Source organism: Myodes glareolus, chromosome 3 (assembly GCF_982192425.1).
Source record: "Myodes glareolus chromosome 3, mMyoGla1.1, whole genome shotgun sequence".
In the NCBI taxonomy this organism is placed as follows: Eukaryota; Metazoa; Chordata; class Mammalia; order Rodentia; family Cricetidae; genus Myodes; species Myodes glareolus.
Window position 1 is genome coordinate 91,083,313 of NC_142028.1, and position 140,776 is coordinate 91,224,088.

A 140,776-nucleotide genomic window follows, 5' to 3' on the forward strand; every position below is an offset into this window, starting at 1 on the left:
ACCAAAAACTTATGCCAATGAGGAAATAGTCAACATCTGAACGACATAAATTGGGAAAGACCTTTAAACAAGTCATGAAAGACGCTCCCACAGCCTGGCTAGTGAGGCTGGGGGAGGTGGGGTGGATGGGATCGGTGCACAGGTCGCGAGGCAGAGAAACTGAGCAGTGTAACCCCCATCGCTCCTCAAGACAAAGGTCACATAAACTGAGGAAAAGTGAAGGAAATCAATCCCCCATGGATTGGCTCACATAAGCCCTTGGGAACACTTTGTTTTCACTACGTGAGTATCAAAAACTTGAGAAAGGACAGGCATTACTGAGGGAAGTGGGCATATGAGAGGCAGTGTTTGATGCCCAGTATATTGGTTTAGAAAGAACTGCATTATTATAGAAGAGTTAAGGAAGAAATTAAATCTGCAGGGACCTCGGGACTGCCATGGGTCTTAAGCGGCTTTGTTGAGCCACGTGGTGGGCTGTGAACTTTACAGGACAGGAGAGGCTCCGGCAGATCTGAATGATTTAGAAAGACATTTGAATCGAGCTTATAAAGTGCTAAAAACAAAAGGTGATCGGAGGATCAGAGGAGGATAACACAGACAAAGGGGAGATATGGAAATCCCGGCAGCCAGTATGTGCGGGACAGATTCAGTCTGTCTCGGTCATTTAAAGGCAAATGTGGCAAGATTTGTGTAAAGCCAGAGTTAAAAGGGAAAGAAATCAATAGGAAGCCAAGTAAACGGCTTCCTAATGAGCTGCCATGAGGCTTTAAAGCCAGAGCAACGGCTCGTGGCAAACATAAAATGATAGAACAGATGAAAAAGATGAAATCTGACCTAGTGTCTTACTCAGTGTTCTAATGCTGAGAAGAGACAGCATGACCACGGCACCTCTTACAAAAGAAAGCCTTTAACTGGGGCTGGCTTATAGTTTCAGAGGTTTAGTCCATCACCCTCATGGCAGGGAGCATGGCAGCACTCAGGCAGACATGGTAGCTGGGAGTTCAACGTATAGATTGGTAGGCAGCAAGAAGAGCATCACTAGGCAGGGCTTGGTCTCTTAAACCCTAAAGCCCACTCACTCCTGGTGACACATTTCCTCCAGCAAAGCTTAACCTCCTATTCCCTCTCAATTAGTGCCACTCCCTAATGAGCATGTATTTAAATATATGAACCCGTGGGAGACATTCCTATTCAAACCACCACACAGGTGGGCAGCTATTTCTGCAGAGTATATTACATATATATATATATATATATATATGTATGTATGTATGTATGTATATATATATTTCTCCCCTCAAAGAAAGCATACCGGGGAACAGACTGTTCATTCAGATTGGGGCTGATTCAGGAATCAAATGTGACTGATGAAAAAGCGAGGACCAGGGTTCTGAGATGGAGCCAGTCAGAACTGGAGATCTGGCTCCAGAAGCAAGCATCGTTGCCTAGATCACAGCCTTGCTCCCACTTGTGCCTGAATCAGACTGAGAAAGCAACACCATTAAGGCCATCAGCGGTAGGCAGATGATACACAGTGACCTTACACTGTGCACCCCAAAATAAGGACGCAAGACATCCCATAGGAAGTATGGGTTACCAAGCTCTAGACGGGGAATTATCTCCCATCCATGCTGAGCTCAGCATTGCTCTTTGGAAGATACAACTTGTCTTAGGGTTTCTCTTGTGGTGAAGAGACAGCATGACTGTGGCAACTCTTACAGAGGAAAACATTTAACCGGGGTGGTTGACTACAGTCCAAAGGTTTAACCCATTATCATCATGGCAGGGAGCATGGCAAAATGCAGGCAGACATGGTACTGGCTACACCTTGATCAGAAGGCAACCGGAAGTGGACTGACACACTGGGCATGGTCTGAGCAGATATGAGACCAAAGCCCGCCTCCACAGTGGCGCACTTCCTCCAGCTCGACCACACCTACTTCAATAAGGCTGTACCTCCTAATAGTGTCACTCTCTATGAGCTTGTGGGGCCAATTGCATTCAAACTACCACACAACTGAAACGAGAGGTGGAACATTTCTGTTCTGGTGTCCATTTAGCCACCCAAGATGAACTGGTATTTGCGCGGTGTAACTAGCAATAGGTCTTCAGAGATCATGCTCACCTGCCATAAAAAAAGATGTTTTTATAATCTAATGCTGTTTGGTAGCCTATAGACAGTAAAGACACCTGAAGGAGCATTAAAGGCAGCAGTTAAGGAATTTAACCATTGCATTCAGCATCACTTAAACCGGGATGCACACCTAGAAGCAAAAGACAGAGATGAGGACCATTGCCCATTGGGGAGACACAGTCAGTGCAAGCAGAGGTGCTTGGAACTCAGTGCCAGGACTAGGGTGAGGGCAACATGACACCAGACTTTCTGATTGGAGGAACTGTATTTGCCAGGGATCATGGGAAAGGCCTTCAGTGTTCATGCTTCCCTAGAGTCTAGGCTTGCTCAGTCACCCAGGAGCAGAGAGATTTCTTTCATTTTGAACTCTTTTCATATGCTTTAGTTTCTACCATAATATAGCTTACTAAAAATGTATTAGTTTCTCATCCATCCCATGTAGTCTGCTTCATTAGACAAGAGGCATACCTAACATCCTCGCTCCACTGGCCTCTGTTTTCTTGACAGGCATCCAGAAATGCTGTCATTGGTCTCTATGGACCGACACCTTAGGGATCTCAACCATTCTTCTAACTGCGTGAGTTTTATAGGAGCCAGTTTGCTATGTCAGGGTTTTAAATACGCAAATCTTATCACCTTACCTATGCTTTGTTCTGGCTGCCCCATGACTATATCTTGCCTTGAGACTGACGGCCCTCTGGAGATACTGGAAGTAGGAAATAATTTTACTTTTCAATGCAATGAGTCCTAGTTCCTCTAAGTTTTCTTTAAACTCTGCTTGGAGATAGAATAGCATCCTCTTAGCTTGTCTCCATGGCAATGAAAGACACCAGCATTGGACCTCTTCAGGTGAGCCTGAGGTTAGAAGAATTTCCTAAATCCACGCTCTCGGAACAGAACAAATTTAACTCTAATTGGGAGACTTACTGACACACATGACCACAAGACAGGGGTGCCAGCTTCCAGAGGAGCAAGGCAGTATCTTCTAGGCTAGCTCCGAGGCTTGGTGCATGGGCAGATTTTGGAGGGCCTTTGTTTCTGATGAGGAACGTACATACAAGACATGGAGTTGTTTCACCCGCTGGAAGGGAGATGCTGCTGGCTTCCTGAACTGTTGGTGTGGAAGCAGGCGCTACGTCTTTCTTCTCTGAACAAATGATGTTCTTTCCTTCCCCTGATCGTGTTGCCCCCATTACTTGGTCACCTTTATGGGCCTCTCTATGATACAAGGCGCGGCGACCCTCCAGAATACCAGGCAGTGAGCTATCAGAAAGCCTGCAGCCCAGCTTCTGTTACCTACACAGCCCTGCCCTGCCTCGCTTCACTCCTTACCCCCACTCCCATCACAAGCAGAGTCTGTGCTTCCAAATAGGGTTCTAGTCACTTTCCAGTAATGAAATCCAGAAAAGCCTGAAGAAAATGGAAGGCACTCAAAACTCTTTCAACAGAAATAGGCACTGTTTACTTTTGAGGATGCACCTGGGGACCCTTTCTCAACATTGTCACTCCATGACCTTGTCTCTGGGGGAATGGAACCTGCTTCTCCACTTCATCGCGTCTGTAGAACATGTTTTTATGTCAATAAACGCAGAAGGACTTCAGGGACCCTCTCTCCTGCAACCTTGCCCGGCTAACCTTACTACATCCTGGCATCACGAATGAAGGTAAAGACACTCGGGTCAGCTTAGGGCCTGAGCCAAGGTGGCTAACGCTGACCAGAGGCGGCCTTGCTCTTCTGCACTGCAACCTTCCCTCTGAGGCAGAGAACCTCTGAGGTGGGATGGGGAAAACACTGGGAAGAAGCCCCAGAGGGAGTTTCTTTTGGTTGCTTGGCTGGCCTATCTGGGCTCTTCTTTGTTGGATTCCTGGGCTGTCTTATTATCTAGCACCTAGAACCTGACTGAAGCTACAGGGCAAGCAATTGGTAAGGGAGTTCAGAGTATTCATGACAAGATACCATTAAACTAACTAACTAACTAACTAACTAACTAACTAACTAACTAACTAACAAGGTGAATGTGGCTTTGACCCAAGGGCTCTGGCTAAAGGAGATACTTGACCTTTCAGGCAGAAGGGACAGTACTTACTGGGTAGCCTGTGTCACTGCAATGTCCCTCCTGCAGGGGCCTGGACCCTTACCAATGTTTAGTACTCAAACAACAGTTTGCATTTACAAATCTGGCCTTTTTCTCACTGGAGGATAGAAATAATGAGCACAGCTTCTCCACTTGGCAATATTGATTGACACGTGAACTGGGTCATTTCCTGTTATTCAAGGAGTTAACAGGAACATTGATTGTATAGTATGGACTTTGGAGGCATCCCAGGGCTCTACCAGCTAGATGCTGATGGTATCCCCTCACCTCAGCAATGATTCAAAGTCTTTCCAGATGTTGACAAACGTCCCTGTGAGGAGTATGGCCTTGACAGAAGAGAGTTAAGAGGTCAGAAAGCGGTGCTGCAAAGCCAAACAAACCAGGTTCAAGTCCTGACTGTGGCCTGAGAAGTTATGTGAACATTCATCCCTCAATTTTGTCATCTTTACAATGGGGAAAATAACATAGCTACCACAGGGGACAGCGAGAGGAATTTCATAAGGCAGATGAAGTAGCCGGCAAAATCCTCAGAAGATTATGTAATTTTGCTTCCACGATGATCTTCAAGAGAATTGACATCAACAGCTCCATTCTCCAAAAGAGAGAATAATTAAAAATTATTGAAATGTATAGACTTATTTATTAATTTTATTTTACACATCTGAGTGTTTTGCCTGTGTGTCTGTGCACCACTTTGCCTGTGTGTCTGTGCACCACGTGGTGCCTGTAGAAGTGAGAGGAGGGCTATGGGTCCCCTGGAGTTGTAGCTAGAGATGGATGTGCGTCACCACGTGGGTGCCGGGAGCTGCAAGAGCAACAGGTGATTTAACAGCTGAGCCGTCTCTCCAGCCTCCTCACTTTCGATGTGCGCTTCTTTCTTCCCTTAAACTGATGAGTGTGCTCCTATGTGTTGTTGTAGAAGAGAAAGGAGATGCTGAAGAGATGGGCTTAACGTGGGTGCAGGGAACTGAACTCTTGAAGTTTTGGCTGCGAGCCTTAGCCTTTAAGGGCAGAGCTATTTTTCCAACCCCCTGTTACTCTTTTATTTTTTTCCGGCCTGTATATTCAGTTGTTGGGTGTTATTTCAGAGCCTTGCCCTCCCATCCGGGGACTATGGCCTTGCTTATTTGTCCCTTTGTTTCTTCAGTCTCTAAACCATACTAGCAGATGGAGTAGCTCCTGGACATGTAGACTCGGCATATCATCACAAAGGGTTGACTTTATCATTACGTAGTGTTCTTTTTTATGGTAAGGTGTATTTACTAAAAATCTTTGTATGTAGTGCTGGGAGAGCAAACCCAGAGCCCTGTGTGTATGAGGCAAGTGTTCCAGCACTGAGCTGAGTTATGTTCAGGTGATCTTGTTTGCTGAGGTAGAAAAGCAATGCATTTGAACAATGCAGTCATCTCTAAGGCTCTGTGCCTAAGGGAAGACGCCGTCTTTTGTTCTCCTTTCAGGTCTGGTGGATAAAGCAAGCCTTGTGGTAGAAAAGCTGTATTCCAATGTCTATACCAAGACCAGAGGGAGGTGGCCCTGGATCCTGACTGTGCCCCCAACCTACGCAAATTCTGTAACCCTTTGGGGCCTCGGTCTCCCAGAGTGTAGTAGTGAACTCAGAGCCCACAGCCCTGAGTCAATTACGGGAGTCTGCTGGGCTAGTGGGGGCTCTGTGGCTGCTCGCTTTTTCTTTTAAGAGATTTTCTGTTTGGAAATGTGAAGCCAGCTGGAACCTCCCTGCCATAGAAACATCCCGGGCCCTGCACACATTATTTATCTCTTATGACGATCTATGCCACTAAGACTCATTTCTTTGTAAATAATTTGTGTGAGTCTGCCTAGGCAGCACATCTTTTTGCAGACACTGACGTTCGAGGAGGCCATGAGTAGAGTTGGGGGGTAGAGGCATTTGGATTGAAGAATATCTTTGTATACATGGCTTCTGAAGCCTGTAACTGATGTCTTAAAGGACAGTATATAATTTAGCGTGACAGACCTCTTTTGTGTTAATAAGAAGTTACTCAATAATTCATTTCCTAGTCTTCTCCCTGTGAGTCACGATAGAGTAATGCGGTTTTAATGAGGCTGTAATATGCTTTTCCAAGGGAATTGCACAATGCTGTAACAATTAATGTACCGTGCGTCTAAGGCACGATCGCCTCAAGAATAAGTGTGGCGTGCAACTCAAAGCGATGACACGTTCGGAGCGGAGGATGCTCCCCCAACGCTGGCTTCCCGGCTGCTGAAGAATATGGAGACGAGTCAGATGCCCACTTAGAACAAACACAGGTCTAGCACGCTGGCATCTGAGCGGGAACAACGGTCCCTTTTCTCTGAGAACTACTGTTCACTGAGGAAGAAATAAAACAAAGAAAAATATAGATGCTTTCAGCACTAATTGCCTTAAATGCAGGAACTAACCCATTCCAGGTGCTTAATGCTACCCCGCTGCTCTGTGGGCTCTTTGTTCATTTTAATGGGACTAATTTTGTTTTGATGTTAATTGTCCCTTAACATCTTGTTTAATCATGCAAGATGCCCACATATGTCTTGAAAGGAGAGAAAATTCTTAAGAGAAAGCCAAAGAAACCAACTGACGTACGAGACTTTCCCTGGGAATATGAGTACCTTCCTACACCAGTACTAAAGACAGCATTTTCTACAAGAGGTGATTTTCCTCATATGCGTATTGTAAGGGTTAGCAACAAGGAGGACTGATGGACATTAACATTGGTTCAAATCAATAAATATGAATTCAAGCACCTGTGTCATCAATGCAAAACAAGATGCCCCAGGTTGTAAGGGTATAGTGTTGTTTGACCGCTTCCAGAATCTCACAGAAAACACAAATGTATATGTAAATATATCCACCGACGGGGTCCCATAAAAGTTGCTATTATAGTGATGATGTATTCAAGAAACATAACCTTCATGGGAGTGATGCTTCATGATCTATAAAATACATTTATGTACATTTGTTTATTTGGATCCTACAAAAAATTCAAGAAGTGCGCAGATACTATTGTCTTGATTTTAGGAATGAGTAAATTGTGATTCAGTGTTGTAGACCAACACAAGTTTGTCCCACGAATAACAGGAGCCAGGCTCTAAATCAAAGGACGTGACAGTGATTCTCCTTCTCCTATATAATGTGAAAGAGCAGAGGATTAGTGGGCTTTCCTTACGTAACATAGGAGTGGCCTCAATACTTGTGTTGAAATGAATGAAATTTATGTCCTGGCAATGCTGAAGCATGCATGGGCAGCACATATTGGGTTTCATGGTCTAAGCTGATGAGGACGACTGACCAGGTCTCTTCCTTAAGAGGGCACCAGATCTCATTACAGATGGTTGTGAGACAGCATGTGGTTGCTGGGAATTGAACTCCGGATCTTTGGAAGAGCAGACTGTGCTCTTAACCACTGAGCCATCTCTCCAGCCCACCAAATTAATAGAAGTCATAATTCCCAAGGAAGAAAGTCTCATCAGGAACTAACCCTTTTGCTGCTAGCTCCTTGACCTTGTATTGCCCAGCCTCCAGAGTATAATATGGATGGATTCTGTTTAAGCTGCCTAGCCTCTGAGATTTTGTTACAGTAGCCAGATTAAGACAGTCATTAAGATCAGCAACAGGTGGATTTGTCCTGACCGTCAAGGAAGGCTGACCTGCCTCTGCCACAGCTAGATCATTGGCTGCCTTTCCAAGTTATGGATGATGTAAAATTCCTGGTCATGGTATATGAGGATCGCTATCACTGTTAGCTCTTGCGGAAGTCTTTGGCCTTGTGTTTGCTGGTTCTCATCTTGAACTTGGACAACCTGGTGCACTTGAAGTTTCTTCTGTGCAATGTCATGCTTTCTCGCCTTTACCCAAGAAGTGTCTGATGTCTGGCAAAAGGTGAATTGTGCTTTTACTCAAAGAGGGTGGTGCGATTCACGAGGAACAGATACTTTATCTGGAGGTAGTATCAAAGTGTGGTTGTCCTGTGTACACAGCTGCACCTGTTACTGTGTGAAAATGCACAGAGCAAGAGTGCAGGTCAGTCTCGAACCTCTGTCCTCCCCAGATCCTTCCCCTGTCACAGACAACTAGCATCTTTCTCTGTTGTTTTTCTCTGCCATGTGGAGGAGAGGGATGCTGTGTTAACAGTAACATTTACAGGTAGGCCCCACATGGGCCCTGCATGGCTCGGTGAGAACTGCTGGGGCTTCTGGAGAGACAGACTTGTGACTTTTCACAAACTAACCACACTTGAACCTTAGTTATTCTTCCCGTCTTAAGCCTATTCATTGCACAATATAGTGCTCTTGGACAGTAAATGTCTCCATTTTCTTCTTTCTTCGGGTCAGACTCGTTAAGTTAGTCCAGTCCAGGCTACCATATCTTTCTCATATCTAACATCTAAGCCGACAGCAAATTCTATAAACTTTACATTAAAGTCATCTGCCTACCAGCTCTCTCTGTCCTAACTTCTGTGGCCCCTTTTTCTTCACTGGACTCCTAACTCACCTCATGGCTCTTTTTAGTCTATTCTCCACGTAACAGAGACGTGTTAGGTGACAGCCTACCTTTGCTCAAAACTTTCCAAGGTTTTCACATCACTTGGAGTTTGATTAAAAGCATTGTTATTATTATATTGTTGTTGCTGCTGTTGTTGTGGTGATGATGATGATGGTAATGATGTTGATGGTGGTAATGGTGATGGGTGTGTGTGCACATATGTGTACACACACCACTGTGCACATATGGAGGTTGGTGACCCACTCTGTAGAGTTGGTTGTCTCCTTCTACTTTTATGCAGATTCCAGGGATTGAACTCAGAGCTCCAGGCTTGCATTATTGGGTGGCAAGCACTTTTACCTACTGAGTCATCTTTCTAATTCTAAAACAAGTTTCTACGTGGCTTTTCTAGGTCTTTGCCCAAACCTATCACCACTCACCCTATTTTGTTCATTCTTCCCCCACCATAGACCTAGAAGGTAGACTCCTTCCCCAAGGTTTAGAAAGCACCTGCTTTTCTCTGACCCAGAGAGGCACTTCCCTTAGACATTTGTGTGTCCTGTCCCCTTCATTTAGGTTTTTCTTTGTGGTTGATAAGAGATTTCCTTACAGGGTTGGAGAAATGGCTCAGTGCTTTAGAGAATGCACATGCATTCATGCAGGCAGGACAGTCATGCCCATAAAATAAAAAGAAATAAATATTTTTTTTAAAAAGAAGTTTCTCTATGCATACACACACTACTCAGTTCCACCTCTGTTTCTCTCCACATCTCTCACCACCCCATTTTGTATATTTACAAAGAAGAGATAAAGTATAGCTGCACAATTTACGTGGTGTATTGTCCCAAAGAAGTCTCCTTACTTTGTCTCCCAATGCTTTGAGACAGGGAGGATCCTTAGGGCAAATCTCAGAGAGAACATACCTCATAGATGCCATACACCAAACCCACGGTAAGTGAGATACTCTTGTTGAGGTCCTGTTACTAAAGTCTGGCTGAGAGTTAGGGTCAAAGCAAAGAAAAGTCTGAGAGAAGCTGAGAGAGAAAGCACTACCCTGGAGAGGGGACAGACACCAGATCTGCAAAGGCATGACATTTTCTGGACCATGGGCAGGGGCGTTGTTGGTGGACACAGCTTCAAAAGTCTAAATATAATAGGTGTGACCCTGGGAATCACCATGGAGGCTGGGACCCTGTACACATATCCTGAAAACTCATTGCTGCTCAGTACGGTGGGGCTCAGGTCGCGGGGTGCTCTCCGCACCACCCCACTTCCACTTTGGCCAAACCAACCGCACCTCTGAATTTCTCAGAAAATTTCCTGCTGGCAAGGTTCCAGCATTTGAGGGTGATGATGGATTCTGTGTGTTTGAGAGCAATGCCATCCCCTATTGTGTAAGCAATGAGGACCTGCGGGGAAGTATTCCAGAGGCAGCAGCTCAGGTGGTGCAGTGGGTGAGCTTTGCTGACAGTGATATCGTTCCTCCAGCCAGCACCTGGGTGTTCCCCACCTTGGGCATCATGCACCATAACAAACAGGCCACTGAAAATGCAAAAGAAGAGGTGAGGTGAATCCTAGGGCTGTTGGACACTCACTTGAAGACAAGGACTTTTTTGGTGGGTGAGTGAGTGACTCTGGCTGATATCACAGTTGTCTGTACCCTTCTGTGGCTCTACAAGCAGGTTTTAGAGCTTTCTTTTTGCCAGGCCTTCCCCAATACCAACTGATGGTTCCTCATCTGCATTAACCAGCCCCAGTTCAGGGCAGTCTTGGGGGAGGTGAAGCTGTGTGAGAAGATGGCCCAATTTGATGCCAAGAAGTTTGCAGAGAGCCAGCCTAAGAAAGATACTTCAAGGAAAGAAAAGGGTTCACGAGAAGAGAAACAGAAGCCCCAGGCTGAACGGAAAGAGGAGAAAAAGTCAGCTGCCCCAGCTCCTGAGGAAGAGATGGATGAGAGTGAGCAGGCACTGGCTGCTGAGCCTAAGGCCAAGGACCCCATTGCTCACTTGCCCAAGAGTACCTTTGTGTTGGATGAGTTTAAGCGTAAGTACTCCAATAAGGACACCCTCTCCGTGGCGCTGCCATATTTTTGGGAGCACTTTGATAAGGATGGCTGGTCCCTGTGGTATGCTGAATATCGCTTCCCTGAGGAGCTCACCCAGACCTTTATGAGTTGCAACCTCATCACTGGCATGTTCCAGCAATTGGACAAACTGAGGAAGAATGCCTTTGCTAGTGTCATCCTTGTTGGAACCAACAACAGCAGCTCCATTTCCGGTGTTTGGGTCTTCCGAGGCCAAGAACTTGCCTTTCCGCTAAGCCCAGATTGGCAGATGGACTACGAGTCATATACATGGCGGAAACTGTATCCTGGTAGCAAGGAGACCCAGACCCTGGTTCAAGAGTACTTTTCCTGGGAGGGGGCTTTCCAGCATGTGGGCAAAGCCATCAAGCAAGGCAAGATCTTCAAGTGAACATGTCTTGCCATCGCCTAGCTGCCTGCACCTGCCCTTCAGGGGAGATGGGGGTCATTAAAGAAAACTGAACATTGGAAAAAAAATAGGTGTGACCCTGTTGCAGGCTGAGCTGATCCTCAACCTGTCAAGGCCTGAATGCTTGGTGTGTGTCAAGCTTGTAGCCTTTTCTTGTAGCTGTTTGGAGTCCAGTGGCTGAGATCGGCACCTTGCCTGTGAGCTCTGAAAGGCGTGATGCGGCATTCTCATGGAAAGGCATAGGACACATCAAATTCTGATTGCCACAGGAAAACGTCATTCATCTGCAGGGCAGACTCTGCTAGCAGCTAGACTCATTTCAAAGCCACATAACAGGACTGGCCATAGCTCAGTGATTAGTGCATGCTCAGCATGCTTGAAGCTCTGGGTTTTACCCCACCACAGAGGAAAGAGAAAGCTACATGACACATTACTGCCTAGTTGTACTTTTTTCTTCATACTATTACTGTTTTTTACACATGTAGTAGAATTATTATGATGATGATGATGTTGGTTTTTTGAGACAGGGTTTCTCTGTGTAATAGCCCTGACTGTCTTGGAACTAGCTTTTGTAGACCAGGATGATCTTGAACTCACAGAGATCTGCCTGTCTCTGCCTCCCAAGTGCTGGGATTAAAGGTGTGTGCCACCACGGCCCAGCCTTTATTATTATAATTAGTACACCTCTCACCATTAAATCAAAGTTATTTCTTATGTGGATAGAGACTTGCATTTTTAAATTGAAGAGTCTGTGGGAGCTGGAAAGGTATCTGTGTGTGAGAGGCACATAGTAACTATGTATGGAATTGCTGTGGGATAATGCTTTTGTGAACTGTAAAGATTTGTCACTCGTATTGGTTTAATAAAACACTGACTGGCCAGGAGTTTGGCAGGAAGTATAGGCTGGGTAAACAGACTAGGAGAATTCTGGGAAGGAGGAAAGGCTCAGTCTGCAGGTGCCAGCCAAACGAAGAGGAAGCAAGATGAGAATGGCTCACTAATAAAAAGTGCCAAGCTATGTGGCTAAACATAGACAAAAATCATGGGTTAATTTAAGTTGTAAAAGCTTGATAAAGGAGGGTCATCTGTCTATGTGTTACTTTCATTGGTTAATAAAGAGACTGCCTTGGCCTTTTTGATAGGCCAACCCTTAGGTGGGTGGAGTAGACAGAACAGAATGCTGGGAAGAAGGCAATGAGGCAGACACCATGGCTCTCCTCTCCAAGATGGACGTGGGTTAGAATCTTCCCGGTAAACCATGACCTTGTGGTGCTACACAGATTATTAGAAAAGGGGTTAATTAATACGTGAGAGTTAGCCAATAAGGGGCTGGAGAACTAATGGGCCAGGCGGTGTTTAAATGAATACAGTTTGTGTGTTGTTATTTCGGGTAAAGCTAGCCGGGTAGCCACGAGCCGGGCTGCAGGAAGCGGTCCATCATTCCTTTTACAAAAGCTAGTTAATGATAAGCCTGAACTAATAGGCCAAATAGTTTACAATTAATATAATCCTCTATGTGTTTCCTTGGGACTGAATGGATGTGGGACCGGGTGGGACAGAAACTTCCTTTGACATTGAATGGATTAATTCAGTAGAAAATTTTAAAAATTAGCAATACTTAGTGATGGTAAGGATTTGAGAAATACATCAAAATCTGTTGGAGGAGGCCTTGAGATGACACTTTAAAGAGCTATCTGGGGCTTTTAAATGTCCATTAAAGTAAAAGATAAATGTCTCTTTGGTCTCAGCATCTCAGTTTCTCGTTTCCCATAGCAACACTACAAGGACATATAACCATGACTACTTATGAAGGAATTTTTATTTTGAGACAAGATTTCATGTAGCTCAGCCTGGCTTCAAGCTTGCTGTGTGCCAAGGATAGTTTTGAAGTCCTGATCACTCTACTTCCACCTTCCAAGTTCTAGGATCACAGGTGTGTGCCCCCCTACATGGTTTATGCAGAGCTGGGACAAAATCCAGGGATCTGTGCATGCTGGGCAAGCACTCTACCACCCGAAGTACATCTTTGGCCTGAAAGTATTTTTTTAAGAGTAAAATAAATCAAAACAACATTAATACCCATCATTAGGAAAATGGCTAAGTTGACTTCCATGCCTTGAAAAAGAACCTTGAGAGTCAGTAGAGCAGATCTTGTTTGGCCCAGTCTGTTGTTGGGGAAGGAAAAGATTGTTAAGGAAATGTGACTGGGATGGTCCTTCAGACTTATAAAAGAACATCATGTAGCATTGACAAGACCCATGTTTGCACTTATGAGATGCTACTTGATTTGTTGAAGATCTTTGATGGGGTATGAATGTGACTTTGCTTTCTGACCCAGCTACTCTGTGCTGCTTGAACATTTCTGTCAAAAATTATCTGAAGATTATCCTAACAGGCTGCTCTTCTCAGCAAACCTAAAAGCAATGAAGAGAGATACAAAGACTTGGTTTGAATATCAGCTTTGTGAGTTACTAGCTATACACTTTTAACAATTTTTCTTTGTAGAAATCAAATCCATCACCGATCTAACTGACAGTTGACTGTACAATGGTGGTGTAGAAGGGTCTTCTTTCTGTGTGTTTCTTTCATTGGTTAAATATAGAGACTGCCTTGGCTTTTTAATATGGCAGCAGCTTAGATAGGCAGAATAGACAGAACAGAATGCTGGGAGAAAGAAGGCAGGCAGAGGGCCACCCGCCATGAAGCTGCCAGGTCAGACATGCTGAATCTTTCCTGGTAAGCCACGAGCTCGTGGTGACATGGAGATTATTAGAAATGGGTTGAATCAAGATGTGAGAGTTAGCCAATAAGAGGCTAGAACTAATGGGCCAGGCAGTGTTTAAATGAATACAATTTCCATGTTGTTATTTTGGGGTATAAGATAGCCAGGAGCGGCCCGCTGCTCCTCTTTACTACACAATGGGAACCTATCTTCACACTGATGCTCACAAAAGAGTGATGTGGGATTTCCTTTTGCATGCTGTAATTACCATTGATAAATAAAGGAACTGCTTTGGGCCTATAGCAGAGCTATAGGGGAACAGAGCTAAGTGGGGAAAACTAAGCTGAATGCTGGGAGAGAGAAGGCAGAGTCAGAGAGAAGCCATGTATCCCTGCTGGAGACAGATGCTGGAACTTTAGCTGGTAAGCCACAGCCATGTGGCGACACACAGATTAATAGAAATGGGTTAAATTAAGACGTAAGAGTTAGCCAATAAGAAGCTAGAGCTAATAGGCCAAGCAGTGATTTAATTAATACAGTTTCTGTGTGCTTATTTTGGGGCTAAGCAGCTGGCTAACAAACTAGCAGCCTTCTTCCTACAAAAGAGAAGCAGATAAAGGAATAGATGGACTTCTGGGGAGGAGACTCCCAGAATGCAGTTTTGTGTCATTCAATATTGACATTAATAGATTCCATAAAAAATTTTTATCTTTATACCCAGGATGTAAACCAGACGAATCTGAGATCGCCACAATTAATTTTATCCACCCAGCTTTCCCAATCAATGCTTTTATTGGAGACATATTAATGCTTCAAAGGCTGGAAAGCTTTTCCCTCAGTCAAGTCCCTGAGGTCTCTCATGTCACTTTTCAGAGTTAAGTGCTAAGACCTTGGACCTTGATCTGCCAAACAGAAAAGAACAATGACCACAGCACTTGTGGAACAGAAAGTTCCACGCAAAGTTACGGAAAGAGTAACAGGCAATGGAGAATCAAGAAAGTAGCAGAAAGCAATTCTACTGCCTTTGCTCCCAGCAGCTAGTGTGGAAACAGCAGCTGTGGATTACTTCATTCCAAGGATTTTCTAAACAACTCTCCTTGACTGTGAGGACTCACCCCTATTCTTTTCCATCCGTGGTTTCCTCTGGTTCCTTTGCACTCAACAACCTCACTGTGCTACAGCTCTGTTTTACCATCTTTGTTAGGGTATCTATTAGTGTGACAAAAGGCCATGGCCAAAAGCAGCTTGAGGAGAAAGGGCAGACTCAATTGCTGAGGGAAGACAGGGCTGGAACTCAAGGCAGGAGCCTGGAGGCAGGAACTGAAGCAGAGGCCATGGAGGAATGCTGCTTACTGGCTTGCTCCTCATGACTTACTCAGCTTGTTTTTCTGATACAACTCAGGACTGACTGCTCAGGGGTGTCACCACCTCCCATGTGCTGGGACCACCCACATCAATCTTTAATCAAGAAAATACACCTCAGACTTGCCTGTAGGCATTTTCTCAACTGGAAGTTCCTCTTCCCAAATGACTCTAGTTGGTGTCAAGTTGGCAGAAAGCTAATGAAGACACTCCCCCAAATGCTGTTATCTACTGATTTACTCTTGCTCAAGATCCAGGGTGTCTATTTTCCATTTAATTCAGGAGATTTATCCTTTGGCAACATTTATTCCAGCATGTCATTGCCATAGTCCCTGTAAAGGTACACAGGATTCAGGATGACTTGTGAATGTCATGTTCAAGGTTTCTATCATCTGATTCTTTTGTTTTGTGCTAAGAGAAAGGACAGACAATGTTAGGTATTAAGAGACCTGGGTTCAAGTTTAAAGTGTGATTACTTTGTTTGGATTTCTTAACCTTGTTCAGTTTCAGTTTTCTCCTTTGTAAAATGGGATTAGTCATAATGGCTGTCTTTCAAGGTCACTGAGAGACTCAGAACACAATAGTGACCCAACCTAACCAAAAGGTAGCCACTCAGGCTTCCACACCAGCTTCCTGCTCTCAGTGTTTTAGACTGTGCCATGCATATTACTTCCTGCTCTGATAGCCTGTATTTCTAGTCTTTCTGCAGAGCTGAGTCCTTGCAGCCTTGTTTAGCTCCCACCCCTCATCACATATAACCCTCAACCACAGTCCTTGATCTAACTTAATCTCCCACCCTACTCCTGACTGTATCTACCAGGTGTGAGAAAACTCCTCTGCCCTGACCCAATTGGCCAGGTGGATCTTCTGAGTTATCTTTCCTTGGTGTTTATCTTGATGGAAAGAGTCTAACATTTCTTTTTAAAACATTATTTAATTATTCATTTTATTTTATGTGTATATATGTGTGTACATATATGTGTATCACATGTGTTCAGCTACCAGGGGAGGGTAGAAGAAGGGGCATCAGGTTCCCTAGAACTGAAGTGACAGGCAGCTGTGATCCACCAGATGACCGTGTAGAGAATCGAACCCTGGTCCTCTGCAAGAGCAGCAAGTGTTCCTAACTGCTGAGCCTTCTCAACAGCCCCCCAATAATATTTTTGAATAAATGGATATTGTCTAATTTAGTATTCTTTAAGCTTACTTATTTAAGTATTATTCGGAGCAGTCCCTTACAAATTAAATTGCATTTCTTACAAATTAAAATTCCACCTAGATACCACCTCGCCACACCAGAACGACAGGAGGGAAAGTAATCTTGGCAAGGAAGAGGAGAAAGTGAAACCTCTGCATAGTGTTGGCTGGAGCATAAGTTAGTGGGACCATGATGGATGGCGGATAGAGTTTCCTCAAAGCCCCAACAGAACCGCCATGTGACCTAGCAACCAACGTATGGGGAAGCTGTGTGTCAAGGCATGTCTATATCCCATGATCCCTGGGACGCTTCTCACAACAGCCAGCCACATAAGAGTCCATCAGCAAACAAAGTATAGTTGACCGACACAATGGGATGCCATTGTAGTGAGAAAGAGTCCTGTCATTTGTGACAGCAAGGGGGAACTTGGAGGCCATGGTGCTGAGTGAAGTAAGCTATCATACAGGCAGAAACATACGCTGTCACACATGAAGACTCTAAAAGTCCAGTTCATGGATACAGAGCAGACATTGGCCCAGTCTAGAGGTCAGGAAACTTTGGAGGAGTTGGGCAAAGGACATAAAATTTCCATCAAGTAGAAATAAATTTGAGAGATTGGATATCCCGAGTTAAGACTGTGGTTAAGAACTGCACATGCTCAAACGCCTGGGAGTACAGTTTGAGCACCTTCGCCACAAGGTGACAAGTGTGTGTGTTGGGGGGGGGAGCATGCTAAGGAGCTTGATCCACATAGTTCAGGAGATGGAAATGTGGCAGGGTATCATGTTGTACAACGCAAGCATACCCTTTCTGTCCATTAAAAAGAATGAATAAAAACATGCATTCTGGTGACTTCTAATCGCTGAATCAGCAGCTCTGGAGGTGGGCGGGGCTGGGATCCTATGGGTTCAGAAGCTTGTGATTGACAATGTTGAGAAGTGTTGATCAATATCCAGGACCGACGTGTACTCCTGAATCTTGGGGGCGCTTTCGAGCCAGGCAAGGCCGCTTTCCCCTCCACCTCTTGGATTCTCGCTCAGATTACAGAGTCAGCTTCTCCGCACCCAAGCATCAGGAGTGTTGCTTTCTTTCCTTGGCCTCAGCTGAAGACCCATTTCTCAGAGCTCAGTGAATGTTCCTGAGGACCCTGACTATCCTCTCTTGCTCCCCCCAAAAGTGAAAATATGGATGGCAAGAGGCCCATCTATTACATATTTTTAAATATTTTATTTATTTATTTTATATATATGAGTGCTCTATCTATTTGTACACCTTTTTTTTTCTTTTAAAGATCTATTTATTTATTTATTGTGTACACAGTGCTCAGCCACCTTGTATGCCTGCAGGCCAGAAGAGGGCACAAGATCTTATTACAGATGGTTGTGAGCCACCATGTGGTTTCTGGGAATTGAACTCAGGACCTCCGGAAGATCAGCCAGTGCTCTTAACCTCTGAGACATCTCTAAAAGACTATTTGTACACCTTTATGGTGGAAAGGGGCATTGGATTCCACTATACATGGTTGTGAGCCACCTACCATGTAGCTACTGGGAATTGAACCCGGGTCCTCTGGAAGAGGAGCCAGTGCTCTTAACCACTGAGCTATGTCTCCAGCACCCCACCCCCTATCTTGTAAATTTAAATGCAAAGCAATGCCGAGACTGATGACGTGCAGGAGGTCATTGCTCAGCTGAGTTAAAGGTTCTGTTCTTTTATCCATTTCCATTCAGCTAAGCTTTGGCCCTGCAGCACAGCCGAGCACACACTTTTGATTTGACCCAGTGTCTTGCCTTCTCAGCAATCTCTCCCAGCCGGAATCCACAGTCTGTGACTTTATAACACCCTCAATGGGATCTCAGAGCATTTCAGTCCCTTGGTTCTTTGCTGAGGTTTGCTGTAGGTACCATAAACTTGTGTTTATCCTTGGTGGTGATGTATAGACAAGACCAGTTCTAAAGCAAGTGAATCCTGGAACTCATGTGACTGAGCACAAGAGGACCATTCTTGCAGGGAACTCCTCCCCAGCATGCTTGCATAGGCACCCAGAGCTCCTAGTTTGAGTGGGTTATGTTTTCTTTCTTCCAGAACAATGCAAGTATAATACAGGGACATTCCAGTCTGTAAACACACACTAGCTTATCCGGTTAGCTCAGCTAGCCCTGAGAGTAGAACATATGTCAATCAAGTTTCGCCAGCTAGGAAGGCATCCTGGGAACCAAATGGATGGCCTGCAGGGACTCTCTGAAGACTCTGTGAGATTAATGTGTTCACAGCATGAGGGCGGTGGCAGGGTAGAAATGTAGAAATGTTTGATCAAATTGGGAAATGGAGAACCCAGCGTTTCTAAGAATGTATGACCTAACTAGATATTGTCTGATCATTAAACTCATTTAATTTCAAATTTCATACCATTCCTTAACCCAAATATTTTAATATGCTTATTCTTTTTTAAGCCACTTATTTATTTGTGTACTTACATGTTTACTTGTGTGTGTGTGTGTGTGTGTGTGAGCATATTATGCAGTAGATGTCAGAGGACAACTTGTGGTTGGTATTCAGCTTTTTCCTTCTACCATGTGGATGCCAGGGATTGAACTCATGTCCTCAGGCTCCCCAGCCAGTACCTATACCCACTGAGCCATCTGCCGGCCCAGTGCTCTGGTTCTCATTGCTTCTCTTGATTTTGCATCTTCTCATTTACTCAAACACAGTCACTTCTCTCTTCCTGTCTCCTCGATCTTTCAACCTACATGTTCCCTCAGGGTCTTATTGGTTTCTCACTACTTCAGCTCTGAATGTAAGATGTGATGGCGGGGGGGGGGGGGGCAATGAAAAAAAAAGATTGCATGAGGAGTGCATTGCTTGCAAGTTTCCCCATTGTATTCACTGAACCGTAGTGTGTGTGTGTGTGTGTGTGTGTGTGTGTGTGTGTGTGTGTGTTCACACTAGTGCTTGTGAGAAAGACATGGCATTTCAAGAGACAGACAAAGAGAGACAGGATGAGAGCTACAGAGAGGTGAATTGATTTTCCTTAAAGAGAATTATCACTGCATTATGTAATTAGATAACATGGGACTGGGGTCATTATTTCTCCCCTTTCACTTTCCCCCCTTTCTTCTCTTCCCTCCTCCTTAGGTCGCTTTGAATTGCAATAAAGTCTAAACAATCTACCATTGTAGGCAATCTGCACACAAGCTGCCAAGTTGGCTGCCACGGTTAGCCCTAATGTGATCAAAAGCGCTTGCGTTACAAAGCGCTGAAAAAACCTGTTTCTACAGGAAATAGAAATTGATTAAAATCAGGCCTCCCCAAATGCCCTGGCTGATAGGCTGGCAGTCTGCCAGGTCACCAGGCTGGCAGAGGAGGAGGTGAACAGATGCACTGGTCTCACAGTCCTAGCCAGGACTGGGACTTGGGGGTGGGGCACCACAGGATCCTGTGGAGGCAGCTCTCAGGTTTGCCAATCTCCATGCAGCTTCGCGAACTGTGCAGTGCTGTGGGCTCCAGCCTCAACAGAGCATCTTAATGTCTCCTGTTAACTATCCAGTCTCTGCAGCAGAGACCTCTTCCTCGTCAGTTGTGAACCAGAATGAAGACTCGGAACTCTTCATGGCTGTTTGTTTGAAGTATAGGGTCTTACTCTGTAACCCAGCCTGGCCTGGAGCTCACTATGTAGGCCAGGATGCTCCATAGCCCATAGTGATCCTCCTGGCTCAGTCCACTAGATGCTAGAGTTACAGGCAAGAGTCACCAAGCCTAGCTGACAAACAGCAAGTGTGGATATTGCTGCATCCTCCCACCCAGCGTGGGGCACCCAGGATATGCCCAGATACGCTGCCCGGCTGCAGCTTCAAGGAGGACACGGGTGCGGAAGAGGCCTGAATGCCCACAGCTTCCTCCAGTTGCACGGTGACACAGACCCCTACTAGGGTCTACTTGAACTATACTCTGCACTGGCCCTGGTAAAAAAAATTGTTGATGAAGTTAGTTAATTCTCACAGAGCCCGCTGAAGCTGTCACTGGTCCTATTTTCAGCTATCAGGGGAGGCGAGAGGTCCAGGATAAGACCCAGGCCAATGGTGGGTGGGCTCAGATGTGATTCTAGGCACTTAGTTCTGGTTGGGGGCTGTTGTGCAGCACCACAGAGTTGGACTTTTCCTTGTGGCTTGTCCGTGTGCTCCTCAGAACCCTAGTATTAATGTCATGCTGGGAACTCGGGAAACACAAAGGGCAGACATTGCAGAAGGGGGAGGGGCAGCTCACACTGCCGTTCAGAGGAGCTGCAATATCGGTTTCTGATTGGGGCAAAGAGTGCAGACAGGAGCGGTTAAAAGGGGCTCTTCCAACCCCACTTCCCCCACACTCCCTGCCTTTCTCCTCTTGAGTTTTCTGGGTGACTTTGGGTTTCATTTTCTTGCTTTTGTTTCCAACCATGTGCTGACATAATCCTTCCTACTGTCCCCCAACACAGCATACACTCCCACTCTTCTTTCTCTCTCTCTCTCTCTCTCTCTCTCTCTCTCTCTCTCTCTCTCTCTCTCTCTCTCTCTTTCACTCCTCTCCTCTCCCCACCCTTCTCCTTTCCACTATGTGGGTTCTGGGGATTGAACTCAGATTTTTTTTTTTAAAGATTCATTTATTTATTATGTATACGACATTCTGCCTCCATGTATGCCCGCATGCCAGAAGAGGGCACCAGATCTCATTACAGATGGTTGCGAGCCACCATGTGGTTGCTGGGAATTGAACTCAGGACCTCTGGAAGAACAGCCAGTGATCTTAACCACTGAGCCATCTCTCCAGCCCCTGAACTCAGATTATTCATCTTGGTAGCAGGACCCTCTCTCCACCCACTGAACAATCCCTCTGGCCTCTCATCCTGGATCTCTCATTCCAGAGATTCTTTAAACAAAGAGCCCCGTTGGTGGTGCACACTGAGCAGAGGATGTAACCTTGCTGTCCTGGGCCTAGTTCCTCCTCAAATCTTGCCAACTCAGACTTCTACACAGCCCTCAGCCGGGATATCCACTCTGGGTTTTCTTCCTCCTGGACCAGCGATTTCCCCCATTCACCTGGACTGAATGCTTCTTTCATTCATCACCAGGGTGCCTGGCTCTTTCTCTGCCTTCATTTTCTTTACCACTTACCCATAAACTCTACAGCATAGAGTCATAGTGAACAATTATAAGATCAGGCCAATGTCCTCACGTTCTCTGCCACTCCAGAGTCACTCCCATTGGTCAGCAGGAAGAAGTTAGGCTTTCCGCTCAGGAAGAATAAAACACAGCACAGCGGCTGCTTTGGTCTGTTCCCTGCTGTGACCGCAGGCTTCTCTATTTACAGACTCATTTCTTCAAACACCAAGACATCTGAGGCCATCCCCATCCCTACTCAGCCTCACCTGCTGGCAACGTGGCTGGGCACTGTGATCAGGGCCTCCATCCACTCTCACATGCATCCTCTCCTTAAGTAATAGCAGAAAAGAAAACATAAACAAGAATGGAGGGGGAGACCAGAGCTGCTCTGCGTGCATGAGAGCGCCCAGAGCCTCACTCTCATCTGCCTTCTGCCCGTGAGGCTCATGAGCCAGGGATGGATTGCGTACCCAGTACGTGCCAGCCAGGGTTCAGGCACAAGAGACACAGCGGCGAGGAGAATCTGCAAAATCCTTGGTCCTCGTGGAGCATAACATCTAGGGGCGGGAGGAATGGGGGTTGGTCTCCAAATTAGATTATTCCGGTTGATTTTTAAATGTATCCACATTGTAAGATGGAAGCAGCTTTGTTTTTATTAAACAACAACAAAAAGTCGGCTCTAGGTCCGAAAACTTGAAATAAATTGCTCTCACGGGTCTAGGAGAGGCCTATGTTTAAATATTTTATTAACTTAAAGTGTGTGCTGGTGTGTATGTCTGTGTGTGGGTATGTGCATGGGAGTACAAGTGCCCAGGGAGGCCGGAGGTATCGAATCCCCAGAGCTGGAGTTACAAGCAATTATGAGCTGACAAACATGGGCGCTGGGACTCAGATTTTAGTCCTTTGTAAGAGTAGTCTGTGCTCTCAACCATTGAGCCCTCTCTCCAGCCCAGGCCTGGTTTTTCACATGTCACACAAAACCACTGAACTATCCTGTCCCCTAGTACTGTACCTGGCACAGTGAACAGAAGAGGCCTGTCCCAGAACAGGAGAAAGACGTCGCTATTGATTTATCTGTTGTCGGTGGTAGATTGCAAAAGTCTCCTCCCTGCATTCATCTCTTTGTAATAGGCCCTTGCAACTCCTTCCATGAGAGATAGTCAGTGTGCCTTCTTCAAGTCCGGTCCGGGCTTGTGAGCTGTTTTGCATAATAGAATTTAGCAGAAGTGCCAGGTCAGAACCAGAGCCTCAAGGGCCCTCCATTTTCCTTCTCTGGGAACCTAGTCTGTTGTCCCAGGACCACGTCTGTGCAGGCCCGTTCAAGGATAAAAGACCAAAGAGAACCGGAGTTGTTGCCTGCCAGACCAGACAGCAACTAAGCTGGGTGCTGGCTGTAGACGTATAGGCAAGCCTACCATTCCCAGAGGAGCTGGAAAGCTGAGCCTGACAGAGCTTCACAGCAAGAACTGGGAGACAAATAAGGAGCCGTTGTTTGGACCACAAAGTTGAAGTGGTCAATTTGTTACACAGCGAAGTTAGCCGATACACTTTTCTGACCAACAGAGTGGCTTACCATCATTCCACTGTAGATGTTCAGATGGATATAATGGAGGTCTGTGCCCCCAAATAGAGAACCCTGCTATATTATTGAGGAATTTATAAGGGAGAAAAACAAGAGAGTGCACATAGAATTATCAGGGAATTTGTTATGTAATAGGAGGTGGCCAGTCTCACAGCAGCCATCTGCAGGCTGGAGAGCTGGGGTAACCAGCAGCAGCTCCGTCCAAGACACTAAAAGTGTGGGTGGGCGTAACCCAATGATGCAGCCCCAGCCCCTGGAGGGCAGCTGGTGTGACTTTGGATTTGCAGGCTGAAGAAGCTGGTCTCTGAGGTCCCATGAGCCAACGGCAGCAGTCTGAGCACCTAAGCCGAGAAGGACTGAGTCTATGGTGTGTGGGAGCTTCCCCCTTCTGCTTCTTGTTCCATCCAGGCTCCCATCCTACTGGATGGTGTGCACCACAGAGAGGGCAGGCCTTTCCCCACTCAGCTTATTGACCCACGTGCCAATCCCCCTGGGAATGCCCTCACAGACAGGCTCAAAAGCATGTTCCCCAAGTTTCTAGGTGTTTCTAAACCCAGTCCAGTTGACAGCCAGGGTTAGTCACCACAGCTGGTCCGCGGGGAGACCACCCTGTGACTGGACCTCAAGACAAATTCACAAAAAGCTTTGGGGAAATTGTAAGCGATCTTAATGGGCAGATATTAATATTTTCTTGGATTTTATAAACCTTTGTTCATTTAAAATACATTTTCAGTCACACAGTAATTGTGGGTATTCATGGGCACAGTGTGGCATTTCAATACAGGCACATTGTGGAGTGTCAGCTAGGGTAATTGTGTGTCTACCACCTCAGATATATCAATTCTTTGTAGTGAGAACATCTAAGTTTTTTTCCTTGCTGATTCAAAGTATCCGGTGCACGATTGCCGGACAGCTGCTTCTCTGTGCTATAGCAGGCTGGAGCCTGTGTGTCCCCATCCGGCTGCACCGGGCGTCCATTAGCCATCGCCTTCTCCACGCTTCCTCTCCCGTACCTTCACTGGTACCTGGTAACCACTGTTCTATTGTCTACTCGGGGATTAACTCTTTATCAGCCATGCATCGATAAGAACATGCAACATTCGTCCATTTCAGGTTTATTTCACACACCCCATCCTTCAGTCCACGTAGCTGCAAATGAAAGAATTTCGGTCTTCGTTATGGCCATGTACTATTCGACGGGAGGCCACAGGGTGGACCTGCCACGCTTTCTTTACTCATCCCTGGGCAGTTACGTTGATTCCATATCTTGGGTTGGATTTTTTTTTTATTTTTATTTTATGTGCATTAGTGTTTCGCCTGCATGTATGCCTGTGTGAGAGGAACTGGAACTGGAGTCACAGACAGCAGCGAGCTGCCGTGTGGACGCTGGAAACTGAACTCTATAGACAGTGCCATGTTGGTGTTGGGAATTGAACCCAGGTCTTCTGGAAGAGCAGTCAGTGCTCTTAATCACTGAGCCATTTCTCTAGCCCCTTGGATTGGATATTATAAGTGGTTCTTCAATAAACACATGGATGCAGACCTCTCTTCAACACACTGGTTTTATTTTATATAAACACACACACACACACACACACACACACACACATACTCAGTCACCCAGTCTCTTTTCATAACAAAAGGCAAATTGAATTTGGAAGGCTGTATCTCTTTAGATCTAAGTTTCTAAGGGTTCTTGAATTAATTCACTCTCTCTTTGTTCTCAAAACTTTTACTTTAATAGGAATCATGCCCCCCTGCCCCTCAGTGAGACAGGATCCCATGCAAATGTTCTCGCCAAACCCCTGCAGCTTGCTTCTTACCCACACACCCTCCGCCTCTTGATCTAAGTAGTTCCCTTCGCTTCCCCAGTGGCTATAGGGAGTCTGAGAACACCCTCCAAGTTTCTTCTGATTTGACTCTGTAGTTTTTGCTTTAGGATGACTCCTATCAGTTTCTCGGGAGATGTTAAAGTCCCCCGATGTAGGCCATCCAGGATATCCAATCCAATCACCCAGTGAGGTGTAAATGTTCAGAACTCATTGTCCCTGTTCTTCAAAGTGTCTGAAAGGTTTTCTAAGTTTTTAAAAAAAAAAAAAGTGAAAACATCATACACATAGGGTATTTTATTTATTTTAAGTGGTGCTGGGGATTGCCTTATATGAATGAGGTAAGCACTCTACCACTGAACTATAGCCCCAGCTTTTTTCTCCTCCTCTTCACTATTTTGAGCTAGGGTTTCACTAATTTGCTCAGGCTAGCCTTGAACTTACTTTGTCGCAAAGGGTATAAACGACCCACTGAATCACAATAAGTGAATAACCGAATGAATGAACAATCTATATTAGCAAGAGAGAAGTCCTCACATTTCCTGGAAATTTTGGTTTCTGGCGTTGACTACATGAAGCCATCTTAAGGCAGCCCTTTGCTTTGAAAGAGACGTAGGAACCAGCATTGTCAATCATCCTTCCCCTCCCCCAGACTCTCAGGCTTGAAGAGAGGTAAAGTCTGGAGGTCTTGCAGCCGCATTAACATTGTGATCCTGTAAGGGCACCGGAACAAAAGCCAGCACTCCATATCCGGAAGTGTGGAAAGGAAGGAGGCGTGGTCTTTGGTAGTGCCATCACACCTAACTGGCACGGTGCCAGCCACTCCTAACTCAGAGCTTCTTATTTGGAGAGGAAGCTTAAAGAGTCCCTGTCTCTTTAAGCCTCTATTACACTGTCTGCTACTTGCAACTGTGTGTGCATGTGTGTGTGTATTCCCATTGTTCACACTTACGGGGATTTAGAGATACTAAAAAACTTTGTGAATATTAATGTTATCTTATTATTAACCTTCCCTGGTGACACTGGATTGATTTCTGACTTGCTGTAACGCAACCATCACATGTAGAGTTAACCAGGGCAGTCTTAGGTGGTGTACAGTTTCCCTTAGAGGTGGCTAGCAACTTGTGAACACACCTGGCGTGCACGGGTTTCTGCTCTGCAGAAAACATTTTCTCTCTATCTGTAGAGCATTGTTACCCAGGGCTCCTTGCAGAGACACGCAAAGAGCCCCAGGAGATGAGATTGGATGTTGTAATTGTATTTGTTGAAACAAAATTCAACTAGTAAATTTAATTATCCTTGGTTGTTAGGCTGATCGCTTTTCGTTTGGATTCCAGTGTGGTCTCCAGAACTCAAGAATGGGATGAAGAACAGGGGAGAGGGGTCTGGACTTCAAGGCCACAAGTAGAGCAAGAAGGGGCCTGCAGATCTCCTGCAGGGACGTGTGCAGCCAGCCTTCCTCTGCGTGCCTGATAAAAACCCCAAGCCACATGCACTTAGCTTTTGCATCTGGCAATCAGATTAGCCAAGAAGAACACGTGCTTGGGAGGGTGGTTAAGCAATGGAATTGTTTAGTACAAGTTTCGAGAGCTCTCTCTCTCTCTCTCTCTCTCTCTCTCTCTCTCTCTCTCTCTCTCTTTCAGAAGGAGAGAAAGAGAAAGTAAGGGGAGGGGATGGGAAAATGAAGGAAACAAAGAGGATAGGGAGGGAGAAAAGAAGGATGGGGGCGGAATGAGAAAAGTTCTGGGCTTTCTATGTCTCAATCAGCTGTCAGTGTTCACAGGGTCCCCCACGGGCCTCCTGCCCCTACACACCGCTGATCTTTGTTTGCTCTTTAGCGACAAGGGAACCTGTAATGAGAAGGATGAGAAGGAGGCAAAGTTGCTCTAAGTGGAGTTCAGGTCCTGGAGCTTTCTGGTTGGTTGCTACCTAGGGCACCCGCCCTCCCCGACCCCCCGGGGCAGGCACTAAACGCTGGAAGTCACAGAGCAGAGAGGCTCTGCCGTCTGACAGGTGGGATTGACTTCTCCAGGTTGGCTTTTACTTTACTACGGAGCGCCATCGTAAAGCTGGGGTTATTTCCTCTTAGAAAGTCCTCTCGCTGTGAGGAAACGTCTTCCCCAGGGAAGCACAGTGGTCGCTCTCATAAACGCTGCTGAACCGTGCAAGCCTTTCAAGGGGACCACGGTGCCTCACGCTGGCCACAGCGGCTAACGGGCGCCACCTGCAGGGAAAGAGGAATAGCAGGCGCATTTTATAAAACTGTCTTAGACTGGCTGTAATGATACCAAGAGCAACATTTCGAAGAATGTTTTGAAATTAAATTTTCCAACTTTTGTCCTCCTCTCTTCTCGGAAGTCTGTGCGTCACAGAATCTGGCTCACGTTCACGTAGATTCTGTTTCGGATTCACCTTGTGTAGTAGAGGCCGAATTGTCCCTTCCAGCAACAAATGTCCCAACTGCACCACTTGTCACACATCAGGGACAGATTTAAGAAAAATTTCCCATCAAACTGCATCTCAAAGTCCTATGCATGGTTGCTCTTCAAAGCCAGTCGTGGAAAGTTTGGTTTGGATTCAGGTCTCTGGAAACTGAGTTTCTTCGATATTCTATTAGATGAATTAACAGAAGTGTAATTGACCCATGCTAAGAGCTCACTACAGGTCTGCACGGCTTTTAGTATTATATAATGCATTTGTGCATTTGTGTGGTCTTCTCAGTGGCCTTAGCAACTGAGGTATCGTTATTGCCTGTCCTGGCTCTAGAAACCATATGAAAGTAAGTGAACACCATGTCCCCTGCGCACACAGTTTGCAAGCATGTGACTGACTTTTGGTGTCTGGCTCCAAATTTGGAATTCCCAACCAACACCCCCTGCTGCTTGTGAGATAAAGAATAAGAAGAGCTCTCAAACTGGAACTTCGTGTTTTGTTTCTAAATGTTTCTATTTCAGCTTGTATGTATTTTTGGCATTTTTTTTCCGTTTACACTTAAAAATAGCAAATATAACCCTAGCTTGGTAATGAAAAAAGTCTATGATATTTTAGGAAATGTTCTCTTTCCACATGGAATTTTTTTTTTAAGATATCAAAAGCAGAAAGATCTCTGGGAAATCTCCAAATATTTACTAAAAACAACTTCTAAATAATACATGAATCGAAGAATAAAAACAGAATTAGGACTTTTTAGGCATGGGTGAAACCACAAAAACATAACCCTTCCTTGGTCTGCCGGGGAAGCAAGCAGTGTTGAGGAACGCTATCCAGAGTTGGTCTTCTTTCCCAAAAATGTGGGAACCAGCGGTGTTTCAGAATGCTTGCTTAGACATTGCCACTTCAACAGGCCTACCTAGGACTCCCCAAATCCAAAATATATTCTGAAATCCAAAATACTCTGAAACCTGTAACTTTTTGCACGCTAGTTCTCAAATACTTTTGGGAGAAATTTTTTGGATTAACGATATTAAATTCTTGGGTTATAAAAAAAGGGTCTCTAATTTATGATATCGGCTTCGAATGTAAGGAATCAGGGATGGGAGAGTAAGCTAAACTGAACAGAGTGGCACACAGCTGTCACCCCAGCCTCAAGAAGTTGATGTAAAGTCTATGCAATCTGATCAAACATGGAGAACTTACCTCCAAAGACCCCTCCCAAACAACATCCCCACAAAACAAAATTAAAACAAGAGTAGGCGGAATGCTAAGTAAGCAGAAAGGTAAATAAAGACTATTATAGTATTTAAATTACACTTATTTATTTGTATGTGTGTGTGTTCACGCATGTGCACGCACATGCTCACACACTCATGTGCGTGCACATACCCACACGTCGCAGAGAACATGTGGGTGTCAGAGGCACCCTTAGGAACCTTTTCTCCCTGCATCATGTTGGTCTTTCGGGATGGAACTGAGGTCCTCAGGCTTGGCAGCAAGCACCTAGACTTCTCCAAACACCTCACCAACCCCTTGGAAATAATTTAAATAAGAAAGAAAAAAAGAATTGAGCAAATAAAAAAGCCCAAGCCAGTTAAAAAAAAGTTAGCAAACCTCAGAAAATACACAGATACTCGAAAATCAAAGAATAGACTTTATTATATGCGTCCATCATGTGTGGTGTATCGTCATGTGTACTTCCATGTTTGTGAATACATGTATATGTGTAGAGGGGGCATGTACACAAGGATGCTTGTGTGTGCGGAGGCCTGAAGTTGTTGAAGGGTGTTTTCTGGATTTCTCTTCATTTACAGAAGCAGAGGTCCTGCTGAATCTGGAGCTCACCGATGCTGGTTAGTCTAGCTGGCCAGTTTACTTCAGGCATCCCTGGTCTTTGTCTCCCATGTGTTGGGGTTACTGGTGGCCACCACGTCTGCCCAGCTTCTGTGTGGGTTCTGGAGATCTGAACTCTACACCTCACACTTGCATGACAAACACTTTACCCAAAAACCATGTTCCCAGTCCAGCAATACATTTTTTAAAAAATAAATTTTATTTATTATTGTTGTGTGTTTTAATGTGTATATGTGGGTACACGTACCATGGCATGCATGTGGAGGCCAGAAGACAGTTCTCTCCTTCCAGCCATTCTTGGGTTCTGGGGATTGAACTCAGGCTGTCAGGGATGCATCATCTCAGGCAGCAAGCATGTTTACCCACTGAGCCTTTTGTTGACCCAAATAATAATATACTTTTGAATGAACAGTGTTGGGGTTGTTTGAATATAATTGGCCCCCATAATCTCATAAGAAGTGGTACTATTAGGAGGTATGGCCTTGTTGGAGGTTTCCTATGCTAGGACACTGTTGGGCATGGTAGTCAATTTTTTGTTGCCTGTAAGAGCACTCTTGATTCCAGGACCTTGTCTGCCTGCATGATAATGGACTGAATCTCTGAAACAGTAAGTGAGTCACCCCAATTAAATGTTTTACTTTATAAGAGTTGCCATGGTCATGGTGTCTCTTCACAGCAATAAAAAACCCTAACTAAGACTTTTTTAAAATTTGGACTGCCTGAAACTAAAGTGAAGTGTTTTGAATTAATTCTGTTAGAAGAGGAAATCTCAAACAGCCTAGTATAGATTCTGTCGTATGGATATTGGTGGTAACGCTAATGAAGATTTATAATGAAAAGGAGCAAGCTGTGCAGAATAAATTGCAAAATGTATTTTGAGGAGAAAAAGAGCACCAGGAAGTGGACTGGAGCTAAGTCCTGTGTTCAAGGAGATAAACGGATTAAGAAATGGAACAAAAAAAAAAAAAAAAAAAAAAAAAAAAAAGAGGTGACCTCAGGGTAAGATTCCATCCAGCTAAGTTTTCAATTTGTGAAGAGAAAGTAAAGAAAAACTTAGAGCCTGGTATGGGGGACACACCTTTAATCTCAGTACCGGGAAGGCAGAGGCTGGCAGATCTCTGAGGTAAAGGCCAGTCTGGTCAACAGAGCAAGTTTCAGTACAGCCAATGTAGGCAGTGAAAAACAGAAAGCTGGTGAAGATTGTAATTCAACAAGGGGACCATGTTCCAGTCCCAGCAAGCAGCAAAACTTGGCAGCTCTGGCTACATGGTTCTGGTTTTAGAGTTAAGGATGGAAGAAATGGGTTATAGAATTTGCCTAGGCAACTAAGGCCACACATGTGTTGGGGGTGTCCCTGAATGGAGGCCTAGTAGAGAGGTCATTGCATGAAACTGTGAAGTTGAAGCCTGGATTGCTTTGGAAACCCCAAGATGTTAGAGATGCCAGAGTCCTGGGATACCTGCTGAGGAGAGTTTGCTAACGGGGTGGAACCAGCCCAAGAGAAAGAAGTATGTTGCAATCAACAAAGCTGAACATAGTTGGAGATCTGAAGAGTGTTTTGACATCAGACGTGGAAATGCAGAGTTTGGAGTTTGCCCACTTTGTTCTTGGTCTTGGTTTGGTCCTGTATTTCTTCACCACACTCCTTTTCCTGCTTGTTATATTATGTTATATTATGGAAGCATGTGATCTGATTTTTGATTTTGCTTTTCACAGGTGATTATAGTTAAGAGATTGCATGAATCTCAGAAGAGACTTTGAACTTGGAAACATTGTTGAGACTGTGGCAATTGATGGGAACGTTTGAAGATGAACTAAGTGAATTTTACATTATGATAGTGTTACAAGCTTATGGGGGTCAGGGAGTGGAATGTGGTAGTTTGAATGTAATTGGCTTCCATAATCTCATAGCGAGTTACACTGTGAGGAGCTGTGGCTTTGCTGGAGTGGACATGGCCTTGTTGGAGGAAGTGTGTCTCTGTTGGGGCAGGTTTCCAGGTTTCCTAGGCTGAAGTGTATCAATATACAGAATTTCCATACAGTATACAAAAATCCAATTCAATGTAAAACATTTAAAACCAGTGGTTGCTATTTAAAAGTAGATTCAATAACTTACCTTTTTATCTTATCATATCAATATCCTCCCTTATTTCTTTTCAGAGTGGATTCAATAATCTACATTTTATCCTATCATACCTATATCCCCCTTTTTTCTTTTCAAAACAAAAACCTTGAATCTAATTTGTGTTGTTCAACTTTCCTCCTGGCCAAAATAGAAACAACTTGTAACCAACCCCCATAAACAATGACAAATATCCATAACTAATTTAAAAACCCCAAATCACCCACCCCACCTCTTGGAAATATGGGCATTGTATTCTTAAATTTACTTCCTGGTGTCTGGGGGTGACACTGTCTTTAGGGGATCCTGAAAAGAAAAATTTGAGTTAATTGTCAAGTCCTGGGAGAGGTAGCTGTATCGTTTCTTGTTCAGTCTCGGCATAATGGGAAAGCACAGTGCTTATCAAGTCCTGGCTAGAGTAGTCTGTTAGGCTGGATCATCTCAGTCACCCACCTCGAAATTATTCTGAGCAGTCTGTAATCCAAAAGCTGATCTTTAGGTGGTGTTTTTCAGCTTAGTAGTGCTATCATAGTTTGGAGGAATCATCCTTGTGGGGCCCCATTCCCCTGATGGAGTCTTCAAAAGCCACTATTAGGTGTGCTCGTGGTTCACTGCAGAAAACTATCTGATAGAGACTCAAATGTGAAATGATGTACAGGAAGGTAGATGAATTTTTTTTAAATTAGTAAGTACTCTATATGACCATTAATATCATGGCATAAAGTTTAGAATAGATATGTATATGTATATATACATGTGCGCACACACACACACACACACACACACACACACACACACACACACACATCATTTATTTATGTTTTAACCTTGCCTGAAGACCAGAAGATAAAACTAAGCCACTAGAGGTCAGGCAGTGGTGTCACACACCTTTAATCCCAGAATTATGAGACAGAGGCAGATGGATCTCTGTGAGTTCAAGGTCACACTGGGCTTCACAAGATCAATGCAGAAATAGATCCAGGTGGTGGTGGCTCACACATTTCATCCGAGCACTAGAGAGGAATTATAAGACAGGAGGAGGCAGGAACTTGATCTTTTTCAGTCTGGGGGTTTCTTAGAGGTAAGAACTCTCTGCTGGCTTAAACTCTTTGCTTTTAATTATAAATTTTAAATTTAATTAAATTTAATTTTAAATTATAAAATTTATACCGTAAGAAAAGCTGTTAAAGAGTCAATATAAACCAAGACCTATCCCAATAGTGGGCTGTATATGGAAAATACCTCCTAGCAATCTTTGGAAGCCATTCTGCCCTTTTTGTGTAGCCCTATTTTATAACCCCAAAATCTCTTTTTTGTATTTTTTCAAGAGCATTTTGTAATCCCCAACAAGGAATAATTTTCTTTACTTCCTCAAATATTTTTTGAACCAGATACCAAAATGTCTTCTATGTAATGGTAAACTATACATTCTGGAAATTGCTTAAGTATCATTTCCAATGGCTTATTTACAAACCATTGGTACAGGGTGGGACTATTTAACATTTCCTGTGGGAGAATCTTCTATTGCTATCTTTTAGCAGGCTGATAATTATAAGTAGGTACTGTGAAGGCAATTTTTTTTCTATATTTTTCTTGTAAAGGGATAGTGAAGAAACAATCTTTTAAATCAATAAGTATAAGAGGCCATTAAGAGGCCATCCTTTATACAATAAGGAAGGCAAAGGAATTTCAGACTGTAGAGAACCTATTGACTGAATCAAGTTATCAACAATTCTTAGATCTGTTACCATTCTCCATTTTCCAGGTTTCTTTTTTATAACAACTACAGGAGAATTTCAAAAGTTGGCTGATTCTTTGATATGCTGAGCATCTAGTTGATCCTGTATAAGCTGTGCTAAGTCCTACAGTTTCTCTTGTTAGAGGCCATTGTACAACCCATATGGGTTTCTTAGTTAACCATTTTAAAAGTAGGGCCATTGGTACCTCTGAGAGTTTGCTAGTAGTTGCTCTGTGTTTTCATACAATCCAAATGATCGGTGACTGTTTTTTATAGTACCTTATAATATCCTTCCAAGAAACATGAGTTGGTTTATAGTTCATTTCTGAGACTGCAGGAATATTAATCTGGGTGTTCCATTGCTGCAACAGACCGCAACCCCATAGATTCACTGCTATTTTAGCCACATATGGCCTCAGCCTTCCTCTCTGTCCTTCTGACCCTATGCATTCAATACGTATCTTGCTTTGTGTTTACCTGAAATAGGGTTCCAGTTTCTAGGAATTGAACATCTGCCTCCAGAAGAGGCCAATTCGGATGCAAAAATTCTGGAGTAGTAATAATCACATCTGCACCTGTATCTATTTTTTCTTCAATTATAATGTTATTTATTCATATTCATACTCTTAGCTTTGGTCTTTGATCATTTATAGAAGTCTGCCAAAATGTATGTTTTCTATTTTCTTCTGGAATTTTTGATTCATCCTTCATCATTATTCTATCATCGAGAGCAATATGGTTTTGTTTTTTTGTTGTTTTTTTTTTTACAACAGGCACTGGACTTTCTAATTTTCCTGGTGAGATGTGCCCTCCACTGATGTGGGATTCCCCTCTGTATGCTGTGATTACCATTAATGAATAAAGAAACTGCTTTGTACCTATAGCAGGGCAGAACTTAGCTAGGTGAAGAAAACTAAACCGAATGCTGGGAGGAAGAAGGTTGACTCAGGGAGAAGCCATGGAGCTGCCGCCAGAGACAGACATACCAGAACCTTGCTGGTAGGCCATGAGTCTCATGGTAAAATATAGAATAATGGAAATGGGTTAAATTAAGCTGTTAAAGCTAGCCAATAGGAAGTTAGAATTAATATGCCAAGCAGTGATTATTTAATACAGTTTCTGTGTGGTTATTTCAGGGCTGAAAAGCCAGGAACTAACAAGGAGCTTCTTAATATAGATTGGTGCTCCAATGTATGCCAGTTAAATCCACTTAAAACCTGAGAGAGTTTGGGAAGAAATTCTAGGCAAAAAATGTCAGAGTTTAGCATGGCTTAACACTGTGGTTCCTTTCAGAGAAGTTTTCCTGATTCAGTAGTAGCAGAAAAAAACCACCGTTTTGAAACAGTGACTTTCTGGGCTGTACTGCCAGTACAAATTGTGACTCTGTCAGGAGGCTGAGCATTCAAATGGGGTTTGTGGACAGCATGCTGCAAGTTACTTGGTGGCACTATGAGCCAATTGGTTAGCAGAGTTGAGGTAGTGAGCATGGCTCCCACCTAGCAGTCTCAGAGGCAGTGAATAGACCTCCTCCACCATGTTGGACTGGGCAGAGCAAGCAGGCAGGGTCATATTTCCCCTAGCAATGACGCCTCTTAGATTCTTAAGAAGCACTTAGCATTTTAAGAAACTATCGGTCAGAAAAGGATAACAGATACATCACAGGACAGATTCAGACATAAAAGAACTCTAAACAAGTGACATAGGCTTGGAAGAGAAAAGAAAAAGAGTACAGAGATTTAGAAAAAGAAATAAATCATTTTTTTAAAGAGCAAAGTTCTTAAATAGACAGTATAGATAGACATAGATTAAAGGAGTAAAGATAATAAAATAAATATTAAAAAGTAATAGAGTAAAAAAATAAGCCACATAAAGTTAAAATATACACAGAGAGTCTGGATTATGTATATTATTGTGTTTTCTTTGAATTTTTTGACTGTGAAGGAGCTAAGTAACCAACATATATACTTTAAAGGTATATTAACTTTAAAGAATTTGAATCTAAGGATATGTTGCTTTGGAAAAGAGGTTCTTTTTTTTTCCATAGAGGATGAGAACCTGTGAAATCATTCCAGACTAATGTGATTTAATGGACCAAGACCCCCCCCAGAAAGGTCTCCATGAACACCCCCAAAAATTACTTCGTCCTACAAAAAACAGGAAGTAGTTTGGAGAGAACTACACCCAAATTCCCAAATACTGTTTACAAATGGTTGTTTACATTTAAAGGGGAATGTGCTACAGATATTTGCATTGGTATGGATCTTGTTTTATGGATACAAATTTAAAGTCAATTTTGTTATGTGTATATTTCTTCTCTTGATTAAGATATTGTGTTTATGCAGCTCATTTGAAAATTTAATGTATAATTAAGAAATATAGGTTAATAGAGAATTATTGAATAGTCAAGCTTGTAGTCATGTTAATTAGGTTTTCTAGCTGTATAAAGATATATTTCATTTAGATAGGTATTTTTCAAATCTTTCAGAGACCTTCAGAATATGGCATTTAAATGTTTTAAGAAGTTACGACCTTTCATGACAGTGAGACACATCTGCTCCTGGAAGCACCAATTACTTCAAGAGGGTGATGAACTTTGAAGAGGCTCCTTATGAAGTTTGCTAGCCATTTGGGAAAGAAACTGCTCTTGCCTGGACTGTTTGATGTTATGCTGTATAAACTGGACATGCAGGACCCACAGAGAAATGACTATGGAACTTGCCTAAAGGTGAGATGGTCCTTTGGAGTTCCTGCTACATGTGTCTGCCAGACATTCTGCGTGATACAGAAAAAGAGATGGACAAACTACCAATGTAGGCTGAACTATCTTTAAAATTTCTTGCTTCATGGAAAAGTCTGCAGGATACTATGGGTCTATCGGCTGAAGATGGATGCCCCAGCTATACAGAAGAACTTTGGGTGACTGTTCAGGCAGTGAGATGTCTCTGTCAATTCTAGAGTTTTAGAAGTTGCCTACAATGCACTTCCTGTTTACTTAGGTAATGTTATATCCTTCTGGAGTCTTTGATGGAGTTGAAGAATAGTTATAGTTTTCCTTAGTTATGATAAAAGATAAAGTAGATATAAATATTATAACTGTAATTCTTGTTTGATACCTGTTTTGTTATCTATAATTTTATGTGTTAAAGTTAAACTTTCCTTTTTATTTAAACAGAGAAGGGGAGGTGATGTGGGATTCCCCTCTGTATGCTGTGAATACCATTGGTTAATAAAGAAACTGTCTTGGGCCTGCACAGAGCAGAAGAGAGGTAGGCAGAGAAAACTAAATGGAATGCTGGGAGAAAGAAGGCAGAGTCAGAGAGGAGCCATGTAGCCTCATCAGAGACAGATGCCAGAACTTTACCCAGTAAACCACAGCCTTGTGACAATACACAGATTAACAGAAATGTGTTAAATTAATATGTAAGAGTTAGCCAATAAGAAGCTAGAGCTAATGGGCCAAACAGTATTTTAAAAAATATAGTTTCTGTATGGTTATTTCGGGACTAAAAAGCCAGGAACTAACAAGGGGCCTCTTACTACACTCTACAGTGACTGGGAATGACTATACCACAGTTGACTTGGGGGCCTGCAAGAGATCCCCCAAGAAGTTTCCTGATGATAACAAGTTGCCTTTTTTATCTACATGCATGGGCTCAATGTTAGCCTTTGTCTCATCTTCTGCATAATCTAAAATGTTGGGACCTTCTATTTGGGTCATTCCCAGAAGAAACATTGTTTCTAGTATTGCCCTGTCTACAATCCATTTTCAGATAGCCTATTCTACCACAGTAAAAGCATTTGCATTTTGATTTCTCTTCATACTTTTGGAAATTGCTTTTCCTACATAAGCCTCAGTGTTATAGTCAAAGGACTCAATGTTAGCTATGTTTAAGATTCATTCATCCATTGGTGCTGATCTGACCTTTAGGGCCTATCTTTCTACATTCAAAATCAGCATTTTCAAAAACCAGAGATTCAATGAGTACTCATCTTCTGGATTTGCTACCTCTATTTGTACAGCTTTAATTAATCTTTGCAAATTTGTACATCTTTAATTAATCTTTGCAAAAAGTCACTAAATGGTTCTCTTCTGCCTTGTATAACCTTTGTATATGATTCAATTTTTTCCTAGTTCTTGAAACTTGTCCCAAGCATTCAAGGCTGCTGTACAACATACAAACAAGATGTGTTCATTGTATATAGCTTGACTATCTGGATCAGCATAATGGCCCTCACCAAGAATTTGATCTTGGGAGGTCTCAAAACTTCTGACTCTACCTTGACTGAAGGTAGATTGACTGACACGTCTTAGCTTCCTCTCCTCAATAATTCTTCCACTGTAGCTATGGACCATGGTCTAATATGGCTGAGACTAATTGAAGCCAATCATGTAGAGTAATCTTATATCTTTAAGCCCATGTCATTTCCAACATGTTGTGAATTCATGCTGTAAAATACTACTGCTTCCTTAATATCTTTTAGGTCTTTCATACATATGGCTCCCATTTACACTCTGTATACCTTTTGGGCTTTTACTAATTGCTGTCTTTTCAGAAATATTAACAGGGTAAGTAGCTAAAACTCTTGGTAAATCATCTCTGACTTTGAGAAGTACTGGCAATGTTATGCCTTTACTATTGTCTTTTGTCTGTACCTCTTTCTTTGCTTCCCAGTTTTAACAAGTTCTTCAGTGGTTTCAAATCTATGTATCACTATCTTTTGTAGAGTCTGAATTTCTTGACCTATCAATATTTCTAACGATTTCATAAAATCAATTAATTTTATGTACATATGATTCTAAGCCTTTAAGTTTTTCCATCAATGATATCTTCTCATCCTTAGAGATTATTTGGATGACACGTAGATTGCCTTCCAGGAGGGATGTTCTATCTGCTAGCTTTTCATAACTTTTAACAGATTTTAACTGTTAATTTCAAAATTTCAACAGTATGAATCCTTTCAGATAATCTCTTAGTGCCATTCTGTAAGGTTTCATATCCACTGATGTGGAGTAAATTTTGCTTGTCAAATTACGGTTATCATTTTCATTGGTATGAATTCTTTCAGCCAACTTCTCATTACTAGTTTGTAAAGTCTCATTTCTAAAAGTTCCTCATTTTGACTCTGTTATCAAACAATTTCTTTAAGAATATAATAATATGAAGTATCCAACTTAGCAATGGCTAAGAATGTATACATCCCAGGTATGTCATATACCTCTTTTAGAATTTCTTCCATAGTAGAAATGAAGAGGTTTTAAAATTCCTGGATGGTGATATTATCTGTAATTATCAGATGACGTACCTCTGTTAAAATCCTAGTTCAGATGAGAATTTTAAGGTATAATAATGACATGGGCCAGCAGGCGTCACAGAACTCAACCAAATTGAATGGATTTTTGTTAAAAGAGATGCTGGTCTACGGGAGCCACAGGACGCTGTGGGGGAGCATGGGAAGCTGTGTGGATGCCATGCTGGGTGGCAGCAAGATACAGGTGCCATGGGAAATCATTGGTGGATGGGCAGGCAGGAGAGGAAGATGGGGCAGATGGAAGTTGGGAGCATTAGTTTTTCTCCTGAACCCAGGTGGCTAGGTTTGGGTCCTACTGTAGCCTGTGCCATTGACTAAAAAGCCTCAAGTAAATGTTTTTTTTCATGAATTCATACCCCAAACATTGGGCACCAAATATAACATGATTGTAGCATGAGGGCCGGCTTGTTGGGGTTTCTGTCCCTTCCAGTACCCCAACAGCCAGCAAGCAACAAAGAAAATAACACAGAGTCTACATTAGGTTATAAACTGATTGGCCCATTGGGTCAGGCTTCTTATTAGTCCTTGTAACTTATATTAATCCATTATCATTATCTATGTTAGCCATAATGGCTCAGTACCTTTTCCAGCGGGGGCAGCTTACATGTTGCTTCTTCAGTGATCTGCGCAGGAGTGGCATAGGGAGTTTCCTCCTCCCTAGCCTTCTCCTATTCTCATTGCCCCGCCTCTACTTCCTGTCTGGTTGACCCACCTATACTTCCTGCCTGGCCAATCAGCGTTTTATTAAAATACATGATTGACAGAATACAGACAATTCTCCCGCACCACATGATTAATAAAAACCCCGAGACACATATTGGGGTTCAACCTGAAGGTCAGAAAAGTAAAGCAGCCAGCCTCAGTCTCAGTCTGAAATGATGAGCCTGCTTCCAGGAATCTCAGAATAAGACTGTGTGTGAGAGCTGTCTCCTCCCATCTTATAGTCCTCTCTAGGGCTGGGATTGGCACGCACCGCTACTGCCCGGTTTCTATGGCAAACTAGTGTGGCTACTGGGATTAAATGTGTGTGTCTGTAAATCTGATCAGGGCAGCTGTTTTACTGCTAAAGCAATTCAGAGATGCTGGAGCTCTGTTCTTACTTGTTCCAATGTTGCTAACCTGTGGGTGTCCAGTTCCAGGCTGCTGTTGAGTGCTGTGTCTGGGTCTGTGGTCCTGCCACAGTCAAAGTCCGAGTTGACCTCTGTGGTTCCTGTTGCAACCAAAGGCTTGCGGTTCTCTGGGGTCTTGTCAACCAACTGGGACCATGTTGGTGTCCAAGGGCCATGTGGGCAGGGCCACATGGATATGAGTGTCACCTACTATTATCTTGTACCATGGTAACATCCAGGCCAACGCTGCCGCTGGGGGCCATATCTGAGTTCGTGGTCCTACTGTAGCTGGGCTCTGTGTTGAAGTCTGTGGCTCAGGTTGCCACTAAGACCCACTCAGAAGCCTGGGGTCTGAGCCACAATACAAGGCCTTGCTGGAGTCTGGGGGCCATACAGATCTGTGTCCTGTGTTGGCATTTATATGCCTTGGCAGCAGCCTTGTCCTGGATGATACTATGGTCCCAGATGGCAGCACAGGTCCTGAATTTTAGCTGTCTTTCCCCATATTCCCTCCCTCATCCTCCTCTTCCCATTTGAGGGAGTATAAGAAAATCTAATACAATATAAATTTCCTAATATATATATATAATATATATATAATACAATATAAATTTATTAATACAATATAAATTTCCTAATATATATATATATTAGGAAATTTATATTGTATTAATATACATTGTATATTGTATAAATATGTATATATATATACATATTTGTGAAGGTGATCTAAATAAACTTTCCAAATAACAGAGCCCCAAATGGACATCTCTTGTCACCAAAAGAAATTTTAAGTTCTGGGAATGGGTTACATCTACTTGAATTGTTGGCCAAAGGGGTCCAACGGGAAGCTCCAAACAATCAAGGCTGTTTCCAAGGCTATAGGTTGTTTTCCACAAACTGTTAGCAAGGACTGATTGCTGAAGACAACACCTACACAACCCACTGAACACAGAGAAGTTGAGCTGGTACCTACTTGGAGTTTTTACTGCTATGGGCTAGTGTTCTTGGTACTGGAAGGTACTCTTTATGCTGCCAAAGTAAAGACACAAACACCAACTATGCTACAAGCCTTTTGATATATGATAGTATCCTGCCTTCAAGAAATGTTAGTAAAATGGGGGCACAGATGTTGTGAAAGGAACCAACTACTATCTGATTTGACTTAAGCCCATTCCATGGGTTAGAACCCATATTCAATGATGCTTGGGTGACCAAGAACCTGAAACTAGATAACCAAAGGAACTCTCATGCTTACTCATGCTATTTCCATCAATTTTCTCCTCTCAGGATTCAGGGAACCTTGTGGAAGAGGAGACAAAAAGAATTTAAGAGCCAGAGGGGATGGAAGACACCAAGGAATCAAGGTCTTCTAGACACATTAGGATATATGAACACACAGAGACGGAGGCAGCATGCACAGGGCCTGCACAGGTCTGCACCAGACGGGGTCCTAGAGCTGAAAGAAGAAATGCACACATGTCTATATCACTAATCCAGAAGCTATTTTCAATTGATAACCACGTGCAAATGAAAATTTAGTATTCTTCAAGGGAGTCTCATTGGGGAAACAAACTACTCTTCAGGGTGGGCTTCCTGCCCAGCAGCAGATGGTCAACATAAAAATAAACTCAGCCACATCTTTGGAAGGTCCTTGTCTCATAATGCCATGTCAGGGCCTTTTCTTTTCTTTATTTATTTTTACTTTTACCCTATGAGTCCTTTGATGTATATCATGTTTCGGATTTTGTGTTTCTATGGAATTGGAACAAATGGGTCTCAACATCTATACCTTTATGTTATGCCCTCTCTTGTGCCCTTTTCCTAGTTTGTTTTATGCAATTTTGATTTGTTTCTTTTTGCTTTATCTTATTACGTTTGATTATTACCCCTTAGATATGTGTTTGTTTTCAAAGCAGCAACAGAAAGGGTGTGTATCTGAAAGTACATGCAGGTGGAAAGGAACTGAGAGGAGTAGAGGGAGGGGAAACCATAATCAGAATATGTTGTATGGAAAAAGAAATATTTTCAATAGAAGGGGAAAAACCATGTAAGAGGTAGAAGCTACAGAGGAGCTCTGTGAAATTATATCTTCTGGGCACCATAGTCAGTCACAAACTCAGACTTAGAGTTAACTATGGTACCTGTGTTCAGTTTGCACAAGAATGACCCTGTCAACAACCAGGCATGGGTAGAGCAGGCCATATTTTTTTTTCAAGACAAACCTGTGTAGCCCTGTTTGTCATGAAACTTTCTCTGTAGACCAGGTTGACCTCAAACTCACAGATCTACCTTCCTCTGCTTCCAGAGGGCTAGGATTAAAAATATACACCTTGGGCTGGAGAGATGGCTCAGTGGTTAAGAGCCCTGGTTGCTCTTCCAGAGATCCTGAGTTCAAATCCCAGCAACCACATGGTGGCTCACAGAGATCTCTAATGGGATCTGAGGCCCTCTTCCACCATAAAGGTGTACATGCAGCTAGAGCACTCATACATATAAAATAAATAAATCGAAGAAAGAAAAAGTATACACCAAACAACAACAACAAAACAAAATGCACCTCCAAGCCTAGCATGTAAGTTTTTTTTTTTTTTAGGTCCATTTTCAAGACAAAAATGCCTGAATCAGTCTAGATCCAGCCTCAGATGAGTGGGAAAAACACGGGACCTCTGCTGGCATCTTCTAGTCTAGGTACGACACCTCCATATATACACACTGAAAGTGTTGAATAGAAAATTATTAGCAGCTAAGCTTGGTCGCCTAATGACCTGCGGCCACGAAAAAGTTTATGTAAAAAGCTTTAAAGCAAAAAGCAGGCAAAATGTAGAGATAAATTCACAGGTGGTCTTTTTTGAGAAACAGACAAGTTTATGTGGCGGATGACATAGGGTTGTGATCCCCTGAGTACTCGGACCATGAGGAAAGATCTGGACTCATGGCCATAAAAACTATTTTCTGCCTTCTATCAGTGAGCTGCTATTGGTCTGGGCCTGGATCTGACCTGGCAAGATTATGAAATAAACTGCTTGCGTTTGCTGTTCTGAGTCTCCAGTGTTCAGTATTATAAAGTTGATATCTTTGTTTCTCATATTTTTGGAGGGTTGCCTTAGTTGGGGGTCTCTGTTGCTGTGCTAAAGCACTATGATCAAAACCAGCTTGGGTTGAAAAGGGTTTATTTCATCTTACACCATAGCCTATCACTGAGGAAAGTCAGGCCAGGAACTCACACAGGGCAAGAACTCAGGGCCAGGGCCTAAAGTAGAGTCCATAGAACAATGCTGTTTACTGGTTTGCTCAGCCTGCTTTCTTATGCCATCCAGAACCGTCTGCCCAGGAGTGGCACTGTCCCTGTGGGACACATCAGTCATTAATCAAAAATGCACCACAGGCTTGCCCACAGGCATTTTCTTAATTGAGGTTCTCTCTTCCAAAGTGACTCTATCCTGTGTCAAATTGACATAAAAATTAGCCAACACAGGGGTCACTCAGGGTTTCTGTTTGTGGGCAGAGATCTCAAGAATATGGGGGATACATCCCATCTCCCTTTTGGGTGGCCCACTGTGTCGGAAGCTTGAATCTCCCCAACACTTCAGAAAAGACCCAAGACAATTTTTGAGAGCTGCAAAACTGATGTGGGGGAACTTGGGGAGTACTCCAGAAGAAGGGGACCTCTTAACTGGGGCAACCAAACAATGTCCTGAATAGACCAAGGTAAATAAATTGGACTACATTACTGCTTTGGGGGTTAGATATTTTCAGAGGTTTAGAAAATATGGCTGAACTGTGTAGCCTAGAAATGAAGCAAGTGTAGAGTTTCCCCCTGTGGTTTCATGTTCTTGCAAACATGTGGGGCTGGCTGACCCAACCACAATGGCCCAGGTAACCTCCAATGCGTGTGGAGGCTGAGTGCAGAGGGAAACTCAGACACAGAAACTAGCCAAAGTTGACCCGTGAAAATTCTAGGCCTAGAGAGCCAAAGAGAGGGAGAAATGAGGATTTTCCCGCTGACTCTCCCCCTGGGTGGTCCATTCGGGAAAATGTTACAGCTTTGAGGAAGTAATTCCCAACCCAAAGGAAAGGAAAACCAGAAAATGATCAAATATTATTTCTGCAGGCTTGTCCTATAATAAACTTAGGTTTTCCCAAGACTTGCAACAACAACAACAACAATAGTTTGATAATTACATATATATGTATAATTATATGTGGATATAAATAAAAGTTGCTACAATGTGCTATAGTGGTGTGGGACAATGGTCTGTGTTCTGTCAATTATATTTTTAATAAACGCTGACCAGTAGCCAGGCAGGAAGTATAGGCGGAACAACCAGACAGGAAGTAGAGGCAGGTCAATGAGAACAGGAGAATTTTGGGGAGAAGGAAGCCCATTCCTCTGCAGTCCTGACCCAGCCACAGAAGAAGCAAGATGTGACTGTCTTGCTGAATAAGGTACTGAGCCATATGGCTAACATAGACAAGAATTATGAGCTAGTCTAAACTGTAGGAGTTAATAAGAATTCTGAGCTACTAGGCCAATCAGTTTATAACTAATGTAGACTTCTGTGTGATTCTTTGGTACTTTACGACCATGGGAACCAGGCAGGACAGAAAACTTAGACAACACCATGTATCTAATTTGTTTCAACTCTTGTTTAGGGAAATGAAATAGGAAAGATGTAGTAAGTAGGTAATAGATATTTATAAAACTGTAAATATGAGGTTATACTTTTGATAAGAAGGATAAAAAGAAAAGAATATTTTAGAGTATATAGATTTTGTATAAAATATAAGAATTTTTTTCAAAACTATGAGGACAAAATAAAAATAGCTGAAGCCAAAACGCAGAATATGAATATGTTATCAAGAATTGTGGAGGATGGGATATATGAATGGTGTGTGTATTTGCTGCTCAAAAGTTACTACAGTTCCTAAATTTATGGTGATCCACTCTTGATAACATTCACAAGATGGCTCCACAAAGGAAAGAATGCAAGCCTAACATAATAATGACTTGTATTTTGCTTTGTTGGTGTTTAACCACTGAGGGAAATTAAGTCATAATGAAATCAGAATTTATTTAAAGCTTTTTGTTCTTGCTGTTTCTTTGCTGGTTTGTTTGTCTGCTTTGTTTTTTAAGACAAGGTTTCTCTGTAGCTTTGGAGCCTGTCCTGGAACTAGCACTTGTAGACCAGGCTGGCCTCGAGCTCACAGAGATTCACCAGCTTCTGCCTCCCGAGTGCTGGGATTAAAGGCGTGTGCCACCACCACTCAGCTGTTTCTTTCTTTCTTTCTTTCTTTCTTTCTTTCTTTCTTTCTTTCTTTCTTTCTTTCTTTCTTTCTTCCTTTCTCTCTCTCTCTCTCTCTCTCTCTCTCTTTCTTTCTTCCTTTCTCTCTACAGAAGTTTTATCTAAATGTTACACAAAAGTTAAAATTACAAGACTAGTAAAGCTCTCCTTCCTACCCAACACTCAAACAGGTAGCCTCAGTTAAACGAATGGGTTAAAAAGCAAAACCAAAAGTCATTTATTTCAGAATGGGATTGATAGAGATGGGAGGGAGGTAAGAACAATCTGGATACATTATATAAATGCATGATATTGCTCAAGAACAAAATCAATCAATTGAAAATCAGGAAACAAAGAAAAGTAATGAATTGAAAGAATATTATGTAATACTGTCATAGTACAACCTGGTTTTGGATCAGGGCTAATCAAGCCACACCTACTTGCAGTTGCTGTAAGGAAATAGGAAGCCTACTTGTGACTCTGTAACCCATTAACAGACTTGCAGGCTTGGTCCAGAGACCAAGAGATAGGCACCATTCTCAATTCCCAGTGAAGTTCACAGCCTCATATTGTCAGACCAAGGGACATTAGAGGCAATAGAGATGGGAATAATTTGAAAAGATCTGTTCTTTTGCCCCACTACACACTCCTTCCCTGGACAGTGGGCTCATGCTGGTGGCATAAAACCGCCTCCTTCCACTGAGCTCTGTAAGAGTGGAGAGTCTCCTGGGCCCAAAGTCTCTCCAGATCCCCGTCAATGCTGTCTCTTTATCTATGGCATTGGGACCTGAACTTTCCTCAGAGTCACTTGTAGAGGGCACTAGGTTCTCATGATCACAGGTAGTACTAGATAAACCAGGAATATTATACACGCAGGCTTTTCTCTTCAACAGAAGAAATTTACACCTGTTGTGAGTGGAGGTTGTTAATAGCCTCGTGATCTTTGCTATTCTGTAGAATCCCCAAGACTTTTGAGCATTGTTCCTCATCAATAGAATCCATGCTTATGAAAGAAGTCCCACATACTTTGCAAAGGAGTTTACTATTATTATGCTGACTACCTAGACCCGACCCTCCTCCTGAGCACTGCTTCTTAGTCAATAGAGTCCATCCTTATGAAAGAGCTCACAGGGGCTTTGCAAAAGAGATGTGCTTTGTGAAGGGGTTTCCATCATGTGATCATACCCTGAGCTTTGTTGTGATAATTGTCACGAGGAACTAGCCCCCCCCCCCTCGAAGTTGTACTGGGCTTAAATATGTCAAAAAACAAACCACTTAGGGTCAGACTCTGGAAGTTTGAACCAGCCCAGGGAACTAAGTTGTGCTGAACCGCATTTCCTTCTGGCCTCTGGCGGATCATTCCTTGGCCAGCAGTACAGCTTGCAGTGACTCCCACGGCTTCTGCCATGCTGTTGTCTGTCTGTCCCCAGCATTGATAACTCTTCTAATAAATGTTTCACCCCAAAGCACATTCTAGTTCCGTGTCCCCCTTGAACTCCAAGCCCAAAAACTTTCAATATAAGCAAGAAGTGACAAAAACAAATGATGATAGTTTGGAAGAGGTTGGTTGGATTCTTAATATGGATCACATAGTAATATAAAATAAGATAGAGAGCAAAGATGAATAATTCCAAAACAAGGCCTTTACATATAAATTATCATGGAAATTAGGGAAAACAGTTATATTGTCATTTAAAATATTGCTTTAAAACATATACTTTTTACAAAGTTGTATCTAAATACTAGTAGAGGAAAACTGCAAACTAAAAACAAAACACCCACCATTTAATACAAAATCAAAAAAATTAAGAAAAATATCTGACAAAAATATTCAAGCAAACAATAGAAAATTCCAAAGTATTGTTAAGAGATATTTGGTCACAGTGGGGGAAAATGGAAGGTTCAAGGTGGGACAATTCGATACATAAGTTCAGATGTCAACCATTCACCAACTGTCCTCTGGAGTCAATGTATTACAAACCAAAACTCTCATGATTTGTAGTTAGACAATAATGGGCTGATATCAACCTATTTGAAAATGTAAATGACCTAGAATAGCTATAATAAGTTTGAAAAAGAAGAAAATTGAGAGCTAACCTTATCGTAAGTTTCATAGTAGAGTGTTAATCAAGGCAACATGGTATTGGTACCAAGAAAGACAGATGGTGGAACAGCTCAGGGAGTCTGGGAATAGACCACACACACTGTCAACACAGGTCTAAAGAAATTCACTGGAGGTAGAAGAAGTGTTGCTGGCACAGCTAGATACCAATACCCTTCAAAAGGAAGAAAGGAAGGAATGGAGGAAGAGAGGGAAGTAGGTAGGTATGGAAGGAGGAAAGAAGGAAGGAAGGAAGGAGGAAGGAAGGAAGGGGAATGCACAAAATTTGATCCTTTCCTTTGTGATCATATACTAAAGTTAGCTTTTAATACGCGGCAGGTGTAATTTAAAACCCACAATTATAAAATTTCGGTGTAATTTAAAACCACAATTATAAAATTTCTATAAGAAACAAAGGGAAGTCTTGTTGACAGGATTAAATAAGCAACTGTCATAAACAACACCAAGAACACAACTTAAAAGAGAAAAAAATATCATTTTTTTTTAAAAATTGCTCGTGAAAAACAATTACTAAGATGATGAAAAGAGAAAGCCCAGCCACTAGTTTGAGAATTGCATATCTGCAGGCCATGGTCTGATAAGGAGCTGCTAGCCAGGATCTAGAACTCTCAAAACATTGTAGGAAAATCAGTATCAGAGGGTGTTGGAAGACAAAAGCACCGGAAGGAAGCAAAGGAAGAGATGGCAGGATGCTGGTCTTCAGAGAGAAGGAGATGGAAGACACATATGCGTTCTATAGTGGCTGACACGGAGAAAACCAACGACATCAAGAACTGGTCAGGGTGGAGAGACACTAGAACCGTTCTACTATAATATGACTTAGACATAGTTCGGCAGTTTCCTAAAAGCGCCAACACACTCCCATCTCCCATCTGACCACTTCCAATCTCCATATTTATTGACAACACAGTGAAACATAGCTCCATGCAAAAATTCAAATATTTGTAAAGGCTAAATTCATTTTCCATATGACAAACTCCCATAAATGTGGCAGCACAGACCAGAGGCTGCTCTTATCTTCTCGTTTCCTGGATCAGAACTCTGAACATGGCCCGGTGTGGGGCTCAGACTCGCACAGAGCTGAGGCGGGGTGTTGGTCGGGTTGCATTCCTCTCTAGAGCACGAGCCTTTTCCAGCTGACACACTGTCCTCAGCTCTCCCGGGGGTGGCAGGACTGAGGTCTTTCAACCCCTTGTTGATGATCAGCTGTGCCCTACCATCGACTCCCAGAAGCAGTTGGCAGTTCCTTGCCTTGCCACCTTTCACAGTTCTCGTTTTCCAAGCCTTCAAGGGATCCTCTCAAGGCGGCTGAGATGGAATCTTTCACGACCTAATATAGTGACGGGCGTGACAATCCCATCATCTGCAATACATGTTGCATTAGCTATCAATCAGCAAGGCACAGGCTGTCTATACTCACAGAAGGGAATAGACAAGAATGAATTCTTGCTCGTAGGATGGATTTCCCACCGTAGCTTTTCTAGGCATACAGTCAAGCTGGAAATGACTACCAAGGCTGTGGCTGAATGGCTACATTCCGGTAAGCGCTGGAATGCTGTGTAGCAACTCAACAGTTCCCACTCTCTAAAGCTGATATGAAAAAAATTCTGTTGTTTCGAAGCTACCAAGTTTGCGGCATTTAGTATAGCAGTCGCAAAAAGACCAGGACACAAAGGCGGGGAGCTGTGCTGGAGTGGGGTTCCTTCTAATTCACGAAGGCATTGTGGTTTAGGAAGGTGAGAGGTGGCATAAAGGAAGTTTCTGGTTCTTTACTTTTCTTTTTTGTTCTTTGTAGTTTTGGAGCCTGCCCTGAAACTCACTCTGTAGACCAGGCTGGCCTCAAACAAACAGAGATCTGATTGTCTCTGCCTCCCATGCTGGGATTAAAGACCTGCGCCGCCACTACCCTATGAACACCTAGTTTTTATGACAAAGAAGCTAAAAATATAAAATTGAAAAAAAGAAAGCATATTTAGCAAGTGGTGCTGGAATATCTGGATATCAACATGTAGAAGAATGCAAATAGACCTATATCTATCGCCATGAACAAAACTCAAGTCCAAATGGATCAAAGACCTCAACATAAAACCAACCACACTGAACCTCATAGAAGATAAAGTGGAAAGTACACTTGAATGCATTGGCACAGGAGACCACTTCTTAAGTATAACCCTAGTAGCACAGACACTGAGAGAAACAATTAATAAAGGGGACCTCATGAAACTGAAAAGCTTCTGTAAAGCAAAGGATACAGTCAACAAGACAAAATGACAGCCTACAGAATGGGAAAGGATCTTCACCAACCCCACATCAGACAGAGGCCTGATCTCCAAAATATACAAAGAACTCAAGAAATTTAACATCAAAAGAACAAATAATCCAATAAAAAAATGGGGTACAGACCTAAACAGAGAACTCCCAACAGACAAATCTTAAATGGTTGAAAGACACTTAAGAAAATGCTCAACATTCTTAGCCATCAGAGAAATGCAAATCAAAACAACTCTGATATTTCATCTTACAAAATAAGATGTAAAATAAGATATAAAATTGAAAGGAGGAAGCATATTTAGCAAGTGGTGCTGGAATATCTGGATATCAACATGTAGAAGAATGCAAATAGAGCTATATCTATCACCATAGATATAGCCAAAATCAAAAACACTGATGACAAACTATGCTGGAGAAGATGTGTGGTAAGGGGAACACTCATCCATTGCTGGTGGGAGTGCAAACTTGTACAACCACCATGAAAATCAGTATGGCGATTTCTCAGAAAATTAGGAAACAATCTACTTCAAGACCTAGTAATACCACTTTTGGGTATATACCCAAAGGATGCTGAATTTTACCACAAGGACATGTGCTCAACTATGTTCATAGCAGCTTTGTTCATAACAGCCAGAACCTGGAAACAACCTAGATGCCCCTTGACTGAAGAATGGATAAGGAAAATATGGTACATTTACCCAATGAAGTACTACTCAGTGGGAAAAAAAAATAATAACATCTTGAAATTTGCAGGCAAATGAGTGAACCTAGAAAAAATACCTTGAGTGAGGTAACCCAGACCCAGAAAGACAAAATATAATATGTACTCACTCATAAGTGACTTTTAGAAAAAAGCAAAGAAAAACAAGCTTTGCAGTCTACAACAACAAAGAGGACCTTAAAAGAGACACACACAGAACTACAGAGGAAGGAGAAAAGATAAAATCTCCTGAGTAAATTTGGAACATGGGGGTCACAGGAGAAGGTTGAAGAAAGAGGGAAGAAAGAAAGGGGAAAGAAGAAAAATGTATAGCACAATAAAAACAATTAAAAATGTTCTGTGAAAAAAAGGAAGTTTAACCAGCTAGATATAACTTCCAAAGCCTCTCCCCTGAGGAATATCTTTCATAGGTGCTATGTAAGCAGCCACGGGAGGGAAAGAGCCCGGTCCTACCCAGATGTGATGCTTCTGAGCCACATCAATGGCCAGCACAGTAAGATGTCCTTAAAGTGTAATAGTGACTCTCCTTTCTTGGCAGTAACCAATAGCTGTGTCACTGGACACTGGCCCACTTAACAGGAAGGCCATCGTGCCTGGTCTGGAAATGCAGCCAGCTCCCTCTGACTAGTGAGATCATGGGGCCTGGAGAAGAAGGAACTACTGCCATTTTCACAAACACTGTAATTTCTGACTGCGCACTAAACGCCTTTCTTTATGGTCAGAGAGGAGTGCAGATTTCCTTGCTCATCAAAGAAACTTCTCTTTGAAGTCGACAGAGACAAGTCCAGAAAGCCATAAGTGGTCAAAATGAAGTGAACAACAGATCAAAGTAGTAGAGTGTCCAGCCCAAACAGCTACATCTACAGTACAACCCCCCCCCCCCATCTAAGACTCAGGGAACATCACAGAAGAGGGGGTGGAAAGGTTCTGAGAATCTGAGGACTAGGAAGTTTTCTGTGAGATTGTGTCTCTTTGAAATGACAGGGAAATAAATACAATTGCTTAAGCAAGACCTAAACCATGAGAACACCGATAGAAACATGAACATGAAAAGGAGAACTCTTCCAGGGCCCTGGTCCTTGACTGAGACATGCAGGCAGTTAAACACCATTGATTGAAGAACTGGTCATTACCAGAAATGGCCCCCCAATAGGTTACCCAATGCCAAGTGGTCAGCCCTAAAACATACACATGTGAGCAACACTAAATGGCCTTATCAGGCTGAGGTTTACATACTCACACACAATAATAAGAAAAAAGCCACAAATTTGAGTTAGATGCAGGCCATGGGAAGAGTTAGAAGGAGTGGGAGGTGGGACATAATATATTAAATTTTTAAATTGAAATAAAAAAATTAAAAATGCTACAACTAACATCTTGTCTACTGTTTTTGAGAGCTTATGATAGAAAGTGGTAGAAGGATGGGAATAAGAGTGTGGGTTTATCATCTATCTCTGGAAAACAGTTCCAGGCCTGATGATTAACCGACCCAAAGTGATGGGAACCTCCAGCCTTTGTCTTAAGATTGTTCCTCTGACTGCAAGAAGGAATCTAAGGCAGGAGGCGTCTCAGATACACATGGTCCTCTCAAGCGAAGATGCCGTTTAAGGCCATGGAAACATCAGAGAAGCAGAACCTGGGTGGGAGGTAAGACTCTGGTAGACTACATGAGAAGGGGTAGAGACTGTCACTGGGCTGAGTGTCAGTAGATAAGATGCCTCTACCGGAGACAGCTTAAGTGCTGGGACACTGCTGCGGGAGCTCCTTCCGCTCCTTCAGCCAATAGCTGCTGAGATACCAGCCCCATCTCAGTGGCTATTGGCTGAAGGAGCGGAAGGAGCTCTCGCACCACACCACTCTGTCCTGTTGACTAGTATTTCTATCCCCACCTTACCCCATCCCTTACTCCACCATCAAATATCGGGGCTACAGGAAATGAAAGCAAGTGTGACCCCTTGTCCTGAAGGGAAGGGATTACGTGGGAAAGAAACACCATACAAGGCAACTGAAGACAAAGAAATGCTTCTGATTGGCTCTCGTGGTCCATTTGGGGTTTGTTTCCACGTATTTGTCATCCTAACACGGCACTGGAGACGTGGTTCAGAAACCTCCCTCTGTGGCTGTGCCCACCACCTAAGGCATTGCCCTCTCAGTTCACAGTAAGCCATTTGTAAGAGTTCTCATCAGGTGTGAGACTCTTAGTTATACCAAATCAGATGTGGATCGTGACTTGGCTCTTGGCTGTATGTGGCATTTCTTGAAGGAGAAAAAACCTGGCATAGCTGTCAGAAGTTATGCTTGGGGGTTAGGCAGGGAGAACAGCTAGGCAGCACAGGTGTCAGGGATTGCGATCGGTTGAGGCCTTCCTGTCTGAACCATTCCAGGTAGACTTGAGGCATTAGCTCACCTGGGAAATACCCACAGGATCAGATGCCATGCTGTAGAATGGTTTTATATTTCGTAGAAATAAAGACTGCCTGAAAATTGGACCCAGAGTTGGACTTACATGCCTGTGTGGATATGCATGGCAATAAGGACTCTTTTAAAAGGCATAGCCCAAGGTTAAGAGCACATACTGCCCTTCCAACAGGCATGAAAATCGTTCCAATTACCCGCACCGGGCAGGTTCTAACTCCAGCTCCAGGAGAGCTCTCTCCTTTGGCCTCCTTAGGGATTGCACATACATGCACATACTCACACACACCATATATGCACATGATTAAAGGTGAAAAAAAACCCCAATCCTATAAGAAAGGGAGTAACTGAGAGGCCCAGTAAGCATGGTTGGGCTTATGTAGTGTTACATTCTTTGATCATCTTAACAAGGTTAGCTGACAATCAGAGGTTAGGCTCTACTGCGTAGCATGTTCACATGTGATATCAGCTAGAGAAATAGAGAGTGCAGTGACACCTGCCGTTGATAAATCTGACTTAGACGGTGTATGGGGGGAAGGAGGGCTGCAGGCCGTGGCAGGGGTGCATTTTGTCATATAAGAGTCCCGGGACATGTACAAGTCGAATCAGTAAAAAGATAGGGAACACAGGAGATGGCTAGATATGAGGGGATGGCTGGTGGAGGTCTAAGAAAACTGAAGATTGGCTGGTGACGTCTCCTCCCTTGATTACAGAAGATACGAGAACCTAGGCAGGGGCAGGTGAAGCCACAGTTACCTCTACTTGGGTTATGCCTTTCCCCCCTTTCCACCTGCAGCATTTTTTCTAATCTACCTGTTACTGGTATGAATTTAGCTCCAGTACCCTGTGGATTGTAGGGGAAACAGACAAACGGCATTGACCGAATGCTGCAGTGAGCACTTGATGTTGACTGGGTTCCAAGCAAGAACAAAGTTTGAAACATCCAGAGCAAGCAGTTCACTGATTTATACTGGAATTTTATACTTGCAGAAAGATGGCACCGACAGGGGTAGAGAGCAGGACCCGGGTTCTCAGCATCTTCCATGGTTGCTGCAGTGAGGCTGCATGATGATGGGGTGGTGTAGAAAATCCTTGGATGTTAATTATCATAGTTCAAAGACTGTAGGTCAAGAGCATTGGTCCAGGCCACCAGGTTGTTCACTTCCTCTTCCCATGGTTCGTTTGACTCAATATCTGACCAATTTTCATGTTTCCATTTCTGTCCTAGTCCATAAAAACTTGGTTCACTTTTTTCAGAATCATAAGACAGCTCGGCTGTGGTGGGAAACACGAAAAACAGAAATTTATTGGACTTAGTGGGATAAACAAAGAAACCCTAATGCCACAATCATCTGACTGATAACATACAACATTTTAAAACATCCTTTTTATATAAAGTGTGTGTGTGTGTGTGTGTGAGAGAGAGAGAGAGAGAGAGAGAGAGAGAGAAAGAGAGAGAGAGAGAGAGAGAGAGAGAGAGAGAGAGAGAGAGAGAGAGTTCAGTGCTTGTAGAAGCTGGAGAGGAGCGAGGTTGCATCCCCTGGAGCAGGAGAACTGGCCTATGCAGGTGCTGGGGACCAAACTGCTGTCCTCAGCAAGAGCAGCAAGAACTCTTCATTGCTGAGGCATCTCTCCAGTCCTCCTACCTCTTCAACCTTCATCCTTTTCTTTTTCCCGTCAACATTTTCCTCACTCATTGATTGGTCCAGCTGACCAATACTTTTAATATCTGCACTGGCTTACGGTTGCGTGTTAGGAAAAGGCATTCTGCCAGCAACCTTGCTGAGATGGAAGATAGTCTTCCCCGGTTCCAGCTTCAAGGTTGTCACAAGCCTTGGGAGAGTCTGAGCAGAGGGTCAGCTCAGATACGCCAGAATTCCTGGCACACAAAAACTGTGAGCTCATAAGTGTGTGCTGTAGGAATTTCATACAGAGGATGACATGGCCAAGAGAGACGTGCTGTTAGAGCTCTTGGGAAACTTCTAGAGAGGCCGACATGAGCTGAGCAAGTCTTATGAGAAATAGAGAAAACCAGAGGTATTCTGGATTTCTGGAATCTGCCTGCACATAATGAAATATCTTGGGAGGTCCAAGCCTCATTACAAAACTTATCTGTAGTTGGGGGAGGGTGAATAGTGAACACACTGGATGAAATTCACAAAGAACAAATAAAAATTTTAAAAAGCTATACACCTTATGACGTGATGATAGTTTCCTATGATGTGTTAAATAATTTTACACATGGAACAACATGACAATATGTTGACACTCAAAAGTTTTGGAGCATTTCTGGTATCAGATTTTTGCATTAGAGATGCTCACTGTATATTTGAATTGAATGAAAAAGGATATCTAGGTACTAGAATATTAAGAAGAGAGAACAGCTGGGTTGTGATGGCAAATGCCTTTTTATCCCAGCACTTGGGAGGCAGAGGCAGGCAGATCTCTGTGAGTTCGAGGCTAGCCTGGTAGCCGGGTCTACAGACTGAGTTCCAGGAGGGCCAAAAGCTACATAGAGAAACTTTACCTCAAAAAACAAACAAACAAAAAAAGCATTTGGAGTGGGATACAAAGATACAGTGTACGTTTCTAAACCATTAAAATAATGCAGAGAATAAAGAGTAAAGGGATGTCACCCACTAGCTGGGGGCTAAGAGTAAGAGGTGTTACTCAAAATGACAGATAGGTATAGGAAAACCAAACAACCTCAATTTCACCCTGATGGAAACGGAATGAGATGAAAGGATTTGCGATCCGGTGACATCAGCAGACATGAGTGGTGGGGGCCAATCAGACAGAGCATGGGCAGACACCACTATTCCCATCAACGTCCACAACAACCACGCCTACAAAGCAGTTTCTCAGCATTTGGCTTTTGCTACTTTTCCATAGTTTTAAACTTAGCCTTAACTTTTCAGATATTAACATGTTAATAAGCATAGCAAGTTTGGAAGTATAAAAAAATAGTTCTATTTAACAATCTTTAATTCCTATGTAATTGGTTTATTGGACTGATGTTGGTACAGTTGAAGCATACTTTTTAAGCCTCATGCATTCAAACTGATTTGAGCTGAGCAGTAATTTATTATTATAAACAATAGCTTAGATATAAAAGAAAAAAACCAAGCTGAATCCAACTTACTTGGAGATGAGTCGACTGTTGTTTGGACGAAGGGATCTCTATTGTGCCCTGGCAATTTATTTTCTCTAGGAAACCGATACTTAGCGAGCCCAAACCTATAAAACAAAACAAAAAAAGGCGTCTATAAATTATGGAAAGTGTATATTAATTTGAGGAAGATTTGATTTCATTCAAACAGGTTTAATGAAACAGAAAGGTAGGACACAGGCCGGGAACCATGGGCTTGGACATGGTGCCATTCTTGGACAAGGCGACCAACAATGTGGTCTGTGCTCTCCAAAGGAGCAGCAGTGAGAGAAACAAACGTGCTGGGGATTGATATGGTAAATGCTGTCACATTGCACAGGTAAAAATAGCCTGCTGCATAGCAAGGGCCACCATGACAAATGACCACAAACTTGGTGCCTTAAAATGTCCCCTTTGCCCCTGCCCTACATGTGTCCGGGATTCCCAGTGGATGCCTAGAACCAAGGTCAGTGCCGCCAGCCCCCCCCCCCCCACAGCTTCTCTACATACATGCATACATTTAATGCCTCTTATGTCTTAACTTGTCACCCTGCAGGGAGGGGCAATGATCCTAAGACTCATTTCTTTTTCTCTTCTCACAAACGGAAGATGCAACCCCAGTAACCTCAGCATGCAGGGTCTTTCTTTGCTGATGACATCAGGAATTGTTCTTTCCGAAGCAGTTTGCAGCTTCTTTGGTTCAAATTACATAGTTACCCATGTGCTTTGCAGGCTGCTACTAAGGAAAAAGGGGGCGTCCTGAGATGTTGTCTCGGTGACTGGTAACCTACTACTTGAGTGACGTGGGTGGATAGTGTGTGGGGTGCTGGCCTGGGGGTCGAGTCCCACTCTGGGTGAGAAGGTGGGGAAGGGGACTGCCAAATTCCATCATGTTACTCAGAATATATGCATTTGAAGAACAAGTAAGCTTTCCTAGATTTTTCTGCTTAATATCTTTAGGCTGTGGTTGTGTATTAGTTGAGGTTTCTATTGCTATGAAGAGACATCATGACTGTGGCAACTCTTATAAAGAAAAACATTTCATTGGGGCTGGCTTACACTTCAGAGGTTTAGATTATTACTGTCATGGTGGGAAGCAAGGCAGCATGAAAGCAGATGTGGTGCTGGGGAAGGGGCTGAGAGTTCTCACATCTTGACCCACAGGCAACAGGAAGTGGTCTGAGAGACTGGGCTTGGTTTAAGCATATATTAGTCCTCAAATCCTGCCTCCACAGTGACACACGTCCTCCAACAAGGCCACACCTACTCCAATAAATTCACACCTCTCAATAGTGCCATTCCCTATGAGCTTTTGGGAACCAATTACATTCAAACCACCACAGGCTGACCTTGGTTAACTGAACTGTGGGTAAGAGGGCTACTGCAGCAGACATATATCCTCACACAGCACGAGAGGCTGGAGATCTGGGTTCAAGGTCACTCCTCTGAAGGTTCCAGACAGAAAGCCAAAAGAATCTTCTGTCCTCTGACTGGCTTCTACTGGCTTCCAGCAACCCTCGGGTCCCTTGGCTCATAGCTACATCACTCCAGCCTCTGTTTTCAGGATTACACAGCTACCTCTCCTGGTGTCTCTATGTGTTGTTCTCTCCCTCTCTCTCTGTCTCTCTGTCTGTCTCTCTGTCTCTCTCTCTCTCTCTTTCTCTCTCTCTCAACAAGTACTTGACTTTTGAGCCACACACTCCAGCTCCCTTTGCTATTGCAAGAATTTTTTCTCATCTCCAGGTTTCAGCAATTTGATTAGGATAGACTTTGGTATTTCTTAATGTTTCCTCTTCTTAGGATTCATGAAGTTTGTTGGTATGTGACTTTAAGATTTTCATCAAATTTGGAATTTTTTCAGCCTTAAAAGTTTTTTTCAAATATGTTCTTTTCCCTTCTTCTGAGATGTATCAACTGCATGAATCTTCTTTCACTTGACAACGGTCCTGTGGCTCGCTCTTGTTCTGCAGGCTCATTTCAGTCTTCCCCCTCTCTTTAGAAGTTTGAATGGAGCTTGTTCTTTAAGAAGTTATTAAAATTAACATGCAAACAGGTTTCATTATATATATATATATATATATATATATATATATATATATATATCAGACTTTGTTCATATTTATCCCCTTGAGTCCTCCTCACGCCCTGAATGTTATTGGAATTTTGATGACATTTGTGTTGAGTCTATAGATCACTTAGTATTATAATACAGTCATTTTCCTCGTCAGTTTTAGAAGCTCACTTTGCTGGATATAGTACTTTTGGTTAGTAGTCATTTCCAGAGCTTGAGAGACGTTACTCCATGATTTCCTGGCTTTGCGGGTGGCAGAAGAGAGTTCTGACATAGTCTGATTGATGTATTAGCCTTTGTAGATGAGTTGGAGCTTTCTGAAATTTCACCTTTCTCTAATGCATGCAAGTACGCACAGGCCAGAATACGATCTCAGGTGTCCCCTGTCTTAATGTCCATTTATTTTTCTAGATTTAGAAAATTTTCTGTTCTAATTTCATAGCATAGAGTATTTTTTTATTCCAGTTTTTCCTGCTCTGTGGATTCTTAGTAAAGTCTTCTGATCATATCCTGAGTTCCCGGGTGCTGTGGACATGACTTTTTTTATTCCCCTTTATGAATGTTTGAGTACAGTGTTGTGTTGTGGGCTTGTCTGCCCCCTCTGACAGTCTTTCTTCTCTTGGCTGACACTGTGGTTTTACTTAATTGCTGGGGTTTTTAATTTTCAATGTTTCCCTTTATTTTCTTTTCTTTCCCTTCCTTCCTTCCTTCTTTTTTTTTTTTTTTCCTGATTTTTCCATCCACATTGCTGGCTTCAGGTCACTGCTCATTTTTGCTGGCAAATGGCTGGGTTCCTTTATCGGGTGTTTTACCCATTTCGGTGTCTTTGATTGGTGGTGAGGAGTGGATGGCCTTTTGAAGGTGCCATGCTGAAACTATGGGAGACATCATGATTCTTATGTCACCCCGGTGCAGGCGTTGCTAATTGTTTCTGTCTGGCTCCAGGTTTACTGTGCACTGCTGAAGTGAGCCCGACTGCTACACCTTCAAGTTCACTGAAGAGTATTTTCTGTTCTTCCTATAGAAAAGAGTGTGTGGGTGTGTTTGCAAATATTAATTTTAATGGAATTTTAAGTTGTATATACACACTTATATAATTTTAGTGTATTGATAAAGTTTAATATATAATGAATAAGCATATATAAAATTTGTATATATGTATCCATACAGTATGCATTTTTACCATACTGATTTATTTTTAATCTATAGATGATCTTTGTTCTTTTGCACGTCTTCTTCATTTTCAAGGTTTTCTTTTCACTGAAAATAAATTTTCCCCCACACAATGTATTCCAGCCACGGTTTCTCTCCCTCATCTCCTCCCTGCTCCTCCGCACCGTTCCACCCGTCCAACTCCATACCCGCCTCCCCTTTTTTGTTTGGTTTTTTGAGACAGGATTTCGCTGTAGTTTTGAAACCTGTCCTGGAACTAGCTCTTGTAGTAGACCAGGCTGGCCTTGAATTCACAGAGATAGATCCTCCTGCCTCTGCCTCTCGAGTGCTGGGATTAAAGGTGTGCGCCACCGCCGCCTGACTTTTTTTTCTTTCCCTCTTTCTTTAGAAAACAGGCAGGCAAATAAGAAAACAAAACCGAATACAGCAAAATAAAGAGAGGAAAAAGCAGAAACAAAGAAAAGTCATGAGAAGCACACACACACACACACACAGGAAACCCATAAACCCACAAAATCAGGAACCATAACATATAAGCAAAAGATCAGTAAGGTTAAAAAAATTTGACCAGGCAAAGCATTAGGCAACAAAACCAAAATCTCCAAAAGTGTTGAGTTCATTCCGAGTGGGCCGTTTGTCAGATATGAACATTGCTGCTTGAAGGTCCTTGTCTACGAATACTGTCATCAATGTTAATGACTTCTGGCAGGGGTCACAATCCTGCTTATATTCATAGCTAGTTGTTTGATATGGGAGGATAAAAACTGTAATTTTGAGTAGTCAGATTCTGAATTTTTTTTATCTTTTCTTTAAGTAAGTGCTTATGTGAGTTGGTGCCTTGAATCATCTTGAAACCTCCTTGGTCAGTTCTTTTTTTCTTCCTTTTTTTTCAGTTTTAGGACAGTCTTTTACTGGGGGCTAGACGCCTCTTATGTCCGCCTGATGTTCATTCTCTCTCTGACAGGGTCTGGTTGGTGGAGCCCAGATTATTTTTAAAATTTCTGTAGGTGAGAATGACTTTGAACTCATTGATCTTCTTGCCTCCACTTCTCAAGCTCTGGGATTACAGGCTCGTGTGAACAGGCCCAGTCATCCAATGCCATGAGGTCTCTCCGCTCAAGGCCACAAGAACACAAATAATTCCCAGGTCTGTGTCAGTGAAGAGCTATAAAGAAATATTAGGATTTAATTTTCCTTATGGTAAATATGACTTCATAAAGAAATATTAGGATTTAATTTTCCTTATGGTAAATATGACTTCATAAAGAAATATTAGGATTTAATTTTCCTTATGGTAAATATGACTTCAGAAAACTCTAAAAGTTGATTTTACCCCTTTTCTTCCTCTTAAGAAGCCTCTGTCTTAGAGAACATCTGATTTAAAGTTACTTATCACCCACGCATGTGCGTAAGTGTGGGGGGTGTACAGGTCAGAGGTCAACTTCTGGGCGGCGGTGCTCACCTTCCTCCTTGTTGAGGAAGGGCTCCTCTTGTTTTTACGGCTGTGCTGTGTCATCCAGATTAGCTGTCCTGGAAACACCTGGGCAGTTCTCCTGTCTCTGCCTCCAGGCTCACCAAAGGAGGCCTGGGACTGCAGAGGTGCGCTACTCCAGGGGTGGAACCTGGATGCCAAGCTTGTGCATTTTCCGTGGGTTCCCGTTGCTCTTTCTTTGATCACCTGGAGTTATCCAGCTCTATCATGGGGCAGGTGCCATAGTTCCGGCACGTGGTGCCATAGTTCCGGCACGTGGGAAGAGACAGGAGAAGCAAGAGTGCAAGTTTAGCTCCAGATGGCTCGAGGTTAGCCTGTGCTAATGAGGTGGTGCTTCCACACCAAATTATAAAAACAAAATGTTTGCTGTTACTAGAGAAATGCAAATTAAATTATGATGTTGTAAAATACCACAATTATCTAGTGAAAAAGTCAAACAAAAACCCTTAATGCTTGCTCATTTAAAAAATTCTTACATAATTTCAAGAGTACTATGAATTGCAACAAGCTCCTGAAAAGTAGATTCATGCACATAGTGGGAATCATAAAATTATTTTGTTCTTTCACAAACAAGCCAACTTTAGGTAACACGCTTTAATAAGATTTCTTCTCTTCTCATTCTCCTATTGAAACATAATTTAATATGCTTAAGGGAACAGAGTCCTCTTTCCTTGCATTTCCAGGAGTTGGGAAAGGGGGACTGAAGGCAGGAGAGAGACTAGAGCAGGCCTGAGCCCTTCAGACTTCCAGCGGAAGTGAAGAGAAACAGAAGAGTCCCATGTGCATTTACTGCATTTTCTCTACCCCGTTAGAGAAGCAGAGGGCAGCAGGCTCAACCCTGATCATTAAGTCAGGGTCCAAGTCTCTGCCACAGTCCCAAAGCCACAGTAAATTGGTGAGATCGATTACCTCCATAAGAGGAAGAGAAAAGAACCAAGAATTCATTAAAAGACGTTTAAGGAACTGGATACATGGATTTTTAAAAAGGAGAGCTTGCCGCTGAGGAGGAAAGGGCCACAACCCTCTTCTGAGGTAACAGTTTCAAGTGCCAGAGACAGCCGGTCTAAGATGTTCTAGAAAGAGCTGGGATCTGATTATGCCCTGACCTCTTGGAATCACACCTTCTCCCAGCTCCAGCCCCGCCCCAGGCCCTCAGTGCCTGCCTTGATGCCTGGTTGAGGCAATGCATGCCAGAATCTCAATTTCAGCTGTTAGGAAATGTGTAACCTTAGAGAGCTTACACTGTACTTATTTACTTTAATTTTTACCCTTTTTTGCAGTTTTATAACGTGCAGCTACTTTCTAATTTCCTGGACGGTTTCACGGGCAAATGGAAGGCATTAGGAATGTTGAACACCATCAGGTGTTCGAAGTAAACCAGGAAAGACGATTCGAGCTGAGTGTGTGCATTGCGAAATAGGGTGTCCCGAAACCCTGACAGCATCTAAGGAGAGAGAAAGTACTGGCCTGGCAGTAATGGTTTATTACCCTCTTTGCCGTTCTTTGTTTGGGGGACTGCAGGTCAAATCCAGGGCCTCAGGAAGGCTAGGTAAGTGCTCGACCTCTTGGTCCCTTACAGCAGATAACTGATTCATGACGTAGCTGATGTTGGCTTCGAACCCTTGACCCTCTTCTCTCCCGCCTCCAGAGTGCTGGAACTCTGTGTGTGTGCCACAATGCCTGGCAGAGCTCATTGTTTAAAAGGACGTTTTTCTTTCGTATTAATATAAGAACAATTGTCCACGTTGATGCCAATTCTCTCTTTAAACACAAGATGGCACTAAAGGTCTAATCTTTGGGGAATAACAAGGCTGGATTTTCTTAAAAATACATTTACTATGTAATTATGTAAGCCTATAAGAACGGTGTTTAAATCCAATCACTCTGAAAGAACAGCACCAAAGTATGGGAAATGCATTAAATGAGTTTATGTAACTGGAAGAAAAGGTAGTCACTATTCTAAGAGAAAGATTATTTGTGTTTTATGAGTTTAAATACACACAACCAGATGAAAAAAACCCACAACCGGTTAAAAATCAGATGGAAACATAATACACACTAGCTTTGTAAGTCAAAATACGGGACAACTGAGTCCAGAGCGTGCTCTACAAACACAAGAAAGTTTGACATGGATATTTGACATGACACAGTATTTGAAGGACACAGGTGTCCTTCTCCTTCTCCACAGAATAAATTTAGACCGGGTGAGAGTCGACCTTGACGCTGAGGCTCACGGACACGCCAACCCCTCTCCCTTCAAGGCAGGCATGACTGCTCCTGCCTGGGAGCAGACAGGATGTGGACACTTTCTGAGACTTTAAATCTCCAGGAAGTAGGTGCTACTAGGCAAGTCGGAAATACTTGTCGCATCTTTCCAGTGAGATTTTTGCTTATCGACACAGCCTGGTTGGTCTTTGTGCCTTCATTCTTTTTAAACTGGTAAGTTCGAGAAAAGCGCCAGAGGTGGTGACCCAGCTGGAAGTGGAGGTGAGGAGCCTAGGTTTGGGGCTGTGCACTGGGGCAGCCTGAGTGACGGGCTGTGGGGTTGGGTAGCTGCGGCCATGCAGGATGTTTACATATATCTCCGTGTGTTAAACTTACAGCCCTGCCTGTCAGCCCCAGCAGAGCATCAGGGATGGAAGGGAATTGGGGGGAAATGCCTAGTGAGTAGATTCTATTCTGCCATGCTACTTCCTGTCCCCTCTATATGACTCTCTTAGCTTCCATCACCGGAACAAAATACCTAAGGTTGTCAACTTAAGAAAGAAACAAAACAAAACAAGCAAACAAACAAAGAAAAGCCCACAAATATTTCTTTGTAGATCACGGTTTCAGTCCACGGTCTCTTGGTCCTATCACTTTGCACCTTTGAGAAGGGGGACATCATAGTGAAATAAAGCTACTTGCTCCATAGTGGTCAGAAAGCAAAAGGAAGGAGGTGTTTTAGTCCCATTGTCCCCCCAGAAGCATGCCCCAGTGATCTGACTTTCTTCACGAGGCCCCACCTCCTGAAGATCCCACCAATCCCTGCTAGCACCACAGACCAACCCTTTAGCACACTCTACTGGTTTGCTTTTCTATCACTGCGATAAAGCACCGCAGCCCAAAACAACCTGTGGAGGGGAGGGCTGATTTGGCTCACTCGGGGTAGGAACCTGGGGATAGGAACTGAAACAGAAGCCGCAGAGGAACCCTGCTTACCGAGCTGGCGCCTCATGGTGCGCTAAGCTGTTTTCTTTACCGCCATAGGCTGGACTCTCCTCTAGCAGTTAACTCTCAAGAAAATGCTCCACAGACTTACCTACAGGCCCTCTGAGGGAGGCATTTCCCCAGTTAATGTTTCTCTTCCCAGGTAAGTCTAGCTTGTGTCAAGTTGACAGGAAAAGTAGGACACATGACCTTTGGGGAGCACAAGACTCAGACTGTGACGATCTGCTGTGTGTGCACGGGAGCGATGTTCCTTTAAGAATTCTTTGTCAGCTGGGCGGTGGTGGTGCACACCTTTAATCCCAGCATTTGGGAGGCAGAGCCAGGTGGATCTCTGTGAGTTCGAGGCCAAGAGGTAGTTCCAGGACAGGCTCCAAAGCTAGAGAAACCCTGCCTCAAAAATCCAAAAGAAAAGAAAAAGAAAAAGGATTCTTTGCCTACTGAACATAAAACTCCACCAGAATTAATAACTTAGATACCTTGCTGACTCTCAGAGCTTAGACTCTGGATACAGATAAATAATCATTTGTTGTAGCACATGGCACTTTCAACTGGTCATGAAGCAAGGGTGTCTAAAGAACGGCCTTCGTTATCTCGTTATGTTGTTCTGGTTTTATATGTCCACGATTTCTCCTGAGGAAATAAGTTCAGACCACCCATCAGATGTTACAGCCATTTTCTTTCCCGTGTCTTAGGAAGAAGGCATTTATGAATATTCAAATGACAGTCAAAACAGTGTAAAAAAAAAACCTTAGAAATGAACACCCAATCGCATGATTGATTGGTGAATATTTAGTAGCTGATTATGATAATGAGTTTCTATTAATAGAAACCAAAATACATGAGTTTAGAATTTGCATAAACTATTTATGACTTTCCTATTTCCAGTTTTCAATTCCGGTTTATGGACATTACCCTAGAATCCCCAAACAGAACCATGGTCTCTACATCATGGGTCTTCAATTTCAGTTTTTTTTTTCTAAAACTGATTTTCTCTTAATTCTAATATTAAACGGTGAGACAAGATGCACATGCATTTTTTTCAACAGTGAACTGAGTACCTACTGTGTGCTGTCCATTCCACGAAGCATAGAGAATGTAAGACTATTTCAATGCCCCTCTCCTGGGTGCTTCCCCAGAGGCAGGAACTGCACACTATAGAAGAGAGGACTGGAGATTTGCGACCTCAGAGCACATAGAGGATCGTTTCACACAGAGAAGTGTGTGCTGGATCCACGCCACCCTTGTGCAATGCTGTGCCAGGCAGAAGAGAGGTGGAGTGGAGAAGTCAAATTGCAGACACAATGGCACTAGATACATGTGGTCAGCTACGTGCTATTTTCTAACTTGAGATAAATTTACATTTTTTACATATTTCTGCCAGAGATTATTTTCATTCTGTGGAAAGCTGGGGGCTATAAACTTCCATATTCCCCCACTCCTCAGGAACTAATGTTTCTTGAATGTTCCTGTGCTAAACTTTAAATAAGTGGTATCGTTCAAGAAACTCAATGCAAAACAGCTTTGCAAGGATGGTTGTGTTATGACCAGGGTGACACATTCTGAGAGGGCAAGAGCCCCAGCCAAGATCTGCCTTTCTCTTCCCCCGCTTTTTCCAAGGAAAGGTTTTCTGTCTGTGACAGGAACAAGGGCCAGAGCAGAGGCAAAATGAACAATGGCAAGTCCTACGGGCATGGCTGTGTGCTAGGCAGCATTAAAAACATTTACACATATTGAATTAGTGAATCCTCGAGACCTCGTTGGAAGGCAGGTGCTATTGCATGGATACAAATGAAGCAAAAGGAGTCAGATATGATGCTCAAGGTCCCAGAGTCAATAACTAAACAGTTCCAGGGTCTCTGTACTTAACCACAAACATCAAAGGCCACCTTTTGACTCAGGCCAAGACTTAAGTCAGTGTCCTGGTAAAAAGACTCTGCTGGGAGAGATACTCCGGGTGGAAGGCACAGATGGGGAAGAAATCTCAGGTCTCCAAGGAAGAATCAAGTACTGCCGGATACGGGCAGTGAGCAGGAGGAACAACAGGAGAAGGGAAACACAATGCAAATAAAAGTCTCAATTTGCTTTTTTCTTTCTAATGATCTAATGAGTGAATAATTAATGAGGATGAAGCTAATGTTCTTAGATGTGCTAAACTAGGGGCTCTACCACTGAGTCGCATCTCCAAACCCCTGTTTTGTTTTTTTAAACAGGAAACATCAGTGTAAGGAAGATATTTTCAAACACTTATTTAAAACAGAGAGATGAGGGCTGGAGAGATGGCTCAGAGCTTAAGAGCACTGGCTGCTCTTCCAGAGGTCCTGAGTTCAATTCCCAGAACCCACACGGTGACTCGTAATCATTCATAATGAGGTCTGGCGCTCTCTTCTGGCATGTAGGCAGAACAGCATATATGTAATAAATAAATAGACATTTAAAAATTGTAAAAGAAACAGAGAGATGAATGGTTCATGTTTGTAATTCCCACACCCAAGAAGTTGAGGTAGGAGGATAGCAAGTTTGAATTTAGCCCAGGTTACAAAGTTAGTTCAAAGTCTACCTTGTCTCAAGAAACCAGGGGCTGGGTATTTAGCTCAGTGGTTGAGGGCTTATCTAACAGTGTAGTGCCCTGCCCTGGATTCAATCTCCAGTAGTTCTGAAACCCACTCACCCTGTCATTATGGCTACTTTAAATTGTTAACTCAATTTAGCACCATGAAGATACTTCTGAACACATCTTATTTCCAGAGAGATTTGACCGAGGAAGGAAGAGCCATCTTGACTGTGAGTAGCGCTTCTCCATGCGTAGGAGAGGATACTGGACTGAGAAAAATGAGAAAAGAACGCCGCAGTGCCCGTATCTCTTGCTTCCCAGCTATGGACACAGTGTGACCACCACCTTGCTTTCCTGCTTCGTGCCTCCCTGTCACGGTGGCAGATACCCTCACACTGCGAGCCAAAGCAGACCCTTCCTTTCTTACACTCTTTCCTTGGGCATTTGTTCACAACAATAAGAAAAGCAGCTAACACAGACCCAACAAAAACACCACAAGGGAGGCTGGAGAGATGGTGCCACAGTTAAGACAGCTTTCTGCTCTCTCAGAACAGTTCAGGTTCCAGAACGCACATTGGGCAACTTACAATTATCTGTAATTCCATCTCTAGGGGATGAGACTTACACATATGTACACATGCACACCCATACACACACATATACACACAGATACACACTCATGTGTAAAAATAAGCAATATACCTTTAAAGAAACAACAAACTCTGCTGGGTGGCGGCGGCACACACCTTTAATCCCAGCACTCGGGAGGCAGAGGCAGGCAGATCTCTGTGAGTTCAAGGCCAACCTGGTCTACAAGAGCTAGTTCCAGGGCAGACTCCAAAGCTACAGAGAAACCCTGTCTTGAAAAATCAAAAACCAAAAATCAAAGAGACAAAAAAAAAAAAAAAAAGAAAAAGAAAAAGAAATAACAAACTCTGGTACATAAAAGGATTATGGCGTACCTATACAATTCCTCGCATTTTCTACTTGAGCCTCTCAATTGAGCACTGTATCTCATATCATACATGTTGATAAACATTAAGAATTGTTGGTAGTTATCTGGAAAGAAGCTGAAATTCATACTTCACTGCTCCTTAGGTTTCTTCTCTGCTGGCCTTCGTTTGCATACACAAATATTTATGCCACTATAAAAGGCACATAAGTGAAACATCTTATAAAAACTTTATTCCAAGTGGTTTCTTTCCTCACTACTCAATTTCACAATTTATCGGAAGCAAAGGCCTTTGATCTGCACATATCCTCGTCAGCCACCAGATGGCACAAGGTGTGAGCGTTTTCTTCTGACAGGGCCACTGCGCACAGCTCGACCTCTAAACTCAGAATAATGTATTTTGAAGTGTTCTATCACTCAAACAGCTTAGCTATTTTAGCCACATGTAGACGTGAGTGACTAAGTTGAAATTGACAAGGGCCTCATTTTTCCAAATCTTGGGGTTCTGGGAGACTCTGGCCAACATAATGAACCAATGAACAAACAAGTAAATCAGAACAGCTCCATTACAGGAGACAGGAAAAGGAGTCAGGTCAAAGTAATGACCATCTTAGATTCTGAGTAAATTTTTCAACTGCAAAATAAACTTGACACAGGCCTTCAAGAGAAAACATGTTTATACCCCTTCACATTCAGCTTGATACATTTTTTTCCTGCCTGTTATTTATGCTGAAAGCAGGAACTCAATATAAAAATGTTTCTTTGCTTTGGCCCAAAGAAAAGTTGTTGTTAAAGTTTGTAGGAAAAAAAAAGGAGGGAAAAGCCTCTTTGCCTTTTATTCAAATTCATAACATAGAGCATGTTTAATGGTCGTGTGTTCCACTCTGAAAAACTCAGAACACTGGCTGCTGACAACAAGAGCTAAAATGCAAGATGAAGAATCTGGGTGCTACAAGGCCTCATGGCAGCACATTTGCTACACACTGTGAAGAAAGCAGACTACTTACCTGCTTCCTCTCCTATGTGGAATTCGGGGGACTCACACACACAGATAGAGAACAGAAGGGAGACTTGTTTGGGAAGAGAAAGGGGCCTTAGTAGAGAGATGGGCAGGGAGAGAAAGGGAGTGTTTAATATGTCCTGAGTATATGTTATATTTGAATGGAAAAAATTAAAAACCCATCACTTTATACAGTGAGTACACCCTTATTTGCTGTATTTGGTGTGTGCCCATGTGGGTGTGTGTATGTGCATGTAAACCTATGTGTTGACATGTGTGGCTGTGCACATGTGGATGGAGGCTAGTGGTTGACATCTGATGTCTTTCTTGATTGTCCCACTAGGTAGGGTTCCTTGCTTAACCTAGAGCTCTCCAATTTGGTTTGTAAAAAGTATCCCAGCTTGACAGAATCCCCTGTCTCTGACTTCTGAGCATAGGGATTACAGGAGGGACAGCAGGCCTATCTGGCATTTACATGGGTACTGGGGATCTGAACTCTGGTCTTCATACATGCATGGCAAGCACATTATTCCTAGATCCTCCTCCAATAGAATGATCTAAATTATACAAGAATAAAGATTTTATATGTATATATAATCTTTCTTCATATATATACATATATACATGTATTCATGTATATATATATATGTGTATGTGTATATATATATGTGTATATATATATATGTATGTATGTGTGTGTATATACATGGCTCCTGAGTGAGAAATTTTGGGAAAACAAAGTCAGAGCTATGAGAAAGATGAAGAGGTGACTAACTGGCGATGACTAACTCTGAAGAGGATCAGCTTGCTCCTCGGTGGCTCATGTCCTCTCTCCACGATGCCAGCTTTTGATGTGGCATTCCCCTCTGTATGCTGTGAATGTGTTTTGTTAATGAATAAAGCTTCTATAGTCCTGTGGCAGGGCAGAATGAAGCTAGGTGGGAAAACTAAACAGAATGCTGGGAGAAAGTAGGCGGAGCCAAGGAGATGCCATATAGCTGCCAAAGGAGAAATACGCCCACTCCCCGAACCTTACCTGTAAACCATGAGCCTCATGGTAAAATACAAAATAATGAAAATGGGTTAGTTTAAAATATAGGAGCTATCTGGCAGTATGCCTAAGTGATTGGCCAAGCAGTGTGGTAATGAATAGTTTCTATGTGATTATTTTTGGTCTGGGTGACCGGGAAACAAAGGTGCAGTCTCTGCTTACTAGCTTTCCTACCTGTGTTCCTGTGAAAGAAAATTATACTTTCTTATGATTATTCTCATGCTTAGAAAAGGCATAGGCTGCCATTCCCAGGGTTTCTGCCAATGGATCAATAGATAGTAGAGAACAGAATCACCAACACTCAAGGTCAATGCCATCACACATTCAAAGCACGTGCAACATCTTACTTCAACTTCCATTGTTTATGATGCTGTCGATTTTGTTGCTTCCATTTGTAGTACTGTCCCATGAATTTTGGATCTCCAACAACTGAAATAAGATGATTAAAAAAGAAATATTCATATACACTCTTTAATATAGTTCAAAGTCGAAAGTACCTCACTTTCCATTAAGTTGATATGTTGCAATTGCACACTCTGTATAGTTCATGTTACAATGCTTGAAGACTTTGCAAATGTTTTCTTTTTATTGGTTCTATGTAATACTCAATATTGTTTGAAATAAGTAGATTGTGACTTAGAAATTGTTTTCATTATAATGACATTTGTTTATATATCATTTATGCAGTTAAATAAAATTTATGGTAGATCATTGCTTTGGACTGAAGTCCTGCACTAGGCCCCAATACCACTGCATGATGGAGTTCCTCAAGCTGGGTGGTGGCACACACCTTTAATCCCAGCACTAGGGAGGCAGAAGCAGAGGGATCTCTGAGTTTGAGGCCCACCTGGTTTACAGAGTGAGTTCTAGTACAGCTAAGGCTACACAAAGAAATCCAGTCTTGGAAAGAAAAACAAAAAAGATGGAGTTTCCCCCCCCCCCTTTTTTTTTTCTCACAGTGCTGCTTAAAGCAAGCAACAGAGTCCCTAAACAAAGCAGATTACACTAACCAACAGGAAGGCCCCAGTCAGGTTTGGCAGTCCCCTCTGCTGTTCCCGCATGAGAAAACTGATCTGGTTGTTTCCTGGTTCCTACAGGACCCAAGATCTCCTATCCCTTAGTTAAACTGATACCCAATTCATGATTCACTAATAAAAGCCAATTTCGTCTTTAAACTTGCAGAAACTTTGTATTTTGGTAATAGAAATAAAGTATTAAGATAACTCATGAAAATCATGGACCTTAATAGCTTAATGAATTTCTAATTCAGTGCTTGAAGTGAAAAACTGAATCTTGGGATTGGAAGTTACAATGTTTTCATTTCTATTTTGAGAACTGTTACTTTGTTTTGCTTCCGGAGCCTATACACTCCAAGGAAAGATTCTGCTGGACACCTACATTCCAGGGACATTTCAGATCTGGATCTTTCACAGAGCCAGAGTCTCAAACAGGTGGTCCTGCTGGCCCCAAGGGAATCCTTGGGCCATGTTACCATGACACTGCCCCTTCCCCAGGCTGATGACAAGGACCACCGTGGCCTCTCTTAATCTGAGCATTGGGAGTTGCCTCTGGTACAGTTCATCTTTCTGGATCCATGTCAGTCAAGTTCATCCCTCTCCCAAGGAGTGAGCAGATCTTAAGGAAGCCTTGGCTCCTTCAATGTTTTCTTAGAACTTGGTTTTTCTAGAGAAAATCATCTTCACTGTTCTCGTGAGAACCTTAGTTGATATTCCTATTAAAAATTTATCTCCAGAAGCTGGAGAAAGGAATTTGGGGTTAAGAGCACTTGCTGGCTAGGCAGGGGTGGCACATGCCTTTAATCCCAGCACTCAAGAGGCAGAGGCAGGCGGATCTCTGTGAGTTCTAGGCCAGTCTGGTCTACAGAGCAAGTTCTAGGACAGACTCCAAAGCAACACAAAGAAACCCTGTTTCAAAAAACCAGGAGAAAAAAAAAACAAGCAAACAACAACAACAACAACAACAACAACCAACAAAACCCCAAACACTTGCTGTTCTTCCAGGGATCCGGGTTCAAGTCTCACTACGTGGAGCTCACAACTACCTATAGTTCAACTCCAGGGAATCGAACACCTCTGGCTTCTACTAGCAGACACATGCAATTATATAAAACTCAAACAACCCAAAAATCCCTTTATGTCCACGACAGAGAATTCATTTCAGTGGCAGAGCCCTGGGCTTCCATCCCTAGCATTCCCGAACAGCAGGCTTTTTATTTTGTTTGACTGGTACAGGTGCAAGTGTACTTGCCGGCTGTGTGCTGCGTTTCTGTCAACCTAGCTCACGTCTTCATTAGAATAGTTTCAAATCATGTTGCCTTACTGACTCACAAGTTTGTGGTTAGTCACAAGCTTTCTGCCGCCAATCAAATTTGCATAAACTGTACTGAAAACTGTACTCTTAACCTACATCACAGATCCACACGGGCTCCTCCCCTCTCCCTACTTCCCATCCCTCCCTTCCCCTCCCCTCCCTTTCCCTCCTCTCCTCTTTTGAGTTTGTAGTTGAACCACCCTGCCTTCTAGTCTTACTGTTATTTGGAATCTCTAGCATATCGCTGGTTTATGCTTTCTTTTGGCAGCGTTTCTCTGTGTAGCCCTGACTGTTCTGGAACTCGCTCTGTAGACCAGGCCAGCCTCAAACGCAAGTAGATCTGCCTGCCTCTGCCTCCTGGGCACTGGTGCTAAAGGTGTACAACACCATGCCTGACCAAGGATTTACTTTTTCTTTGTAATGTAACACTATTTGCTTTAGATAAAAAAATTTTCTCCTTGTTAAATGAAGTTATTTTTCACCAACAACATTTCTAGAAAGACTCTACCCTTTCTCTTCCTCAGTTCTACAGGAGCATACAGAGCCACGCTGCCTTCCAGGCCCCATTAGACTCCTCTTGCTAGTATTTCAGTAGAGCGTCCGTTCCACTGAAGAAGCAAATCTCAGCTCCCTTGAGTTCTTAGTGAAGAATTGTCTTTCCTTTAGGTGAGTGGCTCATGTAACTGGAATACTTTTTTTTAATTAATTAATTTATTATATATACAGTGTTTCACCAGCATGTATGCCTGCAGACCAGAAGAGGGCACCAGATCTAATTACAGATGGTTGTGAGCCACCATGTAGTTGCTGGGACTTGAACTTAGGCTCTCTGGAAGAGCAGCCAGTGCTTTTAACCTCTGAGCCATCTTACCAGCCCCTGGGATTCTTACTATAGGCGGTGGGGATGTAGAGTCGGTATGGAGGAGAGCCGTTATACCATTTGACCCGACAGACTAGCGATGTTCCAGTGTCGTCTTAGCAACAATCTTCCATTTGCATGGACAAAATTAAAGATTTTGCTAAGTTTCTACTAAAAGATTTGTATTTTTCTTTACTTTTCTGAAAGGTCTTTCCTGCCTTATGGATGTGAAGCTGTATGGCAGGCGGTCCCCACCTTATGTATTACAAATCCAGAGCGGCCAGGCCACCTCACCGAGCGGCGCATTCAAGTGTTCCGTTGACTCCTGCTTCCCTGCTTCCGTCTCCGAGGTGAAAACACTACAGTTCTGCTTCCAGACCTTGAAGGCTTCTCATATTTGACCTCTATGACTTCTTTTCTGCTCATCTGTCTTCTACCATCCGCTTGTCAACTCCTTAGACTGCTTACCTACAGTACGTATCTTCTGGTCTCTAAGACAGTCAACTGTTAGGATGGACATGTTCAAGGAGCGATGCTGATTAGAGGAAAGGGACAAAGGAGCAGGCCCCAGTTCTAGAGGGTGAAATCCCTCCCTCACATCTCCTGCTTGTGGGATGGTTTCATAAGTCATGGCAGAAAATGGTTCCTTCCACGGCTTTCATAATGTCATTCTTTCTCTTGAAAATTGCAGTGTTGCTTCTGGCCTGGAGTTTGTTTGTTCCTGCAGCAGTGGGGACAGAACTTAGGACCTTGTGCCTCCCGACTCATTTTTTTTTTCTCCATAATGAGACAGGACAGAAAGAGACAGTGATTTATTTTTTTAAAAGTAATCAAACCATTTAATTTTATTAAGCAAGAGTCAGAAATTTATTGCCAGCCGTATAGCCTGTTCACAAAACACATCTATATGGTTTCTGAAATGTATATATAAAAAATTACAATCTTATTTTTTAGTAACAGTGTAACAAAGTCTTCACGAGTTCACAGAACGGCTTACAAAGACACACCTAGATAGTCAATGTTGGGACAATGTGGGTTCATGTGAGCCTAAAAAGCTGGCTTATGGTCTGAAAAAATTTTGCTGATACAGATACTTTCTCTATGTGATTTGTGTGTGTGTGTGTTTTGTTTTATTTTGAAGTCACCAAGGGAAAGGCAGGAGTACCCTTTAGGTCTCTTCGGGTTCTAGCAAGCCTGCATGCTCACAAGTCAGCTCTTGGTTTTGCTATGCCTGAGGTAGGGTAGGCTCCTTTGGCTTCTTAACTTGGAAGTTGGAGTTGGGGGGAAGGTGGAGGGAATGGGAGTAGGGAAGAGAATGGGAACTGGGATTGGTAGGTAAAATAATTAAAAAAAAAGATAGTCTGTTTTTGTTTTGTTTTTTAAATAAAATAAAAAAATAAAAATAATTTTCAAAAGAGGTAGGGAAAATTTAGGGGGGCATGAAAAGAGAGAAATATTCTTCTCCTCGGAATCCACTAAAGCCCCTAGCAAGCAGGAAAGCAAGAACGCACAATTAACAACCGCTTCCGGCCTTTCTCCCTTCCCAGATGTAAACCTGCAATTTTCTAGGAATCTCACAGAAACCCATTTGCAGTGAAAGGACACACACATACTAAAGTCCTGTGCAACCCTAGAGGCTTCTGGTTTCCCCTTATCAGATTATAGTTTCATCCAAGACACCTCCAGAACCATTCTATAATCTCGTTTACCAAATGCGAACAAGAGAGGGCAGAAATCTCAGAGCGACCCTTTGAAAGATAACTTGACAGTCACCAAAACGGTCCCTATGGATAACAGTGAGACAATGGATTACTACTCTCCTGTGAGAAGCCCAGGCCTTATTTTCTCTACTTTCTCTAGAGAAACATATAATCCCCTTGGGTGTATCTTTCCTTCTGAGTGCCTGTCTCTTAACTTTCTTGCTTAAATCTATACCAAAATATTTTTAACTTTTTTTTTTTTTCCAACTTTGCCTCATCTTTGGCATTGAAGTCAGGAATCCTGGTTTGGTCTGAGCTGAGGTCTCTAAAAACCTAGGAGAATTCAGGTTGTTGTGTGCCCAGTTGTTCTCCTGCCACTGGCAATGATGTGCCGCTTTTCCTGCACAAGCAGAAGGTGACTTCGAAGTTGCTCATCTTCTCTGGAGGAACTCTCACATCCAGAAAACATGGCACCGGCTTGCATTTAGTGGGTTTCCTTGACAGACATAATATCTCACCCAACCCCAGAGCACCTAAAAGCAGGGCGAATATCCTTTGCTCATTAACAGGAATGAAAGATGGCGTTCAACTAGGCAAACCATTCGTTTGAATTTTCTTACCCATGTGTTGCAAAACCAGCATTGGGCTAAGGAGTGGCTGACTTCTGACATCATGCTGTCCCCACCTGTGGCTGTGTGTTACGGTTGCCCAGGGAGCTTTCAAAACTCCCACTACCCAGTCCTCCTGCCAGCCCCGGTGGAACTGGCCTGGGTGTGCTTTTTATGTTGGAATTTTTACAGGCTCCGCAGGTGGCTCTAATGAGCAGCAAAGGCTGTGCGGCCGGCAGGGCTCTGGAAGCAGGCACGCTGCTTCTCGCAAGGAAGGAAGAGCCTTGGGAAGCCTAAAAGGCTGAGAGTCTCCTGGGGTGAAAGCAAGCACCCCCCCTGATGCCGGAGGCTGTTTGGTTTGCCTGCTGACAGCAAACAAGCACCAGGGAGCCTCCACTCAGCGCCGCACAGCGTGGTGCTCTCAGGAATTCTTTTCCTGGAACGTAAGCATTTCCGTATGGGGATCATATTCTGTCGTTAAAGAGCTGTTCCTACAACCATATGCATGGCTTTTCTCTCTGCCAAACCCCTGATTTGACATTTTATAGTGATGGGCAGAGAACAGCGGGGTCGCGGGTACTTTTCTCTGTATGATTTCCTATGACTGTGAATGAAAATGACGTGCATCTCAGAAACGCTGCTTGTCCTTCAGCATTGGAATGTAAATCTCACACTCTGCTGGGATAACACATTGTCATGCTATAAAGGCAGATATATCATAGGAAGGAAATGCAGAGCCAGAGGTCTAATCCAAGGCTTTGGACCACAGTGCTAATAACTGAGGAGGGGCGTGTGTGCTGACGGCTGTTCTCTAGGCACACGCTCTAAGCTCTTCCACCCTATGATGTCACTGTGTTGTGACTGCTCTCATTTTTACAAACAAGGCAGCTGGGCCAAGGACAGCAACAGACTGACGAATATGTGATATTTTCTCGCATGTGGATGACACTAGCTAAATTACCCCGTGTCTCCTAGTCTCGTTTTCTCATCTGAAGAACAAATGGTTAGAATCATGTCTAGTCCCTCGGGCAGATAGATGTATGGCTATTTGTTACATATATTAAGGTATTCCATAAATAAATATTGGTTGAATAAATAAAGGGATGATGAACGAGCGTGGTTAGAAGCATAGCATATACAGCCACACTCTACATCGTGAACGAATACACTCCTGACGGTTATGGCATTAAAATCTAGACATAGCTTTTTGGCTCAAAAATATGAAAAAGTGTTAATAGCCAAATCAAAATACAACTACCTCCTACTCACAAAATACAAATCTCTTAAAATATGCATGGGCCATTCATAGCCTCAGCAGTGACAAGACTATAGACGTGTAGCTGAAGTTAGTTGGTTTCCTTTGCGCTTCTGAGTCATTGGAGGAGCAGGCTACAGCCTAAAGCTTTATCTTCATTACTGCAAGGAAATGAGGCCATTAAAAAAAGCCAGTGTTGACTCCTATCCAGCTGAACTATCAAAAGGCAACAAGGCCAGCAGCATCTGTCAGGTTTGCATTTGCTTTTGAAAATTAGGTGCTGGCTATTTTTGAAGGCAGGCTCTTGGAACATTTTGAGAGCGATTCCAGGGGAAGGAGGGGCGGTGGGATTGTGAAATCTGCCATCCGGTGTTAGACTCAAAGTCCTAGGAATACTTCTGGGCTACGGAGAACTAGGCTGGTTTAGTGACAGACAGATGTAGAAACAACAAAACCCAACAAGTTGGAGTCAAACACCTTTGAGGGAGGAACAGCTATCAGGAAATCACCATGATTTTCTTCCATTTTAAAATCCCTTTTTATTAAGAGGCAATTGTTCCCAAACTCTCTCAAATTTTGGCACATTATTGCATCTTTTGCCTCGGAGTTAAGTTTCTGAGAGCCCCCCCCCCATACATTTACATATTACTATCCTGAAAAAAAAATCAGAAACCTTTTTTTGGGGGTGGTTGGGTTTTGAAGGAATTTGCCTCTTAGCCCCTGGTCCCTGAAGTTAGTATCTTTCAACATCATGTTTTCACAATAAATGTTTATTGTCCCCTATACTCCATTCATGGCACTTGAAACATACCGACTGCCTAAGGTGCATCTGGCCACCAAACTTTGAAATTAAACACTTGTGAACTCTGATATCAGCAATAAAATTCTCTGAACTAACAGTATTGCTAAAATCTGTGTATCATAATACCCTTTGAATGATTTTTTTTCAATCACTCATGTGTGAGTGGGGATGATTATATATAATCACAAAATAATCAATAACCAACTTCCTGATAGAGCATGTGATTTCATAAACATTGTCTAGCTTACTTGGTTTTATATTTGTTAAACTTAATAGTACTTTTGCCTTATCTTATGTCTGAAAAATAAATATAACTTTTTTTTGCTATGTTTAGGAAACAATTGCAATGACATGATGCCCAGTGAGAATCAAAATTAAAGCAGTTACCATGAGGGCAGAGGTGAGTTATATTATATATATTATATACATAATATATATTAGCATTATAACATTACAAGAGATAAATCAAGAATACAAAAAATTGAAAGGCATAAGGTTGTTCTAAGGATTATTAGGCAGAAGAAAATGAAGAAATAATGAACTCCCAGTACCTAAGACAGAGAAGGAAGCAGGGACAGGTTTGGGAGCTCCAGAGAGAACCAGACTCAGGATGTCTGAATGGAATGCCTGCACCATGTGTAGGTGAGGGGGCTCAGGACCTGGCTGCACATGTGCCCGTGGGTGCAGAAGAGGGTCTGGCTAGAGGTGTGGTTTGGGCATCACTGTCTAATGAAGAGGAAGGCAGCGAGAGATGCCTTTCGGGGCAATGGGGAGAAGGGTAGAGACAAGGGCATCACTGGGAAAAGAGGCAGAATACCTAAGAAAAAAGAATACAACTTGCGGACGCAGGGCAGCATGGACATGAACGAGAGCACAGGCAGCAACAGCTAGAAGAGAAAGGCACTTCAGAGCGTCATTGCAGACTCCGGGCTCCGCGGTCCCTTCTAACTTCAGGAGGCCCATGCCGCTTTGACAGGATGGCCGGGGCAAAGCCACATTTTCACTGAAGTGTGTGGGGCCTGGATAGCCTACTTGGAGGGAAATAAAGACATATACTCTGAAAGTCCAGTTAAATGGAACCAGTTGTCCGGCTCTCACATTCTGTTTTTGTGGTCCCCAGACAATGCTTCCTTACAGGGATGTAACCGAACTGCCCTCCCTGGGCTCTCACTTCTTCCACCCGCATTTGCTCTCCATGCATGCTCTGACCTCTGAAGCTTTTATATGCTTCAAAGATAGGGGATAACTATCTTTGAAGAAGACGTCCACCCTGCTGTGAACTCTCCTTTCTTGGGCAAAGGCAGTTAAGTAAACCTCAAAAGATTAAGAACTCCATCAATTGCCTACTCTCCTTCTGGCTTTTAAGGGGACTCAGGTCAGGGCTCTACACAAATGAGGCACCAAATTAACAGTTGTTGAGTGACTAGTAGAGCACAGAGAGCCAGAAACAGCTTATTGCCCTTGCATAGCCGAGACGTGTCAACTAGTCTTTAAAAGTAAGACAATCAGGACGATCCACAGGTTAATGATATTAGAAGGACACAGAAGAAGGTTAGATCTGCTTACATGGATTTCTAGATTGTTCTGCTGTTTGTGACGTGGCTATCGTAGACCATGTCTTGTAGTAATCATTAAATGAGATTGTCTTAATTACTCTGAAAATACAAACAAAACATAATTTGTAAAGTTGTTTTTAAAATTATCAGAGCACACCATTCAGCTAACAATCATATCAAACGAGACTGATTTGAAAATTACGATACTCTCTTCTTTCCTTTCCTTTCCTTTCCTTTCCTTTCCTTTCCTTTCCTTTCCTTTCCTTTCCTTTCCTTTCCTTTCCTTTCCTTTTTCCTTTCCTTTTTCCTTTCCTCTCCTCTCCTCCCCTCCCCTCCCCTCCCCTTTCCTCCTTTCCTCTTTTCCTCCCTCCCTTCCTCCCTCCCTCCCTCCCTTCCTTCCTTCCTTCTTTTCTTTCTTCTTTTTCCGTTCTTTTCAGACCAGTTATGTGTGTCCCTGGCAAGTCTTGCCCTCTATGTACCCCAGACTGGCCTGAAACTCACAATCTTCCTGCTTCAGTCTCTGTGTGCTGGGATTACAGGCGTGTGCCATCAGGTGGGGCTTTGGACATACCTCTCTAAGAATTACCCATTGGATAGATGAATAAAACACATTCGCCACTGACACGTAAAATCACAGAAAAGGACAAACTGTCTAATTTTTCAGTAATGAGTAGAAACGCCCACCTATGTGCATATTTATCTGTACTGTAAAAAGACTAACGCCAGTATCTCAAAGGATCTTTAAGGGAAGCATTATATTTGTAATTTTCTTCACTCTACAGTAAAGTTTTCTTAATCGTTGTACCAATGCCATTTAGTATGATTGTTTCTATTTCTTCTTCATAGGGAGAATAAAGGCATCAGAATGTAGACCGACTTTTACACAGAATCCTAGCCACATGGAAGCTCCCTCTTTCTTCATCCCTCACCCGAACATTTCTCTATCTATTGGTGTCCTTATGCCCTTACAGGAGAGAGAAGATTCTAGTAAAGCAGTAAGTGGCAACTGGAGGCCACTTCCTAAGTCGCTGCATCTGCATGCATTTTTACTACGAACTTGTTGAGCACAGCAATTTATAGCTCTGTAAATAAGACATTACTTTGAGATAACATTCAGCCATGTGAAGTCACCAGCTAACCGGTGTAAGAAGATGCTTAAACATCAGGTGTAATATCCCTTATATCTGATCTTTAATTTAATTTTTAATTCTCTGGAAAAAGAAACATTTTCAGTCAAAAAATATTAGTATTAATTTTTAGGGGTCAACTGTAAGTTCCTTAAGGTAAGTATTTGACTCAATTCTGAAATTAATGGGGCAATATTTAAATGGATCAGTGCATCCATTTATTTAGCAGTTTATGACACCTAATTTTAAGACTAACATTTTTCAAATGTGTTATTACTTTTCCAATCATACATAAGTAGACGTCTGAAACGTGGTGAAGATAAATTAACCCTTGCTCTTATTGCTTCCAGCACAGCCTGCCAAGTTTCACACAGCCGAACAATATGCTAAGGTAACACGAATTTGCCCCCCGAAATGTTTCCGCGTTTTGCAGAGAGGGCAACAAAATGAAAGGCTGCCTTGTATCTCTTGCATGAAAATCTTGAGATCAATTTGCTGTCACAGATCATTTAACAGACGACAATGACCCAAGAGGAAGGAAACTGTCAACACACTGTCTCATGAAAAAAAAAAAAAATACCATCTTTAGGCACAATCGTCTCCATTGTCTTTTGTCTGTTTGAGGATGACCTATGACCCTCTCCCTTTGTAGGGGGGGTCCTGTTCAGTTTCAAACTGTTAGCCCTTTGGGGATTGCTTTTCTTTTTTTCAGAATAATTAAAAATATTACCCTAAAAGGTATAACAGGGGTTAGCTTGAATACACAAAGCAGAATATCTTAAAGGTTTGCATTCCTCTATGTTTACATAGAGGAAACAGTTCCTTAAAATTATAGTCACTATGTTTAAAATTAATTAGTTAGACTACCAAACTAAGAAGGAGATAAATGGTATAACAATATGTCTGTAGCTCCCATCAAGATCAGCAGCATACTGAATATCATCGCTGATGATGAAAAAGGAGAAAACACAAATTTTAAAAATCATACTGGACAGTCAAGTTGGGTTATTCTGTTGATATAAGACATAATCCTGACAGAGAGAAGAGAACAGCTTTCTCTAGTCCCATAATAAGGTGTTGATTTAGATAGCATAATATATTGACTGTCCTTCTTTAGAAGTGGCGATAGGCAAAAGAATTTAGAGGAAGACAGTAAAGCTTTTGTTTGGCGGTCATCAGGGAGTCGTTTGAGACACATGTCTGTGGAAAGGGAGGAGGCATCCTAGGCTCGGGGACAGACTCAGCCATGTTCGGGACTCGGTTATGGTGTGCCTGCATGTACACACAGAGCGTCTTGGGGGAAGGGAAGACAAGGCTGAGGCAGCTGAGCTCAGTGGAGAGTTCAGATTGAGAGCAGCCAAAGGCTGTTCCAATGAGTGAAGCTTGGTGGTACAGGATCTTCACATACAGGCAGAGAGGGCTCAGAACTGGCTTACCGACATGGTTCATCAGGACTGAGGGCCATCAGTGGTTCCGAAACAGGAAAGTAAAGAAGGAGCTGGGGCTTGAACAATGGTTTCCTCAGGGATCTCACACAAGGTAAATTCCATAAGACTAAATGTAGGCTCAGTTAGGAAACGAAGTGATAGAGGTACAGGCTACCCGAGACTTAATGGGGGTGGGAGCAAAGGTTAGGAGCAGGTACAGACGAAACCATGATAATGCTGAAGAAAGATGAGATTAGCCAGTCACCTGACGCATGACAGATGAAGGCTTGTTGGGTCAAAACTTTCCTGAAGCCCAGAAGACTAGGTCTCTAGTAACAGACAGCATTACGTGGGACTGAAGTAAAATATGAGTGTAATTTAGAGACTGACTCACGAGATGATATGACCAAGAAACCAGAATGACCTTTAGGGGGTCTGAGGGTGAAATTGGGAATGGAAAAAAAAAAACAAGAGAGAGACAGAGACAGATTAACAGATGAAGCCATTAAGGAAAACAATCCCTAAACCAGTGGTTGGAAGAGGACGAGTAGACACCAGCTTAAAGGGAGCCAGTAAGGGTGCAGTCTGGTGCTTAGTTGAGCTGTGACCAGCTGTTGTTGAGTTGCACAGACACAAAGGCAGATGTAAGCCCACGGAGCCTAGGCAATGTGGAGGAAAAACAGCCTCCTTGACAGCACATGGAAAGGGGACCTAGAGGCCTGCTCTCAGGAGGAGCCCAGGCTGGAGGTCATTTCTAAAGGCAGGGCAGGAACTCCCCTGTGGACTAGGGAGCAGGGCATTTTTTGCAGAGGGTGATGTGGGAAAACATGTGTCCCACAGACTGCCAAACACAGTAGCCCCTGCTTATCCACAGGCAGTGAGAGAATTCCAAGACCCTCAGTGGATGCTGAAATCACAGGGAGTACCAAACTGTGTGTGTGCGCGTGTGTCTCCCCCTATGCATCCGTACTAATCCCTTGTTTTGTTGCTATAACAAAATACCTCACAAAAACAACTTAAGGAAGGGTTTATTCAGGATCACAGTTGGAAGGTGGGAAGTCCTGGTGGCAGCTGGTCACATTGCAGTCAAGAAGAAGAGAGCAATGCACGTTGCTGCTTGGCTCTCCCTTTCCTTTTAAAAGACGCCTTGGGACGTGGAGCTAGAGAGATGGCTCAGCACTTGTTGCTCTTTCAGAGAGGACTTGGGTACCATTCCGAGCCCTACACGGTGCCTCTCAGCCATCTTTAGCTCCAGTTCCAGGGGGGTACGATGCCTTCTGACTCCTGGAGTCACCACACACACACATGGTACCCATACATGAATGCAGGCAAAACATTTACATGCATAAAATTTAATAAATAGATCTAAAAACTAAGTAATCAGAAACAGAACAATTATGACAGCACACTATAATAAAGCGCTGTGAATGAGAACAGTCTCTCTGTGTCTTACACTATTTTATTGCCTTGCACTCACTCTTCCTGTCTTGATGTGAGTTGACAGATGCCTACGTGAAAATATGAAGTGATATAGATTAGTACGGCAGCAGCCCGTAATGGCCTAAATGGCTATTGGGTAACCCCTGGGCATGGGGTATGCTGAGCCTGGATACATTGGATAAAGATCTAAGTCTTCTTCCAGGGGATATAGCAAAAAGGCAAAAGATTCATCCTGCTGTTTAAACTGTAAGCAATTTAAAATGTACAATTTTTTTTTTCTAGAATTTTCCAGCAAGGGGAAAAAGCAGACTTCCTGCCTGGAAGAAGAAAATAACGGTGATGCTGTTTTATGGAACTTTGACTGGTTAGAAATGTCTCCTACAGCACCAACTAGTTCTTAGCATCATGGTTAAGACTACAGGGGCTGGAATTAGCAGGGCAAACTCTCTGGCTCAGTTTCTTATTGACCGTGTGATGGGGTGAGCTATGGAACCTTCCTCCCCTTGTTTCCTCGTTGCTGAAAGAGAAAGAACTTTTCTCAGGGGGTCATAAGTATTCACCGAAAGCACGCATGAGAAGAGCCAAGTTGAGCACCTCATTAGCACTCAGAGTCACCAGCCTCCTTAACTGCCTTCCTTCCTAAAGTATCTCCTCATTTCCCACCGCTTGCCCTAGACAGCCTCCTTGCTGTTTCCTTGCCTTCTCCTCTTTATGTCAGGGAGTGGTATTTGTCATCTAACTCTGGGGGATGAAGTCTCAGCACTCTCAAACTTGACTCTTCATCAGCTGGCCACGCCCTTCCTTTTTCCAGTCTCTCATTCTTCTCTCCAGAGCCCCACAATCTCTTAAGACTTCCTGTAAATTTTGAATTTCTTACAATATTATACTTCTGTTTCTGTGCAAAATTTTCTAGTTACAGATTTTCTCTCCTTTGCATTCCATATTCTTCTTTCTCATCACAGTCTGGGCCCAGTCAAATAGCTGTCTGTGAAGGCTGCCATAGGGGATGCCTTGGGGTTTGTCTCCCCCCTGTCTTTGATGCTCTTTCCATATAATGTGGAGACCTATCTTGAAATGAGAGCAGGATTGACAGCCCAGGCTTTCTGGCCAGGGCATTTAGTTCAGGGATAGGAACAGAAATTGTAATGACAATGATTGAACCAGGACTGGAGCGATGGCTATCTGGGTAAGGATGTTTGCCACACATGAGGACCCGAGTTCAGTTCCCAGAACCCATGTAAAAGCTGGACTGGCAGCTTGAACCTGCAGCCCCCACATGGTTGCAGGTGTAGGAGAGCAAGACAGCTAGGGCTTGCTGGGTAGTCAGCGGCAAGTTCCAGGATCAGTGAGGGGCCCTGTCTTGAGTTAGTAAGACAGAGAGGGATAGAGCAATCCATCCAATGTTCAGGATGCCTAGTGTCGCCCTTTGGCTACCACATGAGTGCACGCGTGCGCACACACACACACACACATACACACACACACAAACACACACACAGATGTGTGCACTCATGCATACACGAACAAAACTGAATCAGAGTCAGTCTCATCACAACATTCTAGCACAGCACTGCTGATATCACAGGTCAGCCTTTTTTGTTGTCTCAACTGCCTTGCTACTGTCCGTCCTTTTACAACCCTAGGCAAGCGCTAGAAGTAGCTTATAAGGTTCTGGGGGAACACAATTCACCCAGTTCTTAAATAGGATTATGCACACTGGGAATAAACAATGAATATAATAATATGGCACTCTTTAAGCAACAAGTAGTGGGTGTTTCTCCTCCTTATGTCCTTTAGCTTTTATCTCAGAAATATTTTGTGGACTTACTTATAGGTGTGTTATGTATCTTTTTTTTTTTACATTGTGACACTATTACAATGACATGTAAACCTTTTTTTGCTGGCAGCACACCTCTAGAACCTCAGTATTGGGGAGGCTGAGACAAGAAGATGGTGAGTTGTCTCAAAGACCTTTATTTTCCCATATATATATATTTAATATAATATATATATATATATTTAAAATATTCCTTTTGTCCATAGGGTCTTCGCTATATTCACTTGCCAGTTTTCAAGCTTTCTATACTTAATTGGATTTAACTATGGAGATAATCATATTATCTGTGAAAAATAATTTGTAGTAGCCCACTCCTTTCCCACAGGTTTGCTCTCTGCAATTTTAGTTCTCTGTGATTAGTCACACCCTTGGTATGATACCCAGTTCCTCTGCAAAAGCAACAAGTGTCCTAAACTGATGAGCCATCTCTCTAGCTCCACGCCCCAAAGCATCTTTAAAAGGAAAGGAAGAGTCAAGCAGCAACACGCATTGCTCTCTTCTTCTTGACTGCAGTGTGACCAGCTGCCACCAGGACTTCCCACCTTCCAACTGTGAGCCCGAATAAACCCTTCTTTAAGTTATTTTTGTGAGGTATTTTGTTATAGCAACAAAACAAGGGATTAACACGGATGTATGGAGGTGTCACCTGCACACAAACAGGCACACATACAAACACACAGAGTTTGGTACTCCCTGTGATTTCAGCATCCACTGGGGTCTTGGAATTTGCTCACTGCCTGTGGATAAGCAGGGGCTACTGTGTTTGGCAGTCTGTGGGACACATGTTTTCTCACATCACCCTCTGCAAAAAAGCCCTGCTCCCTAGTCCACAGGGGAGTTCCTGCCCTGCCTTTAGAAATGACCTCCAGCCTGGGCTCCTCTTGAGAGCAGGCCTCTAGGTCCCCTTTCCATGTGCTGTCAAGGGGGCTGTTTCTCCACCACATTGCCTAGGCTCCGTGGGCTTACATCTGCCTTTGTGTCTGTGCAACTCAACAACAGATGGTCACAGCTCAACTTAGCACCAGACTGCACCTACAATGTGTGGATACTAAGATCATAACTTGATTTAAAAAAAAGTACAGATTCTAAAAGAAGCTTCGGAAGAAAAGGCTGAATGTGTTTGTGTGTGTGTACACTTGTGTGTGTATACACATGCATGTGTATGTTTGAGTGTGTGTTCTGCTCAGAGTGACTCCTTTAAGTAGAACTCATTCTGACCTTGGCATTCCTCAAATTCCTTCTTAGCTATACTACCAGTATTTGCCCAGTGGCCTTGGGCATCTGGCAGAAGATGTTTCCTACACCGTCCTTGTCCCTGCTTACTCTCCTGCAGAAGAGCTCTGCATTCTAGAATACAAGCCTCGTGAAGTTCGGGGTCACATTTTAAAGGGGTGTGTCCTCAACATGGGGTATAGTGTCTACTACGGGGCAGCATGATCAGTGAAGTAATTTTAAAGACAGGAATAAAGTACCTGCCCTTCCATGGGAAAGACTGTGCACAACTGGTGAGTGACATTCTAGAGGATATGTAGAAATCCCAGTTGACTGCATGAGTTCAAAATCAACAGAACCCCCTAGCTCTACATCAGCAGAACCCCCAGTTCAATATCAAAAAAAAACCCCAGATCAACATCAACAGAACCCCCTAGCTCAACATCAACAGAACCCTCTAGCTCAACATCAACAGAACCCCCTAGCTCAATATCAACATAACCCCCTAGCTCAACATCAACAGAACCCCCAGTTCAACATCAACAGAACCCCCCAGGTCAACATCAACAGAACCCCCTAGTTCAACATCAACAGAACCCCCCCCAGGTCAACATCAACAGAACACCCTAGTTCAACATCAACAGAACCCCCTAGTTTAATATCAACAGAACCCCCAGTTCAACATCAACAGAACCCCCTAGTTCAACATCAACAGAACCCCTCAGGTCAACATCAACAGAACCCCCTAGCTCAACACCAGCAGAACCTCCTAGCTCAACATCAACAGAACCCCCCAGGTCAACATCAACAGAACCCCCTAGTTCAACATCAACAGAACCCCCCAGGTCAACATCAACAGAACCCCCTAGTTCAACATAAACAGAACACCCAGTTCAACATCAACAGAACCCCCCAGGTCAACATCAACAGAACACCCCAGTTCAACACCAACAGAACCCCCCAGGTCAACATCAACAGAACCCCCTAGTTCAACATCAACAGAACCCCCCAGGTCAACATCAACAGAATCCCCCAGGTCAACATCAACAGAACCCCTCTTCTTCCCTGCCTCTGTTCCATGCAACTGATCTCTGTCTGCTTGAGTTTTGTTTTGTCTTTTGCATCCAGAGGCCTCTGGAACACATTTCTACATGAAGATCTTCTCTTCCTGCTCACAACGTTAGTGCAAAGCTTCAAACCAATGGGCTAGATGTGATGCTGCTAAGAGCAGTATTTCTCTAACTTTGTTTTCTGAGATAAGGTTAATCACATCTTCTCCTAAAATGCTTGGAGTTTTGTGGTCTACAATGGTTTATGCTTATTCCACCGACAGAGCTTTCGTTGCATTAAAAATGCAAATAAAATGGATCAGTTAATTATAGATACACCAAAGGTAGAATAATAGAAAGAACTTAATAATTTCCCACATTCTTTCTAAAACTAATTTATTATGAGAGAAATATATGTTCCCTTTCTAAATTAAATGATGTAAAATGTGGGGCTGGAGAGAAGGCTCAGTAGTTAAGAGCACTTGCTGCTCTTCCAGAGAATCAAGGTTCACTTCCCAATGGTCACATCAGGTGGCTCACAATCCCACGACACTACAGCCTCAGGGAACCAATGCTCGTTTTTGTGCTCCATAGACACCCACATACACATAAACAAAATAAACACAAGTCTTTTTGAATGTCTTCATGATAAACCATAAAGTCAGCATCATCTAACCTTGGCTTGGGTTGAAAAACCCGACAGAGACACCATCAAGAAAAACTTACCTGATAGACTGTGGTGGCTTTTCAGAAAGCTCTAGGCCGCCCTCTTTTACTGCAAAGAGAAAGGAGGAAAGGGTTCTGGTGACTTGGAGGGAAGAGGTGGTGCTATGTGCGTTCTTTCCAAAGCCTCTATAAAATCACAGTATAGAGATTTAAAAAAAATCATTGCATACAACATCGACGAAGTCGAAGAAAAATGACAAGAAAGAATGTCAAGATGGAAAGCAGATGTCAAATGGCAGCCGTGTTGGCAGGGCCTGGGAAGCTGAAACCTAACTGTGCCACGAGGAAAGGCCCACAGACAGCAAGCGGAGCTGTGCTCCAGACAGAACTCAGGGTCCAAAGGTGCCAGGTAACTCTGAGAAGAGAGGCCGAGGGGAGGGGGTCGAGCACAGACCTGCACTTCCCACCCTTACCCCAGAGAACCACATGGATTCCCTGCCCAGAATGGAGGCAGGATGCTCACCCCGAGAGACAGTCGTGGAGACTCAGGGCTGAACAGCAGTGTGGAGGACGGACAGTGGGGAGAAGGAAAGACTCCTCCTCTGAGGGACTGCGAAGGAGATGTTCAGACACAGGGGAAAAAAAAACAAAACAAACCAGACTTTATCCCAGTGAGAAAAACAAAGATAAAAGCTTCAGAAATTCCTGAAGGAACTGAAGGGTACTGGGAAAGATCAGGGGGAATAGAAAGACACACCATGACACGGAGAGACAAGCAGAACACACTACAGCTGCCTTGGCATTGGTCCCTGGTGGAGGAGGGGACGCCGAAGGCCTAGAACAGACAGGCAGGCCTACCTTCAAAACAAGCCCACAGTTCCCACAAGCCTCAAATCTAGTTGTAGGTGTTGGCGAGACAGGGATTCCTTGGAGTAGAGTCAGTGGAAGAGAGATTCCATTTTGTCATGCAGCAGCTGGGCCTTTCTATTGTTAACAACTGAGTGACCTGAGGGCCTGAGATTAGGGAACGCCCACAGGTTGGAAAGATTCTTAGTGGCCTGTCACGGCCCCTGGGGGAGGGAAGACACAGAGAAGCAGCGGAGAGCACCAGGGCCAGACTTGATAGATAGGTGCAGGCAGCAGGAGAGGAGCTCAGGCTGGGACGAGAAGGAGGAGGAGGGGGAGGAGGAGGGACAGCCTGACCCCTGGAGTCTAGGAACACAAGTCATCAACTAAGAAGGCCTTGGAGCTTGGTGGCTTTGAGCCTGAGGTCAGGAGAGGGTCAAATTCTGGAGTCATGCAGTTGTCATTCAGGGGGTGGAGCCTGAGAAGTCCCAGTCCGTAGCAGCTTTCCCCAGCAGAGAAACCAACACTCAGGAAGCCCTGAAAGTCCAAAGGCGGGTCCTCCGCCTGTTACACATCTTAGTGCCGCTGTCACTTCCTACGCTCTGAACATACGCGGGAGACACCCTTCGGCTAAAATGTCACCCAGGACAAGGCCACTCATGCTAAACCTACCCATTGCTCCCAAGCAGTTCTTCTGTCAACTAGGGAGCCTCCGAGGGCCATTCTCATTCAAACCACAGCCCCCATACAATTTTCTTTCTCTCCTCCCCAAAATGTCCTTTACCATCCTCCACATTCTCTCTCCTCTCATGCACTGACTTCCCGCCCCCGCCCAGCTTTCCGCTCCCCGCATCTCAGTCATTCACTGTTCCCACCCCGAACTCATTTCTAACGTCACAGCATATGCTACAGGAGTTTTGTCGCTTTGAGTTTTGTGGCCAATGGTGCATATTAGTGAATTGCAATCAATTTTAAGTGTCATAGATTTGCCTAGCTCCTTGCTGGGCAAATACTTGACAAAAGCAACTTGAGAAAGGAATGATTTGGTTTGGCTCACAGTTTGAAAACACAGTCTGCTGTGGCAAGGAAGGCAAGAAAGAAGAAGCTGGAGACAGCAGCTCACATCGCAACCAGTCACCTAGCAGGGGCACCTCACGCTGCATCCACAGTCACTAAGCAGAGAGTGATGAACGCTGGTACTTAGCTCTTATTCTTCTTCCTTTTATTCAGTTCAGCAGTCAGGGGAGTTTTTCCCACCTCAATTAACCTACACTACAAAATCTTTCACAGATAAGCCTAGAGATTTGTCTCTGAGGTAATTGTAGATCCTGTCAAGGTGACAACACACACACACACACCCCGCAGATACACATAGACACGTGTGTACGCCTGCAGATTTATGCACACATAGGCACACACACATATAAATACATCACCACAGTGTATTTCCATGTCTTGTTGGTTGATGTTGCTGACACAGGAGTTTATCTCCTGCTAGTTGAGCATCATTGGGGATTCAGTTTCCAAGAGTATGTTTTAACTAACCAACCAATACACATACTGTGAGTCACACATGCACGAAACTAGAAACGGCAATTTATTTATTTATTTATTTATTTATTATGTATACAATATTCTGTTTGTATGTATGCCTGCTGGCCAGAAGAGGGCACCAGATCTCATTACAGATGGTTGTAAGCCACCATGTAGTTGCTGGGATTTGAACTCAGGACCTTTGGAAGAGCAGGCAATGCTCTTAACTGCTGAGCTATCTCTCTAGCCCTCGAAACGGTATCTTGACTCCTTCAAAAGTCCTTAACTCCTCGGTCCCTGCTGAAGTAAGGAAGATTTCGGGGGGAAATTTCAAAGATTTTATGTAAAAGTGATCAATGACCTAAGAGAGGGTGCAAACAAGTGGGTGAATTCAATCTAGACATAGAGAAGAAAGTCAGCAACAGAGAAGAGAGTGTCAGAAATATGGGTAAGAAATAAGCATATGTTTGAAGAAAAAGTCAGTAATATGGAAGAAAACTTCATGTTTTCTTGAGATTAAGATTTTAAAAAAGAAAGAGTTTGAAAGTGGAAAAAAATCAACGAATCAACATCATTTCTCTGGAAAACATCAATAGACTCAACCAAGCAGAAGAAAGAATGTCAAGACAGGTAGATGAAACACTGCACCAACAAGAAAAGTATCAAATGGGATGTGACAGAATGACCATGACATCCATTGATGCAGTCAGAGACAAAACCAGGCCAACGAGATGCTCGGTTGTGAAGGGTGTTTCCCACTCAAGCCTGGAGTCCTGGGTTTGATAGATGGGCAGAACCTACATAAAGGTGGATGGAGAGAACCAACCTCACGAAGTTGTGCCCCGACCTCCACATGCATTCAGGGGCCTGTGTGTGTTGACACTGTACGCCCCACAATAATAATAAATGAAACTGAAATCGAGAAAAGACTAAGAATACAAAGAATAGAAAGATGCATAGAGAATTGTCAAAGAAATGGTTACAGGAAATTTCCCAAAACCAGAGAAAGAAAAACACATTTGAACTCAAGAAGCATTTAGTATCCAAAACAGACATGACCACAGAAGAACTTCACAATGTATTGTAGTCAAGATGTCAAAAATACAAAACAAAGACATAACATCAATAGCTGTAAGAGGGTGATACTACAGAGGCCAAACATCAGATCTCTCCATGACACATTTCAATCTTTAAAAATAATTGCCAACTGTCTTGGTTAGGGTCTCTATTGCTCTGAAAAGACACTATGACCACAGCAACTCTTTTAAGGGAAACCATTTATTGGTGGCTTACAGTTTCAGAGGTTTAGTCCATTATCATCACGTTGTGACACGGTGGTGTGCAGGCAGACGTGCTTGTGAGGTAACTGAGACTCTTACATCTTGACTTGCAGGAGACAGGAAGTGGTCTCCCTCATTGGGTGTGGCTTGAGCATAGGGAACCTCAAAGCCCATCCCCACGGTGACATACTTCCTCAACAAGGCCACACCTCCTATTAGTGCCACTCCCTGTGGGGGCCAGATTCCTTTAGACTGCCACACGAACCAAGATCACTATATCCATCAGTGTTATCAAAAAAAAATTCAGACATTTCAAGACAAATCCAAATAAAGCAGTTTGTGGTCACTAAGTCAGCACTGCTGATGGTACTAAAAGGAATTTTATAGAGAGAGGACTGAGCGAGACAATCTTCATTATGAGAGGATGGCATAGATGGGTTTCAGGAGGAGAATGACGGAACAAAGAAAAGCTGGGGGAATCCATCAAGACTCACACAGTAAGGCAGCAAACCCTTGGCACTAATAGGAAAAAACATAAAAAACAAGCAATAATTCAACCAGGAAAACAGTCAGCAAATTACAGAAATTAGTAAATCTTTCTATATAATCACACAAAATGTAAATGGCTTCAGCTCATCGATAAAGACACATAGACTGACTGAATTAAAAAAGCTAAATGCAAACTTCTGCTGTCTCTGAGACACACACCTCACTGGAAGACACCCATCAGCTGAAAAAATCAGAGATCAGAAAGAAATCCAACAAGTGAACAGAAGCTAAAATTCTCTTGCATGGCAGTCTGATGGCTGATAAAGTGACTTCAGATTGAAATGAGTCAGAGAGATAGAGACTGGGAATATGCATTACTAAAGGAGACAACCCATCAAGAATATATAACAATTGTCAATACATATGTACTAAACTATGTGATATGTAGTTTTATAAGATAAACACCAATGGATGCAAAGCATAGATGGGTGCTGATGCAGTAATAGTGGATGATTTCATTATTCCATTCTTCTCTCTAGATTCATTCCAACTTAAAATCAACAAGTGAAACCCCAGAGTTAACCTGTACTCTAGGTCAAACAGACTAACAGTTACAGAATATTTTATCCAATGGAAACAATATCCTTCTTTTCTCAGCAGCCTATTGAACTTTCTGTAAGTATGTAGATCATATTCTAGGCGGAAAAATCAAGCTTCACCAAATACAAAGCAGTCAAAATAATCTCATAAATTATTAAATTATAGTACAGTAAAATCAGAAATCAATAGCAAGAAACCTGCAGAAACGACACAAATAAATGGAGATTGAACAATACATTCTCTAAAGGACCAGTGAGTCATTGAAGAAACAAAACAAATTCTAACTGAAAAGCATCAGATGGCAAGAAATAATGAAGATTATGGAAGAAATTAATGGAAAAAAAGAATAATGTATAGATTCAATCAAAGAGTTGGTTCTTTGAAAAATAAATATAAGACTGACGGATCCCTAGTCAAATAACCAAAATAAAGAGAACATCCAAATTAATGGAATGAGAGATGTAAAAAAGGAGGTTAAGACAAATTCCACTGAAAAAAAACAGAGATTCATTAGGGAGTGCTTTGGAAACTTATACTTCCAAAAATCTGTGAAATCTAGAAGAAATACAAATTCTTGATACATATGACCTACCAACATTAAGCCAAGAAGATTTAAACCACTTAAACAGATGTACAACAATCGGTGAACTAGGTAATAATTAAAATAAAAACAGTGCAAAACACAGGAATCCTTATTCATTCATCACCAGTACGAATATGCATGGGATAATGCTCTTGAATACTGTAAAGATTTGCCACTCATAATAGTTTAATAAAATACTAATTGGCCAGTAGCCAGGCAGGAAGTATAGGTGGGGCTACTAGACTAAGAGAGTTCTGGGAAGAGGAAAGATAGAGAGTCAGCCACCAGCCAGATGCAGAGGAGGCAAGATGAGAATGCATTACTTAGGAAAGGTACCAAGCCACATGGCTAAGCATAGACAAGAATTATGGCTTAATTTAAGTTGTAAGAGCTAGTTAATAATAAGCCTGAGCTAATAGGCCAAACAGTTTATAATTATGATAAGCATCTGTGTGTTTCTTTGGGATGAAACAGTTGCAGGACTGGGTGGGACAGAAACTTCCATCTACAGGAACATAAACTTACATAACCATTATAGAAATTAGTATGGAGACTCACCAAAAGACTAAGGCTCTCAGTCAATGTACCACAGAATTATTGGCATAATTACACATATAGCCGCATTATTCATAATAGTCAAGAAATTGGCCCGTTGAGATGTGTCCATCAACAGATGGACAAAGAAATGGTGGTCTACATATACAATGGATTTTTATGCAGTTATAAAGGACAATGAATACAACTGAAAATCATTGTGTTAAGTGAAACAGGCCACACTTAGCAGGCAGATCATGAGATGCAGAGGAAATGCTCTATGAGAAGGTGAGAAATAGGGCAATGTAATACGTGTAAAGGAAAGGTAGGAGATAGGGGAGAGTAGTGGGAGAGAACAGTTGAAAAAAAGTTAAGGATGCTTATGTATGAGGACACCTTGATGAAAGCAAACACATTATTTTGTACACTAACCTAAGAAATTAACAACAGGAACAAAATAAGGGAAGACTATTGATCAAATATCTAGGAGCTATTTCATAGCTTGACCAGGAAATTTCACAAAAGAATAGAAAGGAGTTTATAGAAGCAAGGGAAAGAAAAAAAAATCAGGCCTTTCTGGACAAGAAAAGAAAGATAACCACCATGTCTGAATTGTGAGGAATATTTACAAAGCTTTTTAAAAGTAATTTAAAAGCATTTACAAAGTAACTACAAAGTATTAACAAATTAAAAAATTATGTATTAATATAATGAAAACTATGAGGTAGAAGAAGAGTAGATATGAATAGCAACGTAAGAGGACAATCTTTTTTGTTTGTTTGTTTCATAAGATAAAGTCTATGAATAACAACTAATAACTGAAAATCTCAGATGACTAGCAGGGGCTGATCTGATCTATGCAGGAGGAAACAGCGAGGCGTGCTGGTCCTTGCTGCCTCCAGGGGGCAGCACCCGAAGATGACCGGTTCAGGCTGCTAAGGTCTTGAAATGCTATACACAAAACTAAGTTCTACTCTTTGTCTTTCAAAGCTATGAACACGTTTCTTTGATAAAAATATAAACCTACCATTTCAATTAAAACTAATAACTTAGACATCTCTCTAAGAAGTCCCTGGCCTATTGTGAGCCGCTCGTACACAAAGAGGCCAACGAACAATTCAGTGGGCCATCTCAGCGAGGCAATGCACCCTAGGTCCGTTTCAACTGCTCTCCTGCATCTCCGCCCAAAGGGAGAGGATGTGTGAGAGAACGCTGCAGTCACTGGGTCTCAGGGTGCTTCTGAAGTTTCTGTTATGTGAGACGTGAGCAGTGCCGCCGGACTAAATTTCCTTTTCCCTGGTGTCTAGAAAATCCGTTTTCCAGAGGAAGAATTTTCCACTATCACCCCCACCCGCATGCCTCCCCACGTGTGTAGTCCAGAAATAAAACGGAGACCCACAATTCTCTGAGACTTCATCAGCTTTCTGTGTAGAGAAAATAGTCTTAAAAGTTACTGGATGTTATAAAAAATTAGAAACTCAGCTTAAACTGAAGCTTAAAGTGGAGAATCAAATGCTTACATTTTTCTAGTTATAACCGAACAGAATGTATCTGAATACATATACCTTTAGGAGTAAGTGGCAGGAAGCTTGCCCACTCTATATTAGACAGGGTACTTCTGTGGGAAAAAAAAAAAATCTATCTAATAAGAATTCATTTCAAAACCAAATTTTGAAAAGGTGTATGATGTAAAAGAGTATTATCATCCTCCCGACTTCTGTAATTCCTTTTATTCAGATATTAATTCATCTGCCAGTTATGTATGGCAATTTTTTGACTCACCTGCTAGCTTATTATAATATAGCTTATTTAGATTAGCATCTGAAATTTAAAACAATCTTCCATTATCAAAAGGTACATGAAGACACCTGGCTAAGAAAAACAATCTTATACCGGAATTAGTTACCTTTTACTCAGTGTTTCTATTTTTATACTCAAGATTTTCCTTCAGCCAAAGAATTTTAAAATTATATAAATCTCACGTTTCAAATATCAAAGCAAGCAAGGTCCTCAGAAGATGAACATTATTTGACCGTATTAAGCACCCGGAAAGCAAAGGACAAGGACATCTTGAGAAACAACAAAGGACACAGAGCCGATATGAAATCCCTTCCATGACAAGCTAGAAGGTCACAGTCATCAGTCTGGATGGCGAACAGCTGTTACACATTGGCTCCTTCCAGACCTTTCTTTCTTCAAATTTTCCTAACTAGCAAGTGCACATTGGAGGGTGCCTGAGTGGCTTTTTGTCCAGTTACCGTCTTAACCAGGCAACTGGCCTCTTAGACAACATTGAAAATGGTCATTTAACTCTACTAAATCAATACTGGTGGTTATAAATTAACACCATTTCGACGAAGAGCTTACTACCTGACCAACTGACTTGGTTTGTTCTTCTAAGCAACTGGAGTTAGAGAACTGTTTCAGGACTTCCGTGGTACTGTCTGTCATGAAGGATGCAGCTGCAGCATCCTTTGTCTCTAGGGAAGGCCAGTTAGAAGTGTTGTCAGCTGCCTCATAATTCATAGCCTGAACTAGCACACTGCAAGCTAAAGGGGTCACTAGGAACAGTTCGATCAGGATGGTACTAGGCAGCCTAGGGTGTGTGAGCACTCTAGATAAGGGAGTCAAGTCACAAGAATGGAAGCCTATTAGAACACGAAAGCTTGAACTCAGAGCTTGAATCGCTATGTAGGCTGGGCAAACACTGGCGTTATTTGGGGAGAACTTAAGGAATGAATGGCATTTGCATGTCTACATATCACATGCAAGGCTGGGGCTTCGGATAAACTAATGGACAACACTAACTATTGAGGAAAACATCTCCAGTACAGTCAAGATATATTCTGGTAGGAAGTGAGGCCAAGTCTACAAATACGGGACTTAGTGGCTACTGTCTGGAAGGCCTAGGACAGGTTGACTGGCGTGTAAATGCCAGGACCAAAGTTTTCTGGAGCCACATAGACAAAAATCTTTCCTTTGTAGGACAGCTCTTCAGATGTCTGAAAAGCATCTTTCAACCACCTTTGATCTTGCATGAGCAAAGCAGTTTTTTCGGCTGTAGGAAATGTGATGTTCCGAGTGGAGCACTCAGGTATTTCAGACGAGGGCCCACCAGACAGTAGGGTAAAGCCATGTAACACATGCTTAGTAGATGCACATTTCCCACTGCTGGTTTACATTAAGTAAAGAGTTCCCCTGGGAACCTATTCATTGCACTGAATTTGGCTATCACATTGGCCTTCCATTTTACACATGCAAATTCTTGCGATTTGACCCTAAACAAGCATTCACCCATTAAACTTGGAAGCACGAGAGACTGGGAAGGCTTGTGTGGATTCTTTGGTGCTCTGTGGCCTTCTTCAACTAATCCATTTTTGAATGTCTCCCCAAGGAAGAAGTGGCGAAGACAAGATGATTAAAAGCCCTTTCAAGTACTAAGTAAACTAGGAAGTAAAATCTAAAGCTAAATTCGTAGAAAGTTATTTTTTTCATTCGTTCATTCTACAATGTTTTTTCAATCCCTCTGCCTGCTACTACACTAGGCACTGAGGACATAGCTAGCATCTAAAGCTAAAGAAAGAGATGATCAAATGAGTTGCCTCATGGTTCTCATGTATTGACTCAAATTTATATTGTCTAATATGTGACAATAATTCTTCCTATGCATTTCCTGAATTTTGTCAGTAATATTTTAAACGTATAATATAAAAATGAGGCTTCTTATAATCTTGTGGAGAGCCTTTGCAAGTGTTTACAAGCAGTTGCTTCCTGCTGGGTGTAGTTTTCACACAAGTCCACATAGACTGTTTTCTGTCAAATACAGCGCCGAGCAAACTTCCCGCCACTTCCTCCTCTTGGAGTGCTGAAACAGCTGCTGTCTCCATATCAGCATGCTCTTCTCCCATCAACCTTGGAAAGTCATTCCTGTCATGGGGTCCTACACTTTACTCCCAGAACAGTCAAGAAGGTAAGCCAGCCAAGGCACATCAGCTGGCTTTGATTTCTGCACATTTCACTATCACGTGCACATAAAATAGTGACAACTGCTCAGGACTGCTATTTGATTCATTCCTGGTTTTCCGGGCATTTGTTGGTTTGGCTGGCTTTTCTGAATGATGTGCTGGTAAAGTTGGACACCTGTAAGGATGAAGTCTACCAGGGAGAACAAAAGGAGACTGACTTCAGGGATAGTCAATTTCAGTTTTCAGCTTGATGAGATTTAGAACCACCCAGGAGATGGGCCTCTGCACATGCCTGTGAGGGTTTATTTTGACTAGAGTAACTAAAGTGGGAAGATTCAGTCACTATGGCTAGCACTATTTCCTGGGTTTGTGCTGTGGGATAATGCTCTTGTACCCTGTAAAGATTTGTCACTTGTATTGGTTTAATGAAATGCTGATTGACCAGTAGCCAGGCAGGAAGTATAGGTGGGGTGACCAGACTAGGAGAATTCTGGAAGGAGGAAAGGCTCAGTCTACAGTCACCACCCAGACACAGAGGAAGCAAGATGAAAAAGCTGCACTGAGAAAAGGTACCAAGTCACGTGTCTAAACATTGATAAGAATTATGAGTTAATTTAAGTTTTAAGAGCTAGTTAATAATAAGCCTGAGCTAATAGGTCAAACTGTTTATAATTAATATAAGCCTCTGTGTGTTTCTTTGGGAATGAACGACTATGGGACCTAGTGGGGCAGAAACTTCCATCTACAGACTTGTGTCCTATAGTACAAGCCTGAGAACATTGGCTGAACACTGGCATTCATGGCTCTCTGCTCCTTGATTGTGTACATTGGGGGCATTGAGTACCAGCCTCAGTACCCCCTCAAGGCTCAGAACTGAATGTCGATGGCAGGCAAGGATCTGAGGGTAAAAGAATAACTCAAAGTACATTACATCTGCATCTTCTTTATTTTTCTTGCAAGGGGAGAAGATGAAGTGAAGGGGGCATGGAAGAGAGGAATAATAAGAAGAGGAAGGGGAAGAATAAGGAGAAGAAATGAGAGGAAGGGGAAGAAGTAGAAGTAGTGAGGAGAAGAAGAAGAGTAAGGGATGATCTCCATGAGGTTTCTAGTTTTTACAGACACAGTTGGAAAATTCCGCAGGCAAGGATAATAATATGCATATGAAAATCACAAAACGGGGCAGGAAGAACCCGGCAAAGCTATACTCTGGAACAGGTGGCCCGACTCAGGAAAGCATTCAAGGGGAAGTACCTGACATTCTAAACCATTAGATAAAGTTACCAAACATCCTTAAATCCTGGATTCACCCATTCTTGCCATCTAATCTCTTTGATGATAAACAGCTTCGGGGATGCTCAGATTTGTTTGCTAGCAAAAATGGGGGCATGTTGCCTTCTTGCTCAGTATCTGTATTCTACAGAAATTTCCTGTGGTCTGTTAGCAGGTAATTTTGTGGGATTGACTCTATGTAAATTTGACTGTTAGAACAAACAGTGAACGTTATTACTCTAAGGCCTCATGGTGTGGGGGAATGGAGCAAGGCCATTCCACTGCCCACACAGAGGTTACACTGCTGAGGTGTTCTGGGAATGAATCCCATTTTGAGGGAAGAATCATGGCCTCACAAGGTTTTTACAGATATGACAGTGACTTTTCCAAAAGACAAGTGTTCCTGTGGCTCTGCAAAATGGGTTATTCCATGTGGACGTGTGTGTATACACTTCCCGTGGATCTGCCCATTGGTCTGTCCACTGTGCAGTCACTGTAGAGTCTTGTGGGCTCCAACATGGGTATCCTAGTAGCCTCACACTTTGAGCCAAAACAAACCCTTCCCTACTTAAGTTGCCTTTGTCAGAGTGTTTTATGACAGCAATAGAGAAATAAATAACATGTCCGTTTGGTACTGATAAGTGTGGCCTGTGCTGTGAGAAACATGAGCACCTTGTTCTTAGGCCTTTAGAACTGGCTTGAGGGAAGGAAGTGGAAGACTTTGGAGATTTGGGCCAGGAAAGTTCTGAAATGCTGTAAGCAGAGCTTACATGAGCTCTTCTGATGGGAACCTAAGAGAGAAGAATGACCAGAGACACATGGGCAATGCAGGCCCAGTCAGGGAACAAGACCTCCATCAGGAAGTGGGATAGGTCATTCTTGTGATATTTTGGCCAAGAGTCTGTGCTTTGAGAACTTGAGAACTTAAGTGAAGTTGAATTTACAGTTGATGGACTAATTTGTTCGGCGGGGAAAACTTCAAGACAGGAGAGCATTTAGGCTGGCGCTGAGAAAAACAGCTGTAACTGTATCAGAGACGAGCGCCAATCAGAGGATCTTGGCTTTCATTGGGACTGTGGGCAAGGTGTCCTCAGGGTAAAACCTCACCTAACAGAGACTGTACCTTGTGAAAAACCGAATTCACCTGAAGGGAGAAAACCTAAACCGCAGGGGCTCTCTTGATTAGAGAAGTGTTTCTCCAGGGTAGTCGGATCTTCCCAGTATCACCCGTGTGGCACTAGTTTTACAAGCATGAGAGATACAAGAATGAGAGAGTCATGAAGTCCTGCTCTGTATTTCCAGGCAGTGTAAAAGGCAAGACAGTGTGACAGGGTTGGGGTCGCTGCAAGGAGGCCCTAAACTGGGCATTAAATGCAGAGCCTAAATTACAAAGGAGATGTCAGGATGTTGGGGATGTTACAACCATGGAATGTGTATCAAGGCAAGCTAGAGGCATAGAATGGAGCTGGTATGAGAATTTCTACATATGCTATCGGCTACAGCGCTGGAGAAGTATGGAAATATGAACCTTTTGAAGCCCAGATGATCTAACCATGAGCTCTAGATGCCAGGCATGGAGCTGACAGATTTGGTGTTTTTCCAGATTTGGGTCTTGCTTTGATCTGATCATTCCTTGCTTTGCCCCTATTCTTCCTTTTTGAATATGGATGTTTATTCTGTGCCATTGAATATTGGAAGCATTAAACTTGTTTGTGTTTTATAGTAGTTAACAACTAAGTGATTCGCCTTGAGTCTCGAATGAGGCGAGAACTTTGGATGTCTTCATTGGTGGGACTATTAGTGACTGTGGGGACGTTTGAAGTTGGGTTCTGTTTTGCATTATGGGATGAACATGACAGTTTAGGGACAGGAGGTGGAAGGTATTGGCTGAAAGTGATGCAATTGGCTGACAAGGGCTAGAGCTGCAATGGTTAATTTCTATTGTCTTTATGAGATCACCTAGGAGATGGACATCTGGGCATACCTGTGTGCGAGTCTCTTGGCCAGATTGATTGAGATAGGTGAAACCATCCACTGTGGGTGGCACCATTTCCTGGGGTTGGGTTCTAGACTGCATCAGTAGGAGAAAGCTGGCTGAGTACCAGCATGCATTGCTCTCTGCTCTTGACTATATGTACAATGTGACCAACTGCTTTATGCTTCTCTCCTTGTGATTTCCCCACTACAATGGACTATGACTACTTTCTATTAACCAAAATAAGACTTTTCTTCCTTAAGTTGCATTTGTAAAAAAAAAAAAAATTTTTTTAAGTCACAGAAGCAGGGAAAGTAAACAGTGCTTGCTTTTATTTGAGTCAAGGTCTTGCTACTTAGCTAAGTCTAGCCTTGAACCCATTATCTCTGCTTCCCGAGTCCTGGAATGGCAGGTGTGCACCACCATATTTAGCTTTGATTTCAAGTTTGTCCCACAGCAGGGCAAAATCAGAATCCATGGCATAAAGTAATTTATTGTAGAAAAAAACTTTTAAACCTAGTTTTAAAAAATTGCTATTCACCAGCATATGGGCACAACTTCGCCACACAGAATATTTTTTTGTAATGAGGGTATATTAGGTTTACGTGAAAGGTTAAATGATATATACACTCTTTCTTCATCTTTCAGATATTTCCTGAGAGTCATTACTATTCTAGAGAATGTTTCTGTGGATGGTACGGAATACTGCTAGGTCCAGAAGAGATGCCAGTGTGAAGCAATGCTATTCCTCTATGCATCCATCAACTTCAAAAGGGGCAGCAGAAGCTGGAAGAACTCTGAAAAATATAAGCACGTGTCTGGGGGTATTGGAGAGGACTTCTGATTAATACTGCTTAATTTGTATCAGATCCAAAAGCCTGTGGAGGGGGAAGAATTGAACTTGGTCACCATGGTACAAGCTTTTACAAGCCTTTCTGAATAGACTGCGAAGTGTGAAGTCTTAGAAGGAAAGCGGGGGTGGGGGCGATAAAAACAGGAGAGAAAAGTTTGCAAAGTGATGGAAGTCTGCAGGCTGGAGAAGCAATCATACTAGTGTGCAAGGTTGCTGAACGCTTCTAGGAGGGCCAGGGCAGGTAAGAAGGAACTCCGTCTCATTGCTTGCCTGTGGGAAAACCCTCTGGGCTCCCCTGACTGGAGAGACAACACGGGAACAATGGAGGTGAAAGGAGCCAGCACAGAGTGGAGGATGCTGGCAGGAACCCAAGGATATCAATAACTAAGCAGGAGACTGGAGTGTTTCCAGTGTCGTTCCCACAGGACCATTGCAAACAATATCTGGGAAGAAAATGCCCAGGAAGAAAATGTTGAATATTTTCTTAAACAAGAGGCAAGGAGGCAAAGGTCAGCAACATCTGGGGGCTGGGAAACATTCGCTACAGATGTGAGAATAAAAGTCAGATGCCATATGATAATGGGTGGATATTTAATTGATAGCGCCCATCTCTATTGTTTACATGGCCATAACATGGAAATACACTGAGATTGAAATCTTTAATGATATTTTAAAAAGGAGTATACTGTGCTGGCAAGATGGCTCAGCAGGTAAAAAAAAACAAAATCCCTTGATACACAGGCCTGATGACATTAGTTTAATAATAGGGATCTGTGGTGGGAGGAGAGAACTAACTCCTTTAAGTATTCCTCTCATCTCCACACATGCACTGTGTCTACCCACCCATTCAAACCGCATGCTAATAAAAAAACAAAAAGTTTAAAAATGTAAAAAGTTAATACCAGTTGGTCAGACAAATAGCTATAAGAGAGAAAATACAATGCCATTTCCTTACTGAAAATGGATACAGAAAATATTAGAATATCCCTTACATGTCAGTGATTTTTTTCAATCACTTATTTGCTTTAAATAGTTCATGTATAGGTGCTAATTGCAAGGAAAACCAGGCAAGTAGTTCTTACCTGGTGGTGCTGGCTGGAAAAGTTTCTGAACTACTTCTCTGTATATAGACTCATCTTTAGCCAACAGCTTGGCTGCTTCCAAATTCACTGGGTTTTCTAGGACAGGATCAGAAAGTAACGTCTGAAAGAAAGCACATACAACAACAAGTTCAAAATAAACTTTTCTTGGAATAACAAGACAAGTCAATGCATGTAAACCCAACAAGCATTTAGTGACTGTTACTGGATGTTTCTTTCCTGCCCGCCAGTTCCTGAATAACCATGCAGAGACTTTATATTAATTGCAAACTGTTTGGCCTATTACCTCAGGTTTATTATTAACTAGCTCTTAAAGCTTAAATTAATCTATTTCTATTATTCTAGATTTTTACCATGAGACCTGTAGCTTGTTACCTCGTATCTTGCTTCCCTGGGGACTGCTGGTGTCTAGACATACTAGGAGACAGGTTTGTAGAGATGACAGAAGATACAGAACATGCCCAGAAAACTCACTTTATCTTGGTTTTATTGTGTGTATTCATCAAACACTGGGGTCAAAGCAAAAGCTTTTATCCTCTATAACATCTATTCTATCATATAAATTTAAATTGGATTTTTACATAAAGTAAGATAAACATTGGAAAACAATAAAAACAAGCTCCCATTACATACTAATAGGAGACTACATTAGATCATGTCTTTGTACACGCAGGTACAAAGATTGCACACATGTCGCTATCCCTTTTGGTCTTTAAATGATTACTTTAGTACCTATCGTAGCTTTCTGTGATTGTTTTGACTACCACAAATTAGCATCTTAAAAGGATCAGTCTTATAATCTGCAGTTTTAGGTGAAACACCCAGAATGGAGGACTTTTTTCTAGCTTTAGCAACGCCAGAAGCCAAATGTCAGCAGGCTGGGCTCTTGTCAGAAGAATCTGGATGAAGCACTTTCCATGTTCTTACAAGCATGAGGTTGGCTGAGTTCAGTTCCTTTCAGCTGTAGGATTGAGGGTGTCATTATTGTTCAGACTGTTAGCTGGGGGACACTTTCTGCTCCTACAGACATCTCTTTCGTCCTTGCCTTTGACATTTAGCGTCTCAGACCCAGCCATGGTGTAAGAGAACCTCCCCGAGCTTGGAATATGACCTCTCCTTTGGTCACACCCTCTTCAGCTGTCCTCCCTCTTCTGCCTTCTGATGTTAAGAGACCATGAACACCTTGCATATAGACTAACCTTCTTGTTTTAAAGTGAGTTGACTGATAAACCAAATTCTGTATGTATCTTATTCACAGTAGTATGTAGGTTAGTGTCTTGAGGGAATCTTTTTAAAATTCTGCACACCACAGAATCCATATACTTGGGCCAAACAGATGACCAGTGGTTACCAAACCATGATTTGCTTATTAGTCACTTCAAAAAATTGTTTTACCCTCAACTAAAAATATTTGTTTATGAATTCAGTATTTTGAACATTGCATGTTATAATATGCAGGCTAATAAAATATGGTTAGCAGAATTACCGCATGCGTTACTATTTGTGCTGGTTTGTTTTGTTTTTCAGCTTGACACAAACTGGGGCCATCTGGGAAGCGTGAACCTTAATTGAAGAATTGTCTCCATTTGCTTGACCTGTCAACAAGCCTGTGGTGTATTTCCTGCATTAATGATTGATGTAGGAGGACCCAGCCTACTCTAGGCTGTACCACCTCCAGGCAGGTGGTTCTGGATTGCATCGAGCTGAGCAAGCCACGAGTAACGAGCACTTCTCTGTGGACTCCTATAAGCTGTCCTGACCTCCACATGTGTTTCAAAGCCTGTCACCCCCACATGAAGAAACAAATGTAAAATAATAAAGAAATGAATGAAAATCATGGAAAGGTCCTATGTGGTGGCACACACCTGGGGAGATGGAAGCAGGAGTTTGAGCCCTAGGACCCACATGATGGAAGGAGAGAGACTTCTCCAGTAAGTTGTCCTTTGACCCTCACGTGCACGCTGCTGGGATGCACACAGCGAATGATAAATGCATGCAGAAAACCATAAGCAAAATCAAAACAAAAATACGAAAATTATAGCAGACTTTCTCCAATGAAAGTAATCATTTTGACATCTGATATTTCAAGAGCAACAAGAATTCTCTGCTATTACTGGAGTTTTCTCTCTGGGAAACACATTCAGTCTACATTTCCAAGATCATAATAATTGCCCAAATAAGGATGGATTTAGAGAGGATCCCACCCTACCTTTCAAAGTGGGTGGGAAGCAGAAGAAACTCATCGTTGCAAGCAAGCTTTGGTCTCTGGCTGGAGAGAATCTTACTCAACAAGGCACATCTGGCAAATTTTATTGCATATTTTCTCCTTAACTGCTGTGTGTGAGAGACTTATTCACATGGCACACACACGGCTATTGCGAGTATTTAATGACTTTTAAAAATTGGCATATTTGTATATACTATTACTATATGTTATTAGTAGATTAGCATGTGTGTAAGTCAGACACACTGCTGAAGGAGCCAAAGAGAACAAAGGCTCAGTCTTTAAATTAGACTCATGGTGACAGAATTTCAAAAACAAAAGATGGAGAATTCTAGATCTTCAACAAGTGCCTGTATCAGTAGAGTGATAGGTTTTATAATATCCATTTGATTGCAGCTGATGGTTTTGAAATTTGTTTCATGGATGAGTGTTGATATTTGTCTTTATTTTATGTGAAATTTTTTAGTTGTTTAAGATTGCATTTATTTTGGTGGGGTGACTACTATTTTTAAAATATTTTAAACAATATTTAAAGTACCATCTCTATGAAAAGAAACAGCATGGTAATTAGAAATATGGTTTTTTAATTCAAAAGAAAGTAAGCAATAATTATGATTTGTGTTTGTATTGTCTGTTACTAGTAGACATTGGTAAAAGGTAGTGGTTTAAATGAAATTATTAAAGAGTAAGTGAGAATTCAGCTCCTTGGCACATTTCAATCAGGCTACAGACTGGTCCAATAGAAAACAGTTTGGGAAATAGTATGTGCTATAGTGTCGGACAGAAATCTAAATACTGTTAGGTACCTGGCAAAGCCAGTGCCCTCCAGACAAATGCCATAAATTCTGCCCTAGGAAAAGGAATCAGAAAAGACATATGAGAGGGAGAGGTGCGTGACCTAACTGGGATGTGAAGAGCCCCGTGGTTGATGGACAGTCTGGAAAGAAGGGAGGGAGGTGGGTGGCCATCTGACGGAGAGCTGGCCAAGCGTTACTCGAGGTTCAAGCTTTGCTTGGGTCTATACTGTTAGAGTTGACATCTCTGTAAGTTCTTTTGGATCAGAATTACATCAAGCAATGTGAGTGCAGAAAAGCATGGGGTACAAACAGAAGCAGGATCCCATAGCGTGAGTGAGCATCTAAGTGCAGAAAGCGGGGCCTCTGCTCTGGGGCAGAATTTGTACTTAACCCTAAGGAGAATGCAGGAGTCAATGGTTGATGCTAACAGAAGCTTAGAAGCAAAGATCTGAAGGAAACACATATAGCATTGGAGTTAGAGTTTTCCTAGATACGTATCTGAACTTAAATACATTATATATTATGTGTATGTCTGTGCACCACATGTATACCTAAGGGTCTGCAGAGGCCAGAAGAGGGTGCTGGATGTCTTGGAACTGGAGTTTCAGACAGCTATGAGTCACCATGTGGGTGGTAGAAACTGAACCTGGGTCCTCTGCAAGAGCAACAAGTGCTCTTAAACATTGCACCATCTCTCCAACTCCACATCTCAAATGCCTCTATCAGAAGACACTGGCATGTTGCAAGGAGAGACCGCTTGCTTGTCCTGGCCGCCCTGCTAGCTTACCCCTGAAATAACTACAAAGAAACTGTATTCATTAAATCACTGCTTGGTCCATTAGTTCTAACTTCTTATTGGTTAACTCTTACATATTAGTTTAACCCATTTCTATTAATCTGTATACCACCATGAGGTCGTGGCCTACCAGCCAAGTTCCAGCATGTCCATCTCTTCATGGCGGCAGGTCCGTGGTGTCTCTCCAACTTTGCTTTCTTCCTCCAAGAATTCAGTTCTATCTTTTCCTCCTACCTAACTTCTGCCCTATCAGGCCAAGATAGTTTATTTATTTATTAACCAATGCAAGCAACACACAGAGGGGACTCCCACATCACTGGCAGATGTTCAGTAAAAGTTTATAGAATGAATGAATGAACAGAAGACACTCTCAGACTGGCAGATCTTCAGTGTTTATAGAATGAATGAATGAACTGAATTTTGTTACAGGTCAACACTTTACTCGGTCTGCTAAGATGATTCACCACAATCTTAACTTTTATTTTCAAGAATAGAAAATAGAAATTATATTATAATTTTGGTGGAAAAAAACCGAATTATCTTAAAAATTGTCCTCCAGGTATTCCAGCTGGTCAAACTGTAATAATTTATCACCAATATTCTTGATGACAAATAGATTCCTGGGGGGAAATTGTTCAGCTTCTCTAAACAGTCAAAGCAATGCTACTGTAATAATTAATTTTAGCATTAGATGAAAAAGGAGGATATGGGACAGGAGAGATGGCTCAGTGGTTAAGAGCCCTGACTACTGTTACAGAGGACCCGAGTTCAATTCCCAGCACCCACATGGCAGCCCAAAACTGTCTGTAATTATAGTTCCAGGGGATCCTGCTGTAGGAAGTATTACAGCTTGTATTTACCCGCCTACTGGGGCGTGGCCTCTTATACTATTTATGGGGAAGCCAAACGTGCATGCGTGCATGTGTGTGCCCCATCTCACTCATTCCCCTCGCTCCGTTCCTGCCTGCTGCTCTTTTGGATCGCGTGATTCAACTGGTCAAGCGGAGGATTCTAATTTGTGAGTTTACCCCTTAATAAATGATTATCTATTTCTTGATTCTGAGCTAGTGTGGGATTTCTTTTGAGCGTTGGAATGCCATAACAGGATCCGACACCCATGGCAGTTTAAGAAATAAAAAAAAAAGAAGAAGAAGAAAGAGAAAAAGAAAACGAAAAAGGACATAAGATGGAGATCTATGCATTTAAGGACATGGGCCCAGCAGTGAATGTGGCATTTGAAAACCAGACAGTGACCTGAGGAGGAAGTATCTTTTTTGTTTTCATTATTTAACAGGCTTGATATGAACATTCAACAGGTTTGATATGAACACTTAGGGGGGAGAGAAGAGAGAGACAGAGAGAGAGAGAGAGAGAGAGAGACAGAGAGAGAGACAGAGAGAGAGAGAGACAGAGAGAGAGAGAGAGGAAAGCAGCTGACATTGTCTGAAACGCAGAAGAAAGCTGAATATTCTAAGGTGCAGCCAGTGACTCACCTCTCCGAGACAGGTGAGACCCGGGAACTAGGAACCACTCCAGAGACGTGCTCACTGTTAGAAGCTGAAATAAAGCCCGGATGTATGTCTATAATTCACCACATCTCAATGGTTCCTTTCTTCTTTTATAAAATGCAAAGGGCTTTAACTATCAATTTCAAATAAGTCTGCAGCTAAAGATCCACTCCTCAGTTCCCAATGAAGAAATTTTGATTGACACTAGCCAGCTCGCTCAGATCCTTTAAGCATTTAATATGCTGTGTACACGTTAACCCTTGTGTGATAATTAGGTGGGAGAATTAAATGTGTTAAAGCATTAAGTTAGGCATGGTGGTACATGCTCGTAATTCTAGTCCCCAGGGGGTGGAGGCAGGAGAATCATGAGTTTAAGGTCAACCTGGGGCTACATAGTGAGGCCCCCATCTTAAAGAGAATCTCACAGAGAAAGAAAGAAAGAAAGAGAGAGAGAGAGAGAGAGAGAGAGAGAGAGAGAGAGAGAGAGAGCATTACAGTAACTGTATTCTTACCTGTATAGCATGTAAGATGCTGCTTATTGAGTAATTTGTGTTCCAGCTGTCCTGGTTGTCCAAAAAGTCTATGCTGGGCTGACCGGTTTGTGGGTCTACTGTATTAAAACAGTATATTAGTTTTAGTATTCAAAGCTTATAAAGCATCATAATTTATAATTAATTTATCTATTCTTCTTCTTTCTTCCTGTTTCATATAATGATAATCACTGCGTGGCTCTCTTGCGTCCACCAGCTTTAGCTGATAATAGGCTCCTGGTGCAGTAATTTGATACTATAAATTTCAAATACAGGATTTTTTTTGAGGCTCATGTGTGATGTGTATGTGTGTGATTGACATGTACATGTGTGTGCGGGTGTGCATGCCTGTAATACCCAGAAGTCAGAGGAGGAGGTCAGGTACTCTGCTCTAATGTCTTTATCTTACTTCTTTGAGAGAGGGTCTCTCATTGAAACTGGTGTAGGTGTGTGGTCAGCAAGCCCCAGCGATGCCCTTGCTCACAGCCCCTCCCTCCGCAGGGCTGGCGTTAAAGGTGTGAGAGGTCGTGGCTGGGTTTCTATATGCCTGCTTAGGATTTGAAGTCAGGCCCTTATGCTTGCAAAAGCCATTTGCCCAGTTTCAAAGCTAGATTTTAATTACAAAGATAATAGTGGACTACGGAGAAAAAGGGTATACAAGAAAATGTCAAATAAAATATGAATAACAATTCCACTCTTACGTCACATTGATCTACAGACTTCCATTTGTATACCTGTAAGTGCTCATAAGTGCTCATGTGCTTATCACATGAAAGGATATGTTGATATTTTATTTTCAAGGTGTTCTTTTTCATTTAAAATAAATTGCAACATATTTCTAGTTGTATTTATTTATTAAAATTTCTTGCATTCATTTATTTGTGTGTGTGTGTATGTATGTGTGTGTGCATATGCACATGAGCTTCAGTGTATCTCTAGAGGACAGCCTATGGGAGTTGGTTCTCTTCTTCCACCATGTGGTGTCTGGGGCTTGTCAGGTTTCTCAGCAAGTGCCCTTCCCTGCTGGATCGCTTTACTGGCCCTTGGGATATGCTTATTAAAAAGATATGTAAGCACCTACTATGTGCCAAGCAATGATGATTCTAGGGACACTGCAGTGACCAAGAAAATCCAACTTTCAAAGTCTTCCTTTTCTTTATAGAGGAAAGATATAATCTTAGAGTTTTACTTAAAAACTTCCTGTAGTAAAAAAAAAAAGATTTCTATGTCAATGGATATTGTCATTATAGTCTTTATAGTGGGTTACCTGTGTGCATAGGTTTTGAATCCATGGATTCAACTGAGTATCAGAAATATTAAGAAAATTAGCATTCATACTGAACTTGTGCAGACATTTTTCTTGTCATTATTTTTGAAACAATATAGTAGAGCAGCCGTGCACATAGTGTTTTCATTGTTAAGTAATCCAGAGATGATTTGGAATATATGGGAGAGGCTGCTGCAAGGCCATGGTTAAATCTACTGTGAATGATCATCCTTCAGGAGAGCATACTTTTGTGCTACTGTATCTAACAGAATAATCCATAAACCTGAAATTTTGGCCTGTAGGGATATGCATATTTTATATGTGATTAGAAAGTGTCAGGTCACTTCCCTTATGATGGGGAATAATGTCTGCTAGAATTAAATTTTAATGTCTTTTAATGTTTTGTAAGCAGAAGTGATGAATCATGATATGTTGTGTTTTAATTTGTATCTATTTTCTTCACAATGAGATTGTTTTGCCTTGCTCTGTTTATCCAGTGTTTGTTCATGGGTTTTACACTGCTTTCTGCTAGTTCACAAGGGTTCTTTATGCGGTATAGATATTCTGCCCTGTACCATGAATGGTCCCTGAGTTTTCAGAATGCAGTTTTGTTACTTTTTTTTAGCTTGTTTATAATGTGCATAGCTATAGAGGTTTGTAAATGTTTACATGTTTAGATGTCATGGTTTTCAGTAGTTTCAGGGAAAGATCCCTGTACAAGTCCACAGTTACACTACGCTGTCTTCTATCTTAGAACCCAACTAAAGAAAATGCAAAGCTTCAGGCAATCCCTTTATGGAGAACCCAACAGAACAATCTAACATATTTCTTTTCCCAAAGATTAAGTTATCTGGTGTATTATTTTTATAAAATGAAAAATTAGATTCAACTATAATAATAAATGATGCATGACAGAGTGTATGAAAATGCAGGAAAGGGGCTGAGGAGCTGGCTCAAGAGACTTGCTGAGTTTGGTTCTCAGCACTCACGCTGGATGGCCCATAGCTACCATCTCCCGGGGATCCGAAACCCTCTTCTCTCCTCCACTGGCACCACACTTATGCGCTCAACCACTACCCCTTCACACACACACACACACACATAATTAAAAACAAGAAGTTTTAAAATGCAGGAAAATGACACACTATCTAAACTAAAGTCAAATTCAAAACTATATGTAACAACTCAACTATGCAGAAAACTGTACACAGGAAAATGAGGAGCTATGGTAAAATATCAAAAATGTTGCTTTACTAACTCTTTGGATTCAAAGACATTGCCAATTTTTCTGCCTTTAAAAGTTTCTCCAATGAGTATTCTTACTTTAACTGTAAGTTGCTAAAGGGGACCATGGCTATTAAACACTACCCCCCCCCAAAGAATTGCATAGACAAAGTCACAATAATACAATAATAAGAGTCTCACTTAGTTCTTACCATTTGGATGAAAAGGAATTGTTAGAAATTTCACAACTGGAGGAACAAGGTTGTACTCTGGTGTAAAATCTATTGACAAGTCGAACACAAATCCTGTAATACAGAAGTAACGATGCCATTCAAGTGTTATGGTTAGCTCTAGCCTGATTGAACACTCACTCCCTCCATCCCCGACACACTGCCTCCTCTCACTGGCTAATCTCCTTCCGAGAAAGTGCAGCAACCTTTCCTGCCTGCAACATGAATGTCCTTCTTCTCCTGTAGAGCTTGGCTTGTACTCACGTGTCAACTCAAATGTTGCTTCCTTAGAAAGCCTTTCTGACTCCTGTGAGTGAAATTGCTAATCTCCCTCCCCTCTTTGGCATTCTCTCCAAGATCCTAGCAGCGGATAGGATATTTATAATATATATATATATGCAGTGTATAGTATATAGTATATTTTACCTTTGTCCAAAGAATCTCCTTTAAATAAATAACTGAAATAACTCATAGTTATTAAAGTTTATAGTGGGCCAGTTTCATTGAGGATTTGACTTCTGGAAATTTACGGGAAAATTATAAAGGGAAAACCAAGAAATAATTGCGGAATGCTGAAGTCAAGGGGAATTTTGATAGGTATTCTCTGATCTCGTGGAGACTATTGGCAAATATTCTTGATAAAGGTACTTTATTGTGTTTGCTTCTTAAAAATACAGTAACATGGGACTGGACAGATGGCTCAGTGGTTAAGAGCACCGACTGGGCTTCCAGAGGACCCAGGTTCAATTCCTGACACTCTCATGGCAGCTCATAAAAGCCTTTAACTTCAGTTTCAGGGGATCCAACACATTCACACAGACATACATGCAGACAAAACACAAATTCTATGAAATAAAAATAACAAGTAAATAAAATTTTTAAAAAGAGAAACAATACAGTAACATGAGGGACTAAGAGTGAGGCTGTGGAGCTGTCCTTAGTCCTCCCGACTCACCCACCACCTCTGGAGACCTCTGGATTGAATTTGGAAACGCGAACCTTCCCAGATGGAGTTCTGAAGCCCTTCAACCTGAGCTTCCCAGCTCATCAGGTCTTCGCTTGTAGGAAAAGCAGTGATGCCCTGTCATTAAAAAATAAAGAAATAAATAAACAAACAAACAGACTAAAACAGTCTTTGTAGCTTTGAAAATCAGATTCTGGGGTTCAATAAATTTCAACATTTTGACTTTTTTCTGAGAGTTTATTTGTTGATGTGGGGAGGAGGCATTGCTTGTCTTAAGGTAGATGCCGGGAAACACTTGAAATAACAGTAAATTAGAAACCAAGTGCTGAGAGTAGAAATCACCAGTGGGACCGGGAAATAAGGACTGCATACGTGGAGGGCGTGGCCATTGAAGATCCCAATGGGAAAAGGAGGAAATGGTAGGGGATTGGAAAGCATGTGTTTCCTGAAAGTTCCTGAAGATGATGGATCCCATATGGAAGGTAGGATGTAGGGTCATTTTCACTAAAAAGTCTAAACTCAAGTCCACTGTATTTATGAGTTGGAGTTTTTGTCATGTTATTGAAAGAGAATCTAAAGCTTGCTGGGAAGTACTATCTTAAGGTGTGTGACTTTTGTTTATGCCACACTTGTTTAACTCCACGGAGCTGTGATTCTGTGCCTATCTAAAACACCTGATGGTCCTCAGAAAGAGCTGAATGGTCAATAGTGAGGCAGGAGCAAGAACAGGCAGGACTGGCAGGCGGAGAGGATAAAGAGAAACAGAAAAGAGGAGAGGAGGCACGGGAGAACGAGGGAGGAGGGCGTCAGGGGTCATCACCCAGCCAGCCACGGAGTAAGAAGGAGAGTAAGATACACAGAAGGGAGAAAGACAAGAGCCCAGAGGAAAAGGGTAGACAGGTTAACTTAAGGTAAGAAAAGCTGGCAAGAGACAAGTCAAGCTAAGGCTGGGCATTTATAAGTAATAATAAAACTCGGTGTGATTTATTTGGGAGCTGGGTGGTGATCTCCCAAAAAAGCAAAAAGAGCAAAAACAACATGCAACAAAAGCTAATTGTTTTTCTAGTTCTAACTCTGCCATGGATTTTGTTTTGTTTTGTTTTGTTTGTTTTTGGCTTGCTTTTGATAATGGATAAATGCCTAAAAGTATGTTCAATAGTGAAAGTGTAAAAACCAATATAAAGCTCCATAGCTTCTTTTCTGAATGGCCACTTTAATTGTGTGGAAGTTCACTGGAATGTATGTACTTCTGGCTTGGTTAATTTTTGGTGTGTGGTTTTTTAATTTTCATTTTTATATTAAATTTTAGAAAACTGATTTAAGAAAATAAAATAAAAATTCCCAGGTTACTCTTGTATATAAAAACGAACTTTTCCTACATTTAAGTATTGTTTCTATGGAGATTCAAGAATGTGCTTCACAGAAAACCATGGCAGCTATGCTGAGTATACTTGAATAAGTTCAGCAAATTCTTCCTGAGCCAGCGTAGTGAATAAGTGCATGAGGTGACTATCAAAGCAAACACTGCATCCGTCTTTCTGTATTATCTGCACGGATAGAACCCATCACTTGATTCTTTTATGCCAGAGAACAACAATGTTTGGACTGAACAGAAATGTTATTCGACACGAGGTCCATGCATCTGTAATGTTGATATAGTTGATCCGAAGCATCTCCAGAGGGTTTTTAAAAAATTGTGTTTATAGTCGGCATGAAATGGGACATGTGTTCTGAACCATCACCGACAGAGCTATTGTTGGTTCCGCTGCACACACTCCTCTAAGGATGGCGTTGTTTCTGTTTTAAAAAGGCTTTTCCCATTTTTCCCTCTCATTCATTTTTCATTTTCCATAAATAAGCCCATGGCACAAATGAACGCCAGTAACTTCACTGGGGGCACTGGGGCAAAGGGTATTTTTTTTTCCTGCTGCATTAATATTAGGAGGCAAAGACACCTATGCCTTGTTTTGGTAAAAGAAAAAAGTCCTAGGGAGTATGCAGTGGAACACAAATCTCAAAACAAATGCTCAGAAAGTGATGGAGTGGATCCTGGGGTACAAATCTACACTGAATCTTTCTGAGTGCTAGCTTGCCCGTAGGAAAACAAAGCGCTACTTAGTTTACAATATTAATGAGTATGAACTGAATCTGTCAGTCACTCCTTGACACACTCTGATGCCCAGGGTTTCGGCTTAGAGAAATCGCCCCTCACAATGTACTTAAAACCGTTACCCATCATGACTTTGAAACAGTAGTTATACTTCTGGAATACTGGAGTGGGAAAGTCGGTGTAGTTAAATCATGATTTATAGAGTAAGCACGAACTAACCTTAAACAGTCTCACGGGATGAAGCAGAACCCGCCACGCCCTGTACTTACCTCATTTCTCTTGTGCTGTAACTCCTTGAACTCTCTTTCCAGCAAGATGTAAGCTCTGGAGTACATGATGAGGCCGCGGAGGGACTGCCACCTGTCCCTGAACTATCCGGTTTGCTCTGGGCAGATCTCTTGACAGGGGTCTCAGGTCATCCTCTGACCCCTGGTTAACGGTTACTAGCTCCCCAGTTAAATGACTGCTAAGATTACGATTTAACGATGACTTTCCTTCCCTCCTCTGACCCCTCCAAGTGGGGACTTCTAGAAGGAGGACCGGAGTCCTTCTGATCTGAGGTGTCTCACTGCCTGCCGCCACCCCCAAGACAAACTTGGGGGACCACTTGAGAGAAGACCGCGTCTTGGCACGTGAAGACGGAATGAAAAGGGCAAGCCTGAAGCAGCGCTGGCAAGTTCTCTTTTACCTCGCAGGTGAAAGAAAGCTGTGTCAGCTCAGCTCGACTAAGGAAACCAGTTGCTAAGCAACAGGCCTCTGAAGGAGGTGCGGCATTCAAGTTGTGGGCTTTAGCTACGGAATTGTAAGTCCTCTTAGCCAATCGATGAACAGTGTCAGTGGGGAAGGCCAATGAAGTCAGCATTCAAGACGACAATCCCCGCTTCTCAGTGAACCCGGACACCGCTGGTTAGAGGGCCTTCCCTGTGTCCCAGGACTTGAACTGTAAATTGCAGAAGCCTCTCGGGAACGCCTGCTCACCGTGAGCCTTTCTCTTTGACTGTCAGGGACAGTCAACTACATGACTGGTACCCAAAGCTGCCTTCCGAACTACAATCCAAACCATTCCTGCTTCCCAGCTAGACTTCCACCCCAATTTATTCACCTCTTTTCCAGGCTGGATAGCTGAAAGCAACCCCAGCCCTCCTCTTTAGAGCTTGCACGCATTCACTGAAATTCACTCAAGTTAACAGCCTTGTCTTTCCTAGACAACAGAATATCCTCTCCTAGGACCAGCAACGTAGACTGAAACTAATACGTGAGCTTGTGTGTCCTGATTTAAAGTGCTTTAATAGGACCTTGCTACCTCCGCAGATCATTTTGCCTCCTTCTTTAGCATTTTAAAGGTCGACTGACTTCTCCTATTTTGTTTCTCTCACCTGAATCACACTTGAGGTGCGCTGGGTACTGAACGGCATCCTCTTTTCCCGTGCGTAGCAACCACCATCTCTACCTGGATTTTATTCCTCTTCTCTGATAATCAATGCTTACATAGCGGAAGCGCCTAAATTCCTCTTTAAAGTTGTGAGGCACCAGGGTGAGTTGTGTCTAATTTAGCCCGGGTTCATCTTTGCATATGATTACCGTGTTCCCATTGCTGGTTTTCTTCCCCACTCGGATATAAATGCTGACATGTTTATTCCTCACTGCATTCCCAGCTCCAAAGCACGTGAGAAAAGGCGCCAAGAGATGGCTGAATGGATTGAACTGAACAAGATGGAAGATTTGGGGCAAAGAGAAAGACCAGTGAGAACCTAGATGCACGTAAAGCAAGGGTTGGGGAGCGATGTGCAGGAGGTTACTGGGGAGCTTAGTCGGTCCTCAGCATCTAGGGGGTTAAAGTCGAGTAGAGGATAGCAGGGAGGGCAGCCATGGAGTAGGAGGACCCTCCACGGGGACAGGAGCAGACAGAGCAGAAGAGAAGAACACAAAAAGGGCGTGGGTTATGAGCAGAAACCCCAGGGCAGTTAAAATGTGCCCACAGTTGGTGAAGCTGAGGGGCCAAACAACTTGGGAGACCTAGAACCATTTTGAGAACGGAGAAGACAGATCTTCCTGCCAGTCTCCCTGTGTGGGTTCAACCCCTAAGCATTGGAGAGCCTGTTAAATCTGAACAGTGGTTTGTAACTGGCCACCTAGCACCTTGAAACTTTATAATTAACTTAATTGCTGGCTTCTAGGAGGTGTGTTTTGATTGTGGAAGCTTCTGATCTGAAAGGGCACTGGGACTTTGGTGAGGAGAGCAAGCAATAGAAAGAGGGGAATGGGATGGGGGGGAGGAAGGAATGGATATCGGAGCAGGGAAGTATTTATCTCAACTAAGGGAGCCATTTTAGGGTTTGCAAGAGACTTGATTCTAGAGGGGTTCCCAGGTCCAAGGAGAGGTCCCCAGATTGTTCCCTGGACAGCAGAGGGGAGGGTGCTTGAACTGGCCTTGGCCCATAACCATACTGATGAATATTTTGCATATCACCATAGAACCCTCATCTGGCGATGGATGGAGATAGAGACAGAGACCCACATTGGAGCACTGGACTGAGCCCCCAAGGTCCAAATGAGGAGCAGAAGGAGGGAGAACATGAACAAGGAAGTCAGGACCGCAAGGGGTGCGTTCACCCACTGATACAAGGGGACTGATCTAATGAGAGCTCACCAAGGCCTGCTGGACTGGGACAGAACGAGCATGTGATCAAACCGGATTCTCTGAATGTGGCTGACATGGGGACTGTCTGAGAAGCCATTGATAATGGTACTGGGACTTGTTTCGTCTGCATGTACTGACTTTTTGGAATCCTAGTCTGTTTGGATGCTCACCTTCCTAGTCCTGGAGGGAGGGGAAAGGAACTTGAATTTCCCACAGGGCAGGAAACCCTGACTGCTCTTAGGACTGGAGAGGAAGGAGGAGAGGGAGTAGGGGGAATGGGGGGGTATTGGGAGGAGGGACGGAAGTGGAAATTTTTATAAATTAATAAAAAAATTAAAAAAGAAAGAAAAGAAAAATAAAAAAAGAAAAGAATCAGCTACTATGAAGATTTGTATTTTTTTCCCCCAGACAAGTGAAACAAGGTCTCACTATGTAGCCTTGGCTGTTCTGGAACTCATGTTGATCAGGCTGGCCTCAAATTCACAGATATCCTACTATCTCTGTCTCTTAAGTGTATGGTAATTCTAATAATGTGTAAATATATATCTTCAAATGTGAACATGCAAAAAAAAAAAGAGTTCGTGTGTGTTTGCGTGCCTCTGTGTGTGTGTGTGTGTGTGTGTGTGTGTGTGCCTGTGTGTGTGCAGCATCTGATATAGATGCAGCCACCGCCTAGGTTTGCTACCATAATTAGCATCAGTTCTTCATACACCTGAGTCACTTGCCATTGGAAACATACAAGCAGAGGCCAATTGGAAATAGTCTTGTCTGCGTGCCATTGCACGAAATGGTAGGTTTTATTATTTTATGTGTATGGGTGTATCAGCCTACATGTGTGTGTGTGCACGGTATTTGTGCAGTGTCCACAGTCAGACGAGGGCATTGGATCCACTGGAGCTTGAGTTACATGGGAGCTGCCATGTGGGTGCTGCGAATTGAACCCGGGTCCTCTGGAAGAGCAGCCAGTGCTCTTAACCATCGAGCAATCTCTTCAGTTCCCAAATGTTAATTTTAATAAACTCTTCACACATATCACTGATGTCATGATTGTACCACATCTCCTAAGTTATATACTTTTCTGCTGTCTTCATCAGATTTACTGTGGTGTTTTTATTTGGGGGCTGTTCTGGGTTGGGAGATTTGTTTTTGTTTTTGTCAACCTGATACAAGTTAGGGCTATTGGAGAAGAGAGAGCCTTATCTGAAACACCATGCCTCTATCAGATTGCCTGTAGGTAAGACTTTAGGGAATTTCCTTGATTAATGCTTTATGTGGGAGGACCCAGTCCGTTGTGGGTGATGCCAGCCCTGGGCAGGTTGTCTTCAGTTCTATAAGAAAGCAGGTTGAGCAAGTCATGTATAGCAAGCCAATAAGCTGTACCCCTCCATGGCTTCTGCATCCTTTTCTGCCTCAGGTTCCTGTTTTGAGTTTCTGCTCTGAATTCCCTCAGTGCTAGACTGTAAGCTGGAAGACGAAATAACCCTTCCTATCCCAAGTTGCTTTTAGTCATGTTATTTATCACAGCATTAGAAATTAAACTAGGATGGGGCCAAACTAACTCAAGCAGGAAAATTAGCCCCTACTCCCAGTTCATCTACTATCTTACCTTAATATTCGGTGGTAAAAAAAAAAAATGTGAGTGCTTGCAAGAAGGACCTGAACTGTATCACAGTAAATATGTGTCTTATTAGCGTTTGTAGCCTTGAAGAAGTTAGTTCCCTGACACTTACATGTCCTCGTCTGTTCCATGAGTTAATGCTCACACCTTACAAGGACATTGTGAGTAATAAGAGAAGTAACTCTCTTTGACAAAGAATAGCTAGTATGTTCTATGAGCTGGACATTGTGTTAATTGCTTTGTGGGACTTAATCTCACCCTCCAAAACAACTCTAGTAAGTAAGCATTCATTTGAATTCACAAATGTTGGACACTGTGGCAGAGACATGAAGCAGTTGACATCTGGAATGCAGCAGAGCCAGGATGCAAGCTCTGTCACCCATGCTTTTAACTGCTGGACACATTACCTCCCACTAGCCCATGTTCTCCCAAGTAAGCACTCTTACTTTGCTTTGACAGATTCCTTCTCCTCTCATTAGTTGGTGACAGTATCTGTTTGCATCTGCAGTTTTGTTTCTATTGACTGTTTTGGCTTCATTTTCACCTGTCAATATTCTTAAATTTTTTTTATTTTTGAGGTTATAATTTAATCACAACATATATCCCTTCCCTCTGCTTCTTCAAAAAATTTCCACACACCTCTCTGTTCTCCTCTTCAAATTCATGGTCTGTTTTTTTCATCAATCATTCATTGTTATTGCATACATATGTATATTTGTATATACATATATATTCCTAAATATAACCTACTGAGTCCATACAATGTTACTTTGATGTATGTTTTTAGGGATAATGTTTGGCACTGGACAACCAATTGGTTCATAGGGAGGATCACCTCTCCCGTTCCCCGCTTCACAGTTGCCTATAGTTCTTGTGAAAAGTTTAGGTGTCTTGGGTTTTTCCCCACCCAATTGGGCATGCTCATTAGTATCTTCCTTGTTCAGCTCGTGTTTGGGTGGTTATGTTGGTGAGACCTTGTCAGTATACCTTCTGATGTTACTAGGAGACACAGTCTCACAGCAAATTCTTTGACCCTTACAATCTTACAATCTTTCCACCTCCTCTCCCACAATATTCCCGGAATCTTGGGTGTGGAAGTGTTTTGTAACTGTCTTTACTAGGACTAGGCTCCATAATGCCGCATTTTGGTTGTGGTTTTCTGTTGTGGTCTCCATCTGTTGCAGAGAAGTTTCCTTGATGAGAGGTGAAGACTATACTTCTTTGTGGGGATGAGGGCAAATATTTATAAATAGTTAAGTATTATGCTGGTTTAGTAAATTAGTGGTTGTAGATTACCTTTCAATAAACACTAGTATTGAGTAGTTAGCTGAATTTCCAGTACCAGGAATGATATATCTATGTTGAATTGGTCTTAAGTCCAATTAGAGAGCTATTGGTTACTGCTGTTCATGTCCCTGCTTCACCCTTAGGGTTAAGACACTCTGCTGCTTGTTGATGCGGTTCTTAGGCATCGTATCTGGGGAGGACAATTGATTGTCACACTCCTTCTGGTACCAACAAAATTAGTGCCCAGGTAAGGGGCATTCAGATCAGTTCTAGCTGGGAGTCTCTGGGTTCTGTTTGTAAAATGTGTTGTGCCTTCAATGACAGGGATTTACCTTCCACTTCTGGGGGTAACTAAGAGCAACAGCAATAGGCTATATGTTTGGGGAGTCTCTTAGACATCCCTGGCTAAGAACTCAAAGGAGAGGTTGCCATGTCTGGGTTTTTGTTAAGTAGTCTTCAGCTCTTGGATGGAACATCATCAGTCCAGATTAGAGAAATTTATTAAAGCTATATCTGTATATTTATAAGACTGAACTATGTGCATTGTAGCTTTTTGGAGGTGAATAGATAATAGTTTGATTCCTTGTGGCTTTTTCAGACATCCACATTGTTGTTGTGTTACCCGCCTCCCTCCTATACTTTCCTCACTCCCTATTCCAAGAGGTGCCCCCTATCATGATAGGTGCCATTTCCCCTATTAGATCATTTATATCCCACTATTTCCCTTTACCTTCTTTTTTCTTTTTAAAGTAAATTTTATTAAATTATAAAAGTTTCCATTTCCGCCCCTCTTCCCAACACCCTCCCACTCCCCCCACTCCCTCTCCTCCTCCCTCTTCGTCCCTTAGGGCAGTCAGGGTTTCCTGCCCTGTGGGAAGTTCAAGTTCCTCCCCCCTCCCTCCAGGTCCAGGAATGTGAGTATCCAAACAGACTGGATCCCCAAAATTCAGTATATGCAGAGGAAACAAGTCCCAGTATCATAGTCAATGGCTTTTCAGAAAGACTTTGGGCCAGCCACATTCAGAGAATCCGGCCAAATTCTGAGAATCTGGTTAGATCATGTCCTCGTTCAGTCCCAGTCCAAGTGGCCTTGGTAAACTCTCATTAGATTTGTTCCCTTGTATCAGTGGGTGATGGCATCCCTTGCAGTCCTGATTTCCTTTTTCATGTCCTTCCTCCTTCTGCTCCTCATTTGGACCTTGGGGGGCTCAGTCCGGTGCTCCAATGTGGGTCTCCGTCTGTATCGCCGTCCTTCGCCAGATGAAGGATCTATGGTAATAAGCAAAATATACATCAGTATGGTTATGGGCCACAGCCGGTTCAGGCACCCTCTTCTCTGTCCAGAGAACAATCTGGGGGATTTCTCCTTGGACCTGGGATCCCATATATAATCAAGTCTCCTGTAAACCCTAAAATGACTCCCTTAGTTGAAATATATTCTGCCCTGATCCCATATTCATCCTTCCTCCCTCCCCCCCATCCCAGGCCACCGAGCTTTCCCCATTCCTCCCCTACTCCCTTCTCTCTAACCCTCTCCCCTTCCACCAACCCTCCCCCCCCCATGCACCCGAGGTTACCTGGGACTCTTGTCTATTTCCTACCTCCTGGCGGATAGCTAAATAATCTTCATCAGGTTCATCTTCTTATTTAGCTTCTCTAGGATCACAAATAATAGGCTCAAAGACCTTTAATTATGGTTAGAATCCACTTATGAGTGAATACATACCGTGTTCCTCTTTTTGGGTCTGGCTTACCTCACTCAGTAAAGCGTTTTCTATTTCCATCCATTTGCATGCAAAATTCAAGATGTCATTGTTTTTTACCGCTGAGTAAAACTCTAATGTGTATATGTTCCACACCTTTTTTAACCATTCTTCTATTGAGGGGCACCTAGGCTGTTTCCAGGTTCTGGCTATTACAAATAGTGCTGCTATGAACATAGTGGAACAAATGCTTTTGTAGTATGTTAGGGAATCTCTAGGGTATATTCCCAAGAGTGGAATTGCTGGGTCCTGAGGGAGGTTGACTCCCAGTTTCCTGAGAAACCGCCACACTGATTTCCACAGTGGCTGCACAAGTTTGCATTCCCACCAACAATGGATGAGTGTTCCCCTCACCCCACATCCTCTCCAGCATAGGCTATCGTTGGTGTTTTTGACTTTAGCTATTCTGACAGGTGTAAGATGGTATCTCAAAGTGGTTTTGATTTGCATTTCCCTGATCGCTAAGGAGGTTGAGCATGACCTTAAGTGTCTTCTGGCCATTCGAAGTTCATCTGTTGTGAATTCTCTGTTAAGTTCAGTACCCCATTTTTTAATTGGGTTAATTAGAGTTTTAGTGTCTAGTTTCTTGAGTTCTTTGTATATTTTGGAGATCAGACCTTTGTCTGATGAGGGGTTGGTGAAGATCTTCTCCCAGTCAGAAGGCAGCCTTTTTGTCCTACTGACAGTGTCCTTTGCTTTACAGAAGCTTCTCAGTTTCAGTAGATCCCATTTTTTCATTGTTTCTCTTATTGTCTGTGCTACTGGGGTCCTACTTAGGAAGAGGCCTCCTGTGCCTATATCTTGTAGACTACTTCCCACTTTCTCTTCTATCAGGTTCAAAGTGGACAGATGAATGTTGATGTCTTTAATCCATTTGGACTTGATTTTTGTGCATGGTGATAGATATGGATCTACTTTCATTTTTTTACAGGTTGACATCCAGTTATGCCAGCACCATTTGTTAAAGATGCTTTCCTTCTTCCATTGTATACCTTTAGCTCCCTTGTCGAAAATTAGGTGTTCATAAGTTTGTGGGTTAATATCTGGGTCTTCTATTCGATTCCATAGGTCGACTTCTCTGTTTTTATGCCAATACCAAGCTGTTTTCAATACTGTAGCTCTATAATAGAGTTTGAAGTCAGGGATGGTAATGCCTCCAGAAGTTCTTTTATTGTATAAGATTGTTTTGGCTATCCTGGGTTTTTTGTTTTGCCATATAAACTTGATTATTGTTCTCTCAAGGTCTGTGAAGAAGTTTGATGGGATTTTGATGGGGATTGCATTGAATCTATAGATTGCTTTTGGTAGAATTGCCATTTTTACTATGTTGATTCTCCCAATCCAAGAGCAGGGGAGGTCTTTCCATTTTCTGGTATCCTCCTCAATTTCTTTCTTCAAAGACTTAAAGTTCTTGTCAAATAGGTCTTTCACTTCCTTGGTTAGAGTAACCCCAAGATATTTTATGCTATTTGTGGCTATCATGAAAGGTGATGTTTCTCTGATTTCCCTCTCTGCTTCTTTATCCTTTGTGTATAGGAGGGCCACTGATTTTTTTGGAGTTGATCTTGTATCCTGCCATGTTACTAAAGGTGTTTATCAGCTGTAGGAGTTCTTTGGTAGAGTTTTTGGGGTCACTTATGTAAACTATCATATCGTCAGCAAATAACGAAAGTTTAACTTCATCCTTTCCAATACGAATCCCCTTGATCTCCTTATGTTGTCTTATTGCTATTGCTAGAACTTCAAGCACTATATTGAAGAGGTATGGAGAGAGTGGACAGCCTTGTCGTGTTCCTGATTTTAGTGGAAAGGCTTTGAGTTTCTCTCCATTCAGTTTGATGTTAGCTGTCGGCTTGCTGTATATTGCTTTTATTATATTTAGGTATGATCCTTGTATCTCCAGTCTCTCCAACACCTTTATCATAAATGGGTGTTGAATTTTGTCAAATGCTTTTTCAGCATCTAGTGAGATGATCATATGGTTTTTTTCTTTCAGTTTATTTATATGATGGATTACATTGATAGATTTGTGTATGTTGAACCAGCCCTGCATCTCTGGAATGAAGCCGACTTGATCATAATGGATAATTTTTCTAATGTGTTCTTGGATTCGGTTTGCCAGTATTTTATTGAGAATTTTCGCGTCGATGTTCATGAGTGAGATTGGCCTGTAATTCTCTTTCTTGGTTGTGTCTTTGTGTGGTTTTGGTATTAGGGTAACTGTAGCTTCATAAAAGGAGTTAGGCAATGACTCTTCTGTTTCTATATTGTGAAATACGTTAAGGAGTATAGGTATTAGCTCTTCCTGGAAGTTCTGGTAGAATTCTGCATTGAAACCATCTGGTCCTGGGCTTTTTTTGGTAGGGAGATTTTTGATAACAGCTTCTAATTCTTCGCGACTAATAGGTCTATTTAGATTGTTCACCTGTTCTTGGTTAAACTTTGGTATATGGTACTTATCTAAAAAAATGTCCATTTCTTTTACATTTTCCAACTTTGTGGCATATAAACTTTCATAGTAAGATCTAATGATTCTCTGAATTTCCTCTGTGTCTGTGGTTATGTCCCCCTTTTCATTTCTGATCTTATTAATTTGCATGTTCTCTCTCTGCCGTTTGATTAATTTGGATAGGGGTTTGTCAATCTTGTTTATTTTCTCCAAGAACCAGCTTTTTGATTCATTGATTCTTTGGATTGTTTTCTGTGTTTCTATTTTGTTGATTTCAGCCCTCAGTTTGATTATTTCCAGTCTTCTAGACCTCCTGGGTGAATCAGCTTCTTTTTTTTCTAGATCTTTCAAGTGTGCTGTTAAGTCTCCAATGTGTGCTTTCTCCGCTTTCTTTAATTGGGCACTTAGTGCTATGAACTTTCCTCTTAGCACTGCTTTCAAAGTGTCCCATAGGTTTGAGTATGTTGTGTCTTTGTTTTCATTAAATTCAAGGAAGAGTTTAATTTCTTTCTTTATTTCTTCCTTGACCCAGGGGTGATTTAGTAGTTGACTGTTCAGCTTCCATGAGTTTGTTGGCTTCCTGGGGGAAGCATTGTTGTTGAATTCTAATTTTAGTCCATGGTGATCTGACAAGACACAGGTAGTTACTAATATTTTTTTGTATCTGTGGAAGTTTGCTTTGTTACCGAGTATGTGGTCAATTTTCGAGAAGGTTCCATGAGCTACAGAGAAAAAGGTATATTCTTTCCTATTTGGGTGGAGTGTTCTATAGATGTCTGTTAAGTCCATTTGATTCAATACCTCCAATAAATCTCTCAATTCTCTGTTTGGTTTCTGTCTGATTGACCTGTCCATTGGTGAGAGAGGAGTGTTGAAGTCTCCTACTATTAGTGTGTGTGGTTTGATGACTGCCTTGAGTTCTAGAAGAGTTTCTTTTACATATGTGGGTAACTTTATATTAGGAGCATAGATATTCAGGATTGAGACTTCCTCCTGATGAATTGTTCCAGTTATGAGTATGAAATGTCCATCTCCATTTCTTCTGATTGATTTTAGTTTGAAGTCGATTTTGTTAGATATTAGAATGGCCACACCTGCTTGTTTCTTAGGTCCATTTGCTTGGAAAACCTTTTCCCAACCCTTTACTCTGAGTAGGTGTCTGTCTTTGTGGTTGAGGTGTGTTTCTTGTAAACAGCAGAATGTTGGATCCTGTTTCCGTATCCAATCTCTAAGTTTGTGCCTCTTTATAGGTGAATTGAGTCCATTGATATTAAGTGATATTAATGACCAGTGGTTGTTGACTCCGGTCATTTTTTTTTTTTTTTAGGTAGTAGAGTGTATGTGTTTTTCTTCTTTGATTTGTGCTTGTGAATGGTCACTAGATGTTCGAGTTATTGTAGGCCGTGTTGGGAATGTTGGATTCCTTCGGTAGTGATTTTCCTTCTAATATTCTCTGTAAGGCTGGATTAGTAGCTACGTATTGTTTAAATTTGTTTTTATCCTGGAATATTTTGTTTTCTCTGTTGATAGTGAACAATAGCTTGGTTGGGTATAGTAGTCTGGGTTTGCATCCATGGTCTCTTAGTTTCTGCAGTACCTCTATCCAGGATCTTCTGGCTTTCATGGTTTCCATAGAGAAATCCGGTGTAAGCCTGATAGGTTTATCTTTATAAGTTACTTGACCTTCTTCCTTTGCAGCTCTTAAAATTTTTTCTTTAATCTGTATGTTTTGTGTTTTGATTATTATATGGCGAGGGGATGTTTTTTTCTGATCCAGTCTATTCGGTGTTCTGTATGCTTCTTGAACCTTCATAGGAATATCGTTCTTCAGGTTGGGAAAGTTTTCTTCTATAATTTTGTTGAATATATTTTCTGGGCCTTTGATCTGCAGTTCTTCTCCTTCTTCAATCCCTATTATTCTTAGATTTGGTTTTTTTATTGTGTCCCAGATTTCCTGAATGTTTTGTGAAGAGAATTTGTTGGATTTGCCGTTTTCTTTGACCAGAGCATTTATTTTCTCTATGGTATCTTCAGAATCTGAGATTCGTTCTTCTATCTCTTGTATCCTATTGGTTATGCTTGATTCTGTAGTCTCCGTTCGTTTACCTAGATTTTCCATATCCAGCCGGTTCTCGTTTTGTGTTTTCTTCATTGCCTCCATTTCAGTTTTCAATTCTTGATTTGTTTCCTTTACTTGTTTGATTGTTTTTTCTTGGTTTCTCAGGGTCTCATTCACGGATTTACTTATTTCTTCAAACTTTTTGTTATATTTCTCATCCAATTCTTTAAGGGAGTTATTCATATCCTGTTTAAGGGACTCTATTGCTTTCATAATGGCACTTTTTCCCACTTCTTCTGGGTTAAGGTGTTCAAGTCCTTCTATTGTAGGGTCCTTGGGATCTGGTGTTTTCATGTTGTTTTTCAGATTGTTGGATGAGGTCCTGCCTTGGCGTCTGCCCATCTCTTACTTCAAATGTTCTCTATTGGAACTTCTGTTACCGGGTCAGGTTCCCTTCTTGGGCAGGGACTTCACTGACAGAATGCCCACCTTTCCTCAGGCAGGCTATTGAAGCACAGGCACTCCCTCTTTCCGGGATGTGCTTACAATGCAGGCCCAGCTCGCAAGGCAGCTGAGCTGGGGAAATTTTATGGCCCCAGGGGGAAGGGAGAAATATAGGAATTCGTACCTGGATGGGAGCTGGGAAGGCAGGCGGGAGGGGGTAGCCAGCACTACAGGGCGACCTGGGCATCTATGGGGTCGGGGAACGCCCAAGCTCCTCCTCACCGGGACCCTGCCCTGGTCCGAAGAAAACTCACCCCTCAGATGGCCCTCTGCTAGAAGTCAGGGCCCCTGCTGGTCAGGAATGTGGCTGAGCTGGCCCCTGGTCCACCTGTCCTCAGGGAGGCCTTTAAGACCCAGCAACTGCCTCCAGCCGGGATGCGCCTGCAGCTCAGGCCCAGCTCGCAAGGCAGCTGAGCTGGGGAAATTTTTTCCCTTTACCTTCTTTATACCTTATTCTGTATTTACCTTCTTCCCCCTAGAGAGTCCCTCCCATTTCCCATTTCTCTCATCAGATCAAATGTACCCTGCTATCTCCCTCTGCATTGTTCCTTAAACCCCATATCCTGGCAATGATCCCTTTTAACTTTCCTGCTTTTTGTGGTTACTTCAGGCTATGTACTCACATTTGAAGATTTGGAGCTAGGGGTCTCCCATAAAAGGGAACATTTATCTTTCTGAACTTGGGTTACCTCACTCAATAAGATCTTTTCTAGTTCCATTTATGGACAATAATTTCACTTTTTTTAAACAGTTGAATGGTATTCCACAGTGTTTATATATACCACATTTCCACTGTCCATATGTTGGTTGCAGGACATTTAGGATGTTTTGATTTCCTAGCTATTGTGAAGAGAGCAACAATGAACATGGCTAACCAAGTATCTGGAGAGGGACAAAGAACTGCCTCTAGATAGAAAGAAGACTGGTGTGACCTGTAGTCAAATGTCAGTTCATAAAGGTAAAAAGGTCAGTTCATTAGGATGAGGTGTTTTGTTTTGATTGGACATGTTAATTAGGGGAGTCAAAGGGGGCTTTTGAGTTCTAGATAATAAGTGGACTTTGGTAGTCGTTCTCAGGGGGAGGAAATGACCAAATAAAGGAATAGACCTTGGTGACTAGCTTTAAGAATACAATCGAATGGTTCTTAGCATGGCAGAGGGAATGGAGAAAAAGGGCAAAGCCTGCCAGAGTCATATTTGCCATGCTTGGATTGGCTAGAATTCCTTCATTGGGTCTACCAGCTTTGTTCTTTGTTTCTATATATGTTTCTTTATTATATATATATATATATATAAATATATATTCTATATTATATATTTGACAGCAAAGCTTGACTGCCTGCCATTAAATGGTGTTTTATTTGTTCCATTTCATAGCTTTAGCCTATAAAACTTTACAACAAATAACACACTGATCTTTCTCAATTCCCACTGTAATTATTAAGGTAAAACCATACCGTAAAACACTCTCACTATAGCCAGGTGTGATAGTGCACGCTTTTAATCTCAGCACTTGGGAAGCAGAGACAGGCAGGTCTCTGTGAGTTTGAGGCCAGCCTGGTCTACGGACATAGTTTCAATATAGTGAAGGCTACACAAAGAAACCCTGTCTCAAAAACCAAAAACCCTCACTGTATTTTCTTTATTTAACATTCTTCTCTGCCAGATCCATTATCATGGGATGGTTTTCTTGTGAAAATAATATGTAACAATAACTTTAAGAACACAAAATATGATACATGGCTTAGTCCAGTCAATACAGTTCATTAAAGTTTTCTATGGTTTATCATTCTGTTAATTTACACATACTCATTGCTATAACAAGAGGGCAGTATTCACAGCAACCACAGCTGAATATGAAAAGATGGATCAGCATCCAGATTAAGTTCCCACGGTACAGACATGCATGTTTTATATCTCTGTATATTTGAATATATCTCCAGTGCATAATTTTACATTTAGCCTGTAATTATAATGCATGAAGTGTCACTTTACCTCCAGCACTGCTGCTTTCGATACAGTAGCTGTGCTCTACACACGTGTGGCTGGTCTGCATAAGTCCATTATGACGCCAACCCTGTGACATACACCAGTATTTGTCTGGGTGTATGTAATGGGTTTGATACAATGATGTCCTCACTCTGGGTACTCACAGGTGGGCATGTCTGCAGGTGGGCAGGTGATAGAGGAGTGGTGTCTCAGTGCCGAAGACCATCAGAAAAATGTGAAAAGGTCATTCAGCCCCAAGGGGTCGTGACCCACAGGTTGAGAACCCCTCGACTAGCCCCTCTCTTTTCTCCTTGAGACTTGCCATTCCATCTTCTGTCTGGTTCATTCTGCTTGTAAAGCTTTCCTTTGCGTTATCTAGTTGAGCGATGGAGTTTCAATTCCATCTCATTTCAGCCTGGGCCCTCTTCAGTGTTTTTAGTCTTTTGATTGGATTCGCTCTCATCTTGGCTTGTTCTCATCGTTTCCAGTGTTTTCTTGGGCATCCATTAGCTGTTTGCTTTCCTTAAGCCATTTCTCCATGATTTCATTGGGCCAGTTTCTTTGTGTTTTCTTTAAAGTCTTTGAATTCTTTCCTGAGGATCATGATTCTCTTCAGTTCTGTGTTCTAAAGTTCATCTATGTCCTTGGGATGCATTTCTATGAGACTGGCAGGCTTTGGAGAGAAGATACTGGTTTGATCGTTCATGTTTTTGATATTCTTGCAATGAGATCTGGGCATGTGAGCTTCCTTTGTTAGTTCTGAGTTTGTTATGGATAAAGCATGTTGTGGGAAAAGAAGATTTTTGGGAGCTCTAGAGTTTGGAAATAGCTTGGTGAAATGAAGTCAGAAGAACAGAGGGAACTGGCCTGGCTTATAGGATGCTCCAAGCTGGGGGTGTCAGGATAGAGAGGTCTGAGGGGAAAGTTTGGATCTGACATGGGAGAGTCCTGTGGTTTGACAGATAGTTAAGGAGCATCCTGTGCCCAGCCTAGAGTTCCTCTGAAATGAAGTTGGAAAGGCCACATTAAGTTACTATCACTGGTTGTGGGATCTGGTGGTTTGTGGGAAAATGAGTATTGAGTGGTAGGGGAGTACCCACCCCAGGCTAGACCCTGCAGGAGAATATGAAAAATTTGGGTGTTGAGTGTTGGCCTTTGGGTAGTTACAGGTAGGGGACTGAGACTGTGAAGGAGGAAGAACAGGTGGGACTAGCCTGTCGGTTTCCTGAGCATCTCACCCACTAAATTGTCCATCCAGGAAAAGCAGACCATCACTTTGTGAAATAATGCCCACCTCCAATTTGGAATTAAAGGAGTGTTCTCTTTTTTTTTTTTTTTTTTTTGGTTTTTTTCAAGACAAGGTTTCTCTGTAGCTTTGGTGCCTGTCCTGGAACTAGCTCTTGTGCTCTTGTAGACCAGGCTGGCCTTGAACTCACAGAGATCCACCTGCCTTTGCCTCCCACGTGCTGGGATTAAAGACGTGCGCCACCACTGCCCGGCTTAAAGGAGTATTCTCATCCATTCATTAAGTACTGTCTTTGATTTCTGTAACTTATAAACACATATAGATTATACATATGATATAAAATATATTGCTCAAAATGTTTAGTCATTTGGAAATAATTATATGTTGTATTTTAGAATTTTCATTTCATTGGGTGGAATGAAAGTCTTAAGGCCTCAGAGTTTCACGTTTGTTTATTCCTCCTAAAAATGGGCCTTGAAGTTTGAAAGGTGAGATTTGTATATTACTTTTATGATAGGCACAGACACACACACACATGCATTCACACACACATAATTCCTGTGTCATCTTCAGGGTTGTAAACACAATGGGGTTTGTTCTATGGTTAAGTTAGGTGGGACACTCGCGTTTGAGTGGAGTAAATTTTATGGTGTGGACCTAATTGACTCAGGTGAGCCCTAAGGAATCGGGTTATTCTAGACGTCAGTGATTCAGAAAATCAGGGGAATCCACACGTGGCAGATTCATTGTCTGTGTTTAGCCTTGAAAATGGAAGAGGCCATGTGCTAGCGTGGACAGCATCCAAACATGGCCAAGGAGCAACACGGGAATCAGAGTGTCCACCCACCAACTGCAAGACACGGGGCTCTGCCACAATCCCATGAGCATGGAAGGGGACTCGAATTCCAGATCACAGCAGCCGACACTCTGCGAGACCCTGAGAAGATAATGATATCAAGCCCTGCCTGGATCGGGTTGATGGTACTATTGTGATAAATGGCTGTGGTGTGGAGATGCTGTTATAAGCAGTGAGAGTGTGCTTCTTTGGAAATTCTTAGGACTAGAAATGTTTTCCAGACTTTGGAACATTAATATATACTTTGCTGGACAAGAACTTCTAGCCCCTAGATCTGAAGTCCAAAATGCACCAAGATCTGAATCTGGATTTCAGGCCAGCAACTCAAAAGTTTCAGATTTTGAAGTCCTTCACGTTTTGGGTTTTTAGAACAGGGAGGCTTGACTTTATCTCAGATTGCATCCATGTCAAGCAAATGTAGTATCTATCTGGAGGACACAGTTGCTGATCAAGACACATTGCTTTACTGCGAAAAGACCTCAAACACCAGTGAATAGCTCTTTCCACGTGACTCAGGGACAAAGCAAGGGGATGAATATGGAGGAGCAATCTTTAAAATTCAAGATCAACCGCCGCTCACATACAAATTTTCATCATCCTTGGTGAGCCAGGCAACAGACAGTGTAATTGTTTGACGTATGCAAGGTTCCTGAAGCTGCCTCCAGCTTTGAAACCAGGCCTTCCCCCTCCCCCACCCCTTCTTTTTAAAAAATAATTCTTTCCCTAGGGACCCGCACAGATGTTTTCATTTTACTTCAACAAAAAGACTGTTTTCCTCATCCACCAGGAATATGTCCCGGTACAAAGTGTTAACCTCGTTTGGATTTGAAGCCCCATCCTCAAGAGCAAAAGGAGGTGGAGGAGCGCCAAATGTCAGCTCAGCTGCGAGAAGTGTTTTAAATCATATTTTGACGTACGTTACGCTGTTAACCAGAAAATAAGTGCGGCACACATGCTTCTAGTCACGGGCTTCAAATCAGACGATCTCTTCTTTGTCATGAGGACCTTTTGATGTGCGTCCCCAATATTGAGTTTCTCTGCTTTTAATAATCTTATATTCCTTCCTCAATATAAATGTCACGAAGAGTACCGAATGCTAATCTTCAAAGATCAAACAGGAAGAAAGAGGTGGGCAGCCGAGCTCAGCGGCTTGGATTCCTGAAATTTCTCATTTAAAATATTTATTTTCACCAATAAAAGCCTCAGCTGAAGGCACGCTTGGCTCCTCTTTTCAAAGTCGGAGGCCCCGGATTTCAGAATTATTTAGCAAAATAATATGATCTCTCCCTGCGAGGCACCTGAGATGTAAGCCTCCTAATCTCTGTTTAGAGCTAAGCAGGAGCAACAGCAGAGCTCAGAACCAATCCACACTGGCTTTGATTTTACCATCTAGGCTTTGGTTAGTGTGACTGGCAACCCTGGTGTGCCTGGGACAACGGACTTAACAGTGCTAACCGAGAAGAGCCCCTTGCAAACTGGCTTGCTTTGTCATAGAAGTTTCAGTACCAAGGTACTTTTTTTTTTCTTTTTTCTTTTTTTTTTTTTTTTTTTTTTAGTGAGAATTGTGTAATAACTTGATAAAAGCCATTTACTTGCTTTGGAACGTGGCCATTAAAAAGCACCTAATTTGTTTCCTGTGACAGGCTGGTACTCAAGTCCTCATAATCAAAGTTATGAAAGTCATGCTCAGAACCATGTTAGGGGAAGATGCCGGAGGTGTCTGTGATGAGGAATGCGGGGTCCGCCGGGAACGCTACATGTGCTGAAGTGTTTTAGGAGAACTGGGTCTCCTTTCATTTCCCCACCGGAAAATGCCATCTGTCGGGAGACACGGCATTTATAATATCTGAGTGCAATTGTGGATGGGCGTCTAAAAGGCACAAGATTCCAGGCTTGCCTCCCTGTAGGTCACATTCATGTACCTTTCCACGGTTGCCCTGCAGGGGTGGTTCCAGAAATTCAACATGGGACAGGCTTGGAGGTGGCAGCCAGCTTGCAAGGGTAGGGGATGGCATATGGTTTAGGGATGGCTTAGGGATGCGTCTTAAGCTGTTCTTACTTATTGTGTATGTATGGGGGCCGGTTAAAAGGGAGATGCTGGAAACTATTGGTGGGCAAAGCCCACCCCGTTCTTCAGCATCAGTGCCAGGTGTTCTACATTATACTTACTATAGGCATGAATAAGTAGATAGAATATTTTGCACTCCATTAACTTCACTTGAAAATAATGTCTTCTTTTATAAAATTGTATAAAAGATGAGGAATTATAGTATTATTTTTTAGCATCTACCACATGGTGCATACTTATTTGTTCATTTATATAATTATGTCTCTATCTACATGTACATATGTAGATATGTTTTTACTAAATCATCTGCAAGATTGGCATTACAAAAAAGCTGTAAAATTGTACAGGCTGAATTTGCTGATAACTTTGCCAATTTTTTCTCTACAATTACCATGATTTAGTTCATTTAAAAAAAAAACCCTATAAAACAGATAAAGGTTCAGGCGGGGAAATAGTGGCTCAGTAACTGAAGTTAATATGTCTTTATGTCTGTGAAGGGGTGATGAGGAGATATCAAAGCCCTTGTGTAGTGTGAGGGGGCCGGCTTGTTGGGGTTTCTGTCCCGCTCAGTACCCCACAGCCGGCAAATCCCAAAGAAAATCACACACAGGACTCCATAAGATTATAAACTGATTGGCCCATTATGTCAGGCTTCTTATTAGTCCTTGTAACTTATATTAATCCATTATAGCTATCTATGTTAGCCACACGGCTCAGTACCTTTCTCAGCTGGCAGCTCACATATTGCCTCTTTGGTGATCTGGGCAGGAATTGCAGAGGGAGCTTCCTGCTTCCTAGAATACTTCCATTCTCTTTGCTCCACCCCTACTTCCTGTCTGGCTTTCCCGCCTATACTGCCTGCCTGGCCAATCAGCATTTTATTAAAATATGATTCACAGAATACAATTCTCCCACACCACCCTTGGATTTTTTTTTTTTTTTTTTTGGTGGTGGTGGTGGTGTGAGTGATTGAGCCAGGTCCCCAAGTTCACTAAGTGCACACCTTACCACTTAGCTGTACTATCATCCCAGAATCCTGTTACCCAGGATGCTGTGTGTCAGTCACTTCCTAGATAAGGAAATAGGAAACCTTACTTACTCAAGACCAGCGAGCTCCTATGCTGATGTAGCTAAAAATAGAGGCTTCTAATCTTTCCTTTAGAAAAAAGGAAGCCTGGATATGGTGTGACATGCCATGTCTATGAACTTACTCTCAGGCACCCTTAGGACACATTCTGCAGCAGTCTTGATGGGTTGCAATTGTTAGATGATTGTGACAAGCAGCAAACTGAACAATGGTGCTGCAGCCCAAGGATGCCTGATACATGCCACTGACCATGACGGAGAAGTAAGTTGTCTAGTCTGGTGTGCAAAGTTCTTTATTTTAAAATTATTTATTTATTTTTTATTGACAATTTTTTTAAAAACATACAGTATACTCTTTTCTCTCCCCCAACTCCTCCCAGATCCTCCCCAACTCCCCACCCACCAAATTCCAGGCCCTTTCTTTCTCTCTTTCTTTAGAAAATGAACAGCAAACAAAGGAAACAAACAAATCAGAAATTTAAAAAAATAATAAGAAATACACAAAAACAAAATCCTTAAAAACACAAAATCAGAAACCATATTATACAGACAAAAGACTGGTAAGACCTCCCCCCCACAAAATGCCTAAGAGACAAAAAGTTCGTTTTGTGTTGACTGTCTACTGCTGGGACTGAGACCTACCCTTAAGTGTGATTAATATATCCAGTGAGAAAACTAATTTTCAGACCACTTTTTGTTACCTATGGGTTAAGATGTAAGAACTCTCAGCTACTTCTCCAGCACCTTGTCTGTCTGTGTGCTGCCTTGCTTCCTACCATGATAATAATGGACTAAACATCTGAACTGTAATCAAGCCATCCCAATTAATGTTTGCCTTTGTAAGAGTTGTTGTGGTCATGATGTCTCATCACAGCCACAGAAACCCTAACTAAGACAGAAGTTGGTACCAGGAGTGGGGGATTGTTGTAAGAGGCTGATAATGTCTGTATTTGAAAGTATAGGGACCTTTAAATTGTAGATTAAAAAAGCAGTTGGATGTTTTAAGTGCTGCTTACTGGGCCATACTAGTAGGAGCACAGAAGACAACTGTGTTAAGTGTGATTTGATGAACTGTGGGGCCTGACTCAAGAGGTTTCAGAGGAGAGGAATTTTAATATATGGCATAGAGATAATTCTTGTGATGTTTTGGTAAAAAATGTGACTGATTTTGCCCTATTCTGAAGAGTCTGCCTAAGGCTAAAGTGAAGAGTTTCAGATTAATTCTATTGGCAGAGAAAATCTCAAAACAGACTACGATAGACTCTGTCATGTGGTTATTAGTGAAAACTCTAATGATTTATAATGAATAGGAGCAATCTAAGCAAGGAAAAATAGAAGATGTAGAACAATTTGAGGAGAAAATGAACATCAGGAAGTGGAATAGAGCTAAATTCTGTGTTTAAGGAAAAAAACAAATTAAGAAATATAATAAAGGGAGTGATGCCCTCAGTACAAAATCCCACCCAGCTAGATTTCCAACTTGTGAAAGGAAAATTAAAGAAAAGCTTAGAGCTGGGTGTGGTGATGCATGTCTTTAATCCTAGCACTTGGGAGGCAGAGACTGAAAGATCTCTGAGTTTGATACCTGCCTAGTCTATAGAGTAAGTTCAAGAACAGCCAAACTTAGGCAGTGAAGATAAGTATCAAAAACAGAAAATGGGTGAAGAGATAATTGAATAATGGGGCCATGTCCTGGTTGTGTGGTTCTGGTTTTAGAGATAAGGATAGAAGAAAGGGATTATGAAACTTGCCTATGCAAATTGGTGAGGCCAGGCAAATGTCGGGGGTATCCCAGAATGGAGGCCTTCACGTGAAACTGTGAAGGAGAAGTTTAGATTTCTTTGGACACCCCAAGATGTTGGAGATGCCAGAGCTGTAGGATACCTGCTGAGGAGAGCTGCTAACAGAAAGTGGAACCAGTCTAAGAGAAGGAAGCATGTTGCACTCCACAAAGCTGAAGGGAGTTGGAGATCTGAAGAGAGTTTTGATGTCAGACATAAAATACAGAGTTTAGAGTTTGCCCAGCTTGTTTTCAGTCTTGATTTGGTCCAGTATTTCCTCACTATGTTCCCTTCCCTGTGTTTTGGAGTAATAATGTATATCTTGTGCAATATGTTGGAAATATGTGATCACTTTTTGATTTTGATTTTATAGGGGATTATAGTTAAGGGATTGCATGAATCTCAAAAGGAACTTTGAACTTTGGACTTTTAAACACTGGTAAGACTGTGATAGACTATGGGGACTTCTGAAGTTTTATTAAATGCATTTTGGATTATAGTATTATTATAAGTTTACAGGGGCCAGAGAGTGGAATGTGGTAGTCTGAATGTAATTGGCCTCCATAAGCTCATAGGGAAAGGCACTATTAGGACATGTGGCCTCATTGGAGTAGGTTTTCTCTTGTTGAAGGAAGTGTATCACTGTGGAGGAGGTATAACATGAGAGCTGGCTTGGTCATCCCACCCGGCTCCCGCATGGCTAGCTTAGCCCCGGAAATAACAGCACATAAGTTGTATTCATTTAAACACTGCCTGGCCCATTATCTCTAGAGAGTTAGTAACTGACTAACTCTCACATCTTGATTAATCCATTTCTAATAATTTGTGTAGCACCATGAGGTGGTGGCTTACCGGAAAAGATTCAGCATATCTGACCTGGTGGCTGGCTCCATGGCGTCTGCCTGAATCTGCCTTCTTCCCAGCATTCTGTTCTGTTTACTCCGCCTACCTAATTTTCTGTCCTATCAAAGGGCTAAGGCAGTCTCTTTATTAACCAATGAAAATAACACATACAGAAGGACCATCTACATCAAGGTGGCCTTTGACATCTCCATCCAGTGTCTCAGACCACTTCCTGTTGTTTGCAAGTCAAGATGTAGGGCTCTTAGCTACTTTTCTAGTACCATGTCTGCCTGCATACCACCATGTTTTCCTACAATGATAATGGACTAAAATGAAATGAAAATGTAAGTCACCCCAATTTAATGTTTCTTCTTTGTAAGAGTGGCTGTGGTCATGGTGTCTCTTCGCCATAATAGTAACCCTAATTAAGATAGTACCCCAGAATCAGAATTCAGAAATCAGGCAGAAAAGTATCATAGGAAGCTAAAAAGGCTTCCAAGACTTACCAAAAGTTCTTGATATCTCCTTTTTGAGCAAGACCATTCATTGTCTGGGATCCCCCAAGCCAGAGTGAAGATCCTAACTTCAGAATTTGTCTTTCTCATCTCACTGGGGCTTCCAAATGTTAATCCAGAGAATCTCAAGAAGAAAAACCAGTTCCACAATTTTGAGTCAAATTTGAAGCAAACTTTAATTAAATACTGACCAGCACATTATCTAGAATCCCAGGGAGTGGTGATGAGATACACGGGGCTTTTTAAACACAAAATCATGTGGCCACCAAATTTCTTCAGTGGGTTTGTTAGTCTCCAAGATCAATTCCCAGCATTTTAGGAAGTTACCTGGTCCTTGGGCATGTGGGGTTTACAGGTTAACTTTGGCTCTTACACCCACTTCCAGTTCTGCAACTATCTCTGACTTGACCCTGTATGGGCTCTGCGCATGCTGCCACAGTCTCTGTGAATCCCTATGTACATTTGTCCTGTTATAGCTTAAAGACACCATTTTCCTGGTCCTGTCTCTTCTTCTTTATAGCTCCCTGAGGAGAGTGGTTTGATGAAGACATTCCATTTAGGATTGAGTGTTCCATCATCTCTCATTCTCTGTACACTGTCCAGTTGTAGGCCCCTCTGTTAGTTCCCACCTACTAGAAGGAGAAACTTCTCTGGTGATGGTTGAGCATGACACAGATCTCTGAGGTCCAATTTATTAATTGCCATTTTTAGTGCATGTGCTATCAGAGTCCTGTTCAGAAGGTCATTTCTTGCGTCAGTGAGTTCAAGACTATTTCCAACTTTCTTTTGTTTTGAATTCAATATATCTTGTTTTATGTTAAATTTTGTACAGAATGATAAATATAAATCTAATGGATCTATTTTGAATTCTTCTACATTTAGTCATTCAGTTTGACCAGTGTTTGTTGAAGATGCTGTTTTTTATTGTTTTGTTTTGTTTTATATTTTACAGTGTACATTTCTTACTTCTTCGTAAAAAAAAAAACCAGGTGTCCATAGATGTGCAAACTTATGTGTGGGTATTCAATTTGATTACACTCATCACTGTGTCTGTTTTATGTCAATACCATGTTGTTTTTATTACTATAGCTCTACAGTATAACTTGAGACCAGAGCAGGTAGAATTCTTGCAGTTCTTCCACCATTCAGGATTGCTCTAGTTATCTCTTTCTTTGTTTGTTTGTTTTTATCCTTTCATATGAAACTGAAAATTTCACTTCCAAGACCAGGGAGAAGACTTGTGTTAGAATTTTGATGGGGGATTATATTAAATCTGTGGATTGCATTAGGTAGAATGGCCATTCTCACTATATTAATCCTACCAATGCATGGGCTTGGAAGATCTTTCCATCTTCTGAATGTCTTCTTCAATTTCTTTCTTCAGAGTCTTAAAATTCTTGCTAAACAAGTCATTTACTCGCTTGATTAGAGTCATTCCATGATATTTGTTTTTCGGAGGCTGTTTTGAAAACTATTGTTTCCCTCCCTGATTCATTTCTCAGTCTGTTGGTCATTTGGAAGTTGTCTTAGTTTGAGTTTCTATTGCTGTGGAGAGACACCATGACCACAGTAATTCTTTTAAAGGAAAATATTTACTTGGGGTGGCTCACTTACAGGTCAGAGGTTCAGTCCATTATCATCATGGTGGGACATGACAGCATGCAGGCAGATTTGGTACTGGAGACACAACTGAGAGTCCAGCAACAGGAAATGGTCTGAAACACTGGGCATTATATTGAACAAAAGACACCTCAAATTCTGCCCCCCCCCACAATGACACACTTCCTCCAACAATGCCATACCTACCCCAACAAAACCACACCTCAAAATAGTGCCACTCCTTTTGGGGATCATTTTCTTTCAAACCATCACAGAAGGCTACTGATTTTTCTGTGCTAATTTTGTACCCTGCTACTTTGCTGAAGGTGTTTATCAGCTTCAGAAGTTTCCTGGTGGAGTTTTCAGGGTCTTTTATATATAAAATCATATCATTAGCAAATAAGATACTTTGACAGTTTCCTTTCTTCTTTCTCTTTCTTTCTTTCTTTCTTTCTTTCTTTCTTTCTTTCTTTCTTTCTTTCTTTCTTTTTTTTTTGTATCTCCTTGATCTCCTTCAGTTGTCTTAATACTCTAGCTAGGAAAATTCAGTAAGTATGGAGAGAATGAACAACCTTGTCTTAGTCTTGGTTTTATTTGAAATGCTTTGAGTTTTTCTCCATTTAAGTTGATATTGGCTGTAGGCTTGTTCTTAATTGTTCTTGTGCTTAGGTATGTTCCTTGTGTTCCAAATCTCTCTAGGATTTTCATTATGAAAGGATGTTGGATTTTGTCAAAGGTTGTTTCTACATCTAATGAGAAGATCATATGATTTTTGTTTAGGTGATAGATAACATTAATTGGTTTATGTACGTTGAACCAATCGTGCATCACTGATATGAAGTCTACTTGATCATGGTATATACTTCTGTTTATTGATGTGTTGTTCTTAGATTAGCTTTACAAGTATTTTATTGAGAATTTTTCATCTATGTCCATAAAGGAAATTGGTTTGTAATTATTTTTCGTTGTTTGATCATTGTGTTATTTTAGTATCAGGTCTATTCTGGCCTCATAAAAAGAATTAGGACATTTTTCTTCAGTTTTTATTTTGCAGAATAATTTGAGCAGTATTGGTGTTGATTCTTTTTTCAAGATCTAGTAGAATTCTGCACTAAAATCATTTTGCCCTGGTTTATCTGGTTTGGAGACTTTAATTATTCCTTCTATTTCACTAGGGGTTATGGATCTGCTTAAATTGCTTATCTTTTTTCTTTAACTTTGATATGTTGTTATGAAGAAATTTATTCATTTCTTTTAGGTTTTCCAGTTTGATGGAATACAGATTTTTATAGTATGTCCTTATGATTCTCTGGATTGTCTGATTATGATTCTCATTGTCTGATATCCTCCTTTTTATTTCTAATTTTATGAATTTGGATCTTCTCTCTGTGTCTTCTAGTTAACTTGGATAACATTTTGTCAATCTTACTGATTTCGCAAAGAGCCAACTCTTTGCTTCATTGATTTTTGTTGTTGTTGTTTCTATTTATTGATTTCAACCCTGAGTTTACTTCTTCCAGCTATTCTTTTTGTGTGTTGTTTCTTCTGTTCTAGAGCAGTAGCTCTCAGCCTTCCTAACGCTGCAGCCCTTTAATGGAGTTCCCCATGTTGTGATGAGCCTCAACCATAAAGTTCTCTTTGCTATTACTTCATAACTGTAATTTTGCAACTTTTATGAACTATGTTGTAAATATCTGCTTTATGGTGGTCTTCGGTGGCTCCTGTGAAAGGGTTTTCAACCCTCTAAGGAGTTACAACCCACACGTTGAGAACCACTGCTCTAGAACTCCCAGATGTGTCATTGCTAATATTAGATCTCTTTTTTCTTTTTATGTAGGCACTCACAGAGATTTACCTGCCTCTGCCTTCCTAGTGCTGGGATTAGATAATTTTCTTCTTAATTCCTATCTTGAGACTTATTTTTTTTTTCATTCAGCAGTGAGTTCTTTGGGTTCCACAAGTTTGTATACTTCTGCTGTTTCTGTGTTGTTGCTATCAATCTTTAATCCATGGTGGTCAGGTAGGGTGCAGGGTGCTATTTCAATTAGTGAATAAATTTTTAAAAATCCCATAATCAAATGAAAATGAAAGCACAACTTATCAGATGCAGTGAAGGCACTTCTAGGGGAGATGTTTATAAACATGAGTTTTTACATTAAGAAACCAGAGACATTTCAAATATCATCATTGTGTGCCTATTTGTCTTAGAAAAATAAGAAAAGTGAAGTCTAAAGACATTAGACAGGGTGAAAATGGATCAGGATAGAAATTAGTGAATGTACAATAAAAGAGCAATACAAAGAATCCAGGACATAGCCAGTGCTTTGAAAAAACAGACAAGATTGAATGACCCTCCGCCAAATTACTCAAAAGAAAGAGGTCTAAATAAAATTAAATGAAGGGGGGGCTGTTACTACATATTATGATGAAATATAGAGATTTATCAGTAAGTACTTTGAAAGCTTATATTCCAAAAAATCAAAAATCTATAAGAAATGGATAAACTCCCAGATACCTGTGGTTTACCAAAATTAAATCAAGAGGATATAATTTAGTAGTTCTCTAATAGGCAATGAGATTGAAGTGGTAACAAAAGGTCTCCCAATAAACAAAAGTCCTTGACCAGAGGCGTTCACATGTAAATTCTATCCACTTTTATGAAAGAATTAACACTCCTGATCCTCAAATTATCATCTAAGAAACTCCAACATCAAGCATGAGAAACCCTCTTTAGAACTGTTAGTCAGGGTTGTTCAAGATATTCCCAAAACATTACAGGCCATTGCTATTTTTCTTGATAGTTCTCATTACCTGAAGTAGAAGTTCCTATTTCTGAATACACTATGTGCTT

At 42.2% G+C, this 140,776-nt stretch overlaps 1 protein-coding gene, 1 long non-coding RNA gene and 1 pseudogene across 6 annotated transcripts; 2 read left to right on the forward strand and 1 right to left on the reverse strand.

The window, feature by feature from the left end:
* Positions 1–9,902: 9,902 nt before the first annotated feature.
* LOC148122744 (elongation factor 1-gamma pseudogene) lies at positions 9,903–11,242 on the forward strand (annotated as a pseudogene).
* Positions 11,243–45,113: 33,871 nt separating this feature from the next.
* Ube2u (ubiquitin conjugating enzyme E2 U) lies at positions 45,114–114,318 on the reverse strand. The gene is made up of 10 exons (XM_048453154.3): positions 113,892–114,318; positions 111,548–111,629; positions 110,531–110,623; positions 107,810–107,907; positions 101,955–102,075; positions 87,006–87,054; positions 78,198–78,286; positions 69,424–69,505; positions 55,571–55,665; positions 45,114–53,703 (listed from the first exon to the last, which is right to left on the reverse strand). Exons 1-10 carry the CDS (start codon positions 113,955–113,957, stop codon positions 53,528–53,530), a joined length of 951 nt encoding a protein of 316 aa, XP_048309111.3. The 5' UTR covers positions 113,958–114,318; the 3' UTR covers positions 45,114–53,527.
* LOC125412415 (uncharacterized) lies at positions 62,535–84,599 on the forward strand. Of its 5 annotated transcripts, XR_015737554.1 has the most exons (8): positions 62,535–62,751; positions 71,932–72,073; positions 72,474–72,739; positions 76,966–77,031; positions 79,034–79,470; positions 79,665–79,705; positions 82,464–84,134; positions 84,225–84,599. It is a non-coding gene; the product is annotated as an uncharacterized LOC125412415 (long non-coding RNA). The 5 variants fall into 5 exon arrangements; XR_015737553.1 differs by having other exon boundaries at positions 79,034–79,705; XR_015000862.2 differs by lacking the exons at positions 82,464–84,134; positions 84,225–84,599 and having other exon boundaries at positions 62,535–62,799; positions 79,665–79,909.
* Positions 114,319–140,776: the final 26,458 nt, after the last annotated feature.

Bases quoted from the DNA above. Each gene is read 5' to 3' on its own strand.
- Ube2u (XM_048453154.3), bottom strand. From the start codon at position 113,957: ATGTACTCCAGAGCTTACATCTTGCTGGAAAGAGAGTTCAAGGAGTTA. The intron at 110,624-111,547 runs GTTCGCGTTTCC...TCTGTATTACAG, and splicing joins TCAGAACTCCATCTGGGAAG to GATTTGTGTTCGACTTGTCA. The intron at 53,704-55,570 runs GTAAGTTGGATT...TTCCCACCACAG, and splicing joins AACAGTCGACTCATCTCCAA to CCGAGCTGTCTTATGATTCT.